We start from the raw sequence: 113,196 nt of genomic DNA on the forward strand, positions 1-113,196 counted from the left end.
TCTGATTTCAACATAATTCCGATTAAGATTCCATCATGATGGGGGGTGTGTTGTAGAAAAACGGATTCTTGGGGCTCCTGGGTGGCTCAGTCGTTGGGCGCCTGCCTTCGGCTCAGGTCATGATCCCGGGGTCCTGGGGTCGAGCCCCGCATCGGGCTCCCTGCTCGGTGGGAAGCCTGCTTCTCCCTCTCCCACTCCCCCTGCTTGTGTTCCCTCTCTGTCTCTGTCTCTGCCAAATAAATAAATAAAATCTTAAAAAAAAAAACGGTTTCTAAAATAAGTTCATATGGAAGTTGTGAATTTCTAAGAATTCTAAAAATGGGAAAGAGGACCTCTTGGTCAAATAACAAGTCACCCCATAGTGACAAATAGATGCAGTAACAAAAACAACAGAGAGCTCAGAACCAAGTCCGTGTATATATGATAATTTGATATATGATAAAAGTGGTTTTGAAATACGGGGAAAAGGGGCGCCTGGGTGGCTCAGTTGGTTGGGCGGCTGCCTTCGGCTCAGGTCATGATCTTGGAGTCCCGGGATCGAGTCCCACATCGGGCTCCCTGCTTCAGCAGGGAGTCTGCTTCTCCCTCTGACCCTCCCCCCTCTCGTGCTCTCTATCTCTCATCCTCTCTCTCTCGAATGAATAAATAAAATCTTTAAAAAAATTTTAAAAAATACGGGGAAAAGGATAGATTATTTAATGGATGGTGCTGAGAAGCTACTACACTTTACAGAGAGAAGTAAATAAAGATCCCTATCACACCATAGACTGAAAGTAAATTGCTTTAGAGTAGAGGTATAGATATCTCGGGGCCAGGGAAATATAAAACAATACCTCTTTGATCTTTGTTACTTCCTTCTAACTATGTGAGGACTGCAGTTTGAATTTATCCCTTTTCCCCTTGACTCCCATCTCCACTGGGATTGAAGGGCTGCAATAAACATCCCACAATTTGGCCTTTTATAACTGCGTTTAAAAAAATACCTCAAAGTACAAACCATAAGGTGAAAAGTTGATTAATTTTTTTTAACGATGGGAAAGACAAGGATCAAGAATTATGGATGGATGCTAAATCTTAGGAGGAAGTTTTGTTTTTTTTTAAGATTTTATTTATTTGACAGAGACACAGCGAGAGAGGGAACACAAGCAGGGGGAGTGGGAGAGGGAGAAGCGGGCCTCCCGCGGAGCAGGGAGCCCGACGCAGGGCTCGATCCCAGGACCCCGGGATCATGACCTGAGCCAAAGGCGGTAGTTTTGACAAGGACTAGGATATTTGCATGGCTTTACAGTGCCTCTCCACAGATTGCGTATTAGTACCTCTACAGTGGTTAAAGTGGCAGCCAATTAGGTAAAATTATTGTATCCATGTTATATTTACTGAGGTTGACAACTAGTATGGTTGTATAAGAGAATATTCTTATTAGGCAATACACTTTGAAGTAATAAGGGGTAAAGGACCATACATATGTATGCAATTTACTCTCAAAACCAGTTGAGGATAAAAAGATAAATCACATGATAAATGGGGTAAAATGTTAACAATAGGTGAATCCGAGTTAGTATATGAGTGTTCTTTGTAAACTGACAACATTTCTGTAAGTTTGACGTTATTTTCATATAAGAAGCTTTATAAATGGATGGATTTGGGCATAAAAATTAAGGAATTTTGCTAATCTTAGAAAAGGTTGGGGCGCCTGGGTGGCTCAGCCTTCTGAGTTGATTAAGTGGCTGCCTTCGGCTCAGGTCATGATCCCAGGGTCCTGGGATTGAGCCCTGCATCGGGCTCCCTGCTCAGCGGGAAGCCTGCTTCTCCCTCTCCCTCTGCTTGTGCTCTCTCTCTCTCAAAATGAATAAATAAAATCTTTAAAAAAATAAAAGGTTAATCGACTAGCGTGAATTTGCAACATTTAAACCTACAAGGAATTATCTAGAATACAAGAAACTCCTGGAAATTGGGAGGCTGGATGGCTCAGTTGGTTAAGCAACTGCCTTTGGCTCTGGTCATGATCCCGGGGTCCTGGGATGGAGTCCCACATCGGGCTCCCCCTACTCTGCGGGGAGCCTGCTTTCCCCTCTCCCTCTGCCTGCCACTCCCTCTGCTTGTGCTCGCTCACTCTCTCTCTCTCTCTCTCTCTCTCTGTCAAATAAATAAAATCTTAAAAAAAACTCCTGGAAAGCAACAGGAAAAAGACAAGTAGACTAATAAAAAGATGGGCAAGGATTGAGTAGGCAATTTAAGAAGAATAAACCAAGGGGCACTTGGGTGGCTCAGTCAGTTAAGCTGTCTACTCTGGATTTCGGTTCAAGTCGTGATCTCAGGGTCCTGCGATCGAGCCCCACATCAGGCTCGTCCTCCCCCGGGAGTCAGCTTGAGGACTCTCCCTCTCCGTTTGCCCCTCCCCCTGCTCGTGCTCTCTCTCTCTCTCTCTCTCTCTCTCATAAATAAATCTTAAAAAAAAAGAGAGTAAACCAGAATGAATGACTGATCTATTTCCGATTTGTATACAGCTGCAATGAATAGATGTTGACGATTCCAAGCAAGGAAAAACAGTGATAGCTATTGTGCAATATCATTTATATAAATTAAAGCCATGCATATCTTCACGACACTATATATTTGGAAAATGGAGCTACAAAAATAAAATAGTGAGGTGCCTATGACTGGAGGAATGGAAGTGGAATAGAAAGTAAAAATAGGGAAAAAATAGAATAAAAGTAGGATGGGGTGCTATTCTGGCATGTCAGCAAGACAAGAGCTCAAGAGTTGGATGAATTATGAACTACTACCCAAAGTCTGTAAGAAAAAACGAGGGTGGGGGGAGTGAAGATGGCTCCCATGCCGTAATTAACTTGGCCCAATCTTTCTTGGGTTAGAAGCTGTTTTCTTTATAGCCAAGGGACCAGCTCCCACTTGCCCGCTTTCTTGCTCATTTGTGTCTAAAGTCCCCTTCTGGCTTTCTCACCACGGTCACGCCCTATTCCCGGTGCACCTTTGGGAGTGCCACCAACACGTTCATCGTGTTTTTCTGCCACAAAGGGACTCTCCAAGCTTTTCACTACTAATTCAGATGCCGGTTCCTGAGGGTTTGAGTTTGGTGGGTTTTTAAAAATTCGTATACTTTACATACTATAAAGTTCACCCATTTAAAATGTACAATTCAATGGCTTTTAGTATACTTATGGAGCCAAACGTCACATAATCAAATTCTAGAATGTTTTTTTATCATCCCCAGTAGAAATCTTGTACTCTTATTCAGCTTAATTCCGTTTTTTAATCAGGCATTTATCTCTCCCCCAGGGTGGGAGTTAAAACCTCAGAGGGCTGGTCACTGTCCAACAGAGAAATGTGCAGCCTGGGGCCCCACTGAGATCAGTTATCACTTGGCAGGCTATATACCTGGGTAAACACATGGAAGCTTGAACTGGTGCTATGCAAAGATATCTTTTTCAGTATGTATGTTTTTGAAAAAATGATAGGGGGAAAAGGATGTCCAGGAGAACCCCATCATCACCACTACACACACACACCCTTCCCTGACCTCTACTCCTGAGGCTACTACATGTTTAACAGTTTCTTGTGTGTCGTCCTCGCAGAGATTTCTCGACTAGGCATTATTTTCTCCCCCGGAAAAAAGGAACCATAGAGTAGCTGTCGGTGGAATCTGCCAGGGAGTGAGGGCATGGTTGGAAGGCGGCAGGTTGGAGGGCGTAGGTCCCTACGACTACATGCCCCCGCCCTGCCTTGAGGGTTGACCAGCGAGCTTACTGTAGTCCTGTCCTGGGTCGCCGCACGTCTTGGCTGGGCTGAGGGAAAACCTAGCACAGGCCACCCATCCAGCTTGAGAACTGGAACCTAATGCGCTTGGCGGGAGGGTCCGTCGGGCATCCGCACCAGTGGCACCTGCCTGAGGCCCTAGCCAGGAACTGTTTCCAGAGCAGCAGTACTGAGTATGTATGTGTGTAGACGCCTAGTGGGTGTGAACGTATGCATGCTGTGTGAGGACGTGTGTCCACGGTGTGTGAGAACACGTGCATGCTGGGTGAGCACGTGTGCACGTGGTATGTGTGCACTGTGTTCACAACTCTGTGAGGATGCGCGCATAATGTCAGAAACTGCATCTTATGTGTACAACGGTTTGAGTGTGCGCACCCTGCGGGGAGGTGCGTTTACACTGGTGTGTACACACTACGTGTAAGCAGTGTCTGAGGAACCATGTACACGCCGTGTATGCTTGCGCGCTGTGTGAGGACCAGTGTGCACATCGAAAGTGCGCGGGTTTGTGCGCGTTCTGTGAGAACTAGTGCTAACGCTGCACGTACCCGCCGCGTGCATGCGCCCTGTGAGGGCCGGTGTGCCCCCCCGCATGTGCACTCGGTGCGCGTGCGCGGCGTGAGAACCGGTGCGCACTTCGCACGTGCACGCCCTGTGCGCACGCTGTGTGAGGAGGACGCGTGCGCGTGCGGGTGCGCGCCGGTCCGGTGCGGCGCGGCGGCTCCGGCAGTGCGCCTGTGCGGCCCGCGCGCCCCGATGGAACGCGGCGGCGGCTGCGGGGCTGGAAGCGGGACGGAGGGGGCTGCGCGGGGACCCCCGCTCCCCGGGAAGATGGCCGAGTCAGGCGCGGTGCGGACCTCCCCGCCCAACCATCGACCTTCAGGTAGAGCCCCCGGGGTGCGGCGGGCGCGTGGGGGCTTCGGGTCCCCCCGGGGGGCGGGGCGGACCCACTGTGGGCCGCGCAGGGCAGCGGCTCTGGAGCGCGCGGGGCGGGGACGCAGCGCGGTGCTGGGCCAAATGCCCTTCTGCCGGCCCGCGGTCGACTGGGCGCGGTATCCAGGGTGGTGACGCTCGCGGTGCCGGTGGCAGGGGCCCCTCTCAGGTGGCCTGAGTGGGTGCAGTTGGGGGTGGCTTAGGGTGGGTGGCAAGTATGTTTGGTGTGGGGAATCTGGGCCCACGCTGGGTGCCCCAGGGATCCCGGGGGACTGGCCCCCTCTCAGGGAGCAGCCGGCGTGGGGGGCACTGGGGAAAGCTGAGTGGGCTCCGGGGGGTCGCCGGGGCCTGCGCGCTCGCCTACTCTGCGTCTTGGGAAATGCGCGCGAGCGGCAGCTGCAGCCGGCCCTGAAGGTGGCCCGGCTTCATGCTTCGCGGCATCCCGGGGGGCAGATCCGGCACATCACCTATTGACAGGGACAGAGTGCCGCCTGGGCGGCCGGGCGCGAGCCCCTGGCCGGCTTCCCCCGCCAACCCGCAGGCGCTCCCACAGGCCTCGGGTGTGTTGCCTAGGGGTCTGGCGGGGCCGCAGGCCCGCTCGAGTGGCAGCGCGACCACTGCGTCTCCCAGCCCGCGAGGCTGCAACTGCTAGGAGCTATGGAGGGCTGGTGCCCCAATGGGCTGCCCAAAAATGAGCGAAGCAGGGGGAGATTTTGAGGACATATGGCAGAATTTTAGATAAGCAGGTCTCATGTCTTCGACGTTCTGTAAAGTGGTTGCAGGTAGTGCGGGGGAGCAAGCAGCGAGGAAACTGATTTCCTGCTGTTTTTCCTGGCAACATTTTTTTTTAAGTTAATGTGACGTATTTTTAAAACATTTTTTACTGTAGTATAACGTGCATACCACAAAAGCGCACAGATCTTAAGTATATGATTCGAAGGATTATCACACAGTGAAGATACGAGTATTTTATATGAGGTGAACCAAGGAAGAGAAAGAAATCAAGGGAAATGTTCTTTAGTCACTTAAAACATGCTTTTCGTGGTGGGTGGGAGGTATTTTCTGATTGGGCCTTCATTTGCATCGTTCATAGGAGGAGGTGGCTTAAGTCTTTACCAATTTGCGTTTTGCATCATGCATTTTTTTCTTTAAATTTTTTATTATGTTAATCACCATACATTACATCATTGGTTTTTTTCATCATGCATTTTAAAGGCAGAATTTAACAAATACCACAGGTTAGTGATATAAATACTATAAATATGTATACTTCTATTTTCATTCTTTTGCTTAATTTGAGAAACTCAGATGTGTCTGCTAGGGAAGAACCCAGAACCCACCAACCCACCGAGCCGTCAGAATCAGCTTTGGGGGAGGGAAACCTAGCAGAAGAAAATATTGGAAAGGTTGTTGAAGTTTGCAGTTTTATTTGGGAGTTTAAATAATAGGTTATTTCCACGTTTTAAGGACAGGGAGGGGATTTTTGGTTGGGCTTGCAATTTATCTGTGGAATTTAAATTTCTTTGAAGGAACTTAAGAAGGGGGCATTCTTATTAAACCCTAGTAGGAAACTTTATTGTAGAGCCATTTAATGCATTCTCTACTTATATTAAGATTAGCTTAAAGCTGTTTTCCTTTATTTGAAACTGGAACCATAGAAACGCTTGGTGAAGGTTTAAAATATTACATTTACATGCGTTACAGTTGGTGTGGAAAAATCGGGAGTGTTCAATTTAGGGGTCTGGTAGTACCATGGTTTGTTCTTTTGAGGGCTAGTGAGGCCAGATATTTAGAAAAATAATATCCTCAGTAAAATCTGAATTATTGAGGTTTTATTGAGGTTTTATTATTGAGGAATTATTGAGGTTTTATTATAGTCCATTCTGGATGCTGATTTTTCTTGGTTGCCCAGAGGCCTTATTTGGGATCCATTCGTAATGAGATTCAACCTGCACATCTGGGGGATGTGAGTTGGTGAGTGGTTTTCCTAGGAACTGTTGTAGGAGGTGACTAGGGAATACCTCAGGTGGTTCCTTTAACAACAGGTTCTTCCAATATTGAAATCCTGTGCACGTTCCCATTACCCACCAGTGGTCCTTTTTTTCTTTCCTTTTATTTACCCCCAGGATGGAAATTAGCAAATTTACTGTTCTTTCTAGTGCTTTGTTGTGTGCATCATTTAACTAATGACGAGCAAACCCTTGTTGCTTGGATCTGCTTAAATACCTTTAGCCAGCAGATAGAATCACCGGATGTCAGCTGTCAGACTGCCTCAGTGTCACACAGATCCTGTGCTCTCCTCAGCCTGAAATGCCCCCTTCTTCCCTTTTCCTTTTCCAGGGTTCACTTCCTCTAGGCTCCTCTCAGTCAGAATTAAGGAACTTCTTACTGTCTGTGCCTGAGGCACCTTCAGCAAAACACTCTTATTTTGCCTGTTACATTAACCATCCAGCCTCTTATATGGATTGACTTATAAAACAAGGATTTGCAGGGTTGATTTGAGCAGGAAGAGATGGGGATTTCTGGGGTTGTTGGTGTACAGTCTGGTGGGCCTTGTTGGGAGGATTTAACAGGATATAACTCGGAATGCACTCAGCTCCCAGGATGCTGCTGCTGATGATACTGCCTGGTTTGGGGGGACTATTGGTGTGCTGCATTGGCTCTGGCAGCAGTCCAAGGATTTGAAAACTTTCCCAGGAAGTGGCTGTGGTTGGGGGTAGCTGCTTTTGGGGGACTGTGGCCTGGAAGAGATTGCCCACTGCCCATCTCACATCTCAGGTGACCTCCTTCAAATGTGGAGTTGGCATCTGGGGCTCTGGGGTAGGCTAAGCTTCGGAATCCCCCTCATCCACCTCTGAGGTCTGTCTGAATGTAGGCCTTTATCTGCTTTTCTATCAGGAAGCATTTTTGCTATCTTTTTAACTAGGAAGTTTTCCTCTTTTTAAAAGCCATGTGATTAGCAGAGTTCAGGTTGTGGCTTAAGCAAAAGGAAGACAGGTATGAGTGAGCTACACAGCCGTCAAATAATCATGCAAAATTCCCGTGATCCTTGGGAATAGTACGGTGTTTCTCCAGGGTATGCAGCTCCTGGCTGGCACTGGGTTCATTCACTATCTGAAAATACCTGCTTTTCCTCCTGATGCCAAATAGGCTGGCATCTGTTAGCCCCAAACAACCCTATGGAATGCTTCTTGCTCCTTTGTCATCTCCACCCTCTTCATTTTTACTCTCTTTACTGTGTAGTAATAACTTTAGTGAGACATTTTTTATATACAATACATTTCACCCTTTTAAATTGCACAATTCAATGATTTTCAGTATTTTCACAGAGTTGTACAGCCATCACCACAACCAGTTTTAGAACATTTTCATCACTCCCAGAGAAACCCCATACCCATTAGCAGTCATTCCCCATTCCCCCTCGCCACCCTCCCCCCCCAGGTGCAGGCAGCCACCCATCTACTCTGTAGAGACCTCTGGGGTTCTGCCGGGCGGTCCTCAGCCTTTGGTGCAGACACATGTTGTTCTTGCCCGGCAGTCCATGGGTGGGTCTCCTTGTATCAGAGGTTTAGAAACCATCATTCTGCAGTCTCCATCTTTCAGGTGCAATACTTGTTTCACCACAAAGCCTTGCCTTGCCACCTTCTGTGCCTTCTGGTGCTCAGCGCCTGCAAGGCAGCAGACCCTGAATGTAATCTCTCTCCCAGACAGCCTGCAGTTACACACTGCACATGTGTTCATTTTAGCTCCTCAAATGGTAACAGCTGCCAATTGTGAGCACTTATGTGCCAAGCATCATTATAAGCACTTGTCATACATTATTTTACTTTATTCCTTACAACCACTCTTTATACTGTTTTTTTTTTCTGTTTTTATCCTCATTTTAGAGATGTTTCAATTCTCTATTGCTGTGTAGCAAACCGTAACTTACTCTTTCTCACGATTCTGGGGGTTCGTTGGGCTCAGTTGATTGGTTTTTCTGTTCCATGTGGTGTCAGCTGGAGTCGCAGTCAGCTGGGAGCTCACTTGGGTTTGTAATGTCCAACATGGCCTGTCATGGGCCAGGTATCTAATCACAGGGAGTCAGTCCTGGACTTCTTACAGCATAGCAGCTGTTCTTCAAGAGTGAGGAAGCAGAAGTTGCCAGTTCTCTTAATGCCTGGGCTTGGAAGTCCCAGAATGTCACTTTTCCTGCATTCAGTGGCTAAAGCAAGTCACGAGGCCCGCCCAGATTCAAGGGGAGGGAGCTAGATTCTACCTCCTGATGTGAGGAGTGGCAAGCACCTACGGGTAGAGGAGGAATCTCCTTTTTTGGAGATTCTCTATTGCAACAGGTATGTTGAATTTAAAAGAGGTTAAATAATTTGCTCAAGGTCATATAGTAAGTGGCAAGCCAGTGTGTTTGACTCCAGAGTTAAGTATTTTTAACCTTCATGCCACATGTGCCTTCCTAGATAGATTATAAAAACTCCTCTCACACACCAAGTGAGCTCCCAGCTTACTGCGACTCCAGCTGACACAACTGTACCCCTGTCAAGATCTAGCTCAGTACTCTAGGTCCACATTTTATAAGGATTTTGTGTGCCTTTTCCTTAGTATACGGTTTTTCTCCCCAAAGGTAATGAGGACCCACGTTTCTTAGAATAACAGTAAAAATTTTATAAATTAAAATGCTTCGAGGAAGAAAATTTCCATTTAACAGGATTTCTGGTTTGCCAGGAATTAACTTCCTGCTCTCTCTGTGCCAGCCTTTCTTGTTGGTCTCTGGAAGATCTCCTTAGTACACTTTTATGTCTTAGGACACCGTTGGGTATGACTAAGGATTGCAGTTCTTGGGTTATCACTCCAGAAGGCCCATGGAAGATTCTCTTATACTGTAGGCCAGTGTGTCTCAAACTAATTCTGGTGACCAGTTTGGTTTTTGTTTCTTGTTTCTAATTTCTAATCTGTTGTTGACCAGTATCTTGGCAAAATAGAATAAAAAAGACTTACTAGAAAAATAAAATGTAAAGGACATGGAAAATATAACTCCTGATTTTTAAATATTAGTAGATTCCAGGGCATCAGTGGATATTAGATTGTCTGTCAAATTGCTATAAATGTTTCTAAATGCATGCTCTCAATTTATGTCCTTATTGTGAGTGATAACGAACAGTAAGGAGACTGGCACCCATTGATGGGCCACACTCTTGAGTAGCTCTGCCCTGGGCTAACATTTCCCAAAGGGTGTGGTACACAAGAGCGTTTTAGGTTACATATGGACAGATTTATCTTTTCAATTTTAGGTGAATAGTTGTGGGATTTTTAAATTGTATTATAAAAATACAACATCAAACTGTAATTTCATGAATATTTTCAGAATGAGTAGAAAATGAAAAGAACTCAGTTTAAAGAAAAAATAATAATAGTATAGGTTGGTGCTGGATAATACACATAGAATGCTAGCCATATATATAATCCTAAATTTTCTAGCAGCTACATTTGAAAAAGTAAAAAAGAAAAAGGTGAAGTCATTATAATACAATTTATTCAGGGATGATCAGGGTGGCTCAGTCGGTTAAGCGTCTGCCTTCGGCTCAGGTCATGATCCCAGGGTCCTGGGATCGAGCCCTGCACCAGGCTCCCTGCTCGGCGGGAAGCCTGCTTCTCCCTCTCCCACTCCGCCTGCTTGTGTTCCCTCTCTCGCTGTCTCTCTCTGTCAAATAAATAAAATCTTTTAAAAAATTTATTTAACCCAGTATACCCAAAATACTATCATTTCATCATGTAATTAATATAAAGAATTATTAATAAGAGATCTCACAATGTATTCTTTGCACTAAGTCTTCCAAAACCAGTATCTATTTTATGCTTTTAGCATGTCTCCATTTGGGCTGGTCACGTTTCAAGTGCTCAGGAGCCAACTGTGACTAGTGGCTATCATATTAGACAGGACTCACTGATCTAGACCATTTCTATCATGGCAGAAAGTTCTTTTGCTGTAGGAATGACACCATGGTCACATAGGGCACAGTGGTTTTGAGTGCTGTCGAGAGTGGTATGAATGTGTGCTGTGGTATTCAGTCCAACGTGGGTAGGCATAATGGAAATGGAAAGATGCTTTGATAAAATGGTCTCCCCTACAATAAGGCAAAACAGGTTTAATCCCCAGGCGCTTGAAGGAAGAAGCAGCATTTGCTTTCTCCAGCATGGCCAAGTGGTAAGGTCCTCACACAAAATGTCTTGGTGACCTGACATGCTGTGGAAAGAGGGTAAGCTTGACTTTGTGGTAATTGTTAAGCTGTTATCAGTGGAAAGCATGGTATAATACTGATAGAAAGATGGGAGGAGACAGCAGTATTAACCAGCTCAGGATCTCCCAAGTTTAGTGTCAGGGTCCTGTGGGGAATCCTCTGGGTTAGGATGGGCTCTGTTAGGTCAGGTCTCGTCATTTCCCCCCAGAGTTGGTACTGTGTCTTCCTAGTACCTGTTTACAGAAGCTACTTGCTCATTATGATCAGCAGGTTCCTATTGGTTGACAGGACAAACTCTGGGGACCACATTACTGGGCAGTTCCAGTGAATTCACAGGCTGGTCCCACCCCCATGTCCTGGGTTTGATTATGTGAGAGAGCTGGCACTGGCTAGAAAGGGACTTAGTTGGGCAGGGCCGGTTAGCCAGCACTCACTTTCAGGGCCTGCAGGACAAGTCCCTGCCCAGACCAAGTTGTCTTCCTCCTGAGCCATTGCTCTTTCTCTCTCTTTGACACCTAAGTCTTAGAAATTAACTACTGGTTGGAGAGTCTGGGTGGCTCAGTCAGTTAAGTGGCCTACTCTGGATTTCGGCTCGGGTCATGATCTCAGGGTCCTGGGGTCGAGCCCCGAATCAGGCTCCCTGCTCAGTGGGAAGTCTGCTTGAGGATTCTCTCTCTCCCTCTGCCCCTTCCCCCACTTTCATTCTCATTCTCTATCCCTCTCCCTCTCTAATAAATAAATAAGTCTTAAAAAAAAAAGAATTAACTATTGGCTTAACAATTCCACCAGTGTGGAACCTGGGTTAGTGTGATAGGTATCTTGGCTTAACTTCCTTCTTAGCTCTATTTTTTAAATTTTTTAAATTTTTATTTTTTTTAAAGATTTCTTTATTCATTTGAGATACAGAGAGAAAGCATGAACGGGGGAGAGGGAGAGGGAGAAGCAGAAGCAGGCTCCCTGCTGAGCCAGGAGCTGGTCATGGGGCTCGATCCCAGGACCCTGGGATCATGACCCAAGCCGAAGGCAGACACTTAACCATCTGAGCCACCTAGGCGCCCCTTAGCTCTATTTTTTTAAAGATTTTATTTATTTGAGAGAGAGAGAGAGCATGGGGGGGCAGAGGGAGAAGCAGACTCCCCACTGAGCCCGATGTGGGGCTCGATCCTAGGACCCTGGGATCATGACCTAAGCCGAAGGCAGACGCTTAACTGACTGAGCCACCCAGGCACCCCTTAGCTCTATTTTTCTATTTATTTCTGTTCTATTTTATATAAGCAGAAGGAGGGCATAAATGAATGCCTGAAATTAATAAATACAGAGCAGGAAATGCCCCTGTAGCTTTAGTGTTTTACCTACCAGGCACCTAAAGCCCTTAATTAAACAGTGCTTTGTGTCCTTGTTTCAAAACACCACCTTAATGTCCTCTTAACTTGAAATAACTATCTGAATTGTAAACTGGACAAAATGGGGGATTCTACTGAGCTTATTTTTTAACCACCCTCCCCCCCCCCCCCCCCGCAAGATTCCTTTCCCCTTCCCTGAGCACCTGGGTGTGCTCTCCACTTACCAGAGAAGGAACCCTCCTTGTGCATGGGAGTGGTGTTGCCTCTTAGGAGTTTTTGTTCTTTTCTACCTTAATTGTGTGTGTTGGGTTCTCTGGAGCACTCGTCAAGGGTGACAGTTGGTGGTGAAATACTATGATAGCCTTCAGTGGAAGCTTTCCTTTCACTTGGATAACTTTTCCCCCAGTGGAGATGTATGTTATGAACAAAATTTAAGTGATCATTTTCATTAGCTAGGTAACCAATATTATTTAAGCTGTTTTAGTTACATCTTCAGACTATAAGCTCTCTTTTAGAAATTACTAATTCTAATTGTAGTTTTCTTACTGCAAAACGTGTTTCTGCTTCCCTTTTTTCCCCTCCTCACCCACCTAAATTTCCACTTAACTTGATTTTGTTTTTGTCAGTCATAAATTATTTCTAAAGAATAATTGCTTCTTATTAATGGTCCATTAGTTTCAACATATCCCTTATCTTCTGGGATGAGATTAGCTCTTTTTATAGTAGAACGGTCAAGAAAGCAGAATGTGGACCGTTTCACTCTACCCTGTTAGCTTTAATTTCTCTTAGTTGTCTTTTACTTTCTCTCAGTTTTGACTAAGGGACCCCAGAAGACTTTGTGCCTTTCTATTAAGGAGTACTGAATGTCCTTTGTGGTACATAATTTCATCCTAATTAGTTAAAAACTAAAAGGATCCTTGGGACGCCTGGGTGGCTCAGTGGGTTAGGCGTCTGCCTTCGGCTCGGGTCATGATCCCAGGGTCCAGGGACCAAGCCCCACATTGGGCTCCCCCTGCTTGTGTGCTCACTCTCTCTGATAAATGAATAAAATCTTTAAAAAAAATAACTTAAAAAATTAAAAGGATTCTTGCCACTTTGGTGTGTAAAGAAGATTTCAGAGTGAAATCTTTTAAAGATTTATTTACTTAGAGAGAGCTGGGGGGAGAGGGGCAGAGGGGGAGGGAGAGAGAGCCCGACGCAAGGCTTAGTCTCACGACCACAAGATTACAACCCAAGCCAAAACCAAGAGTCAGGTGCTTAACCACTTGTGCCACCCAGACGCCTCTAGAGTGAATGCCTCTTATAATCAGGCCAGTTCAAGCAGGAGATACCACATGCAAGGATCCGGGCTGCCCAATAGAACTTTCCGTGAGGATGCAGATGTTCTATGTTCCACATGGTAGCCACCAGCCACCGTGTGGCTATGGAGCACTGAAGAACTGAGTTTTTTATTTTATTTTATTTTATTTTATTTTATTTTTAAAGATTTATTTATTTGACAGAGAGAGACACAGCGAGAGAGGGGACACAAGCAGGGGGAGTGGGAGAGGGAGAAGCAGGCTCCCCACTGAGCAGGGAGCCCAACACGGGACTCGATTCCAGGACCCTGGGATCATGACCCGAGCCGAAGGCAGACACTAACTGACTGAGCCACCTAGGCGCCCCAAGAACTGAATTTTTAATTGTATTTGATTTTAGATAATTTAAATTAAAATAGCCACATGTGGTAGTGGCTCCTGAATTGGACTGTGCAGTTAACTAAATGTTGACTAACCTTGCCAGATGAGGATCTGAAATGAATAAGTTTCAGGCCTTAAACAAGTTACTTCAAACTCATCTATTCAGCCACTCTCACATGTGCACAGGCCATCAAGTACAGAACCCAGAAGTTACCTCCTGTGGTTCATATCAGATCTGTAGGGCCATGATGGAATCTAGTACCCAAGACTTATTTCTGGCTCCTGGTGGCCCTGGGGTGCCCATGGTCAGCCAACTCCTTTCTGTCCCTGCCTCATTTTTGGCTCTGCAAATTGGCTGGAGGATAAATTGGATTGACTTACAAGGCATTACCAAATTATTAGATGAAACCATGAGCTGTACAGGGTTTGGATGGCCTGTGGGGAGAACTTTTCTAGTGAAAGACTGGCAGGGACTGAGACCATAGGCCTAGGCCAGAGAACCCTATGGTGGAAGGTGAGGTTGGTGAGGGCATCTGGGGGCATTGGGCAGCACAGCTGAATGAGTCATGTTCCCTCTTCTCTAGGACGTACTCACCTAAGTAGATAAGCCTCAGCTCTCTTGTTCCAGCTTGTTCCTTACAAACTGTGGCCACAGGTGTTGGCCCATGAGAAGAACTCAGTTGCTTGTCTGTAAGATGGTACACTAGGAAATCTGACTGGTGCTTTTCAACTCTTGAGATACTGTGATCCTCCACTGCCAGCTCAGGAGGCAAGGGAAAGGGTGGGTTTTTCTTCACCCTTTTATTACGGGGATCACAGCCAAGTAGTCTTGGAGCCAACAGACTTACCAACTTTCCCCTTAACCTCCCCCATTACGACCAAGCAGGGACTTCTGCTTTCTCCTTTATCTCTTATGACCCCATCCCTCTTGCCTGGGTTAGACCTGTCATCTGGGGCCTGACCATTATTACAAGAGCCTTAGAGGTTTCTGTCCCTCCATCCATGTCACCCTCCTGTCATGGATCCATCTTATCACTCGCTTACCTAACCACCTCTGACATTTGCCTAGCCTGAGTGTAGTCTAAACTGCTGATAGGGCAGGTGTGTTGAAATGGGGCTCCCACTTACCCTTCCAGCCCCCTCTCTCTGGCCAGTGACCCCTTGAAGCTTGTAGCATCCCGCACACTCTGCACCCGCTTACACCTCACTGCTTGTGGGCATGCTCTTCCCTGTGCCCAGAATTCCCTTCCTCTCTGTATCTGCCATGTTCGTCCTTTAGTACTAGTCTCACATCTCACCTCTTCCCTAAAGCCTTCCCCGACCATACACTTTTGGTGGATTTTTCTTTTCCCCCCCATTTCCATTATGGTGTTGATAATGTTAATGCAGGTAAATCAGATCATGTGCAAATAAACTTGGGGTTGGCATTTGGAAACTAAAGTACACAGATCTTAAGGATATAGTGTGATGAATGTGTATTTATACACCTATATAACCAACACCCAGATCAAAAACCAACATTTCCAGCACCTAGAAAGCTTCCTCATGCCCCCTCCTAGACAGTGGCCCCCAAAGGGAACCATTGTTCTCACCTCTTTTTTTAAAGATTTATTTATTTGAGAGAGAGAGAACATGTGTGTGGTGGGGAGGAGCAGAGGGAGAGAGAAACTCAAGCGGACTCGGTGCTGAGCACGCAGTGCTACGCAGGGCTTGATCTCACCACCCAGGAGGTCATGACCTGAGCCGAAATCATGAGTATCACGAGTCGGACGCTTAACCGACAGAGCCACTCAGGTGCCCCCCCACCTCTTTTCACTGTGTTTAGTTTTGCTTGTTTTTGAACTTCATTAAAATGGATTCATATAGCATGCCCATTTTTATTATGGTATAATATACATAATCTAAAACTATTTTAGCAGTTTTTTAAGTTCAGTGGCATTAAGGACATTCACATTGTTGTGCATCCATCACTGCCATCCATCTCCAGAACTTTTTCATCGAGTATATACATTTGTTTTTTAAAGATTTTATTCATTCATTTGAGAGAGAGTGAGAGAACACCAGCAGGGGGAGGGGCAGAGGGAGAAGTAGGCTCCCCACTGAGAAGGAACCCAATGCGGGGCTCTATCCCAGGACCCTGGGACCATGACCCAAACTAAAGGCAGATGCTCACCAACTGAGCCACCCAGGCATCCCAAGTATATACTTTTTTCTGTCTGGTTTTTTTCACTCAGTATTATGTCTGTAAGATTCACCCATGTTGTATATATCAGTAGTTCACTTATTTTTATTTCTGAACAGTATTACATTGTGTGACTATTACTATAGTTTGTTTCATCCATTCTTTTGCTAATGGACACATGGGTTATTTCCAGCTTCTTATTCTTTTGACTAAAACTGCTATGAACATGCTTGTACACATCTCTTGGTGCCCATACAAATGCATCTCTATTGCTTATATGCCTCGAAGTGGAATTGCTGGGTCATAAGGTAGGCACATGTTCAGCTTTAGCAGATAGTGCCAAACTGTTTTCCAAACAGTTGGAAGCAGTTTCCTATTGTGGTTATAAGAAATTACTGCAAATTTAATGGCTTGTAGCAACATGAATTTATTATCTTATAATTCTGGAAGTCAGAAGTCCTAAAATACGTGTCAGTAGAACCTTTCTGGAGGCTGCAAGGTGAGAACCCATTTCCTTGACTTCTCCATCCAGCTTCTAGAGGCTGCCTGCATTCTTTGGCTCATGACTCCTTCCTCTGTTGTCAAGGCCGGCAGCATAGCAGTATCTTCCAGTATCTCTCTCTCCAACTTCTGGTTCCATTGTCATGTCTCCTCTCTCACCCTCACTCTCCTGCCTCCCCTGTGATTGCATTGGGCCCACTTGGGAAATCCTGGATAATCTTCCCATCTCAACAACTTTAACTTAGTCACATCTGCAAAAGCCTTTTTGTCACAAAAGGTAACATTTTCACAGATTCCAGGGATTAGGACATGGACATCTCGGCAGGGATGAAGGGGAGGACATTATTCTACCTACCACCTGGCTGTACCATTTTGCATTCCCATCAGGAAAGCATCAGAGTTTCAGTTCCTCCACATCTTTGTCAGCAGTTGGTATTGTCAGTCTTTTTAATTTTAGCCATTCTGATGGGAATGTGGGGGTACATCTGCAGCTACCACCTCCAGACAGTATGTCTTCCTTTGCTCTGATACAGCTTTATTGCAACTTACCAGTATTAGAAATATTTGTTTACATGCTTTTGTCTTGGCCAAACCATATATCCTTCATGGAGCAGGTTGTAGCTGGTTCAGTAAATGCTCCTTGGATGGTAAGTAATGACTGAGGGCATTTTTTAATGGAGAAGTGAGCAGAGCTAAAAATGTAAATGAAAGCATGTGCTTACAGTCCCATCTCTGGCTTGAAGTAGGGTTTCTCCCAAATAAAAAGTAGGACCAGAGCAAAGAACCTGGTTTCTAGCTTTTGCATGCTGTTGTCTTTCCCAAGATAGTTAATCTGTAAGTGAGTAATGCTGTAGAAGGAGATGTGGGCCTCAACTCCTGAGGGCGTTGGTTGGAAATGACTTCACCTTATATGTAAATGAAAGGGGAATACAGTTCCAGCAGGCAGTCTTCTGGGGAGTCTGATCTTGGACCTTAGCAGTGTCTGAAGTTTTCCTTTTTCCTGGATTCTGCTCCAGTATAGCAACACACTTCAGCCTCTGGCTTGCAGAAGGAAGGACTGGAAGGTGAGTGGGGTTTCTTGATCTCAAGGAATGTAGTGTGTGTAGACTTAAAACCACCTTGAAGACTTGAGGCTGGAATTTCTGAGGTGAAGGTGAAGCCAGAGTAGAAAAGAATTTCTTATGCCCCTGGACACAGAGTGGTGGGTGCAAATGTCTTGACACTACGGAGATAAACCTGGCAGGAAGAATTAGTATTAGACAAAAGGTAGACCAGATTGTGGCTTCCTTTGGGAAGATTCTAATATGAGTAAATACTCTCTTGTTCTTGTTTTTTTTTTTTTTTTTTTTTTTTTAAAGATTTTATTTATTTATTTGAGAGAGAGAGAGAATGAGAGATAGAGAGCATGAGAGGGAAGAGGTTCAGAGGGAGAAGCAGACTCCCTGCTCAGCAGGGAGCCCGATGTGGGACTCGATCCAGGGACTCCAGGATCATGACCTGAGCCGAAGGCAGTCGCTTAACCAACTGAGCCACCCAGGCGCCCTCTCTTGTTCTTGTTTGTTCCCAGTTTACTTTGCTGGGCACACCCCTGGTTTCATGAGGGCTATAAGGTTTCAGGGCCTCAGTCTCATCTTTCCAGGCCACTGACATGTTGGCAGCGGTCCTGCAGCCTGGCATTACTTTGACCCTGTGGGGTGTGGCATGTGTGAGAGAAATGTTGCCACTGATGTGGCATAGGACTTCTTTGGCGCTCATCAGAAAACCTCTCTGTCACTGACAAGACCTGACTGGTCAGTATTTAGATCATAAAGGAGCTGGCCTTTTGAGAAAAATACTAGCTCAGGGTAGGAGTTACTTTGTTGGGCCTATGCTGCGGTTATTAGTCCCAGTTGAGACATATTGAATAAGTACACATGTGATTCACAGGATGATCTACAAACAAGCCAGCCATGCCAGAATGGAGGCATGCCTGGGCCTTGGGTCATGTGGCTGACACATACACCAGGAGGATTGGGATAGGCTGAACAGAGCCATGGCTATGTTTATGGAGTCCCAGTGACTTCCTGGATGTCCTCTCCTCTCTGCCTGGCGTATTTGAGTTGTGGAAAAGTCATGTGGCTGCATTCCTGCTGAGAACTGACCTTCCTACACTCTGACCAAGGGCCTGGCCTTTTGGAGTTACCCTCGGTTGACACCAGGTCTGGAGGGGATCTTGAGAGAAAACATGGGGTACTGCCCCTGTAAGCAGGTGCATGTTAACTTTTTCCAAGACAGACAGTGGATCTTTGCTTCACATTCTCTGAGGCTGGAGGGGCACCCCCTTACCTCCTAGGTCAAGATGTCTTTTATATTCATATAGACATCTCTCCTCTAAATGCCTCTCCTCTTGCTTTGCCCTCTGTGAACAGGCAGAACAACCACTCAGAATCCTTTTGACAAAACTTCCCAGTCTCCATAAGAAACCCGGGGCCTTCTGTGGGGCCCAGTTCCCTAAACCTTCCTTACATGACTTTTGTTTGGTGTTTACTTCTGTAACATTGGTGTCTCCCTTATCTAACTTTTTGCACATATTACCCATTGTGTAGACTTTTTACCTCTTTCTTCAGTTAGGAATTTACTGATGAGGGCGCCTGGGTGGCTCAGTTGGTTAAGCAACTGCCTCCGGCTCAGGTCATGATCCTGGAGTCCCTGGATCGAGTCCCGCATCAGGCTTCCTGCTCGGCAGGGAGTCTGCTTCTCCCTCTGACCCTCCCTCCTCTCATGTGCGCGCGCGCGCGCTCTCTCTCTCTCTCTCTCTCTCTCTCTCTCTCATTCTCTCTGTCTCAAATAAATAAAATCTTTTTTAAAAAAAGAATTTACTGATGAGATATCACCTCATATCTGTTAGGATGGCTGTTATCAAAAAATGAAAGACAACAAGTGCTGGTGAGGATGTGGAGAAATTGGAACCCTTGTGCACTGTTAGTGAGAATGCAGACTGGTGCAGCTGCTGTGGAAAACAGTATGAAGTTTCCTCAAAAAAAAAAAACACGTAAAAATAGAATTATACCATATGATCCAGCAATCCGACTTCTGAGTATACATCCAAAAGAATTAAAATCAGGATCTCAGGGATATTAACACTGTTCACAACGGCTAATGTGTGGAAATAACCTAACAAATGTCTATGTACAAATGAATGGATAAAGAAAATGTGGTATATACATATAATGGAATATTATCTAGCCTTAAAAAGGAAGAAAATTCTGCAATATGTGACAGCATGGATGGACCTTTGATGACATTATGAAATAAGCCAGTCATAGAAAGACAAATACTATATGCATATATTCCACATATATGAAACATCTAAAATAGACAAATTCACAGAATCAAAGAGTAGATTGGTGGTTTCCAGGGGGTAGGGGCAGCAGGGAATGGGGAGTTACTAATCAAAAGACATAAAGTTGCAGTTAAACAAGATGAGTAAGTTTTAGAGATCTGCTGTACGGCATTGTACCTGGAGTCAACAATATTGTATGTTTAAAAGTTTATTAAGAGGGACACCTGGGTGGCTCAGTCAGTTAAGCATCTGCCTTCGGCTCAGGTCATGATCCTGGGGTCTTGGGATCGAGTCTCATATCAGGCTCCCTGCTCCGCGGGAAGCCTGCTTCTCCCTCTCCCACTCCCCCTGCTTGTGTACTCTCTTTCTCTCTCTCTCTCTCTCTCTCTCTCTCACACACACACACACACAAATAAAATCTTTAAAATATAAGTTTATTAAGAATGTAGATCTCTCGGGGCACCTGGGTGTCTCAGTCGGTTAAGCGTCCCGCCATTGATTTCGGCTCAGGTCACGATCTCAGAGTCGTGAGATCAATTCCCACATCGGGCTCTGTGCTCAATGTGGAGTCTGCTTGAGATTCTCTCCCTCCCTCTCCCCTTCTCCCCACTCGCTCTCTCTCCCTCTCTAAATAAATAAAAATATTTACTTTGAGTGTGATAGAGAGAGTACAAGCAGGGGAAGCTGCAGAGGGAGAAGGAGAAGCAGGCTCCCCGCTGAGCAGGGAGCCCAACATGGGGCTCGATCCCAGGACGCCGGCATCATGATCTAAGCCGAAGGCAGATGCTTAACTGACTGAGCCTCCCAGGTGCCCCTAAATAAAAGTCTTTAAAAAAAAAAAAAAAGAATGTAGATATCATGTTAAGTGTTCTTACCACAATAAAATAAAAAAAAATACAAAAAATTTAAAAAGAATTTACCATTTAAGACTTTAATCTGATCAGTTACCATCTTAGCCACAAAGTAGCTATGAGGATGTGGGCTAGTTCCTTGGTCTGTTCTTAGCTTCAGTTTCTTTACTTATAAAATGGGGAAATAACAGAAATTCCTCACAGGATTGACTGGAGGATATGAGGTAATGCATGTAAAGTATTTAGTACAGTGTCTGGCACATAGGTGCTCCATGAGGTAGGTGGTATGGCCATCATCATCTATGCATCGAGTTTAAGACCCCAGACCTTATGTCTATGAATGTAAAAAATATTTTGAGGGTGCCTGGCTGGCTTAGTCCATACAGCATATGTCTCTTGATCTCAAGTTCGAGCCCCATGTTGGGGGTAGAGATTACTTAAAAATAAAATCTATAAAATCTGTATATACATATATATTTGTATATAGCATACATTTATATCAATGTACTTATATTGATATATTTGTATCCTGGCTTTGCCTTCCAAGGAACTAATGACCTAGTGAGATAAACTTTCTCTAGTTTAATATAATCCAAGTCTAACACTGAAAAGTACCATAAATGGAAATACAAAAATGGACCATGAGGCCATAGATGAGCACAGTTAATTCTGGCAGAGGACCCAGGGACAGTCTGTGCATGTGTGAGTCTTCCCAGTCACTTACATTAAGTGTCCTGTGGTTAGCAGGACAACACTGCCAAGTACTCAGCGAATTGTTACTGGAGGCCTGTCTTTGGCCAGACTCTCCACTTTCTACATAGGAATGGTGGTTCTTTTTCTCCCACTCAGGCTCAATTTATATATTGAAATTCTTGAAGGATACAGTTGTACCCCATTCAGGAGCCTGTTCAGCCAGTGGCATTCCTTTTCCTCTTCCTGTAAGTATGTCAGAGACTTGTCCTATGTCCAGTTTCTCATTGTCCTAGGTGAACTTACTCTTCTCAATTTGTGTAGTTAGCATTTTTCCACAAGGGACACAGGAGAATAGAGGAAAATTCTTATTTTTTTGTCCTCTATCCCTCTTTGACACCCACTGCTAGATGTTTTGCTCCATAAATTGGCCTGGAGATCAAGACATCATTCAACTTTCTGGAACTGTGGAAACTGTCATGGCTTTTGGCAAGATAAGAGAGTTGAGTGGTGTGCTGTAAGTTTAGAATTTTAGACTCTGTGCTGGCCAGTATGGTAGCCAGTTGCCACATGTGGCTATTTAAATTAATTAAAATTAAATAAAATTCAAAATTTAGCTCCTCAGTTGCACTAGTCACATTTTAAGTACTCAGTAGTCCCATGTGGCTAATGGCTACTGTATTGGACAGCATAGATACAGAACATTCCTTTCATTGCATAAAGTTCCATGGGACAGCACTGGTTTAGAGGGTTATCTTAACAGTTGTAAGCTGTTTAATAGAGAGAGGAAGACATAGATGTTTATCCATGCTGTGATGGTTTTGATCCTTCTTCCAAATGATCCGAGTTGGATGTATAAGCATTAAATGTAACTGCCTAATCAACTGAACCTTGACTAATGCATGTAAAGTATTTTGACTTCAAATGTGTAGTGCAAAAACGATAATCACTTTCTGAAGTCTTTTTTGTACTGCCATGTTACCCTGAAGCAGCTATCAAGTGTGGATTCTTAGATGAGAGAGCCCTGATTTTTTTAATTGCTTTTTTATTGTAAATTATATATAACATAAGCTTTATCATTTTAACCATTTTAAAGTGTACAATTCAGTGGCATTAAGTGCATTCACAGTGTTACGTGACCCTCACCACTATCCTTTTCCAGAACTTTATATCATCTCAAACAAAAACTATACCCATTAAACAGTAACTCTGCATTATGCCCTCCCCCTAATCCCTGGTAACCAATATTCTATTTTCTCTTTCTTTTAGGTACCTCATATAAGTGGAATCATACAACACTTATCCTTTTGTGACTGGCTTATTTCACTTAGCATAATGTCCTCAGGGTTCGTCCATGTTGTGGCATATATGAGAATTTCATTTCTTTTTAGGGCTGAATAATATTACATTGTATGGATAGACCACATTTGTTTATCCATTCATCTGTTGACGAACAATTGGGTTGCTTCCACCTTTTGGCTCTTGTGAACAGTGCTGCTATGTACATGGGTGTCCAAGTATCTGTTGGAGTCCCTGCTTCCAATTCTTTAGGATATATACACAGAAGTGGAATTGCTGGGTAATATGATAATTCTATCTTTGGCTCTGATTTTTTGGAAACAGTTTAAAAATTATTATTGAGCTATAATTCATATAACATAAATGTCACCCTTGTGAAGTATACAGTTCAGTGGTTTTTAGTATATTCACAAGGTTCTACAATCACCCCCACTTGTTTTATAGCCTCTTAGAAACCAGAGTTGGGGAGAGAGACAATCTTGAAGGCAGCTTAAGTGGAAGGAAGGGAGCTTTCAAGATTAGTATAAGACTCTTTAAAAAAGTAATTTGTGGGTCACCTGACTGGCTCAGTTGGTGGAGCATGCGACTCTTGATCTTGGGTCATGAGTTCAAGGCCCATGCTGGGGGTAGAGATTACTTTAAAAAAAAAAGATATTTCTACCAAATACTTGGAACGCTCTGCATTGTTTAGCAAGAATACTCTGCTCACTGTGAGGCTTTTAGACTGAAATTCAGAAAGGCTCCCCTGCTACCTGACATATTTTCAGCTACTTATGAGGCCTTGTTTTATGGAACAGGATGTTGAATAACCTCACAAATGGGTCAGACTGCTCAGGAATGCTCTGGAAGCTGTGGCTTCTTTCTTTACTGCACCCCCTGTGTTTGCTTTGTCAGATATTCTTCCCTGGCTTGAAAGTGATTCTATTCTTTCTCTGGTGCTGATCCCAAATTCTGCAACTACTTGGTTTCCAAACGTCAGATTGTTTACAGTAAATACCTTCAATATTGGGTGCCTGGGTGGCTCAGTCGGTTAAGCGACTGCCTTCAGCTCAGGTCATGATCCTGGAGTCCCGGGATCGAGTCCTGCATCGGGCTCCCTGCTCAGCAGGGAGTCTGCCTCTCCCTCTGACCTTCTTCCCTCTCATGCTCTCTCTCTACCATTCTCTCTCTCTCTCAATAAATAAATAAAAATCTTTTAAAAAATACCTTCAATATTGATTTTTAGATTTCAGATTGCTCTGCTTTGAAGCAAATAAAACTTTTAATAATAACTTTTGTTATTGAACAACTCGGGGATTAGGGGTCCTGACCCCCCTGTGCAGTTGAAAACCTGTATATAATTTTTGACTCCTCCATAATTTACTGATAACCTACTCTTGACCAGAAACCTTACTGATAACATATGAAGTCGCTTAACACATATTTTGTGTTATATGGATTATGTACTGTATTCTTACAATAGAGTAAGCTAGGAAAAGGAAAGTGTTAAGAAAATCATTAGGAAGAGAAAATATATTTACAGTAGTGTACTTTATTGAGAAAAAATCCTCATGTATGTGAACCCACATAATTTAAACCCATGTTCAAATCTGTGTTGTTCAAGGGCCAACTGTATATGCCATTCATACATTACCAGGGTGCTCTGATTTTTGCTTGTTCTTGTCATGTAGTTGTGGTTTTAATATTTTATGGTTTGGGGATGGTTTTAATGTGGTCTTCTGATAATTGGCCAGCTTTCTTTACTTTGTTTTTTTTGAAAGACTTATTCATTTATTTGAGAGAGAAAAAGCATGCGTGCATGTGAGTGGGGGGAGGGGCAGAGGGAGAGAATCTTCAGACTCCATGCTGAGCGCAGAGCCTGATGCAGGGCTCGGTCTCATGACCCATGAGATCATAATCTGAGCCGAAACCAAGAGTCGGATGCTTAACTAACTGAGTCACCCAGGCGCCCCTCTTTACATTTTTTTTATACAGTATAGTTCCCCCACTCAGAGTATATAATTAAGTGGTTTTTAGCATATTCAGAGTTGTGCAATGTACAACCATTACCACAATCAATTCTAGAAAATTTTCTTCACCTCAAAAAGAAATCTCATACCCTTTAGCAGTCACTCCCGCTTTCCTCCCAACACCCAGCCCTAGGAAACCCAGTCACTAATCTACTCTGTCTCTATAGGTTTGGGGCAAGCTGTTTTGCATCCTTAACAGTGATTTTTTTCTCCCCTAAATTGTACTATAAGCCACCCACCCATCTTTCCCTCCCTGTTGCATTCTTGCCATTTGCCTGTTTTTTTTTTTTTTTAAACTCTTGTGATAGTAGTAGGTTAGCTATAAATCCTTCAAAGTGGATGGAGCACAGCTGCAGGAATTCATCCTAAAACAGCAAGGATGGACAGGTAGCCTCTGCTGAGCCCTGGAACACCCTTTTAAGGCACCTGCCTTTATTCTGTACTTTGAAGCCTGCTTTCTTTTCACTGGGTGGGCTGCCAGGACCTTGAGAGCTAAGCCAGTGAGGGCCGCTGGGCCAGAAGCTGCCCTGGGATTGATCCCTGATCCCATGTAAGTTCCAGGACAAAATCAAATACACAGTTTCCAAATGTGTAAATTCAGTAACTTCTTCTGTAACAGGAACAATATTTAATAGTCATTAATGGTAGAGGAGCTTCAGAATCTGCAAGTATCTGTCTGTACCATGCCAGTCACTATTACTGGCAATGAGAAAAGATTGGTGCACTTGAGCATAAATAGTTTATTCATTTAGTATAGTGTTTTTCTCACTTTTGTAGTCAGATGCCCTGGGATTAAATCCTGGTTCTGCTCCTTTTCTTAGCTAGGTGACCTTGAGCAAGTCACTTCACCTTTTTGGAAGACTCCTCTCCTCTCTGAAGGGTAGAATAATAAATCTGACTGCATGAGGTTGTTGTGAGATTTAAATAGGATAATACAAGCAAAGCACTTAATACAGTGCCTGGCTGAGAGTAAGAGTTGAATAAATGTTAGCTGGTATTAAGGAGCCATATTTATTATATGTCTGCTGTATACAAGGTGCCAGGTTGGGTTCTACAAGAAATAAACCAGGGTCTCATGAATGGAATTCAAGCCCTCTTGGTGTTATAGTTGTGCTTGGAGCTTGATGGTTAATGCTGGGGAAGCAGAGGCTAGGTGGCATCCACATTTTACTTGTCTCATTAGAACTATAAATTTTATTAAATAATTTTCATAAAACACAGTGTTGATTATAAACATCAACACAGGGAAGATTTGGCTGAGGTTAGGTTTGTCCTGGGAATGGTAGATATTGTCGTTTCTTGTGGGCAAATTAAAACATTTTATCATTTACTGTTGGCCACTGGTAGCCATAATCAAAGCAAACCATGTTTGTCAAAACAAATAAACTTGGGTTTAGTCATGATCCTACTTAATGAATATCCTAATTTTTTTTGTGTTAAAAAGACATCAGTAGTGTTCATTCCCAGGCATGCTCTGTATACATGTCTCTTATTCTATTCCATCTCTGTATTGCTGCTGTCAGAACGAGTATCAGCAGGCTGTTTCTGTGGAATTTTCTGAGCCACGTGAGAGAGAAGCACAGTGTAGTCTTAGAACAAGATCTGTCCTGCCTTTTCTTGTGTTCCAGAGTCTACTTTGGTTGAGAGAAATAGAATAAACTTCTGTTTGGGGAGGAACTTTGGGGTTTTTATTTCTTAAAACAAAATGGTGAGCATTCTAATGGTAGAAGTCCTGTATCAGTTTTAGCATGAGAGAACCATGTTTGACCTGGTTGTAGATGGTCAGAGTCAGCTACAGTCTGGTGCAGGCTAAGCCTTCTGACCTACAGGAGGATAGCGCCAGGGGCTGGGCATTAGAGTGTCTCCCAGAGGCATCTTTAGATAGAGCCTCAGCCCCTTAACTCAGTGTTGTCTTGGGAAAAAAATCTTTTAGGACTTCACTTTCCCATCAGTAAAATGATATTACTTCCTGCAGTTGTATTAAAGATTAGAAAAAATACATCTAAAGCACACAGCATGCTGCCTTTCAGGGGTTAGACCTGTTGAGTAGTCTTTCTAGGCTTGGAAAAGAATGGTGAGTTTGCTTTGTGGCACCTTCAAATGAGCACAGAGACCAGGCCAATCAGTTTCTTTTGGTCAATTAAACATCCCTCAGTGGGCGCCGGGGTGGCTCAGTCTGTTGAGCATCCAACTCAATCTCAGCTCAGGTCTTGGCCTTCGAGTTGTGAGTTCAAGGTCCATGTGGAACCTACTTAAACAAACAAACAAAATAGTTATTTTATCCAGGGGGAGCAAAAAGTGTGTGACACACATTGACACTCCTTTATCCCATCCATCCCATGCTAGACTCAAGTCATCACCTGGAAGTGGCCTCAACATGCTTCTGACACCATGCTCCAGGGAGCCACTGCCAGGCAGTCAAGGTCAGCAGGAGAGACGCAGGCTGGTTGTCACCCCTGTAGCATGTAGTATGGGTGAGGGTGCTGACCTGCACCCCCACTCTTCCATGGCAGTGTCTCTTGAACATCCTGTCTAAACATGAGCCTGGCTGAATCACAACCCTGTAACACTCTCTGCTTTTTCCACAGCAGCTAGTCTTTTCTGCTTGTCATCTCTGTTAGTCCTCATTTCTTTCTAGCTTCTATTTCAGCAACATCTCCTTTAGCATGAAAATGTCCAGAAGACATTTCTATTAACAGCCTTGACAGAGTCTAAGGACAGGTACTTAAATGAAGCTTGGTCCATTCCGAAAATGTTTATTGAGTGCCTGACATGTGCCAACCTGTGATACATGATAGAGTCAGCACAGTCCTTAGCTTTCCAGAGCTCAATCTGGTAAAGATAGAAAGTGGACAAATTTATTCTCTTGTTTAGTTCTCCCCTCCACCCTGGGCAAAGGCAGAACTAACCTCCTTTTACAGGGCGAAAGGAGACTCAAAGAACTGTTGATTTGTTAAACAGCTACTGCATGGAGCCAGATTGCTTTTTAGCAGCATGCTGGTGAAGGCCTTGCTTAGGAACACCCTCTTACTGGCTGGCAGTGGGGCATCCACACAGGAGCATGAATGGTGGGGCAGGCTACTGACTGCCTACCTCACAACCATCCTTCCCTTCCTACAGAGCTCAGGTATTGGGGTAGACAGCAGTGGGGCCATGCTCTGAGTCACTTCAAGCCCAAGTCATTCTTGGTGGTTGCATTCTCCTTTACATGTATTCACTCTCCTGGTCTCCCTTATAGCCATGTGACCTAATACCTGCCAAGAAGACTTAAGGAGAAGACGACTAGAGGTCTTTCTGGGATCAAAGAGAAATGAGCATGAGGAGAGAGCCCCTTCCTTCCTGTTTTGGCGCCTACCCTCTTCATTGCACTTCATCTGGTCTCCTGTGAGAATATGATATTGGAGCTGTGGTAGCCATCTCGTGGTCATGAGGGGGAGATACACTGAAGGATGGCTGAGTAGAAAAACAAACAGATCTTGAGTCCTTCATCTTCCAACCATTGAAGGAACCCCAAGACTCTTTTTCTAAATGCCTCTTGATGAATGAGATCACAAATGTCTTTGTCCTGGGCTTCTCCAAGTGTGATTCAGAGCCTCGCATCATGATTGTCACCTGGGCACCTGTCAGAAATGGAAATTCATGGGTTCTGTCCCAGCCCTTCTGAATCAGAATTTTGTGCTGTCCAGCTCAGCAGTGTACTTTTACAACCCTTCCAGGTGATTCTGATGCAAAATCAAGTTTCAGGGCCTTGTTTAAGCCATTGTAGCTTTCCTAAAATTGGTGCCGTCAGGGTCGATAAGAAAAAAGCTGCCATTCACCCATCAGTTCTCTATGTAAAGATGAGGACCAGGTTTGTCAACACTGGCAGCCAAGTTACCCCAGTGGCTGTGACGCGGATCTGTTGGCTCAATTGGTTTGATGATGCTTTTCCCAGGGGGCCCCAGTCAAACCTGCCTGGGTTTGGGGGTGTCAGTGTCTGGGTCTGCAAGCCCCTGTCTGAGCCCAGCTTAAGCCCCCATATCCTGCCATTCCCAGTGGAGCTCTAGAAGTCCTTTGAATATGACAGGTATAGATATTTGTTTCCCCTGTGGAAAAGAATTCTCCAGTAAGTAGAGGGTGATGGAGGAGACACCAGACTTAAAAAGTCTCACAGATATCTGAGGTGTTCAGACAGCAAATACTTGCTGAGGACCTACTCAGGGCTGGACTCTGGACTGAGTGCAGAGAGAACAGTGGGAGACAAGGTAAAAGGACATGGTGGAACTCGAGTATCACAACTGCAGTGATGAGGACAGATAGGGACTGTGGGTACACATAGAATGCTCCCTCCTGGGATACCAAAGTAGAGCATGGAATGTTTCCGGGAGGAAGTAGCTGCTTATCCAAGAGTATTCAAAGTATATGTGTTGGGGTACAGGTTGGGGTGTTCAGGCAGGGGCTGCATCTTGTGCAGAGGCCTAGAGGTAAGAGAGACTCTGGCTTCTTCAGAGAAGGGACAAGAGCTTAGTGTGCCAGGAGGGCAGAGTCCCCTGGGAAATGGTTCTGTTTAAGCTCTCAGACCTAGGGATGCATCTGAGAAGCAGGTTCAGATGTAGACAGAATGATATTTAAATGATTTATTAATGTGAACTGGGCTCTCATTGTCTTAAATGGAAATAATTTATTTACTGCTTTTTATTAAGGCCCGCTAAATGCTGCTTGGGCAAAACAGGCATGTCATGGACACTGCCTTGATCTCACCTCCTGTGCTGCCCTGTTCCCTCTACATTTTGCTGTTGAGTAAAATAATGATATGTACTCATTCCTGTGAACAGGGGCACTTGCTGTTTATTTGGGACCTTCATAAAGCCACTTCATCTCATTAGGCCTCCCTTTTCTGCTCCTTTGAAGTGGACTAAAATAGTATTACCCTCGCTTGTCTTATCCTAAGAACTATCTGGTCTGCTTGTTGGAAATTCAGATTCTCTGCCTCCTCTTGGGAGATGCCATTTCACCAGGTCTGAGAAGTTTGGGAATTTGTACATTTTAAATTAACTTTATGGTGGGTGTGCGTGTGTGTATATAATTTATGTACAGGCATACTTTTGTATATATAATTTACATACAAAAAATGTACCCACTTTATTTTTTTTAAGTATTTGAGAGAGAGCGAGAGAGAGCAAGCAGGGGAAGGAGCACAGGGGGAGGGAGAAAAAATCTCAAGTAGCCTCCACACTTAGTGTGGATCCCAACGCCGGGCTTGATGCCACGACCCTGACTGAGATCACAACCTGAGCCGAAACCAAGAGTCGGACACTCAACCAACTAAGCCACCCAGGCGCCCTGAAAATGCACCCATCTTAAATGTACCAATAGATGTGCTCTGACAAATGTATACATTCCAGAAATCACTCCCACAATCAAAATACAGACCAGTCGGTCCAAACACCTTGCAGACACTCCCCACCCCCAGCCCTAGGCAATTATTGATCTGCTTTCTGTTACCATAGATCAACTTTGCCATTTTTAACATTTCCTATAAATGGAATCTTACAGAATGTACCCTTTTCTCTCTGGCTTTTTTCCTGGCTTGTGTTTGAGATTCATATGTTTTGTGTGTGTGTTTGTGTGTGTGTATTCCTTTTGCTGAGGAGTACTAAGAATATACGACAGTGTTTCTGCTGCATTACTGTTTTAACCATTCTCTTGCTGATAGTTGGATTGTTTCCAGTTTGGGGCAATAGATACTGCGAGCACTCACGTGCAAAACCGCTTTGTGGACATACATTTGCATTTCTCTGGGGCAAATCCCTCAGAGTGGGGCTGCTGGGTCATGATAAATGTATGCTTTACCTGGGAAAGGAACAGCCAAACTCTTTTCCCAAGTGGTTGTGCCAGCTTACATTCTCACCTGCAGTTCAGGAGAGATCTAGTTGCTTTGTATCCTTTCCAGCACTCAGTATGGTCAGATTTTTATGGGATTTAAAATTTTTTTTCTCTTTCTAGTGGTTGTATAATGGAATCTCATTGTGGTTTTACTTTCCATTTTCTTGATGATTAAAGATACTGAGCATCTTTTCAGGTGCTTCTTGGCATGTGAAGTGTCCACATATTTTGCCCTTTCTTTTAATGAGTTTGCTTATTTAGCTGAAAGAATTTTTTATTTGCTTGTATTTCAGAATTTTACATCTTTATTCACAGGTAAGATTGGTCAATAGTTTTTTTATGTTAGGTTCAAGTGTTTTTCTTTTATAAGTTTTTATTATATTCTGGATGCAAGTTCTTTGTCAGACATCAGTATTGTGAATATTTTCTACTTGTCTGGTTTGCCTTTTTATTTTCTTGATGCCTTTTTGAAGAGCAGAAGATTTAAATTTTGTTGAAGTGAGACTTATCAATTTTTTTTCAGTTTTTTCTTTTATAGTTTGAGCTTCTTGTGTTCTAAGAAATCCTTGCCTACTCCAAGGTCATGAAGATGTTCTCTTAGGTTTTCTTCTAGAAGTTTTATAGGTCTGTTTTGAGTTAGTTTTTATATATGATGCAAAGTACGGATTGAAGTTCATTTTTTTTGCATATGTATAGCCAGTTGTTCCAGCACCATTCTTTCCCCATTGCATTACCTTGACACCTTGTTGAGTCAGCTGCTCATATATGTGTGGCTACATTTCTGGACTCTTCATTGTGTCCTCTTGTTCTGTGTGTCTGTTTTTATACTAATACCATACTATCTTGATTATAGGAATCTGTATTTTTAGTAAGTACTCCTAGAAGGTTCTCATGATCATGTCCATTTGGGAAACACTGTACTAGAGTTTTCTAAGGATCCTTCCAATAATGACAATCTTAAGTCTCTGTATTCCTGCCAGCTCAGCTTCAGTTTGTACCCCAACTCCTTGGTGCTTAAAGTGCGGTATCCAGGAGCTTGTTCAGAATGCAGATTCTCACCTCTCCCCAGACTTAGTGACTAGAACTTGCACTCATAATGAGATCCCCAGCTGATTCCCATCAGGGTTGCACAGCACTCTCCTAGATGTAATTCCCCTGAAACAGAGCTTTCTAGCTTTTTGGATCATGAATAACTCCACAATTAGAAACACATAGTACGATGTGCCTATCGATGTAGCTGAAACAGATTTTTACAAAACAGTGACTACCCTTCCTTTATTTCTGCTTTCTTTTCTATTGCCTTTTCTTTCCTCTCTTCTACCATATTCCTCCCTCCTTCCCTTCCTATTCCTTCCTGTTAAACTATAAAGTTCACCCATTCTCAGTGAACAGTTTCAATTTATATAGCTGTGCAGCTAACTCCACAGCCAAATTCTAGAATGCTTCCATCATCCCAAAACTTTACCTTCTGACTTTTTACAATCAATCCTACACTATTTATTTAAAATACTGGTAGCTACCTACAGTTTGCAAAGAGTCCTAGACTGGAGTTGGACTAGCTCTATAATAGCAGCTAGTCCAACTCTAGATTGCACTATAGGCTCAGATTCGGCTAAAAGTAGTTCTGAACTGGGCCAATGGCCTGTGACATGACTTCCAAGCACAGAACTACTTTTACACAGAAAGTTATTTGTAGTATATTTCTGTCACATAACAATGCATCATATATTTACAAGAACTTAAACATGTAGAAATTAGTTGCTGAATCTATAAGTTAAAAGAATCTTGACCATCTAAAACCCTTGAGTTGATATGTCTACATATTTTTGAATCTAGTTGTTTGGTTGTGAGTTAGACTAACAGTTTGCAAAGAGATGAAATGATTTCAGCTGTTTTGTTCAGCAGTAGCCAGTCACATGTGTCTGAAATAATACAATTTCCAAAAATATAGAGGGCTTGACTTGTGAAGTTTTATTGTCCACGACAGGTTCTAAAACTCCAGTCCTTAAATGATTTAGAAGCCCACAGTTGAGTACATATTGTAGATTTCTGTTGTCAGTGTGTAATACATTTTCCTTTGTAAGCAATGACTTTAAGGCAAGGCCTTGTCTTTCATCTCTAGGCAACTCTTCCCACCCTGCCGCCTGCCAGTCTATTGTTCTAGAGTCAGAACGCCTGAGTTTGTATGTAGCTTCTGCTGTTTACCAGTTGTGTGCCCTCAGGCAAGTGTTTAACCTCTCAGTTTTCCCACCTGGAAAATGGAGACAATATTAGTACTTACCTCATAGATTTGTTGGGAAAATTTAGTGAGTGTAGACATGTCAAGCATTTAGGACTGGGCCTGCCATGATCAATGTTGGTTATCGTTATCATCATTGTTGTTATTATCTTTATTCTCTAAACTAGTTATTGGCAAAATCTCCCATTTAGCTATTTTCTAGGCTCCCCAAATTCCTTAACAACCAAACTTAACTCATTGCTCATCACCTTCCCCCCAAGTTCTCCTTATTTTTGTAAATGATGTCGGCCACTCTTCTCCAGGCTGCCTAGGCCCAGAACCTCAGCTTGCCTTTGGTTCTCTCCTTTCCACCTCCACTCAGTTGCCTGTTTGTGTAGCATCTACCTCTCTGTGCTAGAATTTATCCTTTCCTTTCCATTCCATTCCAGTTTAAATCCTCACAAACTCTCATCTGGATTATTCATTCACTGTGGAGCTGACATAGGAGGACAGGGTTTCTGTGGGCCAGGTCCTGGACCCACCTGGGTGGGCTGGGAGGACAGGATGGGGTGCAGGGTGGGCCTCGGCAGTGTGAGGGACAGGGAAAAGGAAAGTAGAGAGAGAGCTGTGAGGAGGACCAAGCCACACCTCAGAGGCCTCCCCCCCCCGCCCCGTATTTGAATTGCCTTTAGCTTTCATGTTCTTCATGGACATCTCTTTGCACAAAGTTCTTAGATCAAATAAATCGTTCGTTATCAGCTTGAATGATCACTGGAGAAAAACTTCAGAAAGTGTTTTACCCTAATACCTGCTCTTTATCTTTGTTTCTGACATTTGGTGACCATGTTAGCTATGGTATGTATAGGACCGCCATGCCCTGTCCTGAGCAGAGAACTCCAATTTTGAAACCTCAGAAGATTGATACTATGCTTGATGAAAAAACCCAGTGCTGTATTGATGAGTGAAACCTCAGGTTGCCTTGGGAACACAGACATCCTTCCTGTTACTGTAAAAAGGAACACAGTGACTGCAGTCATGAGGCAACCTACATTTTACTGATTCTTTGTGGTTAAAAAAAAAAAAAAGTGCCCATAGGGAAACGCTATATTTTTTAATAACTCTGATCAAAAACATAAAACTTCCTGTTAGTGCGATCAAATCAAGTAAATCCATTTTTAAAGATTTTATTCATTTATTTGACAGAGAGACAGCAAGAGAGGGAACACAAGCAGGGGAAGTGGGAGAGGGAGAAGCAGGCTTCCTGCCAAACAGGGAGCCTGATGCAGGGCTTGATCCCAGGACCCCAGGATCATGACCTGAGCTGAAGGCAGACGCTTAACAACTGAGCCACCCGAACGCCCAAGTAAATCCAATTTTTAAATGCTGTTGGATTTTACAGGGGCCAAAGCTGCTCCCATCCATCTTTCTTCTCACCCTCTTCCCTGGTGCCCCCAGGATAATTGTTGCAAGACACGAATGAACTGTTTCCATCAGCAGGGATTGTAATAAAGGGTATAATTTGTACTAATGGTCTTAGGAGGGAATTCGTTTGCCCAGCAGGGCCTGTGAAGGCCACATAAAGGCAGGGGGAATATGTATGCCTTCCCTGGAGTGGCCTGTTGAGGGGGTGACCTGGCCAAGTAAGCTTTCTCACTCCAGGTCCCCAGGCATTATCTTTGCCTCTGTTGCAGATTCGCACCATGGTTTCACTGCACTGTCATCCAGGAAAGTGGCATTGGGGCAGTTTGTTCCATAAAGGATGTTATAAAACCCTTAACAGTACTACTAATGCATTTAGTCACAGTCCTGCCTAAGGAAACGAATTGTGCCTATTGATGCTGTCAAACACCAATAAGAATTTTATTGATTCTCTATTTTTGAAGAAGAATTTTAAAAACTACTACGGATTGCTACAGCTTTTAACAAAGCTGTCCAAATGACAATAATATTTATTCTGTATTTATCATTTTCTAGCTTTGTTCTTACTGCTCTGTATTGTTGTAGCGTGAACCAAGGTGTCTACAGTGTGGAAAGGAAGACTTTGTCCTTGTCACATGTAGCACAGCTTTCTAGAGCAGGGTTTCTCAACCTTGGTACTACTGACTTTTAGGGTTGGAAGATTCACTGTGTGTGTGTGGGGGGGCGGCCTGTGTCCACTGTGAGATGTTAGCATCCCTGGCCTCAACCCACTAGATGCCAGTAGCATCCCCCTCCACCCTAGTTGTGACAACCCCAAATGTCTTCAGACATTGCCAACTGTTGCTTGGGGGCACAATTACCTCTGGTTGAGAACCTCTGTATTAGAGTATAAGGTTTGTGTAGCATACTGTTTTTAAAAGCAGTGGTTATTTAAGCATTGGTTTTGAGTCAGCTTTAATAGAAATGTGTGTAGTGACCTTTAAGTGTGACACTTTGGCTAACTTAAAATAACGTGGTGAATCCAAAACTGGATTGCTCTGATGGGTTAGCATGCTTAAATAGCAACAGTATATTGTTGTTCTCTGTTTGCGGTTTTTGCAGATGAAAGGCAACATGCACGATTTAAAAATATGTACAGGGGCGCCTGGGTGGCTCAGTCGGTTAAATGTCTGCCTTCGGCTCAGGTCATGACCCCAGGGTCCTGGGATCGAGCCCCGCATCAGGCGCCCTGCTCGGCGGGAAGCCTGCTTCTCCCTCTCCCACTCCCCCTGCTTGTGTTCCCTCTCTCACTGTGTCTCTCTCCGTCAAATAAATAAAATCTTTAAAATATGTACATCATCAGTTTTTATCTTCCTGCAGTGAAAAGGAAAGAAACAGTGACAGCCACCATAGGCAAGGCAGCTGTGCTCCGATATAACTGTAGTGCACAAAAGGGTGTTTCTTATGTGTTGTTTTGAATGGCAGGGGCTTTTTCTGTGAAACAGCCAAAGAGGAGCCTTTACATGTCCATATGCCTTGTAACTTCACTTCTCTGAAGGCCTTGTTTTACTTCACAGAAATCTTGCCCATGGGGCGCCTGGGTGGCTCAGTCGTTAAGCGTCTGCCTTCCGCTCAGGTCCTGATCCCAGGGTCCTCGATCCAGCCCCTCATCAGGCTCCCTGCTCCGTGGGAAGACTGCTTCTCCTTCCCCCACTCTCCCTGCTTCTGTTCCCTCTCTCGCTGTGTCTTTGTCAAATACATAAAATCTTTAAAAAAAATCTTGCCCAGAAACAAATACCAAGATTTACATTTTACTTTTTCTCTTGTCACTATCACATCTGTTATCTATTTTCTTTTTTTAAGATTTATTTATATTATTTATTTTTTAATTTTATTTCATTGTTATGTTAATCACCATACATTACATCATTAGTTTTTGATGTAGTGTTCCATGATTCATTGTTTGCGTATAACACCCAGTGCTCCATTCAATACGTGCCCTCTTTAATACCCATCACCAGGCTAACCCATCCCCCCAGCCCCTCCCCTCTAGAACCTTCAGTTTGTTTCTCAGAGTCCATCGTCTCTCATGGTTCATCTCCCCCTCTGATTCCCCGCCTTCATTTTTCCCTTCCTACTATCTTCTTCTTCTTTTTTTTTTTAAACATGTAATGTATTATTTGTTTCAGAGGTACCGGTTTGTGGTTCATCAGTCTTTCACAATTCACAGCGCTCACCATAGCACATACCCTCCCCAATGTCCATCACCCAGCTACCCCATCCCTCCCACCCCCCCACCACTCCAGCAACCCTCAGTTTGTTTCCTGAGATTAAGAATTCCTCATATCATTGAGATCATATGATACATGTCTTTCTCTGATTGACTTATTTCGCTTAGCATAATACCCTCTAGTTCCATCCACGTTGTTGCAAATGGCAAGATTTCGGAGGTTTTTTTTGATGGCTGCATAATATTCCATTGTGTGTGTGTGTGTGTGTGTGTATATATATATATATATATATATATATATACACCACATCTTCTTTATCCATTCATCTATTGATGGACATTTTGGCTCTTTCCACAGTTTGGCTATTGTGGACATTGCTGCTATAAACACTGGGGTGCACATACCCCTTCGGATCCCTACATTTGTATCTTTGGGGTAAATACCCAGTAGTGCGATTGCTGGGTCGTGCGGTAGCTCTATTTTCAACTGTTTGAGGAACCTCCATACTGTTTGCCAGAGTGGCTACACCAGCTTGCATTCCCACCAACAGTGTAGCAGGGTTCCCCTTTCTCCACATCCCAGACAACATCTGTCATTTCCTGACTTGTTAATTTTAGACATTCTGACTGGTGTGAGGTGGTATCTCATTGATGTTTTTGATTTCATTTCCCTGATGCTGAGCGATGTTGAGCATCTTTTCATGTGTCTGTTGGCCATTTGGATGTCTTCTTTGGAAAAATGTCTGTTCATGTCTTCTGCCCATTTCTTGATTGGATTATTTGTTCTTTGGGTGTTGAGTTTGATAAGTTCTTTATAGATATTGGATACTAGCCCTTTATCTGATATGTCATTTGCAAATATTTTCTCCCATTCTGTCAGTTGTCTTGGTTTTGTTGACTGTTTCCTTTGCTGTGCAAAAGCTTTTTATCTTGATGAAGTCCCAATAGTTGATTTTTGCCCTTGCTTCCCTTGCCTTTGGAGATGTTTCTAGGAAGAAGTTTCTGCGGCTGAAGTCGAAGAGGTTGCTGCCTGTGTTCTCCTTTAGGATTTTGATGGACTCCTGTCTCACATTTAGGTCTTTCATCCATTTTGAGTCTTTTTTTGTGTGTGGTGTAAGGAAATGGTCCAGTTTCATTCTTCTGCATGTGGCTGTCTTCAAAATAAGCTTTTGGGGCGCCTGGGTGGCTCAGTCGTTAAGCATCTGTCTGCCTTCGGCTCAGGTCATGATCTCAGCGTCCTGGGATTGAATCCCGCATCAGGCTCCCTGGTCAGCGGGAAGCCTGCTTCTCCCTCTTCTACTCCCCCTGCTTGTGTTCCCTCTCTCGCTCTCCCTCTCTTTGTCAAATAAATAAATAAATAAAATCTTTAAAAAAAAAAAAAAAGCTTTTGACCACTGGCAGCAATAAGTAGAACTTTCAGATTCATGTGCCTTTTGTTTTTCCAAGGAGGTATTGGGGGGCAGTTGGAGGGGGATGAGGTGTAGGGTAAATTTACTTTTTTATTTTTATTTTCTTAAATATTTTATTTATTTATTTGACAGAGAGAGACACAGCGAGAGAAGGAACACAAGCAGGGGGAGTGGGAGAGGGAGAAGCAGGCTTCCCGCAGAGCAGGGAGCCCGATGTGGGGCTCGATCCCAGGACCCTGGGATCATGACCTGAGCTGAAGGCACACGCTTAACGACTGAGCCACCCAGGCGCCCTGTAGGGTAAATTTAACCAACAAGCTGGAGATACCTGCAAGCCTGTTTAAAAAGACAAATCAGATTGCTCGGAATGACGCTGAGTGAGGGCACACATTCTGCTCTGCTCCTGTGGTTTAAGAACAATCTATTTGAGCCAGGAAGCTGTTTCTGCCTCAAGGTCTCAAAATGTCCTTGAAAACTGTCCTTGTTTAAGAATTCTATTGTGGCTGAGCTGTGAATGTCAGATGCCAGGCTTGTATATTGGGATGGGGGTGGAGCAACCCTGTTGGGTGTGCTTTTTATTTTATTTTTTATTTTTTTAAAGGAAACCTTATTTGCTTGCTTGCTTATTTATTTATTTTTAAAGATTTATTTGTCAGAGAGCACAAACGGGGACGCAGCAGGGAGAGGGAGAAGCAGGCTCCCCGCTGAGCAGGGAGCCCAATGTGGGGCTCGATCCCAGGACCCTGGGATCATGACCTGAGCTGAGGGCAGACGCTTAACCGACTGAGCCACCCAGGAGCCCCTGGGTGTGCTTTTTAGGGAATAAAGGAACAGGGGGTTATAACTTTGAAAAATCTTTTTTTTTTTTTTTGAAGATTTATTCATTTGAAGGGGAGAGTAGGGCAGAGGGAGAAGGAGAGAGAGTCACAAGCAGACTTCACACTGAGCACAGAGCCCGTTGTGGGGCTCAGTCTCACGACTCTGAGATCATGACCTGAACCAAAACCAAGAGTCAGACACTTAATTGACTGTACCACCCAAGCTCCCCGACTTTGAAAATTTTTAATATGTCTCTAAATTGTTTGTAATACAAAGGTTTTGTAATACACAGTCTTTTCCCTAGCCTCTTTATTTCCCCTTTGTATTTTGTTTTAAAATTCAGGAATCTTCTTCGAACTGCAGGTCTGACAACCACACTGATGACTTGGATTGGGTTTCCGAAGCCCTGTCAGCGGTCCCTCAAAGTGCTGGTGTAACTGGGGATTTCTCTGATGTGGGGTTGCATTACCATGAACTGAAACTGGGAATAGAGGGGCTTGGAGCAGGGAGGGTTCACTTTGAATGGTTGAAGTGTACAGCTGTGGTCAAAGTTCAGGTCTAGTGCCCAGTGAGACAGCAGAGGGGGAGCAGGCAGTCTAGGAACAAGGGGCTGTCTACAGGGAGAGTGTCTGAAGGCTCCTGCCAACTCTGTAATGTGAGGATGGAGGGACCTTAAGTACCTATGAGCATGTCATTGTGTGGAAACACTGAGGAAACAAGGACAAAATAAGGGGCTCAGGACAAGAAGCTCTCTGGCCTGCCTAGCTCATGCTCAACGGCATGAGCTCTTCCCACCATGGGGACTCTGGGACTTATGAGCAGCTAGGTTGGGAGTGGCATGAAGATTGGCCGGAAAGACCTCCAGTGATGCTCTGGGATCCTTGACACATCTTTCACTTTCATGGTCATCAAACATACACACCACCCTGAAGAGAACATCAAATGACAGTACTAATAATGGAATGTCACAGTTAATGTCTCTTTACTAGCTATTACCTGCTGGATTCTGTCCACAGTTTCAAAGAGACATTTGTAAATCTCTTATACTTTGTTGCTGAAAAAGCAAGTAAGAATCATCCTTTTCCCCTGTATTTAGCCCTTTTAACAGATGTTCAAGGCCTTTCTGAATCTTATCTAGGATGATGGTGAGCTGGGGGCTTGCATTTTCACACATAACCCTCACTGTAAACAACCACTTGTCCTGGTGTGCAACCCCAAACTCTGCCCCTGCCACACCCCTGAAGGACAGTCCTGGGTGGTTTAGGCTTAGAAATATCGATGCCTAACATTTATCTGAGCAGTACACACATGCGTGCACACACACATTTATTCACTCACTCAAAGCCTCCCCACCTCTTCTTCTCTCCCTCCCTCTTTCCCCCTCCCCCTCTCCTCCTCCCTCTCCCTCTCCATTGATGCTCCTTGATCTCAGTGGGTTTGGAACCAGGCCCACCTGGCTCCTGAGCTCTTGCTCCCAGACACTGTAGCCAGCTGCCTTCTCCATACTTTCTGGGGATGGGAAGGCTATTCAAGGGTCATTCGGTCTGCAAATCAGAGGCTTACCCCTTGCTTGGATCCCTGCATCAAGTGAGCCTCTGGATACTCAAACCAAAGCCCCATGTGTCAGAGCCTCCCCACCTGTAAAGGACCTTGAGGCCAACTTCAGACACCTGGCCTTGTGTGCCCTGTCCATGGTAGAAACCTCTATATTTGCTCTGCTTTCCATGTTCACTCCCTTTTCTGGTGCCAGCTCCCAATTCTCTGTTTTTTTGTGATCACGCTTGACAGGATGGGTGGAGTCCAAATTCTTGTGACTGCAAACAGTTCTGTGATAACTAGAGACACACATGGGGGAGTGGGCATGGATGTGGACGAGAGGTGATTGTCTGGCCACCACATGGCACAGAAGGCCGGGAAGGTGGATTTCAGCATGGAACCAACCCAGTTGCTTGGTGAGCCTTGTACTTAGCTGTTGAAGGGTGGCAGAATATGCCACCCAAAATATGCCTCTTTTACATAAGGATTATTTTGTAAGGGAAGTCTATGTTTATTAACAAATTTTTTTTTGCAAGAGGGGGCGCCTGGGTGGCTCAGTTGGTTGAGCAACTGACTCTTGGTTTTGGCTCAGGTCATGATCTCATGAGTTGTGGGTTAGAGCCCTGCATCAGCAGGGAGTCTGCTTGAAGATTATCTCCCTCTGCCCCTCCCCCCTCTAAAATAAATAAATAAATCTAAAAAATTTTTTGCAGTAGAAAGGGGGCCTATACCAGGAAGAGAGCTATTACCAGAGCAAACTTTTTCACCTGAGAGACATACTTGCACAGCAGGGCAACTTTTGTTTAATATTTCCTCCTCTCACCTTCCATGAATTGCATCCCCCCAACAACATCTTTCTTTTGTCTATAGCTGAAGATGGTTTTTAAACTTCTCTTTGTATTAGAGGGGGTCCCAGCCAAGAACTCAGGATGGTAGAGGGAAAATTATATAGGTTTCATTTAACTAGCAAATCATGTTGTGACTAGAGTATGCTGTGCATATTGGGTCCTTTTGAAATGATATATATTTATATTAAATTTATTGTGGAAACACAGGAATCCAGATAACTCCTGCCTCCCAGATCAAGAGCCAGGGTGGGAGATAAGTTTGTGCATCACAGTGCTCCGTAATTAATCAAGTTGAATTTTTTAGCTGTTTGCTGTCTTCTTTTAGGAACCTTTGAATTTGTTCCTCTCACTTTCTAAGTGAATTATCGGCAAGGCAGAACAAGTCTTAGAATGGAAACTGTGACTTCTTAGGAAGTTGTGGGGGTTTCCTGGGGGAATTTTGTGGGGCTCTTGGGAAGACTGAAATGTGGAGGTTATGATTACATGGCCCAGGCTTGGGCCCAGTGAGCGTCTGCCACAACTTGTTTGGTCTGTGTTCTCATATATCACCAGAGGAATGGGGCCAACTGTGACTACTCCTGCTGCCAGGTGTTTTCACAAGAGCCTACATAACCCTGAAGTAGGTAGTGATGTTCCTGCTTTTAGAAGAGCAGCTGGAAGCTCTGAGATATGAGGAGATTTTACTCAAGGTCCTTTGACTGGGGTACTTTTGGGCAGGCCGCATGGATGGAACCAAGAAGCCCCCGGGGCCAGGCTTTACACAAGAATAGGGAAGTGATCAACAGAGACAGTGTTCCTGGTGGCTGTAGAAAAGAGCCAGGCCATTTGGACATTGGTAGCTGGGATCTGGTGTGTGTGGAAACAGGTAAAGGTTAATAATGAACCTGAAAGAGGATGATTTTCAAGGCAGGGTTCAGAACCAAGGAGCTGGCTTGTTAGACCTCCTTATCTCCTGAATCATGAGGCATTTTTGAAGAGCCCTGCAGCTTGAGTCACCCTCCCTGAGCCTTTGCAAGTGACTTCCGTTTCCACACTGGCCCTGGTGAGGCGTACCTCTTGTCTCCCATGCTGCCCTTAAGAGTCTGAGTCCGCACACTTCTTCACAGGGTCACAGTGAGAATGTAGTTGCCTGGGATATTCAGGGTTAGTCATGGCAGCCTGGGAGCACTAACGACATATGGAAGGTCACCCAGCACTAAATTTTGCCTTGTCCGTTTGTTATCATAGTTGTTGTAGTGTTACAAATAGGTATCGTACAGGGGCGCCTGGGTGGCTCAGTTGTTAAGCATCTGCCTTCGGCTCAGGTCATGATCCCAGGGTCCTGGGATCAAGCCCCGCATCGGGGTCCCTGCTCCACGGGAAGCCCACTTCTCCCTCTCCCACTCCCCCTGCTTGTGTTCTCTCTCTCACTGTATCTCTGTCAAATAAATAAAATCTTTTAAGAAAAACAAATAGGTATCATACACAAAATGCATACATTTGAAGTGTACCATCAGGTGATTTTTTTTGACAAGTGTGTACATTGCCTTCACCCAAGCCCCCCTCATTAGCATAGTAATCCTCCAACAGTCAGGGCCTTGGCAGGCAGGGGCGAGAGTTCCTGAGGTGCCCAGTGGGTTGGCCATTGGAGGCCTGGTGCGAGCTGAAGACATCGCTGATTTGAAAGCAGGGTTTAAAGATGAGGAGGGGGGGATCAGGGGCTAGTTCTAGACTATAGTAGTAGTAGCTATTGTGGTGGTGGTAAGGGTGATAATAATGATTGATATTGATGAATATGAATGCAGTCTGAGAGCTTAATATGTCCTAAGTACTTGTATTTACATTCTTATTTAAAGACCACATCTAAACTAATAATGATGATGATGGTGATATCATTAGCTAATATTTATTATGTGCTTTTAATATGTGCTAAGAGCTTTACATATATTCTACTTCAGACTTCACATTACTCTGCAACACAGGTACTATTATCCCTGTTTAACAGATGGGGAAACTAAGGCTTAGACGCTTCCTTAGTAGTCACACTGTCAGTGTGTGCTGAGCAGGGATTTGAGTGAGCCCATTTTCTTATGCTCCTTTGTGCATCCCAATAAGAATAGCTCCCAGTTTCTGGACATCTAGATTCCTAGGGCACTATTCTTTCCTTCAGGTGGCCTTCCTTTTCTGTCAGTCCTGAGTTGGTGCCTGTCAGCTTGGGAGTCAGCTGGACTGGCCTCAAATCCAGGCTTTGCAACATAGCACCTGTGACTTTGGACAGATTTCTTAACTTTGAGTCTGTTTCTTCATCCGTGAAATAAAGGTACCTTCCACCTCCTAGGATTATTGTGAGCATTAAATAACATTTGGAGAGTATAATGCCTGATAGGAAATAGGTGCTTAATAAACGGTACCTTTAGAAAAAAACAGTCTGGCTCATGAATATGTGTACAGTTCACGAAACTGGGCACAGTTGCATTTTATAATGTGACACATTTTCACTTGATTCTGGGGAGCTTACTGGAGTTGCTGGAGTGGGTATTCTTGGGACAGCTGATTATGTATATGTGAATATAATTAGGAAATTTACTGTTGAAGTAGTGAAGAACAGCGTCAGCATCATACAGACTTCACAATTAATGTTTGTGAGATATCGTCTACGTATTCTTTTTCTGGTAAGAAATTACTTATGCTGCTAAAGGCAGGATCTCATTTCTACTTATTTACCAGAAGGGGCATGTGTCTACGTGTGTAGATACAAATGATGATTGGTAACTAATACTCTTGGCAGAAGATGAGAAATCTATCTATCTATCTATCTGTCTATCTATATATATATTATAATTTTTAAGGAAGAAGAAAGCTTGCCCTGGTTTTAGCCTGGTGCTATTGCATGCACGCACTCTATCTAATTGCCCCATTAGGAAAGATAGCAGGATTGGTTTTCAGAAGACTTCAGTAGTGGAAAAAGAAGAGCACTGAACAGGAACAGGCTGGCTGGAATGGCTAACAAGGAATAGTTCAATTTGTTGAGCTCCCACTATGTGCTGGGCACAGTGAAGCAGTGCCTGTGATCTTCCCTTTAACCCTCATTATGAGTAAGATAGGGACTACTGTTATCACCATTGTTTAGAAGAGGGATCTGAAAGCACTTGCTACAGGACTTCACCCTTCTGCCTTCTTCCAGTAACCCTCTGCAGAGAATTTTGTGGCATATTGGTGATGACTATGTGCCAGGCTCCAGGATGAGGAGGAGATTCATTCTCATCATTCAACCTTAATGTCAAAGTGCTCTGCTCTTTATGTTTGTTTGAACTTCACCCAGTTCTACACTTAAAAAAACACAACTGTTCATTCTCTCTGTTGTGCAATTCTTGTTTAAGAAAATCATTTAAGAAGGGCACTTGGGTGGCTCAGTTGGTTAAGCCTCTGCCTTCAGCTCAGGTCATGAAGTCGGGGTCCTGGGATTGAGCCCCATTTTGGGCTCCCTGCTCAGCAGGGAGTTTGCTTCTTCTCCCTCTGCTCATCCCCCACCCCTGCTCATGCTCTCTCTCTCTCTCTCTCTCTCATAAATAAAATCTTTAAAAAAAAAAGAATCATTTAGGGAATACTCTTATCACATCTGCATTTTTCTGGAAAATGTAATTCATTTAGCTATTTTAAAGGAAACCTATAGGAATTTAGTGAGCGTATTTTATAAAAACATAACAGCATAGATTTGTGTACATTCTTATGTCGTTCCCTATTTCTCTACTTCTTTCTTTTCAAGGATGTTTTAGTATCTGCATTTTTAAAAAATTTATTTTGATACCTGGATGTTTATACCTTCATCCTAGTAAGTCAGTGGCTGTTGAACATAAAAGCTAGTTCCAGCCCTGCCTCCTTCAAAAGTATAAATTATGACATCATCCTTGAAAAAGAGACATGTTGAAAGCAGTGACCTGGGTGGTAATAGTGACTTTTTCTCACCGTTGAAAATAGAATTTAAACCAGTTCAGAAGATTGTAGCATTTGAGAAATGGATTGGATCAGTGGTTCTTAAAGTGAGGTCCCCAAACCAGTAGCATTAGCATCACCTGGGAACTTGTTAGAACTGCAGATTCCCAGGCCCTGCCAGCCCTACTGAATCAGAAGCTCTGGAGGTGGGGCCCAACAATTTGTTTTTCACAAGCCTTCTAGGGGATTCTTCTGATGTGTGCTAAAGCTTGAGAATCACTGGATTAGTGTTTGCCCCAAAATTCTCCGGCAAGTTATTAAGGTATGGGGAGAAGTGGTATCTTTCTAAGACACAAATTGCAGTTGAAGCCACCCAGTTCTGCTCTTATTAGAGACAGAAAATGGAATTAATGGCCACCAAAGGGTCTCTGTAACCTTTGATTCTCCTGAGGTTAGCTCCTCCCTAGGTATTTGTTTCTAAAATAAATATCCCAAATAAATATCAGAAGCTCATGTGATAACCAAAGAAATAGAACTCAGTAACCAAAAGAGATTAAAAACAATTCAGATCTTTACAGGAGATTAGCAAAGTGTCAGAGGATTAAATTCTAACCTGCAGCTCTTTGCCTATTCCTCTGGCTCCCGGTATTACACACATACATACCATACCTTCCAGGAGTTTCTTGAAACCCTTCCTGTGTTCAGCTCCCAGGCAGAATTGTACCCAGAGGCAGCCTTAACATGGCTTCTGACTCCCATGTCCACCTCTTCTTTTTCTCTTTTGTTCCCTCATACAAAAGGTTTGCTTCCCTTTCCAGTGTCTGTTAATCAAAGCTGATTCACTTCTTACAGTCCTGAAACCCTTTTTACCTGCATTATCCATTTGTATAACAAAAGCCCAAGAATTCATCCAGCATATCCGATGGGCAGATGAAGGAAGCAAGGAGGATAAAGATAGTTCTTTTTCTGGTGGAGGAAAGGGACCAAACCCCCTCATCTCTGCCGCTTGCTCGCTCATTCACTCACAGCAAGTAGAGGGTTGAATTGGGCCCCTGAGAGCTCTTTCACCCGAAATTCCATGATTTGGGATCTTGAAAGTGCCGATCATACATTATTAAATTTACTTTTCGGGGATTTTTTTGTGCATTGTACACTGGTATGATTAAGCCCTGATTTTAACAGTGTAAGGGTTGATTTATTATTCTCAGAGTGCCTTTAATGGATATGAATTTCATTTTGGAGAAAATTCAGGTTGCCAGACAAGAATCTTCAACTCTTAGTGCTGTTGGTTTTCATTACAGTCCACTGCATTAAAGCAGTCATCCTGAAGTATGGATGGATGCTGACAGGACCTATTGAGAATTGAGATTTAGTTCCATATTGAAAGAAATTTAAATAGAAAGTTTAGTGACCATATGGGATTGTAATTGTTTTTGAGATTTTAATTGAAAAAATATAAGGCAGGAATATGTCATGCTTTCTGGACAAAAACAATACCCTCATGCAAAGATGAAAAAGGTTCTAGATTCTATCAATTGATTTTCAGTTTAGACAGGTAGGATTGAAGTTCAATGAGATTTGAGGATTTAACTATTATTTTCTAGCATATTTTTGCATACACCATTACCCCTTCCTGGAACTTTCACCTTCCTGCCCTTCATTGATCTGAATCTGATCCTACAGCAGAGTCTAGGAAAAAATCACAGTGGATTGAGGGTCAGAGAGGTAATGAGAATCTTCCCACTTAATATGACATTGGGTGTGTCACTTGACTTTTTGAGTCTCCATTTCTTTAATCTCAAAATATAACCTCCCGTAAAAATAATAGCCACTAGTATTTAATGAGCATTTGTCATAATGGAAAATTCTTCATATACATCACTTCATATAATCATAACTGTTGATCATAACACATTTACCATTTATTGGTATTTTTTCATCACCTCTTCCTTTTTGAACAAATAGCAGATATATTTCATTTTCTTTCAACTTACAAACATTCATTTTTGTTCCCCAGTTTTATAAAATATAATAAAGATCTTGAGATTGTGTGGCAGATACTTCACAAAGATGTGTGTGTATATATACATATATATATACATATATACATACGTATGATTTTTACATAGATGAACTACATTTATTCTCATTGTATGGAAAATGCTTGTTGGAACCAAATATATCGTTTGGATATTTGAGAGGAAAAAGTAAAAGCAGTAACTTGGGAGACTTGGATGAAGGCCACAGATGAGATTAATTAGGTTCTGGATTTTATTTTATTTTTTTTAAAGATTTTATTTATTTTGAGAGAAAGGGCACGAGCGGTGGTAGGGGCAGAGGGAGAGAGAGAAGCAGACTCCCTGCTGAGTGGAGAGCCCGATGCGGGGCTCAATCCCAGGACCCTGGAATCATGACCTGAGCCGAAGGCAGATGCTTAACCAACTGAGCCACCCAGGCGCCCCGGTTGTAGATTTTAAATCTCATTGTGGAGCCCTCCATAAGATGGTTTTATTTTCTTTCTGCAAAATTGTATTATTGCAATATAATTCACATAACAGTTACCATTTTGAAGTGTAAACTTTGGTGGGTTTTAGTACATTCACAGTGTTGTACAACCATCATTACATCAGAACATTTATTTCCATCACCCCTAAAAGAAATCCTGTACCCATTAACAGCCCATCATTCCTTTCATTCCTTTTTTTATGACTGAATAATATTTCATTATATGGACATACCATGTTTTATTTATCCATTCAATAGTTGATGGACATTTGGGTTGTTTATACTTTGTGGCTATTATGAATAATCCTGCTATGAACATTCATGTACAGTTTCTCCTCCTCTTTTATACTTACCAGCACTTTATTGAGGGGTCTGCTTCCTGGGAACTAAGAGTGAGGGGAAAGGTATGTGATCTAGGGAAGGAAGGAAAGGAAATAAAAGGTGATGCATCATCAAGCTGACCAAGGCCTTGCAACCAAACACAGCTTGTGATGCTTGGATCCACAGGCCATGTCCAGGGAGGTTATGAATCCCAGTGACTCAGAGCAGTCGCTGGTAGAAACAAGGGCAAACAATTCATCCATTGTTGCCTTCCTGTCTCATTCAGAGTGCATGCCACAGGGCCTTAACCGCTTTGTCTTCTGGGTCGTGTTTCCTGGCCTCTGCAGGATTGGCCTAGTCAATGTCAAGGCGCTAGTGTTCTTCCTTTTCAGCTGATTCCGTGTATGGGGGCTCTTCTGTCGGAGTCAGTGGCAGGAGCTGCTTCCAGGCATGTTGAGTGAGGGAACTACATGGGCCGTCACTAAATTCTGCCTGAGAAGCGTGACAGGTGGCTGAGGTCCAGGGTTGGTGAGCCCATGAGGCTGAGGAGTCTAGGGTGGTGCATAATCTGGGTCCCATAGGCTGAGTGATCAGAAACAGTTGCTTGTTTGCTTTTGGTTGATTGGTGGACTGGTTTTCTGGTTATATTGCTGTGAAACAAACTACACCAAGACTGAGCAGTTTATAATGTTGCCTTTTTTCTCAGGGTTCTGTGTGTTGCCTGGGGTTGATTGGGTGGTTCTCACTTGATATCTTTACTGAGGGGCAGCTGGAGGGCCGAGACGGCACACTCAGAGGCTGCGGTTGGTGGTAGCTTTTGGCTCTGCTGGTTGGAGCCTTCCCTGAGACCTGCTGTTTAACTTGGCCTTGTCATAGCGTGGGGATGTATTATAAGAGGGTGAGTTCCCAGAGCTAGCATTCCATATCCCTTTTAAGTATGGGAAATTGACGCTTCTCAAGTTTAAATAAGTGGGTCAGGTCATACAGAGGCCACAGGAGTGATGTCCTTGTCCTGATGCTGTCATAGGATCGTAGGAAATGTGTGTCTTTTTTTTTTTTAAGATTTTATTTATTTATTTGAGAGAGAGAATGAGATAGAGAGCACGAGAGGGGAGAGGGTCAGAAGGAGAAACAGACTCCCCGCTGAGCAGGGAGCGCGATGCGGGACTCGATCCCGGGACTCCAGGATCATGACCTGAGCCGAAGGCAGTCGTTTAACCAACTGAGCCACCCAGGCGCCCGGAAATGTGTGTCTTAATATCCCCTCCAGGCCTGGCACACAGTAGGTGCTTGTGAACTCAGAGCATTTATTAAGTGCCTAATAAAGTACAGAATACTATGCTAGTCCCTAGGGGCTATGGGAAGAAATGGGACATGGGCCTTTCCCTTAAGAAGCTTATATTGGGTTGCCTGGCTAGCTCATTTGGTAGAACATACAACTCTTGATCTCGGGGTTTTAAGTTCAAGCCCCACATTGGGTGTAGAGAGTACTTAAAAATAAAATCTAAAAAAAAAAATAAATAAGCTTATATCCTGACAGATGGACTGGAAAGGGGGACGGTTGGAGGGTAGAGCTTCCTGTGCTTGAGGACCATGAATGAGAGGGATCCCAATTCGAATTAAAGAAGGAAAAGGACTGAGAGAGGCGGAGCACTGATGGAATTTAGAGAAAAGATTCATTTTAGCCTTGTCGGGGGGAGCATGGGGAGCAGTGGGAAAAGCTGCTTTCCTTTACCTTTGTACTCCTTGTCCCAACTCCAGCAGTGTAACAGGTACAAAGATGCTTCAAGATGTTACTTGTTTCTATAGATATTACTGATAAAAAAGGTTTAAATGTTCTACAGATTGGGAAGTTTCCGTCAGTGGGACATAATATTCATGGCCTATTCATTCAGTAAGTATTTAAGTACCCTGTGCAAGGTGCTGGAGATTCAGAGATAAGAGCTTAGAGGGCAAGGGGCAAATGAACAGGCCCAGACCATAGCACGTGGAGCAGTAACAACCGTGGCAAAGGGAAATGCTGTGTGTGGGGAGGAGAGGGGGGTGCAGGTGGTCGATCATCTCTTTGCATTCCTTCCATCCCACTTTGTGAGCCCCACATTCTTCTGGGTTCTGGACACCCACAGAGGAGCCACAGGCAGGGCCATATACTATAGAGTCAGCACAGTCTAGAGCAGTGTTTCTCAAGATGTGGGCTCTGGACCAATAGCATCAGCCTCACCTGGGAACTTGTTAGAAAGGCAGATTCTCTGGCTCACTCCAGGCCCACTCTGTTACAAGCTCTGGGGGTGCCATCCAGCAGTAAGAGTTCACAAGCCCTCCAGGTGGTTCTCATGCATGCTCCAGTGGGAGGAGTAGTGGGCCAGGACATTTCTAAGTCTTGCTGCATGTTAGAATCATGTGGGAGCTTTTAAAGCACTGCCACCCCATTTACACCTGAGATGTTAGGTCAGACTCTGGGAGGGAGATGCATGCATCTGTCATTTTAAAAGCTCCTAAGGTGATTCCATTGTGTAGCCATAGTTGAGAACCACTGGTCTTGATGCACTTAGATGACAGCACAAATGAGTCACCATGGAAGTGAAATGTGTCCATGTCTGCCAGTCCACAGAGGGAAGGGCGCCCCACAGAAGGGGGTTGGCTGGCACTGAACTTTTTATTTGATAAGCTCTTCGTTTCTTTTTTCTGGACACTGACTCAGTCGCAGTGATATGAGTGTGATTGGGAAAGTTACTTTAAAATTCATTTAATACAATTAATTTTTAAAAGTTGAACACAGCTGGCTTCCCCTAAAAACTTGGTATTTTCATAATGGTTATTACCAGTACCATGAATAATTTACTGATACCAGCTCATTAATATTCTAGTGGGAGAGTGCTCAGGCTAATACAATTCATTTTAAAATTAGTTTTTAAAAAATGTGTTGCTACAGCCCAAGGATAACGGAAAGTTACTCCAAGCAAGAGCACATCAGTGAAGTATGAAATTTTATGCCATTCTGTTAACATAAAATAGTTGTTTAGCCACTCAGTATCCCTGTTTCATTCTCATTTCCATGGGATGAGTTGCCCAGGAAAAGGCCTCCGTTTTGGTGGTGCACGTTACCTGAATGATATTGTCCTGGGAAGCATTACTGCATCAGGAATGGGGCAGGCTTGGCTCTGACATGTGTACCGCTTGTCCTCCTGGGTGGGACACCTCCAGGAAGGTGTCCTCTGCTCCCTCTATGTCTTTGGTTCTCCTCCAGGGCTTCACCCTTGGACCATATTTTTTTTAAATTAAACTTCCCATTTTGAGGTCATTGTAGATTCACATGCAGTTATAAGTGACACTACAGAGAGATCCCATGTACCCTTTACCCAGTTTCCCCCAACAGTACTAGCTTGCAGCATTATAATACACTGTCCCAACCAGAGTAGTGACACTGGTACAGTCAAGATAGAGGACATTTCCATTACCACAAGGATCTTTCATGCTGCCCTTTTACAGCCACCCACTTCCCTTCCCCCGACAAGCATAGATCTATTCTCCATCTCTTCTCATGGGGTTCAAAGATAAAATTGGATCTCTGGTTTAATAAAAGACAAGAATACCCATAAAGTATGAGGTATAATGGACAAAGGATGATTGATTGGGTAGGAAAACTAAATACTTTAGGATTTCAGGCCATACAGAAAGAAGGCTACCTTTAGGAACCAAATTGAGCATTAACCCTTAAGTATACTGGGTCTTTAGAGGAGGTCTCTTGGTATTGTTAATGTTCATGTATTATTTACCCTGGCTGTGTTAATCATGGTCTACCTCCATTCCTCTGGCTGTGTTGCACTAGTGCTAATAACTGGTTAAGTCCATGGCCCCTAACAAATAGGGGTGGTCTGGTTTGTGCTCTCCCCTGGGATAAGCCCTGTGCTTCTCAGCAGGGGCTCCTAGAGGATCATGGAAAGTCACAAGATGGAAGTTGGAGATATGAGTTAATTATTTGGCTTCTCTTCAAACAGATGTTCTAGAAACAATTGCTTGACAATTCTTGTAATCAGGAGAGGCCGACACTGTGTGGAGGAATGAGGCCCTACCTCAGCCTTACTCACCCAGCAAAACTCAACCCTGATTGAACTCTGAGGTCTTCCTTATCCACATATGTCCCATAGCAGCTAAGTGTTAAGGAAGGAATCACAAGAGGGAGCTGCCAGACTTCTCTTTCTCTTTCAGTGCTGTCCAGTAGGGTAGCCACCAGCCTCATGTGGCTGGTGAGTGTCTGAAATGTGGCCAGTGTGCTGAGGAACTGAACTTTTAATTGCATTTAATTTTTTTAAGTTTATTTATTTATTTTAGTAATCCTACATCCAATGTGAGACTCAAACTCACAGCCCATGCAATCAAGAGTCGCATGCTCTTCCGACTGAGCCAGCCAGGCACCCCTAATTGCATTTAATTTTGATTTTCTTAAATTGAAGTAGTTGCATCTGGCTTGTGGCTGTGTGTGACAGTACAGAGACTCCAAGTTACCCATGTTAGACTGTTTGAGTTGCTTCACCCTCCTTAGTGAGGCCAAAGCAGAACTGCTTTTCATGGTTGTTCCCAACATTCTTTGGCTAACCCCCTTTCCCACCCAGCATCAGCCTCTCTAAAACATTTCCAAACCATCAGTTTGAAGAGGAAGCAAATATTTACTCTGCTTGGGCAGTGGCCATATCTGTGGCCAGCCAGCAAGTGCATGGCTCATAGTAGTGCTTACTTGATCCCTCTCTAATGAGTTAGACTTAGACCTCTCCCCATCTTTGCAGGCTTGTTCTTGGGACAAGGATGGGATTTGTTCCTTGTGTGTGATACTGAGTCACAGCTTTTCGTTCATAGGCACTAAGATCAAGCTGTTACATTTCTTCCTTTGCAGGAGAGCAGTAATTAAGAGTGTGGGTCCTGGAATTACATTCTTGGAGTGGGATCTGGCTTCTCCACTTTCTGATGGTGTGACGTCAGACAAGTTAATTAACCTCTATGTGCCTCCCTTTCTGCACCTATGAGGATTGAAATAGTCCCTGCATCATAAGGTGATTGAGTCAAGTAAATCCGAGAAGTGCATTAGATCCATAGTAACTGGGTCACCTCTTAGTATGATGAAGCACGTGATGACTATGAGCATGATAATGAAGATTTTCTGGAAAGGAAATGATTTGTAGTTGTGACTCTTACAAGTGCCCACGAGGGGGCAGCCCAAAATCATGCATATCCCTGGAACAGAGCAACTTGTGTTTGTAAAGCCTCTGGGTAATGTGGCCAGTTCCAAATGTGGTTGGCCCTTTTCCTTCAGTTTTTTTCTTCTGTTTGAAGAACACTTTCAGTGGTTCTCAGGCTGTACCTCAGATAGAGGGCTAGCCCATTAACATCTGAAGGGTGGCATGGGCAATGCAGAGTAAGGTTCAGGTCCTGCTGGGATGGACAGGTTGATATGGGTGCTGACACAAGCAAGCATCCGTCCAGGGGTGCTAAGCTTCTTTTTGTAACTTTTCACACAGAAGAAATTCTAATTAGTCAAACTCTTGAGGTAGACACTAGAGCCTGAAAGTGTTTAGAGAAAAGAAAAACCTGGTTTTGTCTCCCTTCCACCGACTACATGCCTGCCTTTGAGCATTGTGTGTTCACTTTCGGGGCACTGTTGGGGGGCAGTGCCCCGAGCTGGGGTGACCCAGACATACATAAGCCACCCTTGCCTCAGTAGCCTCTCCCTCCTCCCAGGGAGACTGAATCAGAGGAGAACTTTGCAGCCAAGCAGAATGAAATTAGACTTCTGCTAACTGTGTGGGAGCACAGAGCATTGTGGGTTCTGGGGAACTGTGGGGTCTTGAAGGTGGGTGGGGTTTAAATAGGTGTTGGAATGTGGGAGAAGGGGTATCTTGAGCTGGAAGGTGTGTGGAAGAAACAGGCAGTGCTGATGTCAAGTTCGGAAGAGAGTTTCAGGTCAGACTTCGGGGAGCCAGCAATGATGAGCTAAGAAGTGGGCCTTCAAGTTCTTGATGATGTTTATGTTGTTGGTAGTATCATAGTTAAGAGTTAACTAAAAACAAACATGGGTAATGGCATTTATAGTCCAGATTGATTTTCTAGTACTTCAGTCTTGAGCTTTAATATCCCTGATATGTAATCCAGGCTGCAAAATCAGATGCCCATGGGGAGTTGTGACAATCCAGTGTTTATCATATCCATCCCTATCTGCATTCCTGCTGCCTATACCGAGTCCACGTCTCTGGTCTCTCTCTTGGACAGTCACAGGAACCTCCTCAAAAGGGGTGCAGGTCTACTGGGTATTTACCACAAAGATACAAATGTAGGGATCCGAAGGGGTACGTGCACCCCAATGTTTATAGCATCAATGTCCACAATAGCCAAACTGTGGAAAGAGCCAAGATGTCCATCGACAGATGAATGGATAAAGAAGATGTGGTATATATACACAATGGAATATTATGCAGCCATCAAAAGGAATGAGATCTTGCCATTTGCAACGACATGGATGGAACTGGAGGGTGTTATGCTGAGTGAAATAAGTCAGTCAGAGAAAGACATGTATCATATGACCTCACTGATATGAGGAATTCTTAATCTCAGGAAACAAACTGAGGGTTGCTGGAGTGGTGGGGGGTGGGAGGGAGGGGGTGGCTGGGTGATAGACATTGGGGAGGGTATGTGCTACGGTGAGCACTGTGAATTGTACAAGACTGTTGAATCACAGATCTGTACCTCTGAAATAATGCAATATATGTTAAAAAAAAAGATTGCAGGAGGGGAAGAATGAAGGGGAGTAAATCGGAGGGGGAGACAAACCATGAGAGACGATGGACTCTGAAAAACAAACTGAGGGTTCTAGAGGGGAGGGGGGTGGGGGGATGGGTTAGCCTGGTGATGGGTATTAAAGAGGGCACGTTCTGCGTGGAGCACTGGGTGTTATGCACAAACAATGAATCATGGAACACTACATCAAAAACTAATGATGTAATATAGTGATTAACATAACAATAAAAAGGGGGTGCAGGTAACTGTGGCATCAAGGCACACAATGAGGTCAACATGTGATACTACCAGGAAGGAGGGCCTGGGCACTATGACAGTGAGTCTGGTTGTAGTAACACAGAAGCTGATTTCTCCAAGATGTGCTTGAACATTATGTAAGTAATGCTCATGAATGATTGATTGTGACTGAGTGCAGTAAATTATTTCTAATCCTAAAATTACCATGAAGCCCATTTGATCTTTGATTCAGAAAGCCCTTTATGGTCCTGTAGAAGGTGGGTGGAGATGCAGAGCTCCTGGGGTGTTTCCTGGACATTTATGGAGGAAACTGCCGTCTGTTCCATTTTATTTGTTATAGATATTTAAATGACAAACAGAAATATGTTACATTTCTTCTTTTTGATTCTAAAATACTAAGATTGACATTGGAGCAAATTTAGCAGAACCAAAATCAAACTTGAGTGTTGTATTTATCAGTGCTTACCCAAGGAGCTTGTACGTGTCCCTCAGCAGTTGGCTCCCTTCAGAAAGTAGAATGTTGACTATCTGTGTACTAATTGTGCCCACTTTTGTGCTTTTTCTCTCCCCCTGGGAGCCAGGCTTGGGGAGGACTGGTGGGCTTTTTTGCACCCTGCCAGGCCTCCCTGGCACTTTCTGACCCCCTCCAGGTCCAGTCCTGGGGACAGAGGGAAAGGGCGTGGTTCTCCAGGATTGGCATTGGGGCCACTACAGCACAGCTTGGTGGGTGAGTGTGGAAGCTGTGGCTGCCACCCCTTAGGTCTCGTGTGTGTGTGTGTGTGTGTGTGTGTGTGTGTGTGTGTGTGTGTGTGTGTGTGTGTGTGTGTGTGTGTGTGTGTGTGTGTGTGTGTGTGTGTGTGTGTGTGTGTGTGTGTGTGTGTGTGTGTGTGTGTGTGTGTGTGTGTGTGTGTGTGTGTGTGTGTGTGTGTGTGTGTGTGTGTGTGTGTGTGTGTGTGTGTGTGTGTGTTGGGCCTCCATGGATAAAGTGATGGCGATGGATGATGTGTGTGTGTGGCCAGACCCAGGGTGCGGGACTAGTGGCCCCTGATACTCAGCAGGTAGGGAAAGAGGGAAGAATTATTTTAACATGTTTTATTTTTTATAGGTATGGATGGATTTTTAAGATCTGATGAGAGACAAAGACTAGCTAAAGAAAGACGAGAAGAAAGAGAAAAATGTCTTGGTAAGTTGTGCTCTTTGGCTGTTTAGGTCCAAGGGAATAGAGATGTGGTTGTGCCTTTTCTGAACACCCTTAGAAATTGATGACTGAATAGGGAGAGAGCTAGGACAATTGCTAGATGAACGTTGAAGCACTGGGGAGTGAATTGACAATTTGGCTGGCATGTTCACAATTTTTATTTAATTCTCAGAACAGTTCATTTGCTCACTTAGCAAACATTGAACCCCTGCTATGTTCTAGATACTCTGCTAGAGACTGTGGGTAAGATGGTGAAGAACAAGAAACAGTGCCCCCAACCTCCTCAGGCATCCACTATGTGCAATCACTCAGGCTCTTTCCAGGGCATCTAGAAGGGCCATCCTCAGAACTGAGAAAATTAGCAGTTAAGACATTTTCTGTGTTAGGACGGGAAACCCAGTTGAGAAAGGCTCTCTTAGCTCTTGCAAACTATAGACAGATAAGTACGATGTGTTCCCCACAGGGTACTGTGGGGTAGGTAAATAGTGGTTTCCCCACTGAATTGACACAAGTGAGCTTTCAGGTTCTTCTTGATTGGCTCCTGCCAGTTGGTCACATATTATTTTCCCCAGGGAACCCTTCCCTGACACCACCAGGTAGATAGTCCTTAGAAAATGTCTTGAGGGGAATATCATGAGTTTGCACCCTCGCCTAGCTCAGTGTCTTCCACATTTTTTTTTTTTAGGAAAAATACTCTTTATTTAAATAAATGACTTAGAAGTCATTTCTCGATCTAGTGTGTGGCTTAGCCACCATGACAGCTCTGACTTGGTGGTAGCAGCAGGAGTTGTGGCTGCCGTGTGCAGGGGCTGTTAACCATGTACTTCCCATGCTTGGTCTCATCTAATCTTCACCACACTGAGTTTGCAGACACGATGGTCCCCACTTCACAGAAGAGGAAATCAAGGCAGAGAGATGATGTGGTTAGCATGCCCAGAGTCACCCATCTAATGGCAAAGATGCCAGAACCCTCCGTCTCAATCACTGTAGCCTAGAATCCCACTGCGCTCTTTTTTGGTGTCACTCTTGCTTCTGCATTTTGGTTAATCCAAACCGCATGGGGTGCTCTGATAATGACACCTCTCTTCTGCTTTCCTTCCCCCAGCTGCCCGGGAGCAGCAGATCTTAGAGAAACAGAAAAGAGCGAAGCTCCAATATGAAAAGCAAATTGAGGAGCGATGGCGGAAACTGGAAGAGCAGCGACAGCGGGAGGACCAGAAAAGGGCAGCTGTGGAAGAGAAGAGGAAGCAGAAGCTCCGGGAGGAGGAGGTAAGGTCCCAGGACCTTCAAACCATTGCAGCAGCTCCCATGGGGCTTGCTGCTCAAGGGCATCTAAGTGGCCTGCCCAGCTAATCCAGCTCTGGGATACGAGAGAAATCTACTACTCAGCCTTCTCTCTGCAGCAAGACACGGTATAGTGAAAGCAGCACTGGAATAGGAATGAAGACACTTACCCATTCAACTCAGGGGTTAATTTGATCTTTGACCTTGGACAAGCCATTTGGCCTGTGTGGGTATTTGCTTGATTTGCTTATCTCTCTCTCTTTCTCTCTCTTTTTTTTAAAGATTCTATTTATTTATTTTACAGAGAGAGACAGTGAGAGCATGAACACAAGCAGGGGGAGTGGGAGAGGGAGGAGCAGGCTTCCTGCGGAGCAGGGAGCCCGATGTGGGGCTTGATCCCAGGACCCTATGATCACGACCTGAGCTGAAGGCAGACGCTTAACGACTGAGCCACCCAGGCGCTCCTGATTTGCTTGTCTCTGAAGTGAGGGGTTGAATTTGGCAGTCTCCAAGCCCTTTCCAGACCTAATTTTCTCTGACTTTGAGACTCATAGAGGATGGTGGATAGGGGCCTGGTGATGTAGACTGCAGGAAGGGCTGGAGGAAGGGATGTGGGGGCAGAGGGTAACTTGGTCCTCTTATTCACAGCAGTCTACCTTCAAATACAAACATGCTAGTATATTTAAATTTTAATGCAATTTCTTGCTTTAATCATCCTTTCTCTACATTACCTTTTAAAAAAGAAACGGAATGTTGTTACCACTGTAGAGTCCTTTATTACTAAACTTTGAAAATATATTTAGAAAGCATATTTGGGGTATAGATTTTCTTAACAAGTATATTCTAAGGATGTAATCAAAGCCTTGTATCAGGTGATGATCATTTTTTATTCATAAGATATAATGACTCATCATTTAGTATAAATAATATAGAGGTTTATTAATCACCAGCTCTATAGGATTCAGAGACATTTGTGTAGATTTGGTATCTTTTTAAATCTCTGTATAGTTTATGACTATACATCTTTTACCCCTTCCTCTTTTTTAAATGAAAAAAACATGAACATGTGCACATGTGTACATACACACACATACACAATTAGACCCATCTTTGTCCACAAAGCACTCATTTAAATGGTGATTGCTTTGTTCCTCTTGGCAAATGAAAGTCATTCCCGGGGTCTTAGCTCCAATTCATCATTGGTGGCTGTGGGCCTGACAACTGCATGGATTCATCTGCTCCCTGTGCAAATCCCAGCTCTACTACTGGGCTGTTGGTAGCCAGGAATAAGTCACCTAGCTCCTCATAACCCTCTAACTCAGTCTCTTCAGCCCAAAGCAGAGGTGGTCACAGGAATTAAAGGAAGTGACTTCTGTAAAAGTTCCAGCAAAGCACCTTACACAGAGTAGTGTTCAGAAATGTGAGATTCCCTTCAGTGACTTCAGTTGAATCTTTAATGGTTGCACTCCAAGATAATTTTCTGTTTGTGTGCTTCCTTTCGCCCCTAACATGGATGATAATGGGGTATGGGGGATACTGCCTGACCTTTGTCCCTACAAATACAAGCTGAGCTTGCTTCCTTCTTCTTCCCAGACACAACATGGCAGGGCTGAGGGTCTGGGCCTCCTGTGGTTGTGTAGCAACACGAGGAAACAGCAGCCTTCCTCTGCCACCACTCCCACCTTCAGGGCCCCCAGAGTCCCAGGTGGAGGTTAGGGACTTTCCACACACCTGCCAGCCTGTTAACCACATCAGTGTCAGCAGTCTGCTAGTGCTGAGACCTGTTTGGCATTCTTGTGGGTGATCTTTGGGGAGGATGGATAGGTCTATAGTGCAGGGGCCCCTTTCCAAAGGAAAGCCTTGCATTTGCCCTCATGTTTCCCTGGAAATCTTTGACAGGGCTACTGACTGCTTGGCATATGGCTGCGTAGATTCTCCAATCTTTTCTTGTTCTTCTTGTCATGTTCTGTCTCTGTCAACCAGAGAGAAGCCTCTGCAGGAATGGTTCATTCCACTGCAGCCCATTTTGCTTCTGTAGCTTATTGGAAATTGTTTGGGTTGCCCTCCAAGGCCTACCTCTCTGGGGCTGGTACTAGGAGCTCATAAAAGACCTGTTGACTCCACACCTCCCTCCTAGCCCTGTCCTGGTTCCATGTCTTTAGAGTTGCCATGATGTTGCTTTTGGTAACTCCCCACATCTGTGTGGGTGAGCCCTAGACTTGACCAGGAGGCTTCCTGTCTACCAGTACAGAACTGGGCACCACAAACAGCCTGGCTTCTAGAGGTCTTGAGGACTGGGAGGGCTGGAGGCTGGTCAGACCTGTCCTGGGGAAGGGGATATCCAGTCCACTTGAGATACTGACCTTGAGCTCATTCTCTCACTAAAGGCTGCTTTCTCCTTAAGGTGGGTTCTTCTAATCCTTGCACACCACAGAGCTCCCAAGACTCAAGCTTTTAGAGTAAACCCTTGTCACGTGCTTTGGTTAGGGCTGACAACACAGTGCACTCACCCATTCTCCCCTTGGAGGAGTATAGTTTCCTGACTAGAGGCCCTGAGAAATGGGATTTGGTGAAGCCAACTCCATGTTCCTCATGCCAAACAGATAACCAGGAAAGGCCTCTGTCAAAGAGTAGCTTCATCCCATACTTCTCAAAATCTTATTGCTTGATACCTAACAAAACCCACCAGGCTGAGTGTAAAAAGGAGAAATTTCTAAACTCACCTAAACAAAAACTTCACTAAACTGAGAGCTAGCTGGTCTCAGAGGGCATTGGCTGGCATGGGACCATGGTGACTCTGTGGCCTTCTGGCCAGATGTAGACATCTGTAAAGAGAAAGACCTTCTGCAGAGCCCGACTGAGAACCCCTTGGGGGCTTGTTCCCACACTGTTTTCCCAAGAACACATGTAGTAAGGGCAATGGAAAAGGCACAGCCAGCTCTCCATTCCTGCCAGAGATGGCTGGGTCATCAACAGTGCCTAGGCTGTGCCCTGCTGGAGGCCTTTTATAGTCCTTGGCCAGCTCCATGAGTCATTTTGGTCTTGGTTCTTCTCCTCTGAGTTCATCCAGGCAGATCTAGGGCCAGAGCTAAAGGGGTCAAGGGTGAGGTCCCCTCATTCCTTCCACTAAGCTGTACCCAATAGAGGACATTCTAAGGACAAGAATCTGCCTTGCCCTTTTCCCATCCTCTATTGATCATCTGATGATGCTCAGGAGAACGAGAATTTGGCAGGAATTTTGGTATGCAGTATGCAGCTCTAACATTTATTAATACTGTTCTTCTGGTGTGATTGAACTTTCTCGCATGCTCTCTTATGCTCACCCTTTCCTCTAACCAGTGGTTCTCACAGTGAGTTCAGGACCAGAAGCATCCACATAGCCTGGGAACTTGTCAGAAATGCAAATTCTTAGCAGGTACCACCCCAGACCTGTAGAATCAGAAACTCTGCATGTGGGGCCAGCAATTGGTGTTTTAACAAGCCCTCCAGGGGATTCTGATGCAAATTCATTCAAGTTTGAGAATCACTGCTTTAAACTGTTCTGTTAATAATTTTCCTTTACCAATTTGGATTCAGTTAGTATTGGTTAAGGACTTATTATGATAGTCATTGTCTCATAGACTTGAGTGCTCTGATGATACAGGTAATGTCATCCCCATTTTATTAAAGATTTTATTAAAAAGGGAAAGAGAAAGAATCTCAAGCAGACACTACACTTAATACTGAGCAGAGAGCCCGATACAGGGCTCAATCCCACGACCCTGAGATCATGACCTGAACTGAAGCCGAAACCAGGACTCATTTAACCAACGGAGCCACCCAGGTGCCCTCATCCCCATTCGATCAAATGAAGTAACAGAAAATTCCCTTCCCGCCTCCCTCTCCCCCGCCCCCCGCCCGACACACACACACACACACACACACACAGTAATAGGGACTTATATAGGACTAACCTCTAACAAGAGTGAAGTGGGCCTGTTTTGTTTTGTTTTAAGATTTTATTTATTTGGGGGGGGGGAGAGAGAGCACAAGCAGGGGGAGGGGCAGAGGGAGAAACAGAGTACCTGCTGAGGACTCAGGACCCTGAGATCATGACCTGAGCCAAAGCCACCCGCTTAACCGACTGAGCCACCCAGGTGCCCCTGGACCAGTTTTGTTTTTGACATGTTTGAATCACCCCATTCTGATGATTTTGGGTTCCATAAGTCTTCTTACTGTAGAGCTTGGTTACCACCTATTTTTCATCATCTCTGCAAAAGCAGGTGACACAGAGTGATTGTGTCCTCTTTCAGGGATAGCTTCATTTTCATAAGCCTGCTTATGATTCAGAGGAATGTATCTCTAACAGTGGAATTTGGAGCAGCTTAGTGGGTTGGAGATAGATGGTAGAAGTTTTGTTTTTGTTTTCGTTTTTGTTTTTGTTTTTAAGGTAACTGAACAGTCCAGTGGTAGGTCTGGATTTGGGTGAGCATTTCCTCATAATTATACCCCTATATAACTGCTCAATGGTAAGTTTGGCTGGCAAGTCTTGGTGTTATTTGTTGTCATTGGTCTCCTGATAAATGAAGGACTGTCTTGTGAGGTCCTTTTGGCATGTAGGAAGTCTCCTATAACCCACTCAATACTAAATTCACTCTGAGGTAAAAGTTTTCAACATTTAAATTACGTCATTGGTTAAATACTTTATGTTAAATCCATATAATGAAATACCTCTCAGCCCCAGTCTCAAGCGACTGTACTTCAAGTATCGAATAGTCAAAAAGTTCTAGTCCCTCCAAACCGCCAACTTTTCTTGGGTAGGCCCTTGGGGGTTGGCTGTCAGAATTTAATGGGCCAGGGTCATGAGGGCAGGACTTTGCTAGGAAATGCACACTCATGATTGTAGAGTCTCAGCCAGAAACTAGAGCAAATAAAAATCTGAGATTTACAGGAGGAAAAAAAAAAATCCCCTTTCTACCCAGAGGTCCCTGGAGAGGCCATCTCTTAGCAAAGTGCTGTTCAGAGAAAAATTATGCAGAGGAAGCCGAGATGTGCGTAATGCTCATCTCATCCCTCTAGTATATACAAAAGGGATAGATGCAGATACCTCCTAAGTGACCTTTCTGTGTTTCTAGTAAGTAAAATAAAGGAGCCTTTCCCTGATTCTTAAGTCATGGTTACACAGTTGGTGCTGCCCTAAATTTTGCTTACTTTTTATTCAAGCCATGAGAAAATAGTTATCTTTTTGTTTTGGAGTTGGGCTAGGATGACTCCATTTCCTAGAGCACCTCAGGGTTGGGTTTTAATGAAGGGAGAAGGGCATCAGCATGTACCTGTTTACCTTGCGTCAGACCTTGTCCAGTAGAGGCAGGGAGAGGATTTGGTATTTGCAATGTCATTGGGGTGGCAGGGAATGCAAAATTAAAACAGCTTCACTCCAGTGCCAAGGAAAGATTTGCCAGCATTCAGACCCAACTTTATGAAAATAACACTTTGGTTAACACAGGAGAGTGCTTTTAATAAATGCTCTGGTAAGGGAGAAGCCTGGTTGTTGTTGTTTTTTCTTCTGGCTAAAAACTGTTTAGTTCCTCCTCCCCTCCCCCCGTCTAACTCTTGAGAATGTATAGATGCTTTATTTTATGGCCAGTAGGTTTTTACTCTTGTCTCTTTTAAAATTTGAAATATGCAGCATTATCCCCAGAATACTATGTAGCAGGAAAATGTTACAATGTAGAAAACAATTGATTTCCTTTTAAGAAGTTCTAAGATGAAAATGAGGCTTGGTAAAATAGATCTCAAAGCCATGTATTACCCCAAAAAGTTATGCTTAGGGCTCTACAAATTTAAATTATATTTTAATTAAAATTTTTTCAAATCAGAATGCTTTATGCTTTTCTACTAGAGAGAGTGCCCTTGGTTCCAGAGCACAATTCCAGTTCTATTCAATGAGGCAAAATGGTACTTGAGACAGGCCTGAAAGAGTTAATGCTTGTCTGGCATTATACTTAAACAAATCAAGGCCTGGCTGCGGCAACAGCCTGCCCCCTGGGGCTGGGAGCCAGCGCAAGCTGCATTGTTTACTCTCCACCCGCTAAGATCTCGCTAGTGTGGTGGAGAGCACATGTGCCTGGGTTTTGGATGCTGAGCACCGACAGCCCCATTTTGTGACTCACCCTGAGCACTGAAGCACAGCAGCACGGTGGGGCTGGGTGGTTATGTTGCTCTCCCTTGCGTGAACTGGGCAGGAGCGGCTGGAGGCAATGATGCGCCGGTCCCTGGAGCGCACACAGCAACTGGAGCTAAAGAAGAAGTGCTCGTGGGGAGCTTCGCTGGCCACCGGGCCTGGAGGTCGTGATGGTGAGTATAGGGCTGTCCTTGCATTGCAGGGCCCCGGTGGGAGATCATGGGGCAGGCAGCAGATCATGGGCACAGGCTGGTGCCCATTGGATCTGGGGCATGCTTTGTAGTCATCTGCAGGTACTTTTTTCAGATGTGATGCCAAGCTTCCTGTGTATGCATTTCTCATGAAGGGAGTCTGTGCGTTCCTTTTGCTAGCAAACAGCAGTTGATACAGTAACTGGGCTTTAAGGGAAAGCAAAAGAAAAGCGAAGAAAATGAATGCAGAGCCTGGTTAACCAGATGCATCTGGCAAGCCTAGCGGTAATCTGATTTCAGGGAAGGTCAAATAGCAGTAGACTAAGTCACTGCTGTACCATGGCCTGGAAAGGCTGAGCAGCGGTTACCTAACCTCCAAAAGGGGCTGGGGCTTTTCCCTCCTCATTATTCATTTTTGTTGCTCTTTCAATTTTGTTTCAAGGTGACTTATTTATTTCATTTTCCAGATCATACTCATCTTTAAATTTTCAAGTGTTTAATGTGTGAACTGTCACTAGTCTCTGCGTGGCCTTTCTCTCTCTTCAATGTCTTCTTTTCTGTGATCTTGTCATTTTATTACACAGCTCTTTCTGAGAACAGATGGGTTCTGTTTGTAGTACAGTTGTTTGACTTTGCTGTGCTGTGCTTTTAACCTTTTGTCAGTGAATATACTTTATTTCTTTTTGGGAAGTCAATAACCCATTTCAGTTACTTTTTCTAATTTCCTAATTAGAAACTAAAGTCAAGCAGAAATTGGGACTTTTTTCTTTTACCTCTCTTTGCTCTGATTTTTTTGCTGTGTAGGTGAATCAGAAAATACCCCACCCCCTCCTCTAGGTTTAGCAGCCAGCACCCTCCCTCCGGACCCAGGGACCACTGCCACCGCTGCCGAGTCCACCAACGGTATATCTGAGCTTCACCGTGCCATGGCGTTTTGTGATGACTGTTCTGATCATTCCCCTCCATCACTGTGTCTGTCTCAAGCGCTTTACAATTGATTTCTTAGACTGACCCCTTAGAACTTTTTTTTCTAGAAATGTGAATGACGTGCCCATATTTCTTTGTTCCTCTGTCATCATGGAGCTGTGCATGCCTTACACCCTGGTGCCCTGGAGACATTTCATCTTTAACTCACTAACTTCTGCCTTGAAAATCTTGTCAGTGTTGGACTTTTGTGCATTTAGATCTTTAACACTCTCATTAATTACTGGTTTTAGGCATTATGTAGTAGGGTGTTTGAGTCACTTCTGATTACCAAAACCTGTACTCTTACAAAGAGTTCTGGGTATTAATGTGATGGATTCCTGGAAGAGGTGTTTGAGACCGAGTGGTAGGGAGTTTATCAGTACTAACACTGGGAATCCAAGCAAGGAGATAAGTTTGCTTTGTTCTTGATTTTGTCTCTCTAATAGGTTCTTTGTTTTTGGATTCAAGCCTGGGAAATTCTTAGGTTCTAGGACAAGAATGGAATTAGTAAAACTTTTCTCCCAGTTAATACTTTAGAAATTCAATCTATCTTTGGCTGGCAGAGAAAAAACAAGATGTAAAAGGGATGCAGTATTTACCAGCAGCACAGGTCAAATTACAGCAGTAGGAATAGTTATCTTTGGTTCCCAGCATTCCTTTGACAAAGAAAAATCCTTATTGGTGTTGCTGAGTAGCAGAGAATTTGCTCCATGGGTCAGATTAACTGTAGTGTGGCGCTGGTCTGCCCCTAAAAGAGAGGGGCAGTAGGTAGAGCTGATAATTACCCTTGGGAATCACACCCAGGGCTTGGGGACAGGGTGAGACAACCACAGTACTTGATTTGGGCATACAGTTTAAGGGAACACCTTATCAAGATTAAATAATATTTGAATAAATCAAAATTAATACAGAACAATCCATGATGAACAAAATACCAAATTTCTAAAGACAAGTACCATACTCAGCCAGCCATATTGGAGCATGAGGCAAAAGGGTGGAATGTGTACCCCTTTACACATAGTTTTACATAATTTCTACTGGTTAACTTTTTTTCATTAAAGTAGTTGAAAAATGGGGCACCTGGGTGGCTCAGTCGTTGGGCATCTGCTTTTGGCTCAGGTCATGATCCCAGGGTCCTGGGATCGAGTCCCGCATTGGGCTCCCTGCTCCATGGGGAGCCTGCTTCTCCCTCTCCTGCTGCTCCCCCTGCCTGTGCTCTCTCTCTCTCTCTCTCTCTCTTTCTTTCTCTGACAAATAAATAAATAAAATCTTTAAAAAAAAGTAGTTGAAAAATTGAGTAGATATGTTAAAACTCAAATCATTTTAAATTTAAATATTTTATTTATACCAAAATAGAATTTATTATAATTTCATTTCAGCTTAAGAGAATTACAATTTACTTAAGATTGTCGCTTGGTCAGGACATACTGTAAAACATAGTAGATTTCTCATTTGGAAACGAGAGGAATAGTTTTAAACATAATTAGTGATGAGTTTGCTTCCTTTAAAGCCAAGGGTGCACATCCTTCTTTTTGTTTCAGGCTTTTGATATGGCTTGACAGGGCATTATCAGCACCTCTTCATTTGCTGTAATGGTTTAATTCAGAAACCAGTCTAAAATAATGGCTGGAAATTAAGAATACCAAATGTAGGGACCACATGTTAAAATCCTAACCATAAATAGTCACAGCATTAGAAAAGGAGCTATTGTGATCCCATCTCTTGAGAGGAGAAAGAAATCAACTGCTAAAGGTTGTTCTGCTTTAAATATAGCTACTTGCATTCCATATTACTTCTTTCTCCACCCTGAGCCTGTAGATAACCTTCAGAAAAAGTCTGCTTTCAGCTCACACAGTCTCAGACCATAGAACATTTTTCCAGTGGTGATTTGTCTCTGGGTCCAGATTGGTTTTGTTTTTGTGTAGTCTGAATATGCTTAAAAGTCCTTGGACACAGGAAATGATTTGCCGGTGGGATTAGCATGGTTTTAGTTGAATAGTTGAGTGAGGTTGCATATTTGAAATTGAAGAGAAGATCTTGCTTCAGACTGATGGCTGCCGTGGCCTGGGCATTTCCAGATAGGCTAAGTGCATAGCAGGATGATGGAAGCCATGTGCTATGCCACAGCAGTTTAGGAGGCGTGTGGATGAGGACAGGAAGAACACTTTGGGATATGTGTTTCTCAGTCTACGATGGTGTGAATACCAATGTCTTTAATGCATTTCTCTGCAGCATGTGACAAACTTTCAACATCAACCATGAATTTGCCAAAGCAGACGGAGCCTCCCATGAGTAAGCGCCTGTCTTCATCCACCGTGGCAATATCCTATTCCCCAGACCGAGGCAAGTGAACGTGTAGACCTGGTCTCTGTGGTTTTCTTCTTTCTAGTCTGAGCGTCTTAACATCAGTCTTTGTGAGAGCCCCTCTTGAGCCTTCTGCAAATGCCTCCATTATTTGCATTCAGCCTTGTGGTGTGAATGTGGGAGCCCCAGGGCCTCACTTAATGGGACTTTGGAAAGTGGCATCACTCTTTAGAGCCAGTTCGTTGTTGAATAGCTACAGGAATTAATGATATTCTTTCAGTCTGAAAGAGATTATTCCATTTTCCACAGTACACGTAGGAGTTATCCTGCCCTAGAATTAATTGACCAGTGGGCAGATATGACTGTTAAAAAAGTAACTGGTTATTGATGTGATCTACTTGATTAGCCAGAAATAGCAGAATTGATCATGAAGAGATAGGTGGAAAACTTAGTTGTATGAAAAAAAAATTGGACTCTGTTATTGTCTGAGGTTTGTAGGCCTGCCCTTTCTGTTTTGAAAACAGAAGTTCAGAGCTAATATGAAGACTTTAAAAGGGGAAAAGGATGGGAGGCCTGTTCTGGCACTCACTTTGAGGTGGAGGATGATATGTATAGGACATGTGCCATTTCCAGAAACTGAATAGATTTAAAACTGTTTGTGTTCTAATAGAGGCTCAGATAAGTTACTAAAAGTATGAATTTGTACCTCTCAGAGAATGTAGGTTAAGGAAGTGAGGGAAACTCCATGCATTAAGTGCGTGTTTTAACACTGGAGAAGTGTCAGCTGCCAGTGGACTATTTAACAGGTCAGGCATTACCAAGGGGCAAGCAGGAGAGTGTTTGTGACTTTGAAGAGGCCAGTGTGCCTTTCTGGTTGTTTTTCAATGGCATTGACCTTGCACCTCCAGCACAGAGGCCTATCGTGTATGTCAGAGACCCCATAAGTGTCAGTGTTACTGATCTCTGATGCAGTTCATGGTTGAACTGAACGCTGGAAACCTTGAATTAATTGAGAGCTGAATGAGAAAACATCTCCTTGCTTTTAATTCTATATGGCTTTTCCATAGTGAGTGTATTCCATATGTTTTCATTAATTCACATGGTTACAAATTGAGGTTAAATTCATATTTGCATTGATTACTATGTAAAGATACCAGGATGTTATTACATATTGTTGACGACTGAATTATCTGCTTGTGGATTATAAATTGAAAAATTTTAATTCCCAAACCATTTATTGGCTAATGGGTACCCAAGAAATTCAAAGTAATGGAAAAGTTAATCCATTACCATATAATATATTCCAAAGCCATCAAAATGACATTTCAGTCGCTGTGTTTTAGATTATGATTACTGCTACTTCCATTAAAGCCGATAATTAGTTGGCTATTTTTGTTTTTGTGGTTCTTATTTAATTTTTGCCCTTATGTACATGGAAAAAGTATGAACAGATACATATTTATACATTAACAAAATCAGTGTATAATGAAATGTTTTTTAACAGAGGACCCTAAAGTGTTTCATAGGAGTAATCTTTTTTCAATGTTAGATCTACTTGGTGAGTAAATGGTTTCTTGAGTCCATATTACATCTTGGGAGATGGGCTAATTCTCTTCAAGTGATACAGGTAATATTGTGATACTGTAATAGTGTATTGAATGAATTCTGGCACCCCAAAAGAGTTAACACACTCTCCCAAACTCCAAATGACACATCATTTGTTTTATTTTACTATGACAAACTCCAAAGCCATCCTTTGCTAGAGTATTTTTATTTTCCACATTCATTCTGCCACCCAAAAGCTAATTTGCATCATACACTGTGTTGTTTTAAACATTTTATTTTGCTTTAATTTTGCTTTTTAAAATTTTCATTTGATTCCATCCCTCAGCTCATCGCACACACCTTAATCCCATGGAAACCTTTCTTGTTATGCGACTGTTGACACCTACACAGGCTTCTTTAGCCAGAAGCAGAAGTGCACTCATGCTCTCTGAGCAGGCCAATGACTCAGGTAAAAGAGGCCGAGCTGGTGACACTGAGGAAAATGCCCAAAGGGGTGTTGGTCTCCCTATGAGTTATTTCTGAATTTTTCTATTTTGTTTCCCATTTGCTTCGTGAAATGTCTTCAGGGCTTAATAACATTTTCTACCCACCAGTGTTTTGCTGTTACTATGTTTTTTTTTTTTCTTTTCAGTGTCACAGAGGTGAGTAACTTATTTTTGATTGAGAGCATGTGGATTAGGAAAAAGAATCTATTTCATGAGCTGTGGAGGTTAGTAGACTTTCTTAAAGAGATGATTTGGCAAAGTAGCCTGTAAACCAGTCTCTGGAGTCCCATAACCAGATTTACCACTTACTAGTTCTTACTACTTTGGGTAAATTAATTAACCTCTCTAAGCCTCAGATTCCTTTTTTTTAAGATTAATTTATTTGAGAGAGAGCGAGTACAAGTGCAAGCACGCACTTGGAGGGAGAGGGAGAGAGAGAATCTCGAGCAAACTCCCTGCTGAGTGTAGAACCCAACTTGGGGTTTGATCTCATGACTCTGAGATAATGGCCTGAGCCAGAATCGAGAGTTGGACACTTAACCGACAGAGCCACCCAGGTGCCCCTAAAGCCTCAGTTTCCTTATCTATAAAATTGAAATACCTTAAATTGTCATGAGGATTAAATGATATAGGACAGTGATTGGCAGAGTAAGAGCTCAACAAATATCTAGAGCCTTGCTGCTCAAGGGGTGGCCCATGGATCATCAATATTGGTATCACCTGGGAGCTTGTTAGGAAGGCACACTCTCAGGCCCCAGCAGACCTGTACACTGAAGTCTGAGAAACTATGGGCATCACTATCAAAGCTTTTTCTTGACTAAATCAGATTAAATTGTCATGGCAAGATTAATGAGGGCTGACATTCTCTGTTTGCAGATTAACAACACTGTGTCCACATTAAAGCAGGTCTGGTCTTAGTTCCCAAGAGAGTGTGTTCACTTAGATGACGTATAATTCCCTATCTACTTCTGACTAGTTTTTAGAGACAGCCTACTAGTTTGAGTAGTTGTGGTGTTTCCACAAAGAAATATACAGATGGCCAATAAGCACATGACAAGATGCTCAACATCATTAGTCATTAGGGAAATGTATATGAAAACCACAATGATATACCACTTCACACTTACTAGAATGGCTAAAATTCAAAGAAAACAGGGAAAATAGTAGGTGTTGGCAAGGATGTAGAGAAATTATAACCTTCATACATTGCTGGTGGGAATATAAAATGATGTACTCACTTTGGAAAACTGCCTGGCAAGTTCCTCAAAAGGTTAAACATAGAGTTACCATGTGACCCAGCAATTGCACTCTTATGTATAGAGCCCAGAAAATTGAAAACACACAAAAGCTTGTCCCTGAGTAGTTCTTAGCATCATTAGCCACACAAAGTGGAAACAACCCAAATGTCCATCAACAGATGAATGGATAAACAAAATGTGGTGTATCCATAAAGTGGAATATTACTCAGCTATGAAGAAGAATGGATTACTGATATATGCTGCACCAATGAACCTTGAAAACATTAGGCTCAGTGAAAGAAGCCAGACACAAAATGCCCCAAGTTACATGAGTCCATTTATATGATTTGTCCAGAATAGGGCAAATCCAGAAAGACAGTAAATTTGTGGTTGCTAGGGACTGGAGGAGTGAGGAAAGGGAATGAATGCTTAATTGGTTACAGGGTTTGTTTTGGGAGTATTGAACATTTTCTGGAATTAGACTGTAGTTATGATTGTACAAACGTGAATATACTGAAAACCACTAAATTGCAGTTTTTAAAGGGTAAATTTTATGGTACATGAATTAGCTCTTTTTTTTCTTTAAAGATTTTATTTATTTATTTTGAGAGAGAGAGAGAGAGAGAATGAGAGCTAGAGAGCACGAGAGGGAAGAGGGTCAGAGGGAGAAGCAGACTCCCCGCAGGGAGCCCGATGCGGGACTCGATCCCAGGACTCCAGGATCATGACCTGAGCCGAAGGCAGTCGCTTAACCAACTGAGCCACCCAGGCGCCCCTCCCCATGAATTAGCTCTTAACCAAAAAATTCCTGGGAGGTAGGAAGTATCCCCGTTTTGAGAACAAGGAATGTGTCAGGAAGTCCCCAAGACCATTTGCACGATCACTGATTCTCTAGGAGGACTCCTAACTATGATTTATTATGGTGAAAGTCTACAGAGCAAAATCGGCAAAGGGAAAAGGCCATGGGATGAAGTCTAGGGAAGAGCAGGAACAAGCTTCCAGAGTCCTCTTTCCATTGGAGCCATACAGAGCACATTCCCTCAGCAATGAGTTGTGACATGTATGAAGTGTTACCTACCAAGGAAGCTTATTAGAGAGTCAGTGCCCAGAGTTTTTATTGGAGGCTGGTCACGTAGGTACCCCCTGCCAGATACATACCCAAATTCCAGACTCTCAGAAAAAGAGCAGGTGTTGAGCATAAATCATGTTGTTTATACAAACAGCTTAGGCACAGTGAGCCACTCTTATTGGTTAATGATGGGAGCTCTCCCGGAAAACAAGTTCCCTGATGCCAGGGCCAACCTTGTAAGCTGGCCTTTCCAGGGACAGCAGTCAGACCTTCTATGTTGTTCTTTTCTTTTTAAGGATTTTATTTATTTATTTGGGAGAGAGAGCGAGAGCAAGCATGAGCAGGGGGAGAGGCAGAGGGAGAGGGAGAGGGAGAAGCAGACTCCCCACTGAGCAGGGAGCCCGATACGGGGCTGGATCCCAGGACCCTGAGATCATGACCTGAGCGGAAGGCAGACGCTTAATGACTGAGCCACCCAGGCACCCCTTCCTTTTTCTTTTCTGCACAGTCCATCCCCTTGGTCTTTGGCAAAGGCAGCTTTACAGCAGGATTATCATCAGTAGGATTCCACACAGCAGGGTGAGGCCAACCTACAGTATTGACCTCACTTATACCCTTTAGGCGTTCTGGACTTAGCCAGTTAAAACACAGATGGTTAGCATAAAGGTCTGTCTTAGAAAGCCAAGTGGCTTCCTCCATGACTTTCTGTATGAACCTTTTTTTTTTAAAAGATTTTATTTATTTATTTGACAGGGAGAGAGAGAGAATATGAGCAGGAGAGGGAGAAGCAGGTTCCCCACTGAACAGGGATCCCGATGCAGGGCTCAATCCCAGGACCCCGAGATCACAGCCTGAGTCGAAGGCAGATGCTTAACCGACTGAGCCACCCAGGCACCGCCCTTCCCACTTTTTTTTTTAACCTGGCCCAAGGCATCAGTTCAGGCCCAGCACAACCTGGTCAGTAAGATGAAGCCGTCCTCAAGCCTTCCAGGGCGAAGGCAGTATCACAATAGTCAGAACACACACCTAGGGAGTATAATCCCTGAGGACACACATGTCCCCTGGAAACCGCTTATAGTGTTCCACGCACCCCAAGCAGGACATACATTGGTCAGGCGGTACAGGCTAACAGGGCCTGTTGTGTCCCACTCCCACTTGGAGGAGAAAACCAAAACCGAAGACATTACCTGGGTTGTACTTCTCCCCTCACTTTAACCAGCATGGCCAAAACCAGCCAGAGGATCCAGCAAGCCAACTCTTGGAGTTGGATGGGTTATCTTCAAATACCATAGGTATTTTACCTCTTGCAACAGACAGCAGCTGGGTTGCTGTTTGATATAGTGGCTGACGCCATAGCCACCAGGCACCAGAAAGTCATCATCCTCCATGCCCTTAGGCTTTCTTTTTCTTTTTTCTTTTTTTTTTAAGATTTTATTTATTTATTTGACAGAGAGAGCGAGAGCAGGAGCACAAGCAGGGAGAGGGAGAGGAAGAAGCAGTCTTTGCACCGAGCAGGGAGCCTGATGGGGGGCTCGATCCCAGGACCCTGGGATCATGACCTGAGCTGAAGGCAGACGCTTAACGACTGAGCCACCCAGGCACCCCTAGCCTTTCTTTTTCAAACACTGCTTTTACCATTTATCCGTGAATCCAGGGTCATTCTTGCAGTTCCCTGCTTCTGGCATCAATTGTATCAGGGGTCCCCAAGACCAGCCCCAGGTTTGGTGATTTGCCAGGAGCACTCAGGAGACTCAGCATATGGTGGCACTCACAGCTGTGGTGTGTTAGAGTAGAAGCTGCACAGCACATCGGCAGAGGGAATTGGCACGCAGGCGAAGTCCAGAGGACACCAGGTGCGAGCTTCCAAGAGTCTTCTCCCAGTGGAGTCACACAGGACGTGCTTAATTCCCCCAGCAACGAGCTGTGATAACACATGTGAAATGTTGCCAACCGGGAAAGCTCGTTAGAGACTTGGTGGCCAGGGTTTTATTGAGGGCTGGTCACATAGGCACCCTTGGCCAGTTACATACCCGAATTTCAGACTCTCAGAAGGAAAGCGGCTAAGTCATGTTGTTTTACATACAGCTTAGGCAGTGAGGTACTCATCAGTTAATAGCAAGAACCCTTCTCTAAGTTCTCAGGTGCTGACCAAGGACCAGCCTTGTAAAGCAGGACTTTCTAAGGACACTTTTCAGGGCTGCTATGTTAACTCTTTCCTGCACAAGGAAATTGACATTTAGAGAGGTTAAGTAACCTGCCCAAGGTGATCCAGTTATTTGGTGACGGTGCTAGTTCTGTCTGGTTCCAAAGGCCAGACTTTGAACTCATGAAATGAACTGGACTCTTGAGCATGGAGTATGGAAATCTTTCAAGATAGCGTCTATTCTGCATATACTAGAAAAAGTATGGTGGTATTTAGAGAATGTGGATTGCCCATGTTATGTTTTAACAGAAAATGTGTTCTTCCCAATTCCTTCCTCTCCCTACTTTTTCCTTCTGTGCTCCCTGTCTCTTTGGCTGTGATATTGTAACCTTCTAGTATCCCATGCCTGTCCTCGTGTAGCTCCTGCTGGTCCTCTTAAATCTTCTTACAAGTCTTCTCCTACTCGGAGTGCTGAGAGGAAGAAAACTCCATCTACATCTGGTGTAGGAGATTCTGGGAAAGGAGCCCCTGCAGGAGTGGAGGCCTCTCCGGTATGTTTAAACCCACTCTCTCACCCCTTGGGACGGGTTTATTTGACAGTATGATTACTCCCTGTGCTTAACCGGGGGTCTCTGTTTCCATCAGTCTTCAGAGACTGCTCAACTGGTGGATTTGGTTTAAAAATTCACTCATCCTTTGAAAATCATTTAACTTTTTGCATCTTCCTAAATCTAAGTGCCTTGGAGCAAATTCCTAAAGACCTTGTCCTTGTTACAGCCTGCCTTCCAGGGGACAGGAGTCAAAAGGAATGTTCTGAGTGTTGTCTTTTTGCTTTTAAGGATGCCAGTCTCGCCTCTACAGGCAACTAGAACTAAGGTTCTAGGTCAGCCTTCAGTCCATAACAGTGGCCTTTAAACATTTTTGACATCATACTGACACCATCAGTAAAACAAATGTTGAATGGGTACTCCCAATTATGTGTATTTATTTAGAAATTATACATACCATACTACTTTTGTTAGTTATCACTTGCTATGTAATAAATCACCCCAAACCTTAGCTGCTTAAAACAGTGTTTATTACCACACTGGTTCTTTGGGTCAGAAATTGAGGATGGCTTAGCTGGGTAGTTCTGGTTCAGGGTCTGTCATGAGGGTGTGGTCAGGATAATAGCCAGAGCTATAGTCCTATGAAAGCGTGGCTGGGGCTCTTCCAGAATGGCTCGCTCACATGGCTGCTGGCCTCAGTTCCTTATTGTGTGGACCTCTCTATAGAGCTGCTTGAATGTCCAAATGATGTGGCAGCTGGCTTCTTCCAGAGTGAGAGATCCAAGGGAGGGGTGCGGGTGCAGGCGTGCAAGGGAAAAGCTGCAGCACCTTTTATGCTCTAATCTTACATGTTACACACCATCATTCTGCCATATGTTGTTCCTTAAAAATAAGTCACTAAGACCAACCCACACTCGAAGGGAGGAGCATCAAATGACGTGTGGACTTGTTTTAAGACTGCCACATTACTGTACTATTGGGCATTTATTTTATAACAATGTATGTATTTTTAAAATCCATTGTGGTCCTGAGGTTCTTACATGAGAAGTGAATGTGTCAGACCTTGGGTTTTACTGTAGGGTCATTTACTGTATTTGTGTGCACGGGGTGGGGGCAAAGGAGGGTTTGTTGTAGAAAAGTGCAATAGGGAGAGAAGGGAACCGTCCTTGTGGAGCCCTCACTGTGTGCCAGGCACAGAGGCCATGCCTCCTGCCTCTTGCCGAGGGAGGCCATGGGGATGATGTACAGGGACAGGTGGTCCCTATGGGGCTGTAGTCCCCGTTACACCAGGTACACTGTTAGAGTCCACAGCTCACTGTCTTGGGTATTAACCACATTTACACCCACCTGTAGTTTTTTGGGGTGATTATGTATTTTTCTACTCTTTCCAGTTTTTTTTTCTTTTTTAATTCTAGTACAGGCATACAGTGTTATATTACTTTCCGGTATACAATATAGTGATTCAACAATTCTATACATTACTCAGTGCTCATCATGATAAGTGTACTGTTACTCCCCTTCACTTCTGTGACCCATCTCCTCCCCTCTCCAGCAACCACCAGTTTGTTCTCTGCATTTGAGAGTCTGTTTTTTTTTGTTTATCTCTTTCTTTCTTTCTTCAGTTTTGTTTCTTAAATTCCATTTATGTATGAAATCATATGGTATTTGTCTTTCTCTGACTTATTTCACTTACCATAATACTCTCTAGATCTGTCCATGTTGTTGCATATGGCAAGATTTCATTCTTTTTATGGCTAATATTCACATACTCTTTATTCATTCATTTATCAGTGGACATTTTGGCTGCTTTCATAATTTGGCTGTTATAAATAATCTGCAGTAAACAGAGGGGTGCATATATTCCTTCGAATTAGTGTTTTCATATACGTTGGGTAAATACCCAGTAGTGCAATTACTGGATCATAGGGTAGTTCTATTTTTTTAAAAGATTTTATTTATTCATTTGAGACACACACAGAGAGAGAGGGAGCATGAGCAGGGAGAGAGGCAGAGGGAGAGGGAGAAGCAGGCTCCCCGCTGAGCCAGGAGCCTGATGTGGGGCTCGATCCCAGGACCCTGGGATCATGACCTGAGCCAAAGGCAGACGTTTAACCATCTGAGCCACCCCAGGGTTGTTTTTTTTTAACTTTTGGGGGAACCTTCATGCTGTTCTCCACAGTGGTGGCACCTGCTTGCATTCCCACCAGCAGTGCATGAGGGTTCCTTTTTCTTTACATCCTTGCTGACACTTGTTGTTTCTTGTGTTTTTGATTTTAGCCATTCTGACAGGTGTGAGCTGATAGCTCATGGAGGTTTTGATTTGCATTTCCCTGATGATGAGTGATCTAGTTTCTATATGTCCAGAATCATAATATTCTGTTCATAATATTCTGTTCTGTTGTTAGCTTTTTTGCAAGATAACAAAGAGTAGGAAATCTTTGCGTTTTGAGGGTGAAGTTTTTTTTTTTTTAATTGGATGACCTCAATATTGGCCACTAAATTGATGACCTCATGGTGCTTTCCTGCAAAGGTTCCCATTATGGGAAGCACTATAGCTTCATATGGACCCTTCTGGAAGAAAGCTGTGCATCACTTGTATCTGGATTTTTTTTTTTTTTAAGAAATTGTAGAAGTATTGCCAGTGATGGGCTATGGCTGACCTCTTCTGTGTCCCCTTCAGTCAGAGAAGATGAAGCGGGGCCCGCGAACAACAACTTCTGTTCCCACTGTGGGCCTTGGGTCTCCTCTGAGAAGATGCGAGTTTCCAGGAAGCATTGCTAAGAGGTCTTCTTCTCCAGTGACATCCAAGTAAGCATGTTTTCACTTTGCCACAGTTGGACAGTGAAAGCAATTTGGTGGGGCTCTGTATGCTGTGGCATGTGCTTGCTTCCTGCTGCCACATGAGTCGTGGCCAACCTGAAGAGGTGAGCAGGAGGAATGCTGGACTTTGAGTTACCTTGTTTACTCTCTGTGTATCTTTTGCATAAATGATGGGCTCTTCAGGGGTTTGTTGCCTGGTAAGTATGAGATTCTGATTTCCGGAGATGATCCATTCAACATTTTCTCTTTTGGTCCATCGGTTCCATTCTGCTTTTCTGGCATTCTCCTTCACCTGCATCTAGAGTGAAGTGATTGCATTGTGCTTGGGTGCTCAAGCTCATGTACTTGGGCACGCACTCTCTCCCTCCCTCATCTGTCTCTTCAACAGAGAGGAAATAATAAGTTGTCAGCCACCATCAGCAGTATGTTGTTGTTGTTTTTAAATGAAGCCATTATATTTTTTTGTGAAGCGTTGGGTGAACTCGCCAATGAAATCGTGTCACTGGAAAGCAAATTCACCCTGTGTGACCACTCTTGTATGTCATTAAAATATTTTGCTTATAACAAGAATGACTCAGTAAATAACTCAGTCTAGCAGAATGGAATCATCTTCTGTAGTACTGAGAGAGAAAGAGAAATATGATTTTAATTTGGAAAATAGAAAACTCTATAGAGAATCATGTAAGACTTGTTTAGTGCATCAATTTGATTCAGAGAACATGGGATAAAACAAACTTAACGAACACTTGGGCATTTGTTAAAAATATTTCAGTGACATCAGCTCTTATTTCTAATTTGTTGCTTTCTAACAGAAACTTTTTCTCTATTATGTTGTTCAGAGAACATACAGTTTTTATAGATTACTAATACCTGTTATTGATATATCTGTCTTCTATAAGGAAAATCCTTAGATAACATATTGCTGAATTAACAGCATCAAGTTTTTGTTTTTAAGTCCATTGCAGTCTTTCTGTGCTTGTATTGCCTGTCTTTGGTTATGGTATTGCTCTCTTGCAAAATCTGAATCCATTAGGTGGGCTGTAAGGTCTCTATTTGTCTGTCCTATTTCTGAGCCTTCCATTCACGTTACTACTCCGGTGTTAGGGTGGGACAGTAACAGAAAAGCCTATTCATATTGGGGTTTTTCCAGATTACACCCCTTTCTTTCATAGATACTGACTCATGGTCCCTGCATGGAGAGTAGCTGGCAAGTTTCATCATCATCGTTGTAAATTTCACTAAGGTAAACTAAGGAGGTTGTTGCCCTCTGTAGAGATGAGAATTCGGTTTTTGGAAGCAGACTCACAGTGGGCTCTGTGCTATTTCTTTGACATTGAAAATCTTGATGGTGTGTTTCAGGAACTATTTTATATTTTTTAAGTTGAGATACATTTGACAGATTACATTGTATTAGTTTCAGGTGGACAGAATGAATGGTTCAATATTTGTATACATTACAAAATGATGACCATAATAAGTCTAGTTACTAAGTTACTATCCATCACCGTACATAGGTGCAACATTTTTTTCTTTTTTTTCTTGCGAGGGCTTTTAAAATTTATTCTCTTAGCAACTTTCAAATATGCACTACGGTACAGTATTATTAACTAGAGTCACCCTGGTGTACATTCCATTCCATGGGTTACTTATTTTATAACCAGAATTTAGTACCATTTGACCCCCTTCACCCATTTCATCCATTCCGCTCCCCCCCCCCCCCCCCACTTTCTGGCCACCACCAGTCTGTTCTCTGGATCTGTGAGCTTGGTTTTGTTTATTTTTTAAATTCCATATGTAAGTGAGATCTTTAAGTATTTGTCATCTGATTTATTTCACTTAGCACAATGAATGTCCTCAAGTTCTATCCATGTGTTGCACATGGCAAGATTCCATTCTCTTTTTAATGGCTGAATCATATTCCATTGTGTATATATATGGAGCTATTTTATATTTTAAAGGATACATCATCTAAATTTTATAAAAAGCTCATTCTGACCAAAGAGACTTAAACAAAATCCGAGACCTTTTTTTTTTTAAAGATTTTATTTATTTATTTGAGAGAGAATGAGAGATAGAGAGCACGAGAGGGAAGAGGGTCAGAGGGAGAAGCAGACTCCCTGCTGAGCAGGGAGCCCGATGTGGGACTCGATCCCGGGACTCCAGGATCATGACCTGAGCCGAAGGCAGTCGCTCAACCAACTGAGCCACCCAGGCGCCCCCGAGACCTTTTTTTGAAGATTTTATTTAGAGAGAGAGAGAGAGAGAGAGAGCGGGGGGGAGGGGGGCAGAGCAGGAGGGAGAGAGAATCTCAAGCAGACTGTGCACTGAGTGCAGAGCCCAATGTGGGATTCAGTCTCACAACCCTGAGATCATGACCTGAGTTGAAATCAAGAGTTGGATGCTCAACTGACTAAGCCTTACCCAGACGCCCCAAAATCCCAGAATTTTTAATGCAGTTCAATTGAGAGAAATTTTTAAAATTTCCCCTCTATATAGAAGAGTAATGGGTACCTCATAGGTGCTTTTAAATATTTGTGGAATGAATGAATGCAAGTCCCTGTGTCCCGTATGCTTCAGAGAATCCCCAAATGAGTGAGAACAGTTTCCATTTGAACAGACCCCAAGTGAGGGGAGAGAGAGATGGGGATGCAGATGAGGACAGTTGCAGGCCTAGTGCAGAGAGAGTTGTCCAACTTAAACTGCTCATCCCCTCAACTCAGCCCAGCTGTCATCCTCTACAGAACCAGCCAAAAGTGAATTCACCCCCCTCTCTGTGCTCACAGAGCCTCATGGGCATGCTCAGTGCCTCCTCTGTGCCCAGTGTTCTCAGCCCATGGGAAACTTACCTGACATTGAATGATAATTATAACATCAGGTGGTGAGAAGTTCTATGAAGAAAAATAAAACTGGGTCAGATGACAGAGAGTGGTGGAGTGGAGTAGTAGCTAGATATGGTGGACAGGGAAGGCTTTTCTGGGGAGGTGACATTTGAACAGAGCCCTGTATGGAGTGAGGGAGGAAGCAGGCCATGTTGATCTGTGGCTTCTTGCACTGTATCATCTGCTAGATTGCAGGGAGGGTGGGGAGTGATCGGATTTATTGTTGCACAGTAGGTGCTTCGTGTGTGTCCATGTGACAAAAACTAGAAGGAAAGTAGAGCCTGGAGGGCGGGAGGGGATTGGCTGGTGGTATGGGCAGTGCTAGGACCATTCCTGCCCAAGGACTCAGGCCCTTTGCCTCCTCTTTCCTTCTGAGCCATTCGTTGGTTTTTTTCTCCTACTAATCAGTTCCTTAAATGTTCTCTTTTCTGGGCCGTGTATTTCTCCTGGGAAATGTTTGAAGAATGAGTGATACTGGCTTCTACTGTACTACATTGTATTCCTGCTACTTCAGCAAAGAAAAATTAATGGAATGACCTTTCTTTTCAGAGCCCTATGCATACCATCCCTAGTGCAGGCAGGAAAAATAGTAAACTCTAACACAGCTGGACTTCGTGTGTATTGTCAAAACTACCAGAATCATTCTCTCCTTAAGGAGTGCCCTGGGAGGGGGCGCCTGGGTGGCTCAGTCATTAAGCATCTGCCTTCGGCTCAGGTCACGGTCCCAGGGTCCTGGGATTGAGCATTGGGCTCTCTGCTCGGCAGGAAGCCTGCTTCTCCCTCTTCCTCTGCCTGCCTCTCTGTCTACTTGTGCTCTCTATCTCTCTGTCAAATAAATAAATAAAATCTTAAAAAAGAAGTGCCCTGGGTACAGGAGTTTGCTCCAGTACCTCTAAATCAGAATCACCAATTTGAGAGGTCTAAGGAGAAGCAAACATTTCTTGATTTTAAGACATTCAAAAAGAAAGATAATTTCTCCCCAGGTGAAAATTAATGGCTGAACTACAATGGGTATGAACCAGGTCTGAGAAATGTGGAAAGTCAGGTAGACTGTAAATAAGTTCTGAAATTTCAGCCAAACTCAACAGCAGTGAAAAAGAATGGACTGCCGCTGCCCACAACCAGTGGGTGGATCTCAGGAACATAGAGTTGAGCAGCAAAAGGAAGTTGTAAAAGAATATCAACAGTGACGTTTATATTGAGTTCCCAGATGTGTAAAACCAGCATGTTTTTAAGAATATAAATGTGGTAAAAATGAAAGAAAAGAAAACGGCAAATATAAAATGCAAAGTAATGATGGCCTCTGAGTGGGAAGTGGGGGAAGGGGTGAGGGAGGGGTACACGGAAGATTCCAGAATATTTATGATGTCTTTCTTTGGAACTGGTTGTTAGGTGTGTGGGTATTTGTTATGTCATTCTTCATACTTTCCCTATTTTATACTTTTTTTTATGTTCAGTATTGAAGAAAGAAAAAAAGAAACCCTTGATTTTTAAAATGGTGTCACATACAAAATCCCAATCAGTGGAATTTTCAACCTTCCCTCTGTGCAGACCAAGTGTGTGTGATCTTTAAAGCATACTGGGAACGATGTGGCTTTGAACGGTGGTTTAGTTAGTCCTTTTGAACCCCCATCGAGAAACTCAGACAGGTCATGTGATAAATGGCTCTGGCAGCACATTGTTCTCCTCCTGAATATCAGATAAATTAAGCCAGTGTTCCGTGGCTGTGCATATTAATGTCATTGCTCTTTTAAGCATTCTAGTTTATTTCCATTGTTTGCATTGTTGGGTACTTGTATGGGTTTTAGAAAACTAGCTTCAGCAACACTCTCAAAGATGTGGGTGGAGCATAGCTTTCTTCTTGTAACCTAGAGAGAGGAAATCAAGTGTGGTCATGTGTGTTTGTCCAACCTGTCCCTGCCTCTAAGAGTTAGTGTGGCCTGTACTCCTAATTCTTCAGTGTGAAATGTTCTCTAATGGTTTCAGGTTTTTAGAAATATATTCTAAGTCACTTTGGTCATTATGATAGGGAATGTTTTAGTTACCTCTTGCTGCTGTAATAACCCATCCCCCAAAATTTAGTAGCACAAAATAACAATTTGTTACTAATTTTCATAGCTCTATGACTTGGGCTTACCAGGAGGGTCTCTCTTGGGGTCTTTTGTGTGGTTTTTCTGAGGTTTGACTTGGGTTCACCTGGTGGTTCTCACTTGGGGTCTTCCACCATAAGTTCCGTATCACCTGGGGCTGCAGTTACCTGTCTTGACTGAGCTGGAAGTCTGAGATAGCCCATTCACCTGGCTGGCAGTTAATGCTGGCTATTGGCTAGAGCTCAGTGGGGGCTGGGAACCAGAATAGAATGCCTACACATAGCCTGTCCATATCACTTCGGCATCTCACAGCATGGCACTGAGTTCTAAGAGGGAGTGTTCCCAAGAGCAAGTATCTCCCAGAACAGGACATGGAAGCTGCCACGCTAATTAAGTACTGTGCCATGAATTGTCACAGCATTCCTTCTCTGCTGTGTTTTATTGGTCAAAGCAGTCAGGCCATCCGAGATTCAGTGGGATGGAGAAAGGAACTCAAAAGATCATGTGGGGTCAGAGGAGATATTTTTGTGATCATCTTCGGAAAATACAGTCTGCCACACATAATCACTTTGAGAGATAGCTTATACCTGAGATCAGTTTTGTGTCAGGAGCCTCGGTTAACTCTACTTTATCATGCATTTTGAGAAACAAAACAGATTTTGTTTGTCCGCATAAGGGAAAAAATTAAGACCAAGTTGTCAGTGTGGCCCAAAATAAGTACCTCCCACTCAGAATCATGGGCTCATGGAAGGTTCCTGGAGCCAGCTGATTCCTTCAATGGTTGAGGACATTTAATCAGTCATTACTGAGCATCATTGTGTACATTTCCCTGGTGCATATATGGTATGGTTACCCCTGCCTACGGATGAGTGTCTACTGTGGATCAGGGCCTCTGTATTGACAATCTGCCTGTTGTTTTTGCCACCACCATTGTTCTCGGATAGGCTTTTACATTTTTATTTGAACATTTTCTTGAAAAGGATAATTGAAAATGTTAAGTTATGCTCCCTCTTCATAGCCATACTTATACATTCGCCCAGTCTACAGTCCTGGATTTTTTCAGTTTTACTACAGGATAATTTGAGTTTAGACCATTTTTTTTTTTTTTTAGTTTAGACCAATTTTAAAAGCCTTTTTATTTTCATTTTCTAATAGATTTTATTTATTAATTTGAGAGAGTGCAAGCACGAGCAGGGGGAGAGGGAGAGGGACAAGCAGACTCCACACTGAGCTGAGATCCTGACGCAGGGCTTGATCCCAGGATCCTAGGATCATGGTCTGAGCCTAAGGCAGACCCTTAACCAACTGAGCCACCCAGGCAGCCCAAAAGCCTTTTTATTTTAAAATCCTTTCAGCCCTACAGAAGAATTGCAAAACTATACCAAAGAACTCCTGTATGCCTTTCATCCTATTAATGTTTAACCATATTTGCTTCATCATTGCCATCCCTCCACTCACTTTCTTTCTTTCTTTTTTTTTTTTTAGAGATTTTATTTATTTGACAGAGAGACACAGCAAGAGAGGGAACACAAGCAGGGGGAGTGGGAGAGGAAGCAGGCTCTCCGCTGAGCAGAGAGCCTGATGCGGGGCTCGATCCCAGGACCTTGAGATCATGACCTGAGCTGAAGGCAGACGCTTAATGACTGAGCCACCCAGGCGCTGCCCCCCACTCACTTTCATTCACTCTCTGTAGAGAGAGAGAGAGAGAGAGAGAGAGAGAGAGAGAGAGAGACACACACACACACACACACACACACACACACACACACACACACACACACACACATCTGCCCCCCACTCACTTTCATTCACTCTCTGTAGAGAGAGAGAGAGAGAGAGAGAGAGAGAGAGAGAGACACACACACACACACACACACACACACACACACACACACACACACACACACACACACACACACACACACACACACACACACACACACACACACACACACACACACACACACACACACACACACACAGATTTTTCCCAGAACCGTTTGAGAGTAAGTTGAAGACATCATGACCCTTTACCTCTAGGAATGAAGACGTTATTTTTGTGTAACCACAGTACAATTGTGGAAAATCACAAAATTTAATTTTGACATGTTATTGTTACTTAATTTACAGTCTATATGCAACTTTTACTGTCTCAGCGAGATTCTTCATAGCATTTTTTCCCCTGCGTCCAGGATCCAACCCTGGCTCTCACATTGCATTTAGTTTTGTCTTCTTGGTCTCCTTGAACTGTGAACAGTTCTTCAGCCTTTCTTCTTCATGACCTTGAAATTTTTAAAGATTTTATTTATTTATCTGTCAGAGGGAGAGAGTGAGCAAGCACAAGCAGGGGGAGCGGCAGGCAGAGGGAGAAGCAGGCTCCCTGCTGAGCAAGGAGCCCGATGCAGGACTCAATCCCAGGACCCTTTGACATTTTTAAAGAGTACAAGCCAGATATTTTTCTTTTTAAAGATTTTATTTATTTGAGAGAGACACAGCGAGAGAGGGAGCACAAGCAGGGGGAGTGGGAGAGGGAGAAGCAGGCTTCCCGCCGAGCAGGGAGCCCGACGCGGGGCTCGATCCCAGGACCCTGGGATCATGACCTGAGCCAAAGGCAGACGCTTAACGACTGAGCCACCCAGGGGCCCCCAGGCCAGATATTTTGAGGAGTGTCCTTCAGTCTGGGTCAGTCTACTGTTTCCTCATGATTAGACTCAGGTTGTGCACTTGGGGCAAGAATCCCGCAGAAGGCATGTTGGTTCCTTCTCAGTACATCATATCAGGAGGCCCTGACGTCAGGTTGTTCCATTACTAGTAATGGTAACTTTGATCACTGGCTTAAGGTGGTATCCACAAATTTCTTTGGTATAGAATTGCTCTTTTCCTCCCTGGAAAGTAATAAACTCTGACCATAAACATTGACTTTTCAGAATGTTGGCCGAGCTGTGCTGATGAGGAGGCCAGAGACCCCTCTCATCATGTGGGTGGGCTCTGTTCACTATGCCTGGAGTCAAGTGGCTTTAGAGAAACTAGAATTAGGTTCCAAGATGTGGAGGAAAAAAGTCCTTTGGGGTTCTGCTTTGCAGTAAACTCACATCCAGAAGTGTGACAGCCCTCTCTCAACACTTATGTTTGCTGCTCTACTTACAGAGGGGTTTGCTCATATTTCCTACCAGTCATGGAACCTCAGAATATTATATAATCCTACCTTGTGCACCAGGAAGACCTTTCTCTACCACCCCAGCAAAATTTGTGAATCCCCTTTGTTAGCTCTTTAATCATTGGAGGTATTGAATTTTTTTTTTAAAGAAAGTGGCTGGATTTATTTTTCTTTTAAGATTTTATTTGTTTATTTGAGAGAGTGCACAAGCAAGGGGAGTGACAGAGGGAGAGGGAGAAGCAGACTCCCTGCTGAGCAGGGAGCCCGATGTGGGGCTCGATCCCAGGACCCCAGGATCACAAACTGAGCTGAAGGGAGACACTTAATCGACTGAGCCACCCAGGAGGCCCGGAGGTATTGAACTTTTAAAAATTAAAATGGGAAGCCTATAAAAATGCAAGATGAAGAATCAAATGACTTGGGGGCCAGCCCTGGCTGTCTCACTGGTAACATCTCTTGGGAAAGGTCCTTTAAATGCTTAGGACTTTTTGGTTTTCTTATCTCAGATATGAGTAATAGTAATTTCCCACCTACCTCACTAGGTTATTGTGGCCGTCAAATTGATACTTTTTGAGTAGATGAGAAAGTACTTCTCTGTGAAAGCATGGTAAGTTCCCCGATCAATTCATACTTAATTTCTTTCAACAGCTAAAGATACCTATTTCTAGGAATTTGTGAAAAAAAAAACAAAACAAAACAAAACAAAAAACAACTTTGCCAGACTTCATTTGGTTTGCAGTAGTGAGAAGGGCTGGCCATAGAGCTTGGAGCCTGCCAGACCAATATCACCTGGTTCAGGATGCCTGTGCTCAGCATCTCTTGCAAGAACCTAACAAAGTTCTAAATCCATATAGAAAAGTAGCAAGACAGGATGAGCAGGAGACTACATAAATGGGGATAAATAGGAAATTTTTAAGATTGTGTTCTGTATTTTGGTCACTTGCTGTTTAAAAAATAATCTGTAATGCCTACACTTCTCTAATTTAAAGGTTGTGTTTGTGCATGTGTGTGTGTGTGTGTGTGTGTGTGTTCTAATTCTGCTATTTACTTAGAATAGAACCTCACAGTCTGTGGTGTGAACAGAACCACTGCATGACTTTTCTGTTGAAGCAAGACTGCTCAGGGCTAAGCTGACCTGAGACTGTCCGACCTCCCCCATCCAGGCCATTCGGGCCTTTTCTCCCTGGGATTGTAGTACTGCCATGCATCTCCATCTGCAGGTTCCAGGCACACTGAGGGTGTGACTTCATCGCATTCCATTCCCTTCTGATAGTGAGCCATTTAAACCAGACCCTGGGGTGTATCAGGATCCACATGAAGGTGTTCTGGCTGCTAAGGGGACTATAGGATGGATTGGGCCTGCAGCCAGTTCAGGCTTCTTATTCACTCCCCCCATTCCATCCCTGGGAACCCTCATGGTGGGAGCTGTGTCTGCAGAAGAGCTGCTCATCCATCTCCTCATTCACTGGTAGAGGCACCAGCACACTGCAGGCCCCCTTGGGTAGAGCCCACTTCTTCAGGCACTGCTCCAAGAAGTTCAGAGTGCATGTTTGCTACAGGCAAGTCCCAGAGTGAATGTGGTTGGACTGGACTGCCTGTGTGCAGCACCTTTGCTCAGTCTCACCAGCCGTGAGGGATCCAGCTGTGACTCTCTGTCAAAATACATAAGCCACTACTACTTACCTCTCAGGAAGCCCATAGTTGTGGCTCGGGGTGACTGTGGGGTTTAGGACACGCCTGTCCAACCAGGATAGCTCTACTCTTACCAGCTTTATACAGATAGAGTGGTGGGGGGTAGCTGTATGTATGTGTCACTCAGGTGCTTCTCACCTGGAGGTGACCTTGTCCCTGAGGGGACGTTTGACAATGTCTGGAGACATTTTTGGTTGTTACAACCTGGAGTTGAGGGTGACAATAGCTATTGGTAAGCATCTGGTAAGTTGAGGCCAGGGATGCTGCTAAACATCCGACATGCACGGGACAGCCCTACAACAAAGAATGGTCCAGCCCCAAATGTCAGTAACAGCAGGGTTGAAAAACCCTGGGACATATGGATATGTATATGGAGAGGGCAGGATTCTGTGCATGTCTTTCTTTTCTTTTTTCTTCTTCTTTTTTTTTGGTAAGAGTCTAGGAACAAAATTAGAAAATCAGGGTTAAATGGTGCAACTGGAAAGAAACACCTGGTTGCCAAGAAGTCCCTTAGGAATCGTGGGCCTGAGTCAGCTGAGCCCAAAGGCAGAGTGAGAACAGTCTGCAGGGAGGAGGCACCATCCATGTGGACAGGTTGTCACAGGGGTTCTGTGTGGCCCCAAGCCTGCAGGATGATGGCACAGGGAAGTTGGTGTGGCCAGTATGAAACTATTCTTTCTGGGGCCAGAGCTGTCCAGCTTGGGAGCAGACTGTTCATAAAGGCAGACAGCCTACCATGGAAGTGAGACCTGGACTGATTATCAGTAAATCAGTAAAACGGTGGATACTGAAACAGCTGAATTTTAAAAATTCAAATCAGGTTCAAGTTGGATTGATTGGATCGAGTATGACACCATTATGTGGCCCTCAGTCTGGCTTTGACTAAGAGAAGGTGGTTTCCTGGGCATGTGTAGCTGGCCTTTTAGCATGAGAGCATCACTGGAAAACTGGCCTGCATTTTACCTAATCCACATACCACTTGACAATTAGTTTCCATCTCAAGACCAAGTGTAATGTTGATTTGATCATGTTTTTCTTTACCATCAGAACCTGATTAGGTAACTCTTAAGCCTGTGGTGATAAATTGGCCTTTAATATGTTGAGTTGCTTTTTTTTTTTTTCTGTTTTCATAGATCAAAAACAGTTGAACATTGGCAGTTCCATATGGTTCAATTTGCCACAAGATTGAGAGTGACGATTTGTAATTTATGTACAGATTACTTCTTCCTAAAGGAACTCTGCAAATGCTTCCTCCCTGTGCAACCTTCTGGGTAAAATCAGCTTCTGAAGCTAGGTTGTTACCGGTATCCTCAACACCTAGCACGCACCAGGAGCCAAGCCTAGACCAGTGTACTTATAATGGACCTTTTTTCAACATAAGACAGGCTCCTGCATTTTAACAAAGCAATATTTCCCTGAGTGACAGTAGGCTTGTCCTCAGCTTTCACATCTTTCCAGTAGCAGGAGAGATTCTTTTAAACCTTAAGAACCTCAAAAAAAGGGCACCTCTTCTCCCCACCTCTTGGATGAGTTTGTTCCTTGGCATATAAAAAGGAACTGGATATCAATCATACTTCAGTAAAGGTGAATTAAAAAAAAGGAACCAGGGACCTTGAAGGCATTATGTTGGGTGAAATAAGCCAGAAACAAAAGGACATATACTGTATGATTTCACTTCTGTGAGGAACCTGGAGTAGTCAGATTCCTACAGAGAGAAAGCAGAAGGGTGGTTGCCAAGGGCTGAGGGAGGCAGGAATAGGGAGTTAGTGTTTAATAGGTACAGAGTTGTGGAGATGGATGGTGGTGATAGTTGAACCACATTGTGAATGTACTTAATGCCACTGAACTGTACACTTAATGGCTAAAGGGCACCTGGGTGGCTCAGTCAATTAATGGCCCAACTCTTGCTTTCGGCTCAGGTCATGATCTCAGGGTCATGGGAACAAGCCCTATGTCAGGGTCCATGCTCAGCACGGAGTCTGCTTGAGATTCTCTCCCTCTCCCTCTCCCCCTCCGCCCTCACGCCCCTTGCTCTTTCTGTCTCTCTCTGTCTCTGTCTTTCCAAAATAAATAAATAAAATCTTAAGAAAGAGAATGGCTAAGATGGTAACTCTTATGTGTATTTTGCCACAATAAAAAAAAAAAAAAAGAGCTAGCTCATCCATTGCCATATGCTGAAGCCAGATCCAACCCTGGTATTCATTTGAAAAGAGGTAGGATGGTGCCTAACACTTTATCCTTACATTGTCAGTCAAACTTCAGTGAAGTTAGAACATGGCTGGGCTTCCTAAAATCTTGTCCCTTCCACCAGGGATATCTTATAGATACCTATATTGCTATTAGGGTGATAGTACTTCAAGGACTTTTGAGTGCGTGCTAAGCCTTCCACTTGTTCCTCTTGAATGATGAAATTGTTTATCCTTTTGGATGGGTTTTTGGAACCAAGGCTGTTAGGAACCCAGAGAAGGTTCTGTGGTCAGGCTCAGTAATCATCTTCTGGCACGTTTTTGGCTTTCCAGAGCAACTTCAAAAGCATATCCACAGTCTCCAAAGAATACGAAGCCGCCATACCCAGGGTCTCCTGTGAAGTACCGCTTTCCCACCTTTCCCAGCCAGGAAACGCCCAAGAGGAAAGCAGAGAAAGAGAAGAGCAATAAGGAAAGGGAAGGTGCCCTGGCTCAGCAGGCAGCTGGCCTGTGTGGAGAGGAAACCCCAGAGAAACATGTGGTGGACAAGCATGTCACTGAGAAGCATGTGGCCGCAGGAGGGAAGGCCGAGAGCAGCGGAGGTAAGCCCTTCTTGTCGATGCTGCCCCAGGGCTTGGATTTACAAGCTGGTTCTCTCTCTGCCCAGATCCATGTTGGAGTGTCATGTGTGGGGGTGGGAGGGAGAGAGGGAAGGAGATTTTTCCCTGGGAAAACTTCATGCCCTTACGCTGTTTTCTCAGGCTTACACGTTGCCCCTGAATCCTTCCCCTTGGTCTCCTATGGGTCTCCTGGAGGAGGGACTGACACTGGTCATGGCTTTGGAAGCTCATGGGAGTGTTGAGCTGCTTCCAGTCAGCATCAGCACTTCCCACAGAGAAGGTCTTCCTTTAGTCCTTCAAGCTTTTCCGCTAGATGCAGTGAGTTCACCCAGATGGGCAGTGCCGTGGTGGCTCCTGTGGATCATGCTCTCCACCCTGTCTCTCCTCCCCGCCTTTCCACTACCCTCCACTGGGAAATATGTTCACAGGATCACAGCCATCCCATTGCAACTTCTCTGCTCAGTGGCTAATTGTGCTCATCCCAGAAGCATTTCCCATCACCCACTGAGTTGGACTTTTTTTTTCCAAGCGGCAGCTACCCTTGTGATTGCAATCAGTGTTTCATGTCCCATGATCTTTTCCTCTGATGCAGCCTCAGGGAAGCCCACAGCAGGCACCACTGATGCAGGAGAGGCTGCGAAGATCCTGGCTGAAAAGAGACGACAGGCCCGGCTACAGAAGGAGGAGCAGGAACGGCTGGAGAAGGAAGAACAGGACAGGTGTGGGGCTGCTCAGCGTTTCGGTGCCATCTTGTGTAAAAGGCTGTGGTAGAAAGAGCAACTCACCTTTCTTTCTAGGGTTTGACTATTGATAAAAACTGGGCAGAAGTACAGGTCTGCAAGGCAGGTGTTCAGGAGACTGTGTCTTCTACTAGATACAATTAACAGCAATGGAACATTGCCCTTTTAAGACTACCTGGAAACTCATAGCTCCTGGATCTAAATGTTACCAATGGCTTCCCATTCTCCCTTTAGACTCTAGGACCAGCGAGGCCTTGTAGAGCTATCAAGGGAGTTGTTTTAGCTTCGTTCATGGAATGAGATTCTCCCTGAAGATAGGAGGTTCCAGAGGTAGAGATCTTGATTCTGCTTCCCAAATCATGTTTTTTCCTTAAATTATCCTAAATTGCACCCCCAGGTGAGAGGGAAGAAGGTTGACCAAAGGCCCCTAGGTGGGGTGGAAGCTGATGTCATTGTCCACAAGCAGCAAAGTAGAGGGACTCCATTCCTAGAGCACAACAGAGGTCCTTAAATATGGGAGGGAGGTGTTGGAACCATCCGGGGAGTGCAGTGAAAATACACAGGCCTAGGCCCCACCCTGTTTCAACAGCTCGCCAAAGTATGAGAATCACTGTGTTGTTAGTACCAGGGCACTTTGGTCAAAGTACAGATAGTTCTGCCTTTTCTGATCTTTGTATTCAGAAAAGAATGAATGTTGAAGGACAAGGTAGATTTTATCATTAAATTGATAAGGAAGCTTTTAGGGTAATCACACAGTGCAGTCCAATATGTTGAGAGAATTAACTTGACAGAAAGCAAGCCATGCCGCAGCACTTCAAGACTGGTACTGAATTTCGAGTGATAAATAATAGAATAGCCTTGATCCTTAAGTGACCTTGGCAAGTCTTTTGTGGTCTCTAATTACAGGTTTGCTGATTTATTTATTTATTTATTTATTTTAAGGCTGGGCAGTAGGTCTTAATTATCACTTCTTCAAATTCTGTACTTTTCTGATGATTTTCCCACCTCCAGCCTTCTGGTCAACAGTGACACATCTTTTTGTTGAGTGGTGTGTTTGGGCTGGTTTGAGGGGGCCATAGGATGTGTGAAGAGAGGTCACAGGAGGTAAAGATGAATCACAGGACCTCAAATGACAGGCCTTGGTGATTACAGGTTCTAAGCAGGTAGGTAACATGATTGTGGCTATATGCTTAGGAAGGTGAAGTTCTTTACCTTCTAACGATCACCTTCTCTCTCACATTTCCCGCACAGCCCAGCTCCTAAAAGGATTGATTGTACTTGCTGTCTTTATTTCTTCAGCTCATATTCATACCTCACACTCACATTCCTCCCAATTGCCAGACTCCTAATCCATTTCTTTGTTGACTTTGACCTTGTCAGGCTTGCCCTTGCTTCTTTGGACTCTCCTTCTCGGTCTCTTCTGTCCACCCAGTATCCCCTCACATGTTGCCTGGACTCTCAACCCTCAGTCCTTGGCCACCTTCACCTAACAAGCCCTCCGTGAGCAGTGGTGCTCCCTCCTGTTCGGCCATTTTCCTCTGGCTTCAAAAGATTTGGGGCCCACATTTCACACAACGGTTTCATGTTGAGCATTTGAAGTGCTAAATCAACTCTGCTCCCATCTCCCCTTCTATCCTCATTTTCCCTTTTCCTCATTTACCATCTGTTTCTGAAGCTAATTTCTTGTTTTGAAAACCTTCAGTACTTCCTGGTACAAGGGAGGCAGTAAATAACACATGCACACTGGTGACCTCTGACTCTGTGCCTGTGGCCCGGTCTCTTGCTAGGGCTGTGCTGTCCACTACCATAGCCTCTATTCCCATGCAGCTACCAAAATACAAATGCAGTAAAATTAAGTAAAATTCAGTTCCTGCACACAAGGGAGAGAGAATCATGAAACCCACACCTTGTTCACAGATTTAGTAGTTCAAGGCTAAGCATGTGTCAGGGATGTGATGCAAGTTCAAGAGGGGCCAAGGGCTGGAGGATGAGAGATGGGGGTCATTACACAAAGACCCTCACCAGTGGCTATTGACAGGGATAAGGGATGCATATGCTAAATCCTGAATGATGACCATGGTGCATAGTTTTTTGGTACTTTCTTTTTTTTTAAATTTTTTTTTAAAGATTTTATTTATTTGAGAGAGAGAGAATGAGAGATAGCACATGAGAGGGAGGAGGGTCAGAGGGAGAAGCAGACTCCCCGCCGAGCAGGGAGCCCGATGTGGGACTTGATCCCGGGACTCCAGGATCATGACCTGAGCCGAAGGCAGTCGCTTAACCAACTGAGCCACCCAGGCGCCCCGTTTTTTGGTGCTTTCTACCTGGTAAGGAAAAGGGATAGGTTTGGAGTAAATGACAGGAATTAAGACAGAGGAGTGATAGGACTGCACATGGGTCTTGTGAACTCCAGAGGGAACTTGGTCAAGATGGCAAGGGGATGGGGCAGCCTGCAGCAGCAGGACATTGGAGAAATGACCAAATCCATGTTCTCTGGTTTCTTAAGCAGATAGAGAAAGAATGTTTGTCCTTGGAGAGGATATTGAGGGACTCAGCTTCACATAAGAACCTAGTTTTCACCTGCTTTGGGAGAAGCAGAGTATGGTTGATGGAGGGTATTTTGTCTGTAACAGGAGGGACAAGCAAGGGCTAATGGGCCTGTGGGGGGGGAATGTGTTATACATGATGGTGAGGATTAGGGAGACTTAGGGGCCAAGAGGATGTGTCACTTACTGTGTGTGTGTGTGCGTGTGTGCATGCGCACACACATGCATGCATTGGGCACCTCTGAAGTCCTCATGGTAAAACAGAAGAAACAGAATGGCTTTTCGGATCCTGAAGATGAAGATAAAGATGAAGTAGCTTGTGCATTAATTCATACACAGTGTACCCTTTGTGTATTAACTTCTTGGGGACAGTCAAACCATCTCATCAAATGAGGGATAAGAACTAAAACAGTGCTCTGAATTAATCTTTGGATAAGTTTTGTTATCGACACACCCATTTTGATACTCTTGTGTTAGACATACTTGGTCTTTCATTGAGGAATCTAAGAACTGGAGTTTCTGATTAGGCCCTGTAATGGTCTTGTCCAGAGTTGTCCGGAATGTATGTTAATAATTTCAGTTATTAACTTTTAGGCACTGCAACCTTTGCTAATATAAACTATGTTGTGCACTATTAGTCTTGGGCTAATGTCTTTCAGTATTTCTTTACCTTTTAAAACATTTCTTTTGTGATACATAGGCTAATTGCCTCCACAGTTCCTGCAAGATGGGAGGATATTCTTTTTACGTCCTGATCTGGGGCAGAGGGGGAGGGAGAGAGAGAATCTTTTTTTTTTTTTTAAACAATTTATTTATTTGAGAGAGAAAGAGACCATGAGCAGGGGGAGGGGCAGAGGGAAAAGCAGATTTCCCGCAGAGCAGGGAGGGAGCTTGATGCAGGGCTCGATCCCAGGACCCTGGGATCATGAGCTAAGCTGAAGGCAGACGCTTAACTGACTGAGCCACCCAGGTGCCTCAGGTGCAGTCTTGCCCATATGTCACATTGCTGTTCAGTAACATACTGTAAGATGAGTATGATTACTTACATTTTTTTTTTTTGGATGAGGAAAGTAACACACTTGTGAAAAGGAAAAAAGTTAGAAATGTAAAAAAAAAAGCAATTAGACTTTATAGGGTTTTCCCTCACTGCTCAGAGCTCTTTATCATTCTATTATCAACCATTCATCTGTGGATGAAAAATTTCTAAATGTCATTTAATTTTCATATAGCAAAGAATAAAAGATAAAAGAGATTTTTTAACACCTCATTTTTAAAAAAGATTTATTTACTTATTTTAGAGAGCATGAATCGGGAGAGGGGCAGAGGGAGAGGGTGAGAGAGAATCACAAGCAGACTCCCCACTTAGTGTGGGGCTCAATCCCATGACCCTGAGATCATGACCTGAGCCAAAATCAAGAGTCGAATGCTTAACTGACTGAGCCACACAGGCACCCAAAGCTAAAAGAGATTTTTAAAGATTGGTAAAACAAATGAGAAATAGATGTTTTAATTTCTATATTAAATATAAGGATCTGTTGAGCATTTTCTTCCACTTGCTGCTTCAGAAGTCACATAGCAATTGGAACCCAAAGTGTATTTTTTGAGCTCATAGTCTCCGCTCTTAAATTGCTGACTGGCACCGTTGTAGCCATCGAGACACTTTTGGGTTTTTTTTTCAGCTCCAATTAGTTTTAAATATGTATTTCACTTAGTTTTTAAAAGAATTGTCATTAAGTAAGAATGATGGGGCTGTGGTCATTTGTAGGTTGACTAGGGAACATTTGTGTCTTCATTACGGTATGTTCACAAGTCAGTACATCATTACTGTTTGTCTTAACAGAATTTAAAAGTCTATATGTATCTATTATGTATAGATTTATTTCTTGGTAAATGTATAGACTGAAGTGGCTTTCTAGGAAGGATGAGTCATTTTCTTGAGTGGATACTAATTCAAGTGCACATATCTGTGACTGTGTTGTACCTTACGCTCCCTGTCAACACATAGTTCTTTGGCACTTTGCCTTTTGAGAATGTCATCATCTCCTAACAGTTATGTTCTCAAAAGGCTGGAGAGAGAGGAATTGAAAAGAAAGGCAGAGGAGGAAAGACTTCGCCTAGAAGAGGAAGCCCGTAAGCAGGAAGAGGAAAAGAAGCGGCAGGAAGAGGAAGAAAAAAGAAAGGCAGAAGAGGAGGCTAAGAGAAAGGCCAAGGAGGAGCTGTTATTAAAAGAAGAGCAAGAAAAGGAAAAACAAGAAAAAGAAAAGCAGGAAAAGGAAAAACAAGAAAAAGAAAAGCAAGAAAAGGTCATGATTGAAAAGCAGGTACTGTATGAGTCTTCATATGGACTCTCCTTATGGGCTTTAGTTAATATTAGGTAAAGTGAATTAAATTTGAATGACTCATAATATTTACTTGAAGTTTTTTCTTTAACTGGGCTGGCTATTAAGTATGAGTTACTTTGGGCAATAAAAGTGAAGTTTATAGTGTTTGCTGTATGTCAGTTCACATTCCCCAAAAGGCAGACCCTAGGATGAGAATTTGGGTGCCGGTAATTTATTTGGGATAAGATCCCAGGAAGCTGGTAGGGAAGTGAGAGGAAATCCTGTATAAGTGAACTGATTAGTAGCTTATTGTGGACCACTGGGAGTTAGTCCCTTTGGATTCTCTAAGAGACTGCAATATGCCTTAGAATTGTCCCTCTGAGGGGTGAGGAAACTGGATTAGTTGTGAACTCCTGCCTCTCATGGTTGTAGGTCATTACTTGGGGAATTAAGTTTCTGAAACTCCTGGGGTGCTTGGGTGGCTCATTTGTTTGGGCATCCAACTCTTGATTCTGGCTCCAGTTGTGGTCTTGTGCTCATGGGATCGAGCCCCATTTCAGGCTCCACGCTCAGTGTGGAGTCTGCTTGGGATTCTTTACCTTTTCCTCTCCCTCCCCCTTTGCCCCCCCCGCTTGCATTTGTGCATGCATGCTCTCTCTAATAAATCTTGAAAAGAAAAAACAAAAGTTTCTGAAACTCCTGACCAGATGCACATGGCTAGAAACTGCCCTCAGACACAGAAAGACTTTGGCAGGCAGTATGGGAACGATCTGCAGGTAATTTGCATGGTGGACTGAGGGTATATGAGTGAGGCCTGGCCATGTCTACTGTGTCATAGAGCAGGCTGTGTAAATCCACACCGAATATTGAAACAACATCCACTTTGAGGTAGATGATAAAGTAGAAGGACATGTGCATACCCCAAGGAATCCCACTTTCTTAGCTTAGTAAAGTCTGTGCCTTGGTTTTCCTGTTTCTGTCAGAAGGAAGCAGCAGAAGCAAAGGCCCAGGAGGCAGCTAAACAGATGCGTCTAGAAAGAGAACAGATCATGCTGCAAATTGAGCAGGAGCGACTGGAGAGGAAGAAGGTAAGAGCTAAGGATCAGGAGGAGTTAAGGTGAGGCAAGAACAGGAAATGAATCTAGTTCTGTTCTGTAGTTTTTGGGTAGAGTAATCTTAAAATTACCTAATTAGATCAAGTTTGTTGGTAGTGCTGTTCAGCTCTTCTCTATCTCCATTGGTTTTCTGTCATCTTGTTCTATTAGTAACCGAGAGAAGAGTGTTAAAAGCTCTATTTGTGATTATGGATTTATCCATTTGTTTTATATGTTTTTGAAGCTCTGCTGTTAGGTGAATACATATTTCAGATTATTAAATTTTCCTGTTGAATTGACTCTTTTATCACTAATATATCTTTATCTCCAGTAATAATTGTCTTAAAGTCCACTTTGTCAGACTTTTTATGGTTAGTGTCTACATGGTAAATATTTTTCCATCCTTTTACTTTGAACCTATGTGTGTCCTTATAAGTATGTCTCTTGTAAACAGCATATAGTTAGGACTTGTTATTTTAATCCAATTTCACAGTCTTTGTCTTTTCATTGGAGTGTTTCGTCCATTTACATTTAACGTGATTAGGGATAAAGTTGGGTTTAAGGAGGCTGATGATAAAGTTCCATTCCCAAGGTGTCCTAGATCCAGCCCAGGCTTTGTACTACTTTAGGCCCGAGAGCTAGGAGACCAATCTCTGGCCTCCCCTCCTGACCTGCACCTCAGCTTCACTTTCTCTAGGGTGGTCCTTTAGAATGGCAAGTGGTGATTTGTTGATTTTTAGGTAACCTACAGAGAGGAAGGAAAAAGATGGGATCTAAACTGTTGATTCTAGATACTAGTTCACTTCTCAAGCATTTGACCTTGTTCATAGGGCAGAGGTGTATATCTGCAAAACCAATGGAAAACCTTTCTGTACTCATTATCCTCTGCTAATGTTTCTCTTTTATAAGTTTTCTGACATATGAATTTGCATATAGACCCAGCTGCTTTTATATGTATTTGGTATTATAGTCCTCTTACCTGATTCTTTTTGGTTTCCAGAGAATTGATGAAATCATGAAGAGAACAAGGAAGAGCGATGTGTCTCTAGAAGTGAAGGTAGGTGTTCAGAGTGCCATTTTAGTAGTTTATGGACTGAGGAGAAAAGAATGGCACAGTATCTTCAGTGGAATTGTAGATCTTGGAGAGGAACAGCCAGAAAAATTGAATTCTTCCTACTTTGTTCCTGACTAGATTAAGGAGGCTCTATGTACCTGGAAGGGAAGAGAAGTCTAAGAGGAGTTTCAGAGACAGGGTGGTAATGAAAAATTTCCTCCGAGAAGTGGGGGTAGGGATGCAGAGAGAGGCACAGTAGTCCCTGAATAAAACAGAAAATGGTGGGGCGCCTGGGTGGCTCAGTCATTAAGCGTCTGCCTTCGGCTTGGGTCATGGTCCCAGCGTCCTGGTATCAAGCCCCGCATCAGGCTTCCTGCTCCAGGGAAGCCTGCTTCTCCCTCTCCCACTCCCCCTGCTTGTGTTCCCTCTCTCTCCGTGTCTCTCTCTGTCAAATAAATAAATAAAATCTTAAAAAAAAATAGAAAATGGTGACATATTAATAAGGGAAACACAGCTGATTTGTAATAAACTCAAAAGATTCCAAGAATTACCATGGAACAAGGCAGATGGCTCAGCACAGTTCCAAATATCCTTTGATGCTTTTCAGAAGCACTTGTCTTTCTGTGTAAAGTCATCTTTCCCTGTATTTGTTTTCAGAAAGAAGACCCAAAGGTGGAGCTTCAGTCTGCTGTGTGTGTGGAAAAAGAGACAAAACCAGTTGTCCTGAACAAAATAGGTGAGTGTGAGAACTGGTTCTCGGGTTCTTCCTTTCAGCAGGTACAGGCTCATAACACTTCCTGCGGGGGACAAACCCCCTTGGGTCTTAAGAGCATTACTGCTGGAAGGGGACTGTGTAGTTTCCCTTCTGGTGGAGTCTCCATCTCTACCACATGTCTGTCAGCTCCATTCAGAAAGTGGTACTCTACTAGTCCCAGCACAGAAAGCTGGCCACCTCCTGGCCCATACTACTTTCTAGGGAGTTTAACAGCTGGTCAGGTTCTATTCAGAACTGACTCTGCTATTCTACAGTGGTTTCTACTGTCTTCCAGACTTCCGGGCAGTCCAGCTCTTCTCTCTCAAGTACACTTAAAACTCCTTAGATGTGAATATATCATGGCAACCAAAGTCAGAAGGGCGTGTCCATCTCAGAGGCACTCTACATCTCTCCTTTGCCTTGGGGCTCAAGAAAATGCTATACAAAGCCTGGGGACCTGCACAGTATAAGACACCAAGCCTCCTGGGTGGGTCAGGAGCCCTGCACAGAGACTGATGATGTCATTAGTCTTCTTTTCCCTGTGTGAAGCTGATGACATGGATTTTGTTTGTTTGTTTGTTTTGCAAAAGATGTTGCACTGTTGGTAAAGCAGAGGATTAAATTAATTGCCTCTATATATTTCCTCTGTTATTTCATTGTTCTGGATATTTTATGGTTAACAGAATGATTTTTGTCTTCTCAATCAGAAATAAATGGATTAAACACCTGCCAGGAAGTTAATGGTATGGGGCATACTGCCCCAGAAACTTTTCCTCGAGACATTTTCTCTAATGGGCTTAAACCAGTTGGGGGACTTGTTCATCTGGACACCCTTGATGGGAAATCAAACAGTCTGGATGATTCAACTGAAGAGGTTCAGTCTATGGATGTGAGGTAAGTTGATTTATTTTGCATATGAGCCTCATCTCTTCTCCAAACGCCTCCGCTGCCTCTTCATTGACTTTTTTCATCTTTTATACACCTGAATCAACTAAAGTAGGTTCCATTGGCATTCAGGAAAGCTATCAGTGGTTTATTAGTGTCTTAGGTTGGTTCCTTAGAAGTAGAGCCTGGGAGGGGTGCCTGGGTGGCTCAGTGGGTTGAGTGTCCAACTCTTGGTTTCAGGTCAGTTCACGATCTCATGGGTCATGGGATTGAGCCCCATGTCTGGCTCTATGCTCAGCGGGGAGTCTGCTTGAAGGTTCTCGCTCTCTGCCCCTCCGCCACTTGTGCATGCGTACGTGTGTGTGTGTGTGTGTGCACGCGCATGTGCATGTGCTCTCTCTCTCAAATAAATAAATATTAAAAAAAGAAGTAGAGCCTGGGATAGGTATTCTAAGGCATGGGATTTATAGGGAAATAGTCCTCTGGAGCAAGTGGAGGATGGGAAGCAGGATGGGGCAGGGGAAGTCACTAAGCAAGGATTATTTCAGTTGATCCTATGGGAGCTCTGGAGGATGAACTTCTACCAGAGAGTGGTCTGATTAAGGGAGGCAGCCTTTGTGCCACTGTATGCATCAGTCATTGAGTGTGATCACCCAAGGTGGGGGATGCAGGTCTAACTACTGTGGGCATAGGGCTCCTGTCAGCCAAAGGCAGTTGTTCAGAGAAAGGGTGGCAGCTATGAGCTATTAGCAGCCCGCTCTCTCTGCAGCTGGAAGATGGCTGCACCTACAGCCAAAGGGGATCTGAGTGGAACACCAACAGGACTCACTGTATCCAGTGTCTTATGTTAAATAAACTTGATAAGGAATCTCATTTGCTCTCAGGTGCTAAAATCTTATGGAATTCTTAAACTAATGTGTTTGTAGATGATATCACCTGGCAAATTAATCCCAATCAAAAGGAGAACTCAGCATGTGGTTGGGGCAGAAACATTGAAAGAGAGAGCCTTGGGCAGGGCAGTTGAGTGGGAGCAGCAGTCTGAGTCCGGAGGCAGTGACAGTGTTTTGCAAAAGTTCTGTCAGAGCTCCAGCTGGCCAGAGCTTTACCCTTCTCTCCTTGGCTGTGAATTCTCAGCTTCGTCTGGGGAGGAGGGTATTTCCTAGGGCGCAGTGATTGTAAATATCCCAGCTTGTGCATCCTGGCCTTGAGCCAGATATGTAAAAACCCAGGGTTCAGCATCCCGTCACCAGTAGAGCAAATTCTACAGAGACAGCCCTTGCCTCCATCGTAGGTCTCCTCAGCCCCCAGGGCAAAACACCTGAGGCATCTTAAACATTAAGGCAACATCTCTGCCCCCACCCCATGTTGAGCCTACCTCTGCTTATTCTTTATGTCTCTGGGAGTCAGGTAGGGGATAAGACAGCACCCGGCAGGGTTTAAGAAAGTGAAGGGACTTTGTATGTGCTCCGAGTTCTCCTGTGGCCGCCTCTGCATTTAGAGAGAGATGACTCCTGGAGGTTGTGCCCAAGCTTGTGGAATTTTCTCCTCACGCTCTGACCAGCTGTTTAAACCCAGGGAAAGGAGGCAAGGTAAGGTGGAGATGGGGTGGGTGTTTCTGCTGATGGGGCAGTTTTCCCAGGCTCCAGCCATCAGAAGTGGTGTTAGGTCTTCTACTGCCCCTTAACTAGGCTGAGTATGAGGGAGACGGATTTTCTGAGTTTCTTCAGTTCAGCTGGTTTTTGTAGATTCTTCTCTCAGATCTTATCAAGGAAGAAAAGAACAGTCAAACCTGGCAACAGCCTTACTCTGGCTGTTAAGAAAGACTCCGAGTGATGGGACCTCACATGCCAGCCCACCACTCATCTGAGCTAGGCCTCTGGTTGACACAGCTGTGAAACTCCTTCCATCTCTAGGTTGAAGAGAGAGAGAACCAGGCCTGCTGGGCAGGAGTTGGATAAATCAGGGTGGAGTGGGGCCTCACTTTAGAGAAGGAACATGGGAGAGATTTGCTCTGCAGGTGACTGAGTGGATGGTGGGGTCCTTATTAACAATGGCTCCCTGGGGCGCCTGGGTGGCTCAGTCGTTAAGTGTCTGCCTTCGGCTCAGGTCATGATCCCAGGGTCCTGGGATCGAGCCTCGCATCGGACTCCCCGCTCCGCGGGAAGTCTGCTTCTCCCTCTCACTCCCCCTGCTTGTGTTCCCTCTCTCGCTGTGTCTCTCTCTGTCAAATAAGTAAAATCTTAAAAAAAAAAAAAAAAATGGCTCCCACCTAAACTGAACACTTACTGCAGGTGGCTCCATGCAGACTTCCTCGGTATGATCACATCACGCTCAAAGGAGCCCTGGTAGGGAGAAATGATTATTCACCCCATTGTACAGCAGAAGAAACTGAAGCCAGGGGAGAAAAAGCAGCTTGTCCAAAGTGGCACTGCGAAAGAAAAGTGGCACCAGGTGCCCCAGTGCTGACTAGGGCCCTTCCTCAGCTCAGTTTTAACTTCTAGCATTTCCTTTCTATTTGGTTTTCCCATTTTGAAGGTTTTGGAAGTGGTTGGCTTCTCTGCAGTGCTGGTGCCTTTGGTTTTTATTTTCTTTCTTCCTGTGGACAGTGTGAACTTGGCCTTCACAGCCCTGCTCAGTCCACTTCCCTTGTTCTCCTCCATGGGGGCCTTGTGTCTATCAGTGTCTCAGAGTTGACCTAACTTGTATTTTGTGTAGTATGTTTCACACCAGCTCTGGCTCTAAATGCATCTTCTCTAGAAAAGGACTATAACCAAATATTGCAAATAGAATTAATTTTTGCCCTTTCTCTCTCTCTACCTCTCTCCTTCTCTTCCCCTCCCCACATTCCAGTCCTGTTTCAAAGGAAGAGCTTATCTCCATCCCAGAATTTTCACCAGTAAGTGAAATGATTCCTGGGGTGTCTCTGGACCAAAATGGAACTGGTAATGCCCGAGCACTTCAAGATCTCTTAGATTTCACCGGCCCCCCCATGTACCCCAAGCGATCCAGTGAAAATCTCAGCCTGGATGACTGTAACAAAAACCTGATTGAAGGATTTAACAGTCCTGGCCAAGAAAATACTCTGAACACCTTCTGTTGACAAATACATCTCTTCAATGAAAGGTACAGTACAGTCTTTTGATTATAGTCTAAATTTATACCTTTCCAACTGGGGTTTGTGAAGGTGGGATAAACATCACTCAGTCTCTTGGATGGTCAGTTTTATTTGAAAAATACAAACGTGAACATGAATACGGGTGTCACCCGTTTTTCAAAAGTTCTGCACTATGCCAAATGTAGTTTACAAAAGACCTACATTAGTATCTGTTTATATTAACTGAAAGTAATCCAAAGAGGGTTTCACTCTTACAAAAAAAAAGACAAAATGTGAAAATAGTATTCAGTGTTCATCTTGGAGCCAGCTGTTACAGAAGCATGAGAGTGGTGAGAGAGTAGCTCCGCCAAGCTCCTTCCTGAGAACTGCACTCAGCATTCAGCTACCATAGCTTTGCACTGTCTGTGAGCATCTGTGCTTTATCTCCATTTATTTTGCACATCCATTGGCAAGATGTGTCCTAAAGTATCAGAAAAGCCTAAGGTTATTTTTGAGCCTGGAAATGCTCAAAAATTTTTTCATGTAAGTTACTGGTAATTGCTTCTTCACCTTATGCCATTACAGAAGGTTTCATAGGAAGGTTCTTTCAGATGGGGGGAAAACCTGTATATAGTATATACTGCAACACATACACAGTAATCGAGATGGATTTCAAGTAAATCCTTTGTATGAGAGCCTTCATTGCCACACTCCACCATGCCTGCCCCTGCTGTTCAGGGTTTGTGGATGGGTGTTGAGAAGCACTGCTTAAAGTTTGACCAGCCATTTGTCTGGAGTAGCACCATTTTTAGAGGCAAAGAGAGAATGCTGTAATAGTGGTGCAAGGTGGGTTTTGTTTTGTTTTGTTTTAGATTTTTTATTTATTTGACACAGAGAGGGGGAGAGAGGGAGAGAGCAAGCACAAGCAGGGGAAGCAGCAGGCAGGGAAGAAGCAGGCTCCCTGCTGAGCAAGGAGCCTGATGTGGGGCTCTATCCCAGGACCCTGGGATCATGACCTGAGCCGAAGACAGATGCTTAACCGACTGAGCCACCCAGGCGCCCCACAAGGTGGTATTAATAAAATGAATGTCTCCCCTAGTTTTACTCAGTGACCTTCCACATTCTATCTGCAGTCGTTTATATACAGTGATGAGCATTAGGCCAAACGATTTGCTGTTCTATTGACCTATCTTTTATTTTTATTTATTTTTTTTAAAGATTTTATGTATTTATTTGACGGAGAGAGAGTGAGAGAGGGAACACAAGCAGGGGGAGTGGGAGAGGGAGAAGCAGGTTTCCCGCTGAGCAGGGAGCCCGATGAGGGGCTCGATCCCAGGACCCTGGGATCATAACCTGAGCCGAAGGCAGACGCTTAATGACTGAGCCACCCAGGCACCCCTTGACCCATCTTTTAAAGCAAACATTTATTCTTGGATCACACCTGAGGGAGTGGAGGAATGGAGAACTGAAGTTTGTGTCCCAAAGCTTTTGTTCCCCGCCTTTGGCCTTTTTTATTGCCAAAATGGGTTATAAACACTCTGCATTTGTGTGACTTAGTTATACATACCTCACATTGGATTTACTTCAGTTGGGGGCTTATTTGTTTTTGATGGATGAAAACATAATTAGAATCTATCATCAAATCCTTTCATAACTTAATTCCAATTGTCCTCCCATTTTAGACTCTTCAAAACATTTTTTTAAAAGATTTTATTTATTTGACAGAGGGAGAGAGCGACAGCAGGAACACAAGCAGGGGGAGTGGGAGAGGGAGAAGCAGGCTTCCCGTTGAGCAGGGAGCCCGACGCGGGGCTCGATCCCAGGACCCTGAGATCATGACCTGAGCTGAAGGCAGATGCTTAATGACTGAGCCACCCAGGCGCCCCTCTTCAAAACATTTTTATATTCTCAGCACACTCTCACTTTCTTTTTTAAAAATTTTATTTAAATTCAACTAATTAACATCATTAGTTTCAGAGGTGGAGTTCAGTAATTCATCATTTGCATATAACAGCCAGTGCTCATTACATCACGTGCCTTCCTTAATGACCATCACCCAGTTACCCCATCCCCCCACCCACCTCCCTTCCAGCAATCCTCAGTTTCCTAGAGTTAAGTGTCTCTTATGCTCCACTCCTATAACACAACTTCAGTGCCTGATATGATATAGTTCAACCTTTCTGTTTCTCAAATGAGGAAACATGGAGTTCCTGGCTGGCTCAGTGAGTAGAGCATGCAGCTCTTGATGATGGGGTTGTGAGTTCAAGCCCCATGTTGGGCATAGAGCCTACTAAAAAGAATATTAAAGTCTATTTTGGGGCACCTGCCTGGGTCAGTCGGAAGAGCACGAGACTCTTGATCTCAGGGAGTTTGAGCCCCATGTTGGGTGCAGAGCTTACTTAAGTAAAATCAAATGAGGAAACAGGTTGGGGAGGCCACATGACCAAGGTCACTGTATTTTGTATACATCTTCCTGTGCTCAGCTTTTGGCTGTAGACAGTGCATCTCTTCTCTTGACTCTTGGGAAAGAAGTTGTGGCCCTTTCACACATGAAAGGGAATGCATGGCAGGTAATTTTTAGAATAAACCATGTCCCTAGAGAGTATTATGCTAAGTGAAATAAGTCAGCAAGAGAAAGACAAATACCATATGATTTCATTCATATGTGGAATTTGAGAAACCTAACAAGCAAAAGGGGGAAAAAAAAGGCAAACCAAGAAACAGACTCTCTTTTTTATTATGTTATGTTAGTCACCATACATCATTAGTTTTTGATGCAGTGTTCCATGATTCATTGTTTGCGTATAACACCCAGTGCTCCATTCAATACGTGCCCTCCTTAATACCCATCACCAGGCTAACCCATCCCCTCACCCCCCTCCCTTCTAGAACCCTCAGTTTGTTTCTCAGAGTCCATAGTCTCTCATGGTTCATCTACCCCTCCGATTCCCCCCTCCTTCATTTTTCCCTTCCTTCTCCTAATGTCCTTCATGCTATTGAAACAGACTCTGAACTCTAGAGAACAAACTGATGGTTACCAGAAGGGAGGTGGTTGGGTGGATGGGTGAGACATGTGATGGGGATGAAAGAGGGCACTCGTGCTGATGAGCACAGGGTGATGTAAGTGTAAGTGTTGAATCACTATATTGTACACCTGAAACTACCAGTACACTGTATGTTAACTGAATTAAAAACTTTAAAAAGAATGGGATAGAAATATATATAAGCATGTGTTTTGTTAGTTGTTTGTTTAGACTGCATTTGGCTTCTTAAATAAGTTCTCTTCTGAAAGCTTAAAATGTGTTGGGGGGTTTTTGTTGTCATAATGGCTGGGGGCAGCACTGCCATTTAGAAAGCAGAGTTCGGGACATTAAGTATCCTGCAGGTTTTAGGACGTCCCACCCAAAGAGAATTTGGCCACTTAATAGAATAGACCTACCCAAAATGCTGTAGCACCTCAGTTGAAACATACTTTATGAGCCAAGGAAAATATTACCAAGGTATAAAGTCCCAGACAGTGTGATCATTGTAGTGAGAGAGAATGGGTACAACGTGGTCTCTTCATTGATTTCACGTGGTTTTGTTTTTGAATTGACACAGGTGGTGTTTGGAGAACCCATGAAGCTGCTGGTAGTCAAGTCCAAGCTGCTGGTCCTCTGAAGAAGCTTCTGTTGTCCTAAATCCCTGGATTCCAAATTATTAGATCAAAATGTAACTGTATATTCCTAGTTAGTATGTCAAACACTGGCCACTCTTGATAGAAACCTTGAAACATTGCCCTTGTTGGGCTTTAGCAAAGTTTCATGTTACAGTTCTACTTATGAGCTTCAGCTGCTGATAAAGCACTTCCTGTACTACTTTATTATCATAGTGATCCCCCGAATAGCCCAGGTGATTCTGTGTTGGAAATTCACCTTATAACTGTTCTTATTCCCAAAGTTGGAGTACATAAACATGTAGATGTCTTTTCCTATAAATATTCTAGACATTAACCCAGACTCTACTTAAACATATATACTGAACTTGGGCTGCTTATTTCCTTGTCTGTGTTTAGAAGAAGAAATTCCAGAGGGTTTTCCCCCTTCTCTGGGGTTTCTTTGTTGGAAGTTACTATCAAGAAGCTTTTTTTTATATATTAAGCTTAGCCACCTGTAAAATGTGTTGCCCCACATTACTCCTTGGGGACCTAACAGAATAAGTCTGGTTGATTATGGAAACAAGCACTGCGGAATGATTTCTGTTCACTTATGCATTTTCTTGTAGACGTAGGTACTTCAGTCTAGCAAGGATCTTGTCATTGTTGCACCTTAAAAAATCTCCAAGCCATTGAGTGGCTTTTGGACCGAAGGAAGTTTGAATGAATTGTGTGTCTCATGCACAGGTGGTTGGTTTTCATGTTGTTGCTATTGCTTTTTTCTTGGATCTTGGGGCCCTTGTTTGTTTGCTCCTGTGTTTGCTCAACTCTGATGAAGCCAGGCACAAGTGAAAATGATAGTGCTCTGGAACAAGGGGGCCCTGAACTGGACCCAATATATCACTTTAATAGACTTCAACATAAAAACATCTGAACGGGGGACAAATGACACTAGAATGTATACTCCATGTGTTTCATGCACATTTTCAAAACACATATAATGTGTTTTCTTAATTTTATTTCTTGTGGTGAAATGTGACTTTCAAATTAAAATGACCTTTCTTTGAAACTGTTTTTTGACTTGTACAATAAAGCGTTTCGAGAGATCCATAATTTTGACTGAGGTTTGCAACCAGGAGATAAAAAGAAGTCTCAATAGTAATCTTGTTCATGTGCTTTTAAAATCAGCTACAGTTTAAGACTTTATTAGTTATGGAAACTGTGTATGTTTGTGTATGTATATATATTAAATAAAATACATGCCTCCAGTAACGCGGTGCCATTGATCTTGATGCATATTAGGGGAAAATCCCTTTTATGACAAGCACACAGAAAATGATAGCATGGTCTGACTTTCAAAAAATGCCTCACCATCTTTCTTACAGCTTTATTTTGCTAAATGTTTGTTTTGTTGTGATCCGTTGTACCTCACAGCACCATTGTGACCATGGTGATGCCTCATTTGCATGATGTGTACGTTGTGTTTAACATGAAATACATTTTCATTGAAAAGTCTGATGGCTTGCTAGTGTTTTGTTTGTTTCTGTAGGCTAAGTGAAGAAATGTTCTGAAACCAAATCACATTTTTAAAAACCTATGTGGAGAAAAACCAAAAATCCTGTGTTGGTGTCCTTTCCTTGTCAAACTCATTAAAATTTCTCTGTTGTCAGTTCCAAGTGCAGCCAACTGTGGAAATAAGCTTAAGTGTTGAGCTGTCCCCAGGACAAGATGAACTTCTAGGTACAGTAAAGTTGCTGTACTTTTATACCACTGATGTAGGCAATTCTAGCTAGCTAAGATGCGGTTAACCTTAGTGTAATCCACAAAAACATTCCACATAGCAATCTGGCATTTAAACAACTATAATGGGTATGGTGACCCTTATTTTCCAGTAAGCTAAACCCAGACCAGCTTTTTTTTTTTTTTTTTTTTTTGTATCTGATTCACGGCTTGTCTATATAGCCTGGGAGACTGTACCAGCCAAGACCAACAGCCAGGAGGGCAGAACTGGAATGGGAATGTTGGAACCCTCATGATAACTTTCTGGGCTGCCGTCTCTGAAGCCAGGGATCCAGTCAATGCAGCCCACCTCAGCTCTGCTGACAAAACCTCTGTTGAGGGCACAGGAGTGGACATTCTCTTTCCCTATGCTGGTCTTTGACAGTGGCATTACAAGTAGCTCTGTCATCTTGAGCCCTGGCCACAGGTCGTGGTGGTGGCCAGTCACTCCTAAGAGCAATTTTTATGAACATTCTAAATTTTTCTTAGTATGTTCAGGTTTTCTACTAGTCAAATGCTTTGTAAACTAAATTTGGAAAGCAAATGTAAAGAACTTTTGTTTCTAGAGGTGCATGGGGGCACATTACTCATTACTTTGGGGGCACAACACAGAGTGACCTCCATCCCCACTCTTCAGTATTGTCCAAGAAACACAATTATGTGAGAAAGTAGAGTGAGAATGCTTAGAAACGGAAAAGAGAAGCCTTTACAGATAGTGTTTGGGGGCGGGGCAGACCCAAGAGAAACAAATGAAAAACTCTTACAGTATTTTCACAGGTGAGCCAACTACTAAAGAAAAATCAGTAGTTTTCTTACACATTAACAATTAATAGGAAATTGATGTGAAGAAAACTCAGAAAATTCCTGGAAATAACAAGCTATATCTAAAACTTGATCGGGGGACATTAGATGTGAATGGAAAGACATGTCATGTCATCAGGTGGGAAAACTGTGTGTGAAGTAGGCTAATAGTAGGTAGCCCTCACATTTGTGCAGTATTTATAAATTAAATCAAGTCCCAGTCAATGGAATTTCTTTTTTTGCAACTTGTAAATATAATTATGCAGTACATGTAAGAAAGTAAATACAAAGCTAAGAAGCTTTAAAAAATGAGCTTTTAAAAAGGGAGAATTTCCCTGAACAAATAGCTAAATATTATAAAACTTCCGTAACTAAAACAGCATAGTCTGATAAATAGATTTTGGAATCAAAAATAGACATCAGTGACATACCCAAGAGACATGAGAATATAATGTATGACGGCGCAGGGGTGGACTATTTCTTCCTGTGGAAAGAGAGCATTTGGTTTAATGTCTCCTGAAGGTCAACTGAGTTTAGTATCTCTGGTGGGATGTGAATAAGGGCCCAGAAGTCAATGAGTAGATTATAAAGACAGGATCAGGGTCCAAGGTTGGGTACCAGTTTTGGTTCAAGGTTTAATTCAGGGGAAAATTTAGGCACAAGGCTTGGGACAAGCCTTTAAAGATCTTGAACAGATACCCCATCATGATCTCAAGAGGTGAGAAGCAGTGGCCTCTACTTGCCATGGTTTAAGCTGCTTCTGCAGGAATGTACCTGAAGAACAATACATTCTCAGTTCCTGCTGTACGTGAGGTGGTCCTAAGACTTCTCCAAGTTATGAGGTAGGTAGGAGAGGGTTACTTCCTTGAGGACAGAGAGCTAGAACTTGACAGAGCTGGGGCTGACTCCAGGGCCCCAGCTTTGGTACCTCCAGGGGAGTTGACAGGTTCTTCTGCCCCTGAGAGCAGCAGAAGCACTTTTGCTAGAGCAGGTGCTTACAGCTGAGAAGGGCCAGGACCCGCATGGGGAATCCTAGTTCTGAGTGTGCTTTAAAAAAAAAAAAAAAAAAACTATTGAGATATCTTTCACATACTATAAAAAGTATCTCCCTTTTGTACAACTCCATCTTTGATTCATTCACAAAGTTGTGCAACTATCACCACTGTCTAATTTTCATTTGAGTGTGCTTTTGTAAGTGTGTCTTCTCCATCCATTCACTCAAAGCAGCAGAGCTTGGTTGTATTATTAGTTCATGTCCCCATTGTACCTAGAAGCAAGAACATGGGATTTGAAAGTAGTATTCCCTGAACCAATCACTTCCCCATCTTCCTGTCTAACAGGCCAGATTAATGTGTTTATGTAACCTGATTTATGTGGGCTATTTTGTGTTGTTTCACATTCTCTTATAAATATTGGATCAAATGCCCAACACGGACTCAGATGCCCAGTGTGGGCCTTCTAAGTTGAAGAGAAACATGGAGTGGGTGAAACAATTAAAATGCTTTGAAAATTCTGAACCCTTGAAGACATAGGTGCCTTTAACAGTGACCATCAGGTCTGGTGGGCGTGGAATGGCTCTACTTGTTCTTGTTTTCGGGACAGATGGCCCATGTTAACCAGGAGGGAAATATTTTTCTTTTTTGACCCTAAGATCCAGGTCGGGGTCCAAGACAGTGGGCACTCCACACACGGTGGAAAGAAATCACCCTTGCTGCAGCCCAGAGCCTGAGAGTCACCTTGCAAAAGGCAGAGGGAGCCGGTAGGCTTCAGATGTGACACCTAGAGACTTCACTCCCCACCCCTCCCTTCAGCTGTGCAGTAAATAAGAGAGAAGCTTCTATGAAGCAGTTAGGAAATGCCAAAGTTTAATCCTTCCAATTGGCTCTGAGGGATGGTTGATGTTAAGGAAAAAAGTCTAAAGTGACCAGCCTTCTGGACTTCTAAGATAGTATTAAGGCAGGTTTTCCCCATGTCCCCTTATCTCAGGAAATGCAAAACACAAGGAATAGAGTTCCAAGGAATTGAACCTTTGTGTAAAATTAACTTCTTCAAATTAGAGCCAACAGCCCTGTTGACTGTACTTGTCTTTTAATCACATTTTCCTAACAGCGTGTGTATGCTCATCTTTGAAACAACCAGAAAGTTGTCAACAAAGAAGGGGTAGCTAAGAAGGGGCTAGGTCACGCACAGTAGACGTATGGAGAGCTTGTTGGAATGAATGTGGTCCGCAGGGTGGGATGCAAATATTGTTTTAGAACAAACAGAATCTTGCTGGTACCACCGGAAGGAAAGAATAAATTTCATTTGCTCAGGGGACCTGACCTTCGGAAAGGTTCTCAGGGGTCACTCCTGTGCAGTGACAGCTGGTATGGGGTGTTCAGTGTTCACTGATGGTAAGAAATTATCCAGAACATGGAATTAAGGCCAAAAGATAACTATATGCCCTTTCAAAGACCTGCTAAAGCCTGAGCAGCCCAAGGACCGCTGAATCTCAGGGGATGTAGCTTTGTATGACAGACCACGTGGTTGGACAGGACCCGGGCTCTGGAGTTATTTACTTGTAGACAGAAATTTGCAGATGACTTTTGTCTTACAGAAAAGCTAACTCTAAAGGTTATGTCTCTTTGTTGCTACAGGGCACTGAACAGTATTGTATCTAACTTTGTGATTTCATCCCAGCATTTGTTTCCCCACTAAACATACGTCCTGTGGTGCTGTGTGTATACCTACATCCATGTGCCCACCAAGCAGTCCCCATATCCTCCCCCGATCCAGTGTTGTCATCCTGTTCCTTAACGAATTCAACACGTTTTTGACCTATGCTCATGTATATTTGCATCACAGTTCTGCTTGTAACCTTTAGGAAGTTATACTTTGACGATGAGGAAGCCGTACATCCTCAGCAGGTTTGGGAAATTTTGAGCAGCTGCTATAATGGCTTTAAAAGGTTTACATTAAATGCTGATGTAGTGGATGTCATGGTGTACCACCTGGGTGGGCCTCCTCTTTAAGACTGAGGTATTTGGGGCACCTGGGTGGCTCAGTCGGTTAAGCGACGGCCTTCGGCTCAGGTCATGATCCTGGAGTCCCGGGATCGAGTCCCGCATCGGGCTCCCTGCTCATCGAGGAGCCTGCTTCTCCCTCTGACCCTCCCCCCTCTCATGTACTCTCTCTCTCTCTCTCATTCTCACTCTCTCAAAATAAATAAATAAATCTTTAAAAAAAGACTGAGGTATTTGTCCTTCCAGATGTCTCCTTCCAGATGCTGGAAGTACAGTTGGTGAGGCTTGTTGGTGGAGTTCCTCTCTAAGAATTGCCTTGACTAAGGGAGGCTGCCTCACCAAGGGTAAACCCCCTTACTTGGGTAGCCTGTATCCAATGGATAATTTGGTGTACAAAAACCCTTGCCTCAAGGTGGGCCAATTCAGAAAGTCTGTCTCAGCCTCAGAGCTGCTCCCTGTGGGTTCACCTGAGGCCTTTGTTGAGGCTGCATTGCAGCCCAAGTGTTCTCCCTCCTTCCTCCACTCCTCTGTGCACTCCCCACGTGCCTCCTGCATGCCAGCTGGTCTCAGACTCTGTTCCTGGAGAGCCAGACCTGAGCGAGCTAGGCATTGTACTAAGTGCTTTCCAAGCACTCTCCCTCTAAACCTTAGGAATGACTCTGAGACAAGCACTGTTGTTGTCATGCTCACTTTACCATGAGGACCAAGACAGGTGAAGTTGCTCATGGGAGGCCACATATGTCAGGAAGTACACAGCTGGGCTCCAAATCCAAGGTTTGCTTTTGAGCCTGTGCTTGCCTTGGCCTACTACACCTCAAAGTTCCTGCTTAGGGAAATCACACAGACTCAACCCTTTGAGGCTCTTGCCAATCGACACATCTCCTAGCTATATTTGCAAGTTTCCCAATTATTATTTGTAGTTGTGATGGGTACTGAGGTCAGGTCTGCTGTTACATATTTGTGTATTATTACAGTTTGGGATGAGACATTTATTTGTGTGATTCTTTAATGTCTGTCTCCTTCATTGTAAGCTTCTTGACATCAGGGCTGTCTAACTGCCTAATATTCCTACCACCTAACACAGGAATTCAGTAAATATTTGTGAGTGAATAAACACAGTTGTTACTAAGGAAATCATGAATTAAAATCCATGGCCTCTGATCTGCATATCTTTCTGCCAGACCCACATTCTAACATGGGATGACACTCTCAAGGATCCTGGTTTTTGTGTTTGCTTTTGGATTCCTTAGCACCTAGAACACCACCTGTCACAGAGTTGCCCCACAATAAATCTTTGTTAAATGAATGTTGTTGTTTAAATTGGGGATAAGTATACCAGTTTGGATGGTTCCACTGCACACAGCAGAAAGTGGCCTCAATTTTAAGGGTATTTATTAATCACATATATAATAAGCTCCAAAGGCAGCTCAATGACAGGATTCTGGGGCAGCATTTCTCTGAGTGTCTTGGCTTTAAGAAGGTTGCTGTGGGTGGCATCCCATCCTCATGTCATTATGGTCAAACGCATGAAGATGTTAGTAGCAGGCTGCTCCTTGTACAGCTCCCTTCTTATACCAGCAAGGAAACTCTATCGCAGAAGCTCCCAGCAGATATCTACTTCTCCTTGGCCAGTACTAAGTCTTATACTGACCCCGAAGATAATCGCTGGCCAAAGGGAAGGGGATGATCATGTATGTTAAAGTAATGCTAGCTTCTATAACAATTTCCCCCTGAAGATGCCAAATGTCTCAGATACAACAGAACTTTTTTTTCCCTCATGTGAAGTCCAAAATAGATGTGCCTTATTCTAACTCTCCTCTAAGCGGTAATTCTGGGACCAGGCTCCTTCCATCTTGTAGCTCCTTCATCTTCCAACTTTATCATATTTTTCTGCATGAAGTCCACAGAATAGGGAAGGAGTATGGAGAAGACATACCTCTTGCCAATCAACTTATCCTCTAAGGGACGCATACCATTTCCACTCATATTTCATTGG

General features: G+C 43.7%; 1 protein-coding gene across 14 annotated transcripts; it reads left to right on the plus strand.

The window, feature by feature from the left end:
• Nucleotides 1-4,463: 4,463 nt before the first annotated feature.
• On the plus strand, nucleotides 4,464-107,133 carry MAP7D2 (MAP7 domain containing 2). 14 transcript variants are annotated; one of them, XM_027609114.1, is made up of 18 exons: nucleotides 4,464-4,654; nucleotides 56,003-56,080; nucleotides 57,201-57,364; nucleotides 63,604-63,715; nucleotides 64,538-64,636; nucleotides 66,932-67,042; nucleotides 68,895-69,017; nucleotides 73,901-74,055; nucleotides 76,733-76,860; nucleotides 89,210-89,478; nucleotides 90,089-90,215; nucleotides 94,833-95,103; nucleotides 96,087-96,191; nucleotides 97,198-97,254; nucleotides 97,909-97,987; nucleotides 98,713-98,899; nucleotides 101,741-102,013; nucleotides 105,585-107,133. In XM_027609114.1, exons 1-17 carry the CDS (start codon nucleotides 4,528-4,530, stop codon nucleotides 101,988-101,990), a joined length of 2,442 nt encoding a protein of 813 aa, XP_027464915.1. In that variant the 5' UTR covers nucleotides 4,464-4,527; the 3' UTR covers nucleotides 101,991-102,013; nucleotides 105,585-107,133. The 14 variants fall into 14 exon arrangements, with proteins under 14 accessions (XP_027464915.1, XP_027464916.1, XP_027464917.1 ...); XM_027609115.1 differs by having other exon boundaries at nucleotides 96,090-96,191; XM_027609116.1 differs by having other exon boundaries at nucleotides 94,848-95,103.
• Nucleotides 107,134-113,196: the final 6,063 nt, after the last annotated feature.

The sequence above is a fragment of the Zalophus californianus genome, chromosome X (assembly GCF_009762305.2).
Source record: "Zalophus californianus isolate mZalCal1 chromosome X, mZalCal1.pri.v2, whole genome shotgun sequence".
NCBI classification, from domain to species: Eukaryota; Metazoa; Chordata; class Mammalia; order Carnivora; family Otariidae; genus Zalophus; species Zalophus californianus.

What these genes read in the sequence shown, in the direction of transcription:
- MAP7D2 (XM_027609114.1), top strand. Translation starts at nt 4,528, where the DNA reads ATGGAACGCGGCGGCGGCTGCGGGGCTGGAAGCGGGACGGAGGGGGCT. An exon ending in TGAGCAGGCCAATGACTCAG is followed by an intron (nt 69,018 to 73,900) that starts GTAAAAGAGGCC and finishes GTAACCTTCTAG; the next exon opens with TATCCCATGCCTGTCCTCGT. An exon ending in GAGAAGGAAGAACAGGACAG is followed by an intron (nt 90,216 to 94,832) that starts GTGTGGGGCTGC and finishes ATCTCCTAACAG; the next exon opens with TTATGTTCTCAAAAGGCTGG.